We start from the raw sequence: 144,179 nt of genomic DNA, 5'->3' as shown, positions 1-144,179 counted from the left end.
CCGAGGGTCCTTCCCCAGGCCTCCCTGCACCGAGGATCCCTTCCCCGGGCCTCCCTGCACCGAAGGTCCTTCCCCAGGCCTCCCTGCACCGATAGACCCTTCCCCAGGCCTCCCTGCAGCGAGAGACCCTTCCCCAGGCCTCCCTCCACCGAGGGACCCTTCCCCAGACCTCCCTGCACCGAGAGACCCTTCCCCAGGCCTCCCTGCACCGTGGGACCCTTCCCCGGGCCTCCCTGCACCGAGAGACCCTTCCCCAGTACTCCCTGCACCGTGGGACCCTTCCCCGGGCCTCCCTGCACCGAGAGACCCTTCCTCGGGCCTCCCTGCATCGAGTGACCCTTCCCCAGGCCTCCCTGTACCGAGGGACCATTCCCCAAGCCTCCCTGCACCGAGGGACCCTTCCCCGGGCCTCCCTGCACCGAGGGACCCTTCCCCGGGCCTTCCTGCACCGAGAGACCCTTCCCAGGCCCCCCTGCACCGAGGGACCCTTCCCCAGGCCTCCCTGCACCGAGGGACCGTTCCCCGGGCCTCCCTGCACCGAGGGTCCCTTCCCCAGGCCTCCCTGCACCTAGAGAACCTTCCCCAGCCCTCCCTGCACCGAGGGTCCTTCCCCAGGCCTCCCTGCACCCAGAGACCCTTCCCCGGGCCTCCCTGGACCGAGAGACCCTTCCCCGGGCCTTCCTGCACCGAGAGACCCTTCCCCGGGCCTTCCTGCACCGAGAGACCCTTCCCAGGCCCCCCTGCACCGAGGGACCCTTCCCCGGGCCTCCCTGCACCGAGGGTCCTTCCCCAGGCCTCCCTGCACTGAGAGACCCTTCCCCAGGCCTCCCTGCACCGAGAGACCCTTCCCAGGCCCCCCTGCACCGAGGGACCCTTCCCCGGGCTTCCCTGCACCGAGGGACCCTTCCCCGGGCCTCCCTGCCCGAGGGTCCCTTCCCCAGGCCTCCCTGCACCGAGAGACCCTTCCCCAGCCCTCCCTTCACTGAGGGACCCTTCCCCAGGCCTCCCTGCACCGAGGGACCCTTCCCCAAGCCTCCCTGCACTGAGGGACCCTTTCCCGGGCCTCCCTGCACCGAGGGACCCTTCCCCGGGCCTCCCTGCACCGAGGGTCCCTTCCCCAGGCCTCCCTGCACCTAGAGACCCTTCCCCAGCCCTCCCTGCACCGAGGGTCCTTCCCCAGGCCTCCCTGCACCCAGAGACCCTTCCCCGGGCCTCCCTGCACCGAGGGACCCTTCCCCGGGCCTTCCTGCACCGAGAGACCCTTCCCAGGCCCCCCTGCACCGAGGGACCCTTCCCCGGGCCTCCCTGCACCGAGAGACCCTTCCCCAGGCCTCCCTGCACCGAGGGACCCTTCCCCAGGCCTCCCTGCACCGACGGGCCCTTCCCCGGGCCTCCCTGCACCGAGGATCCTTCCCCAAGCCTCCCTGCACCGAGAGACCCTTTCCCAGGCCTCCCTGCGGCGAGAGACCCTTCCCCAGGCCTTCCTGCACCGAAAGACCCTTCCCCAGGCCTCCCTGCACTGAGAGACCCTTCCCCAGGCCTCCCTGCAACGAGAGATCCTTCCCCAGGCCTCCCTGCACCGAGGGCCCCTTCCCCAGGCCACCCTGCACCGAGAGACCCTTCCCCAGGCCTCCCTGCACCGAGAGACCCTTCCCCAGGCCTTCCTGCACCGAGAGACCCTTCCCCAGGCCTCCATGCACCAAGAGACCCTTCCCCAGCCCTCCCTGTACCGAGGGTCCATTCCCCAGGCCTCCTGCACCGAGGGTCCATTCCCCAGGCCTCCCTGCACTGAGATACCCTTCCCCAGCCCTCCCTGCACCGAGGGTCCCTTCCCCAGGCCTCCCTGCGCCGAGGGTCCCTTCCCCAGGCCTCCCGGCACCGAGGGACCCTTCCCCAGGCCTATCTGCACCGAGGGACCCTTCCCCAGGCCTCCCTGCACCGAGAGACCCTTCCCCAGGCCAGCCTGCACCGAGAGACCCTTCCCCAGGCCTTCCTGCACCGAGAGACCCTTCCCCAGGCCTCCCTGCACTGAGATACCCTTCCCCAGCCCTCCCTGTACGGAGAGTCCATTCCCCCGGCCTCCCTGCACCGAGGGACCCTTCCCCAGGTCTCCCTGCACCGAGAGACACTTCCCCAGGCCTCCCTGTACTGAGGGTCCATTCCCCAGGCCTCCTGCACCGAGGGCCCATTCCCCAAGCCTCCCTGCACCGAGGGACCCTTCCCCAGCCCTCCCTGCACCGAGAGACCCTTCCTCAGGCCTCACTGCACCGAGGGACCCTTCCCCAGGCCTCCCTGCCCAGAGGGACCCTTCCCCAGGCCTCCCTGCATCGAGGGACCCTTCCCCAGGCCTCCCTGCACAGAGAGACCCTTCCCCAGGCCTCCCTGTACCGAGGGTCCTTCCCCAGGCCTCCTGCACCGAGGGTCCTTCCCCAGGCCTCCCTGCACTGAGAGGTCCTTCCCTACGCCTCCCTGCACCGAGAGATCCTTCCCCAGGCCTCCCTGCACCGAAGATCCATTCCCCAGGCCTCCTGCACCGAGGGTCCTTCACCAGGCCTCCCTGCACTGAGAGGTCCTTCCCTACGCCTCCCTGCACAGAGAGACCCTTCCCCAGGCCTCCCTGCACCGAGGGACCCTTCCCTAGGCCTCCCTGCACCGAGAGACCCTTCCTCAGTCCTTCCTGCACCGAGAGACCCTTCCCCAGGCCTCACTGCACCGAGGGACCCTTCCCCAGGCCTCCCTGCCCAGAGGGACCCTTCCCCAGGCCTCCCTGCATCGAGGGACCCTTCCCCAGGCCTCCCTGCACAGAGAGACGCTTCCCCAGGCCTCCCTGTACCGAGGGTCCTTCCCCAGGCTTCCCTGCTCTGAGAGGTCCTTCCCTACGCCTCCCTGCACCGAGAGATCCTTCCCCACGCCTCCCTGCACCGAGGGTCCTTCCCCAGGCCTCCCTGCACCGAGGGTCCTTCCCCAGGCCTCCCTGTACCGAGAGAACCTTCACAGGCCTCCCTGCACCGAGGGACCCTTCCCCAGGCCTCCCTGCAACTAGGGACCCTTCCTCAGGCCTCCCTGCACCGAGGGACCCTTCCCCAGGACTCCCTGCACCGAGGAACCCTTCCCCAGGCCTCCCTGCACCGAGAGACCCTTCCCCAGGCATCCCTGTACCGAGGGTCCTTCCCCAGGCTTCCCTGCACTGAGAGGTCCTTCCCTAGGCCTCCCTGCACCGAGAGATCCTTCCCCAGGCCTCCCTGCACCGAGGGTCCATTCCCCAGGCCTCCCTGCACCGAGGATCCTTCCCCAAGCCTCCCTGCACCGAGAGAACCTTCCCCAGGCCTCCATGCAGCGAGGGTCCCTTCCCCAGACCTCCCTGCACCGAGAGACCCTTCCCCAGGCCTCCCTGCACCAAGTGCCTCTTCCCCAGGCCTCCCTGCACCGAGGGATCCTCTTCCAGGCCTCCCTGCACCGGGAGACCCTTCCCCAGGCCTCCATGCACAGAGGGTCGCTTCCCCAGGCCTCCCTGCACCGATAGACCCTTCCCCAGGCCTCCCTGCAGAGAGAGACCCTTCCCCAGGCCTCCCTCCACCGAGGGACCCTTCCCCAGACCTCCCTGCACCGAGAGACCATTCCCCAGTCCTCCCTGCACCGAGGTACCCTTCCCCGGGCCTCACTGCAGCGAGAGACCCTTCCCCGGGCCTCCCTAATCGAGAGACCCTTCCACAGGCCTCCCTGCACCGTGGGACCCTTCCCCGGGTCTCCCTGCACCGAGAGACCCTTCCCCAAGCCTCCCTGCACTGAGGGACCCTTTCCCGGGCCTCCCTGCACCGAGGGACCCTTCCCCGGGCCTCCCTGCACCGAGGGTCCCTTCCCCAGGCCTCCCTGCACCGAGAGACCCTTCCCCAGGCCTCCCTGCACCGAGGGACCCTTCCCCAGGCCTCCCTGCACCGAGGGACCCTTCCCCAAGCCTCCTGCACTGAGGGTCCTTTCCCGGGCCTCCCTGCACCGAGGGTCCCTTCCCCAGGCCTCCCTGCACCGAGAGACCCTTCCCAGCCCTCCCTGCACCGAGGGTCCTTCCCCAGGCCTCCCTGCACCGAGAGACCCTTCCCCGGGCCTCCCTGCACCGAGAGACCCTTCCCAGCCCTCCCTGCACCGAGGGTCCTTCCCCAGGCCTCCCTGCACCGAGAGACCCTTCCCCGGGCCTCCCTGGACCGAGAGACCCTTCCCCAGGCCTCCCTGCACCGACGGACCCTTCCCCGGGCCTCCCTGCACCGAGGGTACCTTCCCCAGGCCTCCCTGCACCGAGAGTCCCTTCCCCAGCCCTCCCTGCACCGAGGGTCCTTCCCCAGGCTTCCCTGCACAGAGAGAGCCTTCCCCAGCCCTCCCTGCACCGAGGGTCCTTCCCCGGGCCTCCCTGCACCGAGAGACCCTTCCCCAGGCCTCCCTGCACCGAGAGACCCTTCCCCAGGCCTCCCTGCACCGAGGGACCCTTCCCCAGGCCTCCCTGCACCGAGGGACCCTTCCCCAAGCCTCCCTGCACCGAGGGTCCTTCCCCGGGCCTCCCTGCACCGAGGGACCCTTCCCCGGGCCTCCCTGCACCGAGGGTCCCTTCCCCAGGCCTCCCTGCACCGAGAGACCCTTCCCAGCCCTCCCTGCACCGAGGGTCCTTCCCCAGGCCTCCCTGCACCGAGAGACCCTTCCCCGGGCCTCCCTGGACCGAGAGACCCTTCCCCAGGCCTCCCTGCACCGACGGACCCTTCCCCAGGCCTCCCTGCACCGAGAGACCCTTCCCCGGGCCTCCCTGGACCGAGGGACCCTTCCCCAGGCCTCCCTGCACCGAGGGTCCTTCCCCAGGCTTCCCTGCACCGAGAGTCCCTTCCCCAGCCCTCCCTGCACCGAGGGTCCTTCCCCAGGCTTCCCTGCACCGAGGGACCCTTCCCCGGGCCTCCCTGCACCGAGAGACCCTTCCCCAGGCCTCCCTGCACCGAGGGTCCTTCCCCAGGCTTCCCTGCACCGAGGGACCCTTCCCCGGGCCTCCCTGCACCGAGAGACCCTTCCCCAGCCCTCCCTGCACCGAGGGTCCTTCCCCAGGCTTCCCTGCACCGAGGGACCCTTCCCCGGGCTTCCCTGCACCGAGAGACCCTTCCCCAGCCCTCCCTGCACCGAGGGTCCTTCCCCGGGCCTCCCTGCACCGAGAGACCCTTCCCCGGGCCTCCCTGCACCGAGAGACCCTTCCCCAGGCCTCCCTGCACCGAGGGACCCTTCCCCAGGCCTCCCTGCACCGAGGGTCCTTCCCCAGGCCTCCCTGCACCGAGGGTCGCTTCCCCAGGCCTCCCTGCACCGATAGACCCTTCCCCAGGCCTCCCTCCACCGAGGGACCCTTCCCCAGACCTCCCTGCACCGAGAGACCCTTCCCCAGTCCTCCCTGCACCGTGGGACCCTTCCCCGGGCCTCCCTGCACCGAGAGACCCTTCCCCGGGCCTCCCTGCCCGAGGGTCCCTTCCCCAGGCCTCCCTGCACGGAGAGACCCTTCCCCAGCCCTCCCTGCACTGAGATACCCTTCCCCAGGCCTCCCTGCACGGAGAGACCCTTCCCCAGGCCTCCCTGCACCGAGGGACCCTTCCCCAGGCCTCCCTGCACCGAGAGACCCTTCCCCAGGCCTCCCTGCACCGAGGGACCCTTCCCCCGGCCTCCCTGCACCGAGAGACCCTTCCCCAGGCCTCCCTGCACCGAGAGACCCTTCCCCAGGCCTCCCTGCACTGAGGGACCCTTTCCCGGGCCTCCCTGCACCGAGAGACCCTTCCCCAGCCCTCCCTGCACCGAGGGTCCTTCCCCAGGCCTCCCTGAACCCAGAGACCCTTCCCCGGGCCTCCCTGGACCGAGAGACCCTTCCCAGGCCCCCCTGCACCGAGGGACCCTTCCCCGGGCCTCCCTGCACCGAGGGTCCCTTCCCCAGGCCTCCCTGCACCGAGAGACCCTTCCCCAGCCCTCCCTTCACTGAGGGACCCTTCCCCAGGCCTCCCTGCACCGAGGGACCCTTCCCCAAGCCTCCCTGCACTGAGGGACCCTTTCCCGGGCCTCCCTGCACCGAGGGACCCTTCCCCGGGCCTCCCTGCACCGAGGGTCCACTCCCCAGGCCTCCCTGCACCTAGAGACCCTTCCCCAGCCCTCCCTGCACCGAGGGTCCTTCCCCAGGCCTCCCTGCACCCAGAGACCCTTCCCCGGGCCTCCCTGGACCGAGAGACCCTTCCCAGGCCTCCCTGCACCGAGGGACCCTTCCCCGGGCCTTCCTGCACCGAGAGACCCTTCCCAGGCCCCCCTGCACCGAGGGACCCTTCCCCGGGCCTCCCTGCACCGAGAGACCCTTCCCCAGGCCTCCCTGCACCGAGGGACCCTTCCCCAGGCCTCCCTGCACCGAGGGACCCTTCCCCAAGCCTCCCTGCACCGAGGGACCTTTCCCCGGGCCTCCCTGCACCGACGGGCCCTTCCCCAGGCCTCCCTGCACCGAGGGTCCCTTCCCCGGGCCTCCCTGCAGCGAGAGACCCTTCCCCGGGCCTCCCTAATCGAGAGACCCTTACACAGGCCTCCCTGCACCGTGGGACCCTTCCCCGGGCCTCCCTGCACCGAGAGACCCTTCCCCGGGCCTCCCTGCATCGAGGGACCGTTCCCCAGGCCTCCCTGTACCGAGGGACCATTCCCCAAGCCTCCCTGCACTGAGGGACCCTTTCTCGGGCTTCCCTGCACCGAGAGACCCTTCCCCAGGCCTCCCTGCACCGAGGGTCCTTCCCCGGGCCTCCCTGCACCGAGAGACCCTTCCCCGGGCCTCCCTGCACCGAGAGACCCTTCCCCAGGCCTCCCTGCACCGAGGGACCCTTCCCCAGGCCTCCCTGCACCGAGGGTCCTTCCCCAGGCCTCCCTGCACCGAGGGTCGCTTCCCCAGGCCTCCCTGCACCGATAGACCCTTCCCCAGGCCTCCCTCCACCGAGGGACCCTTCCCCAGACCTCCCTGCACCGAGAGACCCTTCCCCAGTCCTCCCTGCACCGTGGGACCCTTCCCCGGGCCTCCCTGCACCGAGAGACCCTTCCCCGGGCCTCCCTGCCCGAGGGTCCCTTCCCCAGGCCTCCCTGCACGGAGAGACCCTTCCCCAGCCCTCCCTGCACTGAGATACCCTTCCCCAGGCCTCCCTGCACGGAGAGACCCTTCCCCAGGCCTCCCTGCACCGAGGGACCCTTCCCCAGGCCTCCCTGCACCGAGAGACCCTTCCCCAGGCCTCCCTGCACCGAGGGACCCTTCCCCAGGCCTCCCTGCACCGAGAGACCCTTCCCCAGGCCTCCCTGCACCGAGAGACCCTTCCCCAGGCCTCCCTGCACTGAGGGACCCTTTCCCGGGCCTCCCTGCACCGAGAGACCCTTCCCCAGCCCTCCCTGCACCGAGGGTCCTTCCCCAGGCCTCCCTGAACCCAGAGACCCTTCCCCGGGCCTCCCTGGACCGAGAGACCCTTCCCAGGCCCCCCTGCACCGAGGGACCCTTCCCCAGCCCTCCCTTCACTGAGGGACCCTTCCCCAGGCCTCCCTGCACCGAGGGACCCTTCCCCAAGCCTCCCTGCACTGAGGGACCCTTTCCCGGGCCTCCCTGCACCGAGGGACCCTTCCCCGGGCCTCCCTGCACCGAGGGTCCACTCCCCAGGCCTCCCTGCACCTAGAGACCCTTCCCCAGCCCTCCCTGCACCGAGGGTCCTTCCCCAGGCCTCCCTGCACCCAGAGACCCTTCCCCGGGCCTCCCTGGACCGAGAGACCCTTCCCAGGCCTCCCTGCACCGAGGGACCCTTCCCCGGGCCTTCCTGCACCAAGAGACCCTTCCCAGGCCCCCCTGCACCGAGGGACCCTTCCCCGGGCCTCCCTGCACCGAGAGACCCTTCCCCAGGCCTCCCTGCACCGAGGGACCCTTCCCCAGGCCTCCCTGCACCGAGGGACCCTTCCCCAAGCCTCCCTGCACCGAGGGACCTTTCCCCGGGCCTCCCTGCACCGACGGGCCCTTCCCCAGGCCTCCCTGCACCGAGGGTCCCTTCCCCGGGCCTCCCTGCAGCGAGAGACCCTTCCCCGGGCCTCCCTAATCGAGAGACCCTTACACAGGCCTCCCTGCACCGTGGGACCCTTCCCCGGGCCTCCCTGCACCGAGAGACCCTTCCCCGGGCCTCCCTGCATCGAGGGACCGTTCCCCAGGCCTCCCTGTACCGAGGGACCATTCCCCAAGCCTCCCTGCACTGAGGGACCCTTTCTCGGACTTCCCTGCACCGAGAGACCCTTCCCCAGGCCTCCCTGCACCGAGGGTCCTTCCCCGGGCCTCCCTGCACCGAGAGACCCTTCCCCGGGCCTCCCTGCACCGAGAGACCCTTCCCCAGGCCTCCCTGCACCGAGGGACCCTTCCCCAGGCCTCCCTGCACCGAGGGTCCTTCCCCAGGCCTCCCTGCACCGAGGGTCGCTTCCCCAGGCCTCCCTGCACCGATAGACCCTTCCCCAGGCCTCCCTCCACCGAGGGACCCTTCCCCAGACCTCCCTGCACCGAGAGACCCTTCCCCAGTCCTCCCTGCACCGTGGGACCCTTCCCCGGGCCTCCCTGCACCGAGAGACCCTTCCCCGGGCCTCCCTGCCCGAGGGTCCCTTCCCCAGGCCTCCCTGCACGGAGAGACCCTTCCCCAGCCCTCCCTGCACTGAGATACCCTTCCCCAGGCCTCCCTGCACGGAGAGACCCTTCCCCAGGCCTCCCTGCACCGAGGGACCCTTCCCCAGGCCTCCCTGCACCGAGAGACCCTTCCCCAGGCCTCCCTGCACCGAGGGACCCTTCCCCAGGCCTCCCTGCACCGAGAGACCCTTCCCCAGGCCTCCCTGCACCGAGAGACCCTTCCCCAGGCCTCCCTGCACTGAGGGACCCTTTCCCGGGCCTCCCTGCACCGAGAGACCCTTCCCCAGCCCTCCCTGCACCGAGGGTCCTTCCCCAGGCCTCCCTGAACCCAGAGACCCTTCCCCGGGCCTCCCTGGACCGAGAGACCCTTCCCAGGCCCCCCTGCACCGAGGGACCCTTCCCCGGGCCTCCCTGCACCGAGGGTCCCTTCCCCAGGCCTCCCTGCACCGAGAGACCCTTCCCCAGCCCTCCCTTCACTGAGGGACCCTTCCCCAGGCCTCCCTGCACCGAGGGACCCTTCCCCAAGCCTCCCTGCACTGAGGGACCCTTTCCCGGGCCTCCCTGCACCGAGGGACCCTTCCCCGGGCCTCCCTGCACCGAGGGTCCACTCCCCAGGCCTCCCTGCACCTAGAGACCCTTCCCCAGCCCTCCCTGCACCGAGGGTCCTTCCCCAGGCCTCCCTGCACCCAGAGACCCTTCCCCGGGCCTCCCTGGACCGAGAGACCCTTCCCAGGCCTCCCTGCACCGAGGGACCCTTCCCCGGGCCTTCCTGCACCGAGAGACCCTTCCCAGGCCCCCCTGCACCGAGGGACCCTTCCCCGGGCCTCCCTGCACCGAGAGACCCTTCCCCAGGCCTCCCTGCACCGAGGGACCCTTCCCCAGGCCTCCCTGCACCGAGGGACCCTTCCCCAAGCCTCCCTGCACCGAGGGACCTTTCCCCGGGCCTCCCTGCACCGACGGGCCCTTCCCCAGGCCTCCCTGCACCGAGGGTCCCTTCCCCGGGCCTCCCTGCAGCGAGAGACCCTTCCCCGGGCCTCCCTAATCGAGAGACCCTTACACAGGCCTCCCTGCACCGTGGGACCCTTCCCCGGGCCTCCCTGCACCGAGAGACCCTTCCCCGGGCCTCCCTGCATCGAGGGACCGTTCCCCAGGCCTCCCTGTACCGAGGGACCATTCCCCAAGCCTCCCTGCACTGAGGGACCCTTTCTCGGGCTTCCCTGCACCGAGAGACCCTTCCCCAGGCCTCCCTGCACCGAGGGACCCTTCCCCAAGCCTCCCTGCACCGAGGGACCCTTCCCCGGGCCTCCCTGCACCTAGAGACCCTTCCCCAGGCCTCCCTGCACCGAGGGACCCTTCCCCAAGCCTCCCTGCACCGAGGGTCCTTCCCCAGGCCTCCCTGCACAGAGAGACCCTTTCCCGGGCCTCCCTGGACCGAGAGACCCTTCCCAGGCCTCCCTGCACCGAGGGACCCTTCCCCAGGCCTCCCTGCACAGAGAGACCCTTTCCCGGGCCTCCCTGGAACGAGAGACCCTTCCCAGGCCTCCCTGCACCGAGGGACCCTTCCCCAGGCCTCCCTGCACCGAGGGACCCTTCCCCGGGCCTTCCTGCACCGAGAGACCCTTCCCAGGCCCCCCTGCACCGAGGGACCCTTCCCCGGGCCTCCCTGCACCGAGAGACCCTTCCACGGCGCTCCCTGCACCGAGAGACCCTTCCCCAGGCCTCCCTGCACCGAGGGACCCTTCCCCAAGCCTCCCTGCACCGAGGGACCTTTCCCCTGGCCTCCCTGCACCGACGGGCCCTTCCCCAGGCCTCCCTGCACCGAGGGTCCTTCCCCAGGCCTCCCTGCACCGAGGGACCCTTCCCCAGGCCTCCCTGCACCGAGGGACCCTTCCCAGGCCTCCCTGCACCGAGGGATCCTTCCCCAGCCCTCCCTGCACCGAGGGTCCTTCCCCAGGCCTCCCTGCACTGAGAGCCACTTCCCCGGGCCTCCCTGCACCGAGAGACCCTTCCCTGGGCCTCCCTGCACCGAGGGACCCTTCCCCAGGCCCTGCACCGAGGGACCCTTCCCCAGGCCTCCCTGCACCGAGGGACCCTTCCCAGGCCTCCCTGCACCGAGGGACCCTTCCCCGGGCCTCCCTGCACCGAGAGACCCTTCCCCGGGCCTCCCTGCATCGAGGGACCCTTCCCCAGGCCTCCCTGCACCGAGAGACCCTTCCCCGGGCCTCCCTGCACCGAGGGACCCTTCCCCGGGCCTCCCTGCACCGAGGGTACCTTCCCCAGGCCTCCCTGCACCGAGGGACCCTTCCCAAGCCCTCCCTGCACCGAGAGACCCTTCCCCAGGCCTCCCTGCACCCAGAGACCCTTCCCCGGGCCTCCCTGCACCGAGGGTACCTTCCCCAGGCCTCCCTGCACCGAGGGTCCCTTCCCCAGGCCTCCCTGCACCGAGAGACCCTTCCCCAGGCCTCCCTGCACCGAGAGACCCTTCCCCAGGCCTCCCTGCACCGAGAGACCCTTCCCCAGGCCTCCCTGCTATCCAGATTTATTTTTTAAAATCCGATTTTGAGAAATGTCTGAAATAATTTTTTAAAAAGCAATGTGAAAACAGATTTTGACATGAAATATTGAGTATTGGCTCTCTGCCTTCCGGTTTGTAGCCAACTGTTTGACGAAGCGAACAAGGCGGCAAAAGAATTGCTCCGAGAGGCGTCAGAGGACCTTCAGCAGAAAGCGATGCGAAGCCGGTAAGATGAGAGATATCAACACGGGAATCTGACTAGACTTACTGCCAGGGTCAGGAGGAGTTCCTCAGGTAAGATGAAAGACGGCAACACGGGAATCTGACTAGACTTACTGCCAGGGTCAGGAGGAGTTCCTCAGGTAAGATGAAAGACGGCAACACGGGAATCTGACTAGACTTACTGCCAGGGTCAGAAGGAGTTCCTCAGGTAAGATGAAAGACAGCAACACTGGAATCTCCTCTGCACGCTCTCTCCAGAGCAATGTGGGGACTAGAACTCAGCTCAGCTGGGGCCTAATCCACGTTTTATACAGATCCATCATTCCCTCCTGCTTATGTATTCTATTCGTCGTCCAGTAAAGGAAAACATTTGCTCTGCTTTCTTTAACACATTACCCACCTGTCCTGCCACCTTCAGGGACTTATGGGCATGCACCCCAAGGTCTCTGACTTCCTCAACCCCCTCTCAATATCCTTCCGTTTATTGAGTATTCTCTTGCCGTGTCTGCTCTCCCCGAATGCATTACCTCTCACATCTCTGGATTGAATTCCATTTGCCACTTTTCTACCCACTCAACCATGGACATTCTGGAGACATTAGCTGTTCCCTTCACTAGTAAATACACAGCTGATTTTTGTGTCATCTGCCAATTTCCTAATCATCCCACCCACATTTAAGTCTAAATTAATGATATATATACATCAAACAGCAGGGGACCCAACACTGGGCCCTGTGGAACGCCACTGGAAATACTTTTCCATTCGCAAAAACATCCGCCGATCATTACGCTTTGTTTCCTATCATTGTGCCAGTTTTGGATCTGACACCTTCTCCCGTATCCCTTGGGCTTTTACTTTTCTGACCAATCTGCCATGTGGCTTACTGAAATCCATTCGGACAACATCCACTGCCCAATCCTCATCGATCCTCCTTGTCACTTCGCCAAAACAATTCTCGTAAATTAGACATGACTGTCCCCTAACAAAAGCATGCTGACTATCCCTGACTAATCCGTGCCTTTCTAAGCGACAGTTTAACTTGTCTCTCAGGAGACAGTGATGAAGGAGGGAACACCGGCGATACTTCCGTAGTGGGGGTGGTGGAAGAGAGAGCGCGATGATTGTTGGGGAGGGTGGGACGTGGGTAGTTGATGTTCAGTGCTGGTCGGGACCCCCTTTAAAGATGGCGGTCTGATCACTGTGGAGCCGGGCTCGCCAGCTCTGTCAGGCCCCACCAAGCCAGAGTTACGGCAGAAGCCCTGCCCACTCATTTGGAGTGACAACTGGTCTGTGCAGCTGGCGAGCATCATGCCGGTTTCCAATCAGAGCCCAACACTCTGACAAACACAGCAAGATTCCAGCCATTAAATACAGCTGCAAACTTACAAGTATAGAATCTACAGCGACAGGTATAATATTAAAAACTCCAAAACAGTGTTGCCATGAGCCATTTACTCAGCTCAGAATCCTAACTCCATGTGGTAATCGAGTCTCAATTCGCACATGTTGCAGCAAACGTGAACAATACTCCCACAATGCATCACAGATCATTGCCCTTTCAGGTCTCTCCCTCACCACTGGCAAACATCAAGGCTGTGGAGAAGAATAGTGGACGAGCCCAGAAAAACCTGCTTACATATTGTGCCTTGGATTGTGTGTGCTGTAAGGGTCCGTCCTGTTTATTCTTCTTTATTCCCTTATTTTCCCTGGCATCCTGTACCTGAATGAAATGAAAATCGCTTGTCACAAGTAGGCTTCAAATTAAGTTACTGTGAAAAGCCCTTAGTCGCCATATTCCAGCGCCTGTTCGGGGAGGCTGGTACGGGTAATTCAAACAGAAGGATCCAGAAGGCCGTGCTGATTTAAACTGATGATTGTAGATGGACCGGCACCAGTGACAGAGATTGGCCGGCGTCAGTGATGACTCGGTTTGATTGATTCGGCTCATGGTTAACGAATTGGCCCAAAAGGCTGTGCTCGGCCCAGTAACAGCTGGTGATTGGATCGGAGCCCACCGGAATGTTTCAGAGCTCGAAGGATTGAGTTTTGGCTTCGGTTTGACTCCTGGCTGCTCAGACCGCTGTCCTCTCACCCCTCCGTTTTTCTCCAGAGAGGCGGTGTTTCTGAACTGGCAGGGAGCTTGGGTGGATTACAGGGGAGCACTGACTAACTCTCCCTGCAGAAAAGGCTGCTGTAAACCGAGCAACTCTCTCTCCAGAGAAGGCCAAGGGCTGGGAATAAACTACAAACTGAAAGCAAAGTTTGAGGCCAGGCAAAAGCGCCTCTTCAGGAAAAGCGGTGAGTAATACATTTCAGAAACGACAGAGAAGATCGTTATAGGCTGCAAAGCAGAGGCTTTGATCAGCCAGCGTGCTGCGAATAACGTGCTGGAGAACCACCATTGGAAGCAAAGACTCTAATCTTTTGACCTTCATCCTTATTATTTTCCCCCCTTTCCCCCCTCTGTGTCTGTCGTGTGTGTGGGTAGAGGGCGGGGAAGGTAAAGGGGGTAGTAGGTATTAGCTTGTCGGTAACCAGTTGACGTTACTGCATATTTCATCATTATTCTTAACAGTAATTGTGTTTCAACTTACAAACCTGGTGATTGTCATTATTGGCCAGCCAAAGGCTTTGGGAATGTTTCTAAGAATTATTGGTTAATTCACTTGTGTTGTGACTCTTGGGCACAGGCTGGAATGGACCAGGCACTAGCCCAGTGTGTTCCCGGGCCACTCATCCTCCCGGTATCCATGTGTTTGATCCACTCCTGCAGCTCACCAATCGACTTCCTCTCCTGGATTTGCCCTGGCTTGCGCGTCATTTCCAAACTACAGAAAATTAATTTAATAATATTGATACTGGGGGGGTGAGTAACTCACCTTCCAACTCCCCACCCAAAGCCTGGCCACCATCTACAAGTCAGGAGTGTGATGGAAACTCTCCACTTGCCTGGATGAGCGCAGCTCCAACAACACATAAGAAGCTCAACACCATCCAGGACAAAGCAGCACCCCCCCCCCCCCACCCCAAGCTTGATTGGCACCCCGTCCACCAACACATACTCAAGGAGCAGTTGTGACTGGCAGAACCTGCAAGTGACACTCGCGTCACATTCCATGAATAGTAAAATCAATAAGTCAATTATCCTGGGTGTTTGTTCACAGATGCTGGGTTCCCCAGGACAGAATATACCCAACGGACATCAGGGGCGGGATTCTCCAACCCCCCGCCGGGTCGGAGAATCGCCGGCGGCTGGCGTGAATCCCGCCCCCGCCAGTTGCCGAATTCTCCGGCACCGGATATTCAGCGGGGGTGGGAATCGCGCCGCGCCAGTTGGCGCCCCTCCCCCCGGCGATCCTCCGGCCCGGATGGGCCGAAGTCCCACTGCTGGAATTCCTGTTCCGCCAGCGAGAATCAAACCATCTCTCTTACTGGCGGGACAAGGCGGCGCGGGCGGGCTCCGGGGTCCTGGGGGGGGCACGGGGCAATCTGGCCCAGGGGGGTTGCCCCCACGGTGGCCTGGCCCGCGATCAGGGCCCACCGATCCGCGGGCAGGCCAGTGCCGTGGGGGCACTCCCTTCCGCCTTCGCCGTGGTCTCCACTATGGCGGAGGCGGAAGAGACCCCCTCCACTGCGCATGCGCGGGGATGCCGTGAGCGGCCGCTGACGATCCTGCGCATGCGCCACCTGGCAAAGTCATTTCCGCGCCAGCTGGCGGGGCACCAAAGACCTTTCCCGCCAGCTGGCGGGGCGGAAATCAGTCCAGCGCGGGCCTAGCTCTCAAGGTGAGGGCTTGGCCCCTCAAGGTGCGGAGAATTCTGCACCTTTGGGGCGGCGCGATGCCGGACTGATTTGCGCCGTTTTTGGTGCCGGTCGGCGGACATCGCGCCGAATGCGGAGAATCCCGCCCCAGTTAACTCAAAAGTCGTTCTGTTTATTCTCCCCCTGTCTGCGTGGGTCTCACCCCCACAACCCAATGATATGCAGGGGAGGTAAATTGGCTAAATTGCTCCTTAATTGGAAAAGAAAATGAATTGGGTATTCTAAAGTTATTTAAAAATCTTCCTGTTTCTTGTTAAGTGACCTATGGCCAGGGTTTTACGGCCCTACCACAGCTTGCCCTTTCCCCCGCCCCGCACAACCCAGTGCATGCGACGGGATAATTTAATTTGCAGTTCACAACGACAGAGCAGTAATCTGCCGGCGGGCTGGAAGTGCCGGGGAAATCCCGGCCATACTAAAAATTGGAGAGCGACAGCCTCGAAAGGGGCATCGGGACACATAACAGAATGAAGGCCCAGCTGAGCCCAAGTGGCTGTCTTGGTGAGAGATCCCTTTACCATCGAAGCTCACTGTGCAATCCTCTCTTCTTGGATAGGTTTGAGAAGGACTGGGAATCCAGGAGGAAGGTCGGAGTCCAAGGCAGGGACGGTGACATGGACAAAAGCGAGGAGAGAGTATGCCAGGAAGGCCATTCAAAACAGGTGCGTGTGCATGTTTGAACAAGGCCGGGCAGAGCGGCATGTACCGAGGACTTCTACCACAATGAGAAAAACCGCACGAATGGCCTTCCCCTGGAGCTATATATTAAGAGTCCAATTGAAAACACATACTATTCAACAAAGGTTAATAATTGCAGATAAATGCTTGTTGACATGGAACAAAAGAAACACTCAGAAAACTAATGGCTAGCTTTGATAAGCATCAATTCTGTTTGTAGTTCTGTAATTTACTGACATAATGGAAAGCTAATATAAACTGTTATTTCCTCCATGTGTTCTGATATGTGTGTTTGTGAGAGAGAGTACTTATGAGTGAGAATGTGTGTGAGAAAGCATGTGTGCATGAGCGAGCCAGTGTATGTGTGACAACAGAGAAGCAAGTAGACATTCAGCCCCTCGAGCCCGGTCCACCATTCAAAATGGTCACGGCCGATCTCTTAGCATTTACAATGCAGGCCATTCGGCCCATTGAGTCTGCATCGGCCCTTGGAAAAGCGCACTCTACTTCAGGTCACACCTCCACCCTATCCCCATAACTGACTAACCTCAAGTAACCTTTTGGACACGAAGGGGCAATTTAGCATGGCCAATCCACCTAACCTGCACATCTTTGGACTGTGGGAGGAAACCGGAGCACCCGGAGGAAACCCATGCAGACACGGGGGCGGGGGAGGGGGGGGGGGGGGGGGGGGGGGGGAGTTCAAACTCCACAGTCACCTGAGGCCGAAATGGAACCGAAGTCCCTGGAGCTGTGAGCAGCAGTGCTAACCACTGTGCCACCATCTAGGCCTCAACTCCACTTTCCTGCCCGTTCTCCATAACCCTTTAACCCACTACTCACTCAAAATCTGTCTATCTTCTCCTTAAATTTACTCAATGCCCCGGCAGCCACCACACTCTGGGGTAGTGATTCCCACAGATTCATGACTCTTTGTGAGCAGTAATTTCTCCTCAATTCTGCTTCCCCTTATCCGAAATTGATTTTTTTCCAATTAAGGGGCAATTTGGCGTGCCCAATCCACCTAATCTGCACATCTTTGGGTTGTGGGGGTGAGACCCACGCAGACACGGTGAGAATGTGCAAACTCCACACAGACAGTGACCCAGGGCCGGGATTGAACCAGGTCCTTGGCTCTGTGAGGCAACAGTGCTAACCACTGTGTCACCTTGCCGCCTGTGGTCATATGTCTGTAAGCAAAATGGCTGGTGGTGTTACCTCCAACTAGCAGGTGTCGGCACAGACACACCAAGCGGTCTCAGGGCAGTGGCAAGGCACTCAATATAAGTGGGGACACAGCCAGTCACAGGCAAACGGTTATAAGACGTAGAGGTGGATAGACATGCTAGGTGTAGTTCCAGAGGAGTACAAAGAAACACCGTAGTCTTTATTATTGTCACAAGTAGGCTTGCATTAAAACTGCAATGAAGTTACTGTGAAAATCCCCTCGTCGCCACATTGCGGCACCTTTTTGGGTACACTGAGGGAGAATTTGAATGTCCAATTCACCTAACAAGCACGTCTTTCGGGACTTGTGGGTGGAAACCGGAGCACCCGGAGGAAACCAGGCAAACATGGGGAGAACGTGCAGACTCCGCACAGGAGGTGACCCAAGCGGGAATCAAACCCAGGACCCTGTGAAGCACAGTGGTAACCAATGTGCTACCACGCCGTCCACGATAACCTGCTCTGTAACAGATCGCTATAGAACATAGAAAATACAGCACAGAACAGGCCCTTCGGCCCACGATGTTGTGCCGAACCTTTGTCCTAGATTAATCATAGATTATCATAGAATTTACAGTGCAGAAAGAGGCCATTCGGCCCATCGAGTCTGCACCGGCTCTTGGAAAGAGCACCCTACACAAGGTCAACACCTCCACCCTATCCCAGTAACCCCACCCAACACTAAAGGCAATTTTGGACACTAAGGGCAATTTATCATGGCCAATCCACCTAACCTGCACATCTTTGGACTGTGGGAGGAAACCGGAGCACCCAGAGGAAACCCACGCACACACGGGGAGGATGTGCAGACTCCGCACAGACTGTGACCCAAGCCGGAATCGAACGTGGGACCCTGGAGCTGTGAAGCAATTATGCTATCCACAATGCTACCGTGCTGCCCTTAAGATCAAATTAATCTACACTATAGCATTCTATCGTAATCCATGTACCTATCCAATAGCTATCTTACCATGTGTGATTCAATAAAAATCCTGGTTTGGACAAGTCAAGTTGTTTGGTAGATTTCTTGCTAGACATTGAATACCAAACACAACATGGTACCAAGAGTGCTGAAGATTTGAAAATAACGACAGCAATGACCAAGTTAGGAATTCGGAGGACAGGCCGAACTGGTCAACTGCAGCCTGTGGCGACTCAATGCACTAGAAGACGAGAAGCGCCAGGTGGAAGGACTGAAAGCTCCCTACCAGCTTTAGATATCCGGTCATGCAGACGAAAACTGGCGGCTCTTCGAAATGTAAAATTGAAATGAAAATCGCTTATTGTCACAAGTAGGCTTCAATGAAGTTACTGTGAAAAGCCCCTAGTCGCCACATTCCGGCGCCTGTTCGGGGAGGCTGGTACGGGAATCGAACCGTGCTGCTGGCCTGCCTTGGTCTGCTTTAAAAGCCAGCGATTTAGCCGAGCAACTGTTCAAACTCTTATGTTTCGGCCCTAGGCCTACAGGCCCAGCGTGATGAAAGGCGGATAGCACTTCTGCTAATGGTGGCAGGTCCGCGAGCAATTGAACTGTATAACACATTTGCATTCGACAATGAGGACGACAGCAAGAGATACGATTAAGTGGTTAGGTACTTTGATCGGCATTGCTCCCCGAAAAAGAATTGAGACTTTTGAGAGGACATGTTCCATATGCGTATCCAGAAACCTGGTGAATCATTTTGAGTTTTGTCACGGACTTGAGACTGATGGCCCAGTCATGCAACTTCAGTGGCCTGAAATCTTCGCTCATCCGCGACCAAATTGGTGGTTTGGATGGAATGACGAGGTGGTCACGGAGGATGCCCAGACCGCGCTGGACACTGAGAAGAGCAGGAGCTCGGAGATGGCGCACTCAAAAATAGAAGCTGCAATCGAATTGCTGATATCATGGAGGACCAGGCACTGACACAGCTATAAACAGAAGAAATCAACCCAATGTTAGAGAAGCTGGCTCCAGAGGTACGTGGCAACTCGTTCCAGGTCGCTGAAAAGATCCCTGTAATTTCCACATCATCGAGAACACAGATGAGTGGGAAGACATTGATGATGCAGACGATGACGGCAACTCTGATGTTGGAGAGTTTGATGACAGCAAGACTGAAACGGTGGAGATCCTTGAGGACACTTGCGATGAATGGGAAGACATCGATGATGAATACGACGACGGCAACTCGGATGTTGAAGTAATTGGCAACTCCGGGAGTGACCCAGAGGAGGAGCTGATGACAATATCGTTAGGCAGCGCAACGGATCACTCATACATTCTTGAATTTGACCATGACCCACGAGTGAAGACAAGCATCCAGCAGAGGGCAGTAGAGCGGAGCTGCTGATTGGCTGTTGCAAGGGAAATTTGCATACCTCCGTTGTGGTCACCCTAACTTGAAAGTGATTTGTGAAGGAGCTGTTGTCAAGTGACACTTAAACCCAAAACACTTCTTCAGTGTTTCCCTCCCTACCCCCTCCTCTAACCAAAAAAAACCAACCGCTGTAAAGATCAAGAGGAAGGCTCGAGGTCAGGTAGAAGTAGAAAGAAGTTGAACCGTTATGCCACAGCCTGCAGGTAAGGGATTGGCTGGTGACTGGTAAGTAGTTTTTCTTTTATTTTCCCTCAGGTGTTATCGTGCAGGGCGCAGAGGTTGCTCAGTGAGTGTTTGCTGAGAAGGGGAGTGAATAACAGGTAAGCTTTCTTTGGTTTTTTTTTATCTAGAGGGGATGGCAGGGAAGGTAGTGCAATGTTCCTCCTGCAGAATGTTTGAGGTGAGAGACACCGACAGTGTCCCTGCTGATTTCACCTGTGGGAACTGCACCCATCTCCAGCTCCTCAGAAACCGCGTTAGGGAACTGGAGCTGGATGAACTTCGGATCATTCGGGAGGCAGAGGTGGTCAAGATAGAAGCTTCAGGGATGTAGTTACTCCGAAGAATAAAGATAGATGGGTGACGGTGAGAGGGGCTGGGAGGAAGCAGTTAGTACAGGGATCCCCTGTGGTCTTTCCCCTTAGTAACAAGTATACTGCTTTGGATACTGTTGGGGGGGGACTTACCAGGGGTAAGCCATGGGGTGCAGGTCTCTGGCACAGAGTCTGTCCCTGTTGCTCAGAAGGGAAGTGGGGAGAGGAGACTCCATAGTTAGGAGGATAGATAGGAGATTCTGTGGGAACGAGAGAGACTCGCGGTTGGTGTGTTGCCTCCCAGGTGCCAGGGTGCGTGATGTTTCGGATCGTGTTTTCGGGATCCTTAAGGGGGAGGGGGAGCAGCCCCAAGTTGTGGTCCACATAGGTACCAAAGACATAGGTAGGAAAAGGGATAGGGATGTAAGGCAGGAATTCAGGGAGCTAGGGTGGAAACTTAGATCTTGGACAGAGTTAATATCTCTGGGTTGTTACCCGTGCCACGTGATAGCGAGACGAGGAATAGGGAAAGAGAGGAGTTGAACGTGTGGCTACAGGGATGGTGCAGGAGGGAGGGTTTCAAATTTCTGGAAAATTGGGGCTCATTCTGGGATCGGTGGGACCTCTACAAACGAGATGGTCTACACCTGGACCAGAGGGGAACCAATATCCTGGGGGGGAAATTTGCTAATGCTCTTCGGGAGGGTTTAAACTAGTTCAGCAGGGGCTTGGGAACCTGAATTGTAGCTCTAGTATACAGGAGGTTGAGAGTAGTGAGGTCATGAGTAAGGTTTTAAAGTTGCAGGAGTGTACCGACAGGCAGGAAGGTGGTTTAAAGTGTGTCTTCTTCAATGCCAGGAGCATCTGGAATAAGGTGGGTGAACTTGCGGCATGGGTTGGTACCTGGGACTTCGATGTTTGTGCCATTTCGGAGACATGGATAGAGCAGGGACAGGAATGGTTGTTGTGGGTGCCGGGGTTTAGATATTTCAGTAAGCTAGGGAAGGTGGTAAAAGAGGGGGAGGGGTGGCATTGTTAGTCAAGGACAGTATTACGGTGGAAGAAAGGACGTTTGATGAGGACTCGTCGATTGAGGTAGTATGGGCTGAGGTTAGAAACAGGAAAGGAGAGGTCACCCTGTTAGGGGTTTTCTATAGGCCTCCAAAAAGTTCCAGAGATGTAGAGGAAAGGATTGCAAAGATGATTCTGGATAGGAGTGAAAGCAACAGGGTAGTTGTTATGGGGGACTTTAACTTTCCAAATATTGACTGGAAACGCTATAGTTCAAGTACTTTAGATGGGTCCGTTTTTGTCCAATGTGTGCAGGAGGGTTTCCTGACACAGTATGTAGATAGGCCAACGAGAGGCGAGGCCGTATTGGATTTAGTACTGGGTAATGAACCAGGACAGCTGTTAGATTTGGAGGTAGGTGAGCACTTTGGTGATAGTGACCGCAATTCGATTAAGTTTACTTTAGTGATGGAAAGGGATAGGTATATACCGCAGGGCAAGAGTTATATCTGGGGGAAAGGCAATTATGATGCGATGAGGCAAGACTTAGGATGCATCAGATGGAGAGGAAAACTGCAGGGGATGGGCACAATGGAAATGTGGCGCTTGTTCAAGGAACAGCTACTGCGTGTCCTTGTTAAGTATGTACCTGTCAGGCAGGGAGGAAGTAGTCGAGCAAGGGAACCGTGGTTTACTAAGGCAGTCGAAATACTTGTCAAGAGGAAGAAGGAGGCCTATGTAAAGATGAGACATGAAGGTTCAGTAAGGGCGCTCGAGAGTTACAAATTAGCTAGGCAGGACCTAAAGAGAGAGCTAAGAGCCAGGAGGGGACATGAGAAGTCTTTGGCAGGTAGGATCAAGGATAACCCTAAAGCTTTCTATAGATGTCAGGAATAAAAGAATGTCTAGGGTAAGAGTAGGGCCAGTCAAGGACAGTAGTGGGAAGTTGTGCTTGGAGTCCGAGGAGATAGGAGAGGTGCTAAATGAATATTTTTCGTCAGTATTCACACAGCAAAAAGACAATGTTGTCGAGGAGGATACTGAGAGTCAGGCTACTAGACTAGAAGGGCTTGAGGTTCATAAGGAGGAGGTGTTAACAATTCTGGAAAGGGTGAAAATAGATAAGTCCCTTGGGCCAGATGGTATGTATCCTAGGATTCTCTGGGAAGCTAGGGAGGAGATTGCTGAGCCTTTGGCTTTGATCTTTCAGTCATCTTTGTTTACAGGAATAGTGCCAGAAGACTGGAGGATAGCAAATGGTGTCCCCTTGTTCAAGAAGGGGAGTAGAGACAACCCTGGTAACTATAGACCAGTGAGCCTTACTTCTGTTGTGGGCAAAATCTTGGAAAGGTTTAGAAGAGATAGTGTGTAAAATCATCTGGAAAGGAATAATTTGATTAATCATAGTCAACACGGTTTCGTGAAGGGTAGGTCGTGCCTCACAAACCTTATTGAGTTCTTTGAGAAGGTGACCAAACAGGTGGATGAGGGTAAAGCAGTTAGAACATAGAACGATACAGCGCAGTACAGGCCCTTCGGCCCACGATGTTGCACCGAAACAAAAGCCATCTAACCTACACTATGCCATTATCATCCATATGTTTATCCAATAAACTTTTAAATGCCCTCAATGTTGGCGAGTTCACTACTGTTACAGGTAGGGCATTCCACGGCCTCACTACTCTTTGCGTAAAGAACCTACCTCTGACCTCTGTCCTATATCTATTACCCCTCAGTTTAAAGCTATGTCCCCTCGTGCCAGCCATTTCCATCCGCGGGAGAAGGCTCTCACTGTCCACCCTATCTAACCCCCTGATCATTTGGTATGCCTCTATTAAGTCTCCTCCTAACCTTCTTCTCTCTAACGAAAACAACCTCCAGTCCATCAGCCTTTCCTCATAAGATTTTCCCTCCATACCAGGCAACATCCTGGTAAATCTCCTCTGCACCCGCTCCAAAGCCTCCACGTCCTTCCTATAATGCGGTGACCAGAACTGTACGCAATACTACAAATGCGGCCGTACCAGAGTTTAGTACAGCTGCAACATGACCTACTGACTCCGGAACTCAATCCCCTCTACCAATAAAGGCCAACACTCCATAGGCCTTCTTCACAACCCTATCAACCTGGGTGGCAACTTTCAGGGATCTATGTACATGGACACCTAGATCCCTCTGCTCATCCACACTTCCAAGAACTTTACCATTAGCCAAATATTCCGCATTCCTGTTATTCCTTCCAAAGTGAATCACCTCACACTTCTCTACATTAAACTCCATTTGCCACCTCTCAGCCCAGCTCTGCAGCTTATCTATATCCCTCTGTAACCTGCTACATCCTTCCACACTGTCGACAACACCACCGACTTTAGTATCGTCTGCAAATTTACTCACCCACCCTTCTGCGCCCTCCTCTAGGTCATTGATAAAAATGACAAACAGCAACGGCCCCAGAACAGATCCTTGTGGTACTCCACTTGCAACTGAACTCCATTCTGAACATTTCCCATTAACCACCACCCTCTGTCTTCTTTCAGCTAGCCAATTTCTGATCCACATCTCTAAATCACCCTCAATCCCCAGCCTCCGTATTTTCTGCAATAGCCTACCGTGGGGAACCTTATCAAACGCTTTGCTGAAATCCATATACACATCAACTGCTCTACCCTCGTCTACCTGTACAGTCACCTTCTCAAAGAACTCAATAAGGTTTGTGAGGCATGACCTACCCTTCACAAAGCCATGCTGACTATCCCTGATCATATTATTCCTATCGAGATGATTATAAATCTTGTCTCTTATAATCCCCTCCAAGACTTTCCCCACTACAGACGTGAGGCTCACCGGTCTATAGTTGCCGGGGTTGTCTCTGCTCCCCTTTTTGAACAAAGGGACCACATTTGCTATCCTCCAGTCCTCTGGCACTATTCCTGTAGCCAATGATGACATAAAAATCAAAGCCAAAGGTCCAGCAATCTCTTCCCTGGCCTCCCAGAGAATCCTTGGATAAATCCCATCAGGCCCCGGGGACTTATCTATTTTCAGCCTGTCCAGAATTGCCAACACCTCTTCCCTACGTACCTCAATGCCATCTATTCTAATAGCCTGTGTCTCAGCATTCTCCTCCACAACATTATCTTTTTCCTGAGTGAATACTGACGAAAAATATTCATTTAGTATCTCGCCTATCTCTTCAGACTCCACACACAACTTCCCATCCCTGTCCTTGACTGGTCCTACTCTTTCCCTAGTCATTCGCTAGTTGGTGTAGTGTATATGGATTTCAGTAAAGCGTTTGATAAGGTTCCCCACGGTAGGCTACTGCAGAAAATACGGAAGCATGGGATTCAGGGAGATTTAGCAGTTTGGATCAGAAATTGGCTAGCTGGAAGAAGACAAAGGGTGGTGGTTGATGGGAAGTGTTCAGATTGGAGTCCAGTTACTAGTGGTGTACCACAAGGATCTGTTGTGGGGCCACTGCTGTTTGTCATTTTTATAAATGATCTGGAGGAGGGCGTAGAAGGATGGGTGAGTAAATTTGCAGATGACACTAAAGTCGATGGAGTTGTGGACAGTGCGGAAGGATGTTACAAGTTACAGAGGGACATAGATAAGCTGCAGCGCTGGGCTGAGAGGTGGCAAATGGAGTTTAATGCAGAAAAGTGTGAGGTGATTCATTTTGGAAGGAATAACAGGAAGACAGAGTACTGGGCTAATGGTAAGATTCTTGGCAGTGTGGATGAGCAGAGAGATCTCGGTGTCCATTTACATAGATCCCTGAAAGTTGCCACCCAGGTTGAGAGGGTTGTTAAAGCGTACGGTGTGTTAGCTTTTATTGGTAGAGGGATTGAGTTTTGGAGCCATGAGGTCATGTTGCAGCTGTACAAAACTCTGGTGCGGCCGCATTTGGAGTATTGCGTGCAATTCTGGTCGCCGCATTATAGGAAGGATGTGGAAGCATTGGAAAGGGTGCAGAGATTTACCAGAATGTTGCCTGGTATGGAGGGAAGATCTTATGAGGAAAGGCTGAGGGACTTGAGGCTGTTTTCGTTAGAGAGAAGGTTAAGAGGTGACTTAATTGAGGCATACAAGATGATCAGAGGATTGGATAGGGTGGACAATGAGAGCCTTTTTCCTCAGATGGTGATGTCTAGCACGAGGGGACATAGCTATAAATTGAGGGGAGATAGATATAGGACAGATGTCAGAGGTAGGTTCTTTACTCAGAGAGTAGTAAGTGCGTGGAATGCCCTGCCTGCAACAGGAGTGGACTCGTCAACACTAAGGGCATTCAAATGGTCATTGGATAGACATATGGACAATAAGGGAATAGTGTAGAGGGGCTTTAGAGTGATTTCACAGGTCGGTGCAACATTGAGGGCCGAAGGGCCTGTACTGCGCTGTAATGTTCTATGACCCAATGCCTGGATCATCACGACCAGAGAGCATCATAATGTCTAGTGAAGAAGAGCAATTGAGTGATGCTCCAGCGAGCCAAGAAGGGGCAGCACCTGTTGCCACAGTTCCTTCAGAGTACCCAATTCATTTTTTCCAATTAAGGGGCAATTTTGCGCGGCCAATCCACCTACCCTGCACATCTTTGTGTTGTGGGGGCGAATCCCATGCAAACACGGGGAGAATGTGCAAACTCCACACAGACTGTGACCCAGAGGCTGGATCGAACCTGGGACCTCGGCGCAGTGAGGCAGCAGGGCTAACCCACTGCGCCACCGTGCTGCCCGTTGCCGCAGTTCCAACCTCCACAAAGGCACCAGAAACCGAGACGCTCCAATATTCCATTGAGTTTGCAGAAGGGGGCATGGTCGCACAAGCTAGTGTGGACGCGGCGGCCCCTCAAGTGTCCACCTGAGACTCCTCAGACCTGCGAGCACAGGGTGAAGACCAGCACGACACCAGAGGCTGCCAAACCTTGACACAAACTTCGTAATTCCATTCTCAGGACAAAGAGAAGACTGGGAGAGCTCATCCCACTAACAAATCATAACCAGAAACAAAGATAAGTAGCAAACAGCGTTGTGGCAAGAAGAGGAAAAGGATGCTGGTGACGCAAGCGTGGCAATCGTGGACACAGGCCTTCCAACAGCACAGAGCAAAGAGGAAGAAAGAGGCCGGCACATAAACCAGTCTTCGAAGAGGCTGGCAACAGCTCAAATAATTAGAGGTGATCCTCTGAGGGAGGCACAATGACATGTGCAAAGGAGACAGACACTGGCCAGACATATGGACACCCTAGTTAAACTTACTCACATTGTTAGACATATCATAAGTGTATAGTTAGAAGATTAATGTTGGTTGTAAACAAATCTTAAATGTTTTCTGAGGAAGGGGAATGTGCAAATATGCCTGTAAGCACATGCCTGTCAGGTGCGACCTCCAACCAGCAGGTGGCGGTACAGACACCCCATGTGGTCTCAGGACAGTGGTCATGTGACAAGCCACTCCAGTATAAGTGGGGGCACATCCGGCCATCAGCAGATGGTTGTAAGATGTACAAGTGAACAGTCACACTAGGTGTAGTTCTGTCTTCTGCATTGAAAAGTCTAGCATTCTAGTTCCAGAGGAGTACAAAGAAACTCCATGATAACATGCTCTGTAACAGATTGCTATCTTACCACGCGTGATTCAATAAAGGACCTGGTTTGGACAAGTCAAGTTGTTTGGTAGATTCCTTGCTAGACATCGAACACCAAACAGCTCTCCCTTATCGTAAATCTATGACTTCTCATTTTAGATTGACCAAGAGGAAATATCCGCTCTCTGTCTATTTTGTCAATACATTTTATCATCTTATATACCTCAAATAGATCTCTCATCAGGAGTATAGACCTGAACTGCTCAATGTCTCGAGTGTGAGCACAAATGTGTATGTGAGTGCGAGCGAGTACGTGGTAAGCGAATGAGAGTGCATTTGAGTGAGAGCATGTGAGTGCGTGTATGAGTGAGCAAGCGTGTGAGTGCATGACCGAGCATCCATGTGTGAGCGAATGAGCGCGTGTGAGCAAGTATGCGGATGAATGAGTGAGCAAGCATGTGTGTGTGAGCGAATGGGCAGGAAAACAAACATCAATCCTCTCCTGCAGCGTGGGCAGTGTGCGAGGCCAGCCTGGAGGCTGCCTGCAACACACCCTATAGTCGAATGGCTGATGCCTGGGAGAAAGGGTGAAACGCAATTGAGGTGGTAATAAAATAGGTCAGCATTGGCCGCCCCAAGTGAAGAATGGATAAATCCAACGACAACAGACACATTTTACTCTCAGTTTTATTAAAATGGCTGAACATTAGCTTCAGTCTCATGGCTAAGGGAGGGGGGACAGGGGGAGGTTTGTACAGCAGTTACACCAAGCACTGGAATCCATCACCAAAGGGATTAATTAACAAGCAATATAAGACGAGCAAAGTCATTTAAAAAACAAAAATGTAAAAAGAAACAACACAAACATTCCAGCCGTGAATGTGGACAAATGGTAGGGTTTTAAATATTAGAGTAAATTCACAAGCTGCACCACAAGGCAAGGTACCTTATCCTTATAAAAAAACCCCGAGCACGTCCCATAGTTCAAACAGCACTGCACGGAACAAAATATCACAGAGGGTTACTGAATGCAGCAACTCAGTTGAAACCATTCTAATAGAACCGCTGCCATTTTTAATAGTGAGAAAGTGAGCTGCCCGATAATGGGGTTTCTGAGAGAGAGGGAGGGAATTACAGAGGGTGCGCCCGGTGTTGTCAGTCTCGGTGGGGGTGGGGGGGGCGTTTGTCAGAGACAATATACCGAGAAGGCTCGGGCTGGGAAAACACAAGAGGGAGGAAACGAGCAACCACGGCGATGGAACAAGGGAGATCTTCACCAGAAGTTCACGCCTGAGTCAGGAGCCAGGGAGGAGAATGGTGTCAGTGGAGTTGGTGGGCCGGTGAAGGCAGAGATGCACGCTGGGGTATCTTCCGGGAAGACTATGGCTTGTTTAGCACAGTGGGGATATGAGGCTTCTTTAGCACAGTGGGCTAAACAGCTGGCTTGTAATGCAGAACAATGCCAGCAGTGCGGGTTCGATTCCCGTACCAGCCTCCCCGAACAGACGGCGGAATGTGGCGACTAGGGGCTTTTCACAGTAACTTCATTGAAGCCTACTTGTGGCAATAAGCGATTATTATAAGGTGGAGGTGTGGGCTTAAGTAGGGTGCTCTTTCACTCGATGGGCTGAATGACCTCCTTCTGCACTGTAAATTCTATGCCTATATGGTTCTGAGCTGATTGGGGTGGACGGTCATTAAGAAATCTTTGGACTAGTGCTGCACTTGGAGACGGGAGTTCTGACTAAAGACTCTCAATTCAAGTGAAAAGCACTGCAAGTCTTTGGGAAGGGGGGCGGGGCGGGTTTGCAGCATCTTAAAAATGTCAGCGAATGATTTCATTGCATTTTTTGAGTTACTAAAAGGAAATAAAATTACATGTTTACCATCTTCCCTCCCCAATCTCCCCGCAAAGAAAATCATCAAGGATTTCTGATTTGTCAAGACAGCAATCCCCAATCAGTCCCCTCCTTGTATCAGAACACACTGAAAGCAGCAGTTTTACCAAGAATTACATTCTAATTCCCTCTCTCTCTCTCTGGTTAGGGTGCAGCTTGTGTGGATGTGAACGTCACAGTGGGTAAATACAGTACACAGCGAGTAAACAGTAACAGTCACTTCACATGTGGCACTCGATGCTCCTGTGCATATCAGCACACCAGCTAACAGAAAGTACAGTATTATTTGTTTTATTCATTCACGGAATGCGGGCTTGGCTGGCGGGCCAGCATTTATTGCCCATCCCTAATTGCCCTTGAACTGGCTGGCCCACTAGGCCATTCCAGAGGGGCATTTAGGAGTCGAGCACATTGCTGCGGCATCTGGAGTCATGTGTAGGTCAGACCGGATAAGGACGGCAGAATTGTCTCCCTCAAGGGACATCAGTGAACCAGATGGGTCTCAATGATCGTTCCATGGTCATCATTTTAAATTCAGATTTCTATTGAGTTTAAATTCCACCATCTGCCGCGGTGGTGGGATTGAAAGCTGGGCTCCCCCCCAGGCCACCACCCTGGGCCTCGGGGTTACTAGTCCGGTGACATGACCATGATGCCACTGACTGACTTGGGATCATGTACATTTGGCAAGGGTAAATTTTCCAGCCTCCACTAAGGATGAAAAGATGACAACATCTCCGAATATACATAGTCCCGGAAAAGAGGGTTAGCAAACACCAAAAAAACAAAACTCAAAAATGAATGCTGAATACCTCTCGCAGCTCCAAACCTTTGAATAAGACCACACAAACAACCTGGAGGGTGCAGAAGACAAGTTTAAAATAACATTGGGGGGAACTACAGAGTGGGTGATTGGGCAATCTTCATTCAATTGACTTGTAAATATTTAATTGAATATCAAAACGTGATCAGTTTAATTCAGCGTGATGAGCTGCCGTAATTATTTACTGCCACCATGTTAGAGAATTTAAACTTTATCCCACCCCCCCCCACCTCCGACTTACTGGATTTGAAAAATAAAAGAACAAACTCTCCCATCCACAAACCGCACCGACCCCAAAATATAAGCAGCAGCGATATCCAGGGTGGAGGCGGGGGCGAACGGGCGCACAAACGGAATCTCGGGAAATCTGAAGGAGGGGGGCAGAATCCTTTCCCACTAACACAGGAGGGCAGCAGAAGTGAGGAAACGCCACTGGGGTGGCTAAACCTCGGTAAGACACAGATGCCCAGCCGATGATGGGGTGGATGCTGAAAGGAGGGGGGGAGGGGGGCCGAGGCACACTCATTTAAAAATAAGGGGTCACCCATTTAAGACGGAGATGAGGATGAATTCTCTCTCTCAGTCTTTGGAATATTTTTAAGGCAGAGGTAGATACATACTTGACTGATAAGGGAGTCAAAGAGTATCGGGGGGAGGATATGGCGTTGAGGCCACAATCAGATCAGCCATGATTGTGGAATGGATTGAAGGGGCCAAATGGCCTCTTCCTGCTCCTATTTCGTATGTACTGCTCTGACGCCGGTGTAAAGTAAGCTTGATCCATTAGTGGTAAAGGTTCCCCACACCTGGTATTACTTGGACGCTATGCATTAAAAAGTAAAACATTTTAAAACCATCCACTTTTGGATTTAATTAACAGCACACATTCTGCCTTGCGTCAATGAAAGGCTTCCCGGCCTGGCAAGGTCGGTCACTTAGCAACAGTAAATTTAGTGTCAGTCGGGCACCAGTCACATGGACGTGTTCATAGTAAGGTCCCCCCCCCCCCCCCCCAACAAAATCAAGAGTGCACCTCACCCACTAAACCACTAGGGAACAACCAACTCACCTGGCAGCAGCGTGTGCAAGATGCACTGCAGCAAGTGGCCAAGGCTCCTTCAATAAGGGGCAGCAGCCACAATGGGAACACCCCCGCCTGGAGCCACACTCACCATCCTGACTTGGAAATATATTGGCCATTCCTTCATTGTCGCTGGGTCAGAACTTTGGAACACCCTCACTCCCTAACAGCGCAGTGGGTGCACCTACACCATGTGGACGGCATCGGTTCAAGGCGGTGGCTCACCCACCACCTTCTCGAGGAGCAATTAGGGATGGGCAATTAGTGCAACTGATGCAATTGTGTGGCTCACTCAGGGAATGAAGAGTCAACCAGTCGGTGCGGGATCGGAGTCACATAAAAGCCCAGACTGGCCAAGGCTGAAGCTCACGAGTGAACCAGTTGCTGGGATTTGAACGATGTTGTCTGGATTATTAATCCAGGCATTTGGATTACTAGCCCAGTACCATGAGCAGCATTGTGGAAAATCTTGGTTTTAATCCCCTCTACATTATTGCTAAGAATGCTGCGCAATATCAAAGAGTCCAACCCATGCAACCCGTATGGGAAAGAACAGGGGTGAATAGGAGGGATTTCCCCCCCTGGTGTCCACCCAAAAATCGTACAAGCAAACTCAGAAAGAAACACAATTCCCATTTTGCAACCAGAAAGTGCCCTGAATTCAGAAAAGGAATTAAGTCACAAATCATTTAGAGCGATACACACACACGCACGCAGGCTCAAACGCATGCATGCACACGCTCAAACGCATGTACGGACACACCACGCTCAAACGCATGCACAAGCTCAAACGCATATAGACACACACTCAAACGCATGTATGCACACATGTGCTCAAACACATGCGTGCACACATGCTCAAATGCATGCGTGCACATGCTCAAACACATGCGCGTACACGTGCTCACACACATGCGCGCACAAATACTCAAACACATGCGCGCACATGCTCAAACACATGCACGCATACACAAACGCTCAAACACATGCGCGCACATGCTCAAACACATGCACGCATACACAAAGCTCAAACACATGCGCACACATGCTCAAACACATGCACGCATACACAAACGCTCAAATACATGCGCGCACATGCTCAAACACATGCACGCATACACAAAGCTCAAACACATGCACACATGCTCAAACACATGCACGCATACACAAACGCTCAAACACATGCACGCATACACAAAGCTCAAACACATGCACACATACACAAACGCTCAAACACATGCACACATACACAAAGCTCAAACACATGCACGCATACACAAACGCTCAAACACATGCACACATACACAAACGCTCAAACACATGCACACATACACAAACGCTCAAACACATGCACGCATACACAAACGCTCAAACACATGCGCGCACATGCTCAAACACATGCACGCATACACAAAGCTCAAACACATGCGCACACATGCTCAAACACATGCACGCATACACAAACGCTCAAACACATGCGCGCACATGCTCAAACACATGCACGCATACACAAACGCTCAAACACATGCACACATACACAAAGCTCAAACACATGCACGCATACACAAACGCTCAAACACATGCACACATACACAAACGCTCAAACACATGCACACATACACAAAGCTCAAACACATGCACGCATACACAAACGCTCAAACACATGCACACATACACAAACGCTCAAACACATGCACACATACACAAACGCTCAAACACATGCACGCATACACAAACGCTCAAACACGCACAAACGCTCAAACACATGCACACAAATTGTCAAACGTGCACGCTCAAATGCATGTGCATACGTGCAAATGTGCAGGCATATGCTCAAATGCTCTCTAACGGCTCACTCAAGTGTGCTCACACACGTTCAAATGGGCTCGCTCAAACTCGCTGAAACGTGCTCAAACACAAACGCGCTCAAACACGTTGGCACACATGCTCAAACGCACCTGCACACACGCTCAAATGTGCTCGCACACGCATGTGCACACATGTACACAGGTATAAGATGGAGGATTTGGAATCTGGGCAGACAGAGCTCTGTCACAGATCTGGGCCTTTTTCCTGACTAAGTATGGAGAAATCACAATTTGCTTTGCCGTTCTCTTGTTGCTCATCATTCTTCACGGTCGACAGTACTTTCTCTTCAGCCCGCGGCTAAGGGGCAGAGCTGGGGTGTCCGTCCCACCGCAGAGTCACTTTGGAACAAGTTCCAGACCATCTCAGCCCAACCCACCCAATTGTGTTCAATTGCGTAGGCGCGCATCAGGGGAAGTGACGTATGTTGATCAGAGTGAGATAAAGCAGGGTGGGAGAATTACCATTAACTAACTTTCAGACATTTGGCAAAAACAAGTGGAGGGGGGGGAATGAGGAGAATCTCTTTTTTAAACACAGCGAGTTGATGTGATCTGGGAGACACTGCCTGAAAGGGAGGTGGAAGCAGATCGATGCTCAAAAGGAGGAACTGGATAAATGCTGGAAGGGGAAATATTCACAGGTCTGTTTGGGAGGGGGTGAAATGAATTGAATAGATCTTTCAGAGGAGGGACACTAGCACACTGGGTCCAACGGCCCGGCGATCATTGACAGGTGGGTATCTCATTGGCCAACTCAAGTGGGAAATCGCACAGAGTTTAAAATGTTTGGCCAAGAGGGTTGAAGGGAGGACCAGACTCCGGGTGCGGGCTGGTCAAGGGGGAAAGGTTTACCACGTGTTCAGCACGGGCCTTTTCCTTGGGTTTGATGGGCGGGCGTCCCAGGACACGGTGAGAGAGGCGTCCCTTGCACAGCACACCATCAAGATGGGACAGGACCTGGGGGGCGGGCAGGAGAAGGTGGATTCGAACTGACCATCGCCACACATGGCGAAACACCTGACCAACCTTCCCCCCCCCCCCCCCCCCCCCCCCCCGCCAACCGCATCTCTGGGAAATCGGATCGAGGGTCTTGATCACCTCTCTGGCTCAGCCTCCATTTTGCCAAGAGCGTCTTCCATTCTCTCCGATCTGAACAGTTACAATTCTCTAATGATGAAGTGGGCGGGTCCTTCAAAATGTCAGAACCATTTTCATCTCAGTGTTGAATAAATAGGCAGCTTTCAACCGAGTCGGGCCGACCCCCGGGCCCAACAGTCTGCCACTAAATTATCAAATCCCGCGGGCGTATACCACCCCACAGGCATCGTCCTCCGTGGCTGCCTCCAAAGTGTTGGCAATGTTAGCAAGCATTTGCCCCGTGCGGGCAGACGCTGACCAGGAGAGTGCTTCCTGGTTCCGGGGTGGGGTTGGGGATTACTTGAAGGGGAAAAGAGAGGAGGCGCGGTTCAGGGGTGGTAAATGAGGCAAGGAAGGCCAACGCAGATAGTCTCAGAGCCGCCGTTGCGCTTCATGCCTCCTTTAGATGCTTCTGGCCCCACGGGCCCTTCCCCTCCTTCTTAAACGAGAGCTGTGACGGTGTGGTGGGGGACGGGGTGGGGGCACAGGCAGGGAGTTGTGGGGTTGGTGACGACTTCCAGCTAGTGTCCACTGATGCGACTTCCTCCGTCACCGCTGCTCCAGTCCTTAAAGATGAAGCTCAAGCTCATGATCATGAAGATGAACCCAGCCGCTGCGAAGATGATAGCCTGCGAGAAATTGAGGGAAGGGGGAAGAAACCGTTACAGCACAGCAAGTAGAAAGCCAGAAGGAAAAACAGAACCAAATACAGGGCAAGTCATTCCACACAAGTTAAATGAGGAACACAGGTTGCAACGATCCCTGGCTGCGAAGCGGGAAATGGGGAGCTTATTGCCCCCATTCCACAGGCCTCAGCACATGGGCCATTCCCAATGTCAGTAAGAGGGAGCACCACACTGTCAGAGGGTCAGTACTGAGGGAGCACGGCGCTGTCGGAGGGTCAGTACTGAGGGAGCGCCGCACTGTCAGAGGGTCAGTACTGAGGCAGCGCTGCACTGTCAGAGAGTCAGTACTGAGGGAGTGCCGCACTGTCAGAGGGTCAGTGCTGAGGGAGTGCTGCACTGTCAGAGGGTCAGTACTGAGGGAGTGCCGCACTGTCAGAGGGTCAGTACTGAGGGAGTGCCGCACTGTCAGAGGGTCAGTACTGAGGGAGTGCTGCACTGTCAGAGGGTCAGTGCTGAGGGAGTGCCGCACTGTCAGAGGGTCAGTACTGAGGGAGTGCCGCACTGTCAGAGGGTCAGTACTGAGGAAACGCCGCACTGTCAGAGGGTCAGTACTGAGGAAACGCCGCACTGTGATTATAACAAATGTTCTATGGGAATGAGTGTGACTCTCAGCTCTCCCAATAATACCTGGATTTTTGATCTGGATTTCAAGGGTTCCCTGTCATTTGGCACGATGCGGACGTAAAACAAACCAGGCAATATGAAGATCAGACTTGGAGCTGACGTGGCACCTTCAAGGAAACAAGAATGACGTTATTTGGCGAACTGTGCGAAATTGTTGTTGTTGCCATATTATAAAAAGGATATCGAGGCACTGGAGTAAAAAATGATACACATTCATGTAATGATCCACACTTTCCTCACCCGCAGACTCCCCAACCCATTCCCGGGCTTATACTGCCTTCATTTTAAACTTGAAATCCTCAACAAATCCCTCCATTGCCCCCACCTTATCTCTTCCTTTGTCCCTACAACTCTCCCTATCACTGCAACCTCCAGTCCCTACAACCCTTGGCCATGCTAAATTGCCCCTTACTTGGGTACTCTAAATTGATTTCAAAAAGAACATTGTGCAGTCATCAGCGAACATCACACCCCAACAGGACCTGCCCTCGGGCAATCAGCGAGGCGAAGGCCAAAGTATCTGCCCCCCCCCACCCACTCCTGCCTGCAACTCGATTTGGTCCGACACCCCGAATATGGTTGCTAGGGGACCGGACTCCAAATCCACATGCAAGACCCCCGAGATTGTGCAAAATACCGTCCTCCAAAACCAATCCAGCTTCGGGCAGGACCAAACCATACATACATGGGGCACGATTCTCCGCTCCAGCGCCAAAGTGCCCACGCCGTCGAGGTGGCCCCTATCCCGACCGATTCAGGGCCCGATAATGGGCTAGGAGCGGGGCCGCGTCATTTACACGCGCCAGGCCTTGTCGTCACGTAAAGGCGACGCCGCATACATGACGTGGTCGGCGCCGCATAACTGGCGTCACCCGCGCACGCGTGGTTGCCGTCCTCTCCGAGTTCGCCCCGCAAGACAATGTCAGATGGATCTTGCGGGGCTGCGGAAGAAAGGAGGTCCTCCTTCAGAGAGGACGGACCGACAATCGGTGGGCACCGATCGCGGGCCAGACCCCATTTGAGGCCCCCTCAAATCCACCTTCCCTGTGCAGGATCCCCCCCCTGCAGACCACCCGTTCCCGCCACCTGTTCCCGCCGGCAGCGACCAGGTGTGGACGGCGCCGGGGGGACCCCGCCGTTTTGGCCTGGCCGCTCGGCCCATCGGGGCCTGAGACTAGCAGGGGTGGCGGAGAATCGCCATTTTGGGGGTCTCGGGCGATTCTCCGGCCTGCGCCGCGCGGAACTCGACGGGGCCTTTCTCGCCGCTTGGGAGAATCGCGCGGGAGGGCGTTGGACCGGCGTCGCGGGAAAATTCGGCAACCCAGGCCATTCTCCCAACTGGCGCGGGAGCGGAGAATCCAGCCCACGGTTCGCGGGGCAACGCCCACATCGCTGACAGACATCCTCCACCCCCTCGAACATCCGGCTCATCCTGGATTTTGTGTGGCATGCCTTACGTACAACGTTCAGCTGCAAACTTCGCACACGAGGTCGAGGCATTCACCCTCCGCAGCACCTCACACCACAATCCCTCTTCCATCGCGCCCACCCCACCCCAACTCCCACTTTGCCTTAATATCCCCTCCATGGACACCCTATCCTCCTCCAGGATCCTTCCATAGATCGCCAACAATCTTCCTTTTGCCAGGTATGACTCCAACCAGCGGAGTTTTCCCCCTGATTCCCATTGGCTCCAGTTTAGCTCGGGCTCCTTGATGCCGCACTCGGTCAAACGCTGCCTTGATGTCGAGGGCAGTCACTCCCACCTCACCTCTGGCATTCAGCTCCTTTGTCCATGTTTGAACCAAGGCTGCAATGAGGTCAGGAGCTGAGTGACCCTGGCGGAACCCAAACTGAGCGTCCGTGAGCAGGTTATTGCTGAGGAGGTGCCGCTTGATAACACTGTTGATGACTCCTTCCATCACTTTACTGATGGTGGAGAGTAGACGGACAGGGCGGTAATTGGCTGGGTTGGATTTGTCCTGTTTCTTGTGTCCAGGACACACCTGGGCAATTTTCCACATTGCCGGGTAGATGCCAGTGTTGTAGCTGTACTGGAACAGTTTGGCTAGGGGTACGGCAAGGTCTGGAGCACAAGTCTTCAGTACTATTGCCGGGATATTGTCAGGGCCCAGAGCCGTTGCAGTGTCCAGTGCCTTCAGCCGTTTCTTGATATCACGAGGAGTGAATTGAATTGGCTGAAGACGGACATCTGTGATGCTGGGACCTCATGTTGAGGATGCAAGAGAAGTACAAGCTTTGACGCCGCAGTGAGAGGTTTCTTTCAGGAAAGGTTGGACAGTCCGGAAGGGGAGGACTTTTCTCCAGAAACAAGAAGGCTGAGGGGGTGACCTGATCTGTAAAATGTTGAAGGACGTTTCGACAGAGAACATGTTTTCATTTGTGTCAGGGGAGGAGGGAAGGGATCAGGACCAGGGGGCCATCAGTATAACACAGAGACTAATAAACCCAATCGGGGGGAATTCAGGAGAAATGTCTTTACCCAGAGAGTGGAGAGAATGTGGAACTCGCTCCCACAGGGAGTGGGGAGAATGTGGAACTCGCTCCCACGGGGTGTGGGGGAGAATGTGGGACACGCTCCCACGGGGAGTGGGGAGAATGAGGGACTCGCTCCCACGGGGAGTGGGGGAGAATGTGGGACTCGCTCCCACGGGGAGTGGGGGAGAATGTGGAACTCGCTCCCACGGGGAGTGGGGGAGAATGTGGGACTCGCTCCCACGGGGAGTGGGGGAGAATGTGGGACTCGCTCCCACGGGGAGTGGGGGAGAATGTGGAACTCGCTCCCACGGGGAGTGGGGGAGAATGTGGGACACGCTCCCACGGGGAGTGGGGAGAATGTAGGACTCGCTCCCACGGGGAGTGGGGAGAATGTGGGACTCGCTCCCACGGGGAGTGGGGAGAATGTGGGACTCGCTCCCACGGGGAGTGGGGAGAATGTGGGACTCGCTCCCACGGGGAGTGGGGGAGAATGTGGGACTCGCTCCCACGGGGAGTGGGGGAGAATGTGGAACTCGCTCCCACGGGGAGTGGGGGAGAATGTGGGACACGCTCCCACGGGGAGTGGGGAGAATGTAGGACTCGCTCCCACGGGGAGTGGGGGAGAATGTGGGACTCGCTACCACGGGGAGTGGGGAGAATGTAGGACTCGCTCCCACGGGGAGTGGGGGAGAATGTGGGACTCGCTCCCACGGGGAGTGGGGGAGAATGTGGAACTCGCTCCCACAGGGAGTGGGGGAGAATGTGGAACTCGCTCCCACAGGGAGTGGGGAGAATGTGGGACTCGCTCCCACGGGGAGTGGGGAGAATGTGGGACTCGCTCCCACGGGGAGTGGGGAGAATGTGGGACTCGCTCCCACGGGGAGTGGGGGAGAATGTGGGACTCGCTCCCACAGGGAGTGGGGAGAATGCCGGACTCGCTCCCACGGGGAGTGGGGAGAATGTGGCATTCGCTCCCACGGGGAGTGGGGAGAATGCCGGACTCGCTCTCATGGGGAGTGGGGAGAATGTGGGACTCGCTCCCACAGGGAGTGGGGAGAATGTGGGACTCGCTCCCACAGGGAGTGGGGAGAATGTGGGACTCGCTCCCACGGGGAATGTCAAGGCGAATTGACTCCATGTGTTTAAGGGGACGGGGGAGGAAGAGAAGCTTGATAAACACGTGGGGGAGACAGGAATGGAAGGATATGGGCAGCATGGTAGCATTGTGAATAGCACAATTGCTTCACAGCTCCAGGGTCCCAGGTTCAATTCCAGCTTGGGTCACTGTCTGTGCGGAGTCTGCATATCCTCCCCGTGTCTGTGTGGGTATTCTCCGGGTGCTCCGGTTTCCTCCCACAGTCCAAACATGTGTGGGCTTAGGTGGATTGGCCAGGATAAATTGCCCATAGTGTCCAAAATTGCCCTTAGTGTTGGGTGGGGTTACTGGGTTATGGGTTAGGGTGGAGGTGCGGACCTTGGGTAGGGTGCTCTTTCCAAGAGCCGGTGCAGACTCGATGGGCCGAATGGCCTCCTTATGCACTGTAAATTCTATGAAATGGGGGATAGGGGGAGATGAAAGGGGTGCGGGAGGAGGTTGGTGTGGGGCAGAAACAGCGGGTGGAGTAAATGGGCTGAGTGGCCTGTTTCTGTGACCCAAAATCAGAGGGCATGCCACCCTTACCGATGATGCCGAAGATGTCTCGGATGTTGGGCACGAAGATCACCAGCAGGTTGACACAGATGAGGAGCACGATGGCGATGACTGTGTGCCGGAGCCAGTGGAATTCCTTCTTGGCGAACAGGAGCTGCTGGATGGCACGGCGGATCTACGGCAGGAGAAGGCAGAAACACGGACATTTTGTTCAGCATGGAACACCTTTGTTATGATACCAAGCTCCAGGAAAACGGGAAGATAAAGCACAATCCACGACCACCCCCCACCCCCCTCGCAAATCTCCGCCAAGCGACTCACCGGGAAGAGGACGACGGGTACCGTCAGCGTTACCGCTATGAGCACGGCGAGACGCACGCACAGAATCAGCCTGTCCAGGGGGTCGACTCTGTTGAACGTGTGCAGGAGTTCCGTCTCCACACTCCCTGCAGAAACCAGAATGGAATTGCGTTAGTCACAACAATCTGATGCCAACCCCGCTTGCTCGACCAACCCCCACCCAGGCCTCAGCCGCCAGTCAACCGGATGAGCCTAATTGCATTCCTCCCCATTGGCTCTATATCCCTTGATATCCGATCTAAATCCAAACATCAGGGATGGGCGGCGTGACTTATGAGGAAAGGTTGGAGATTCCGGGCCTGTATCCGTAGGGAGTTTAGATAAGAGGCGACTTGATTGCCTCAGGATCTTGTCTGATTCAGTCTTGACAGGGTGGATGTGGAAAGGATGTTTCCACTAGTGGAGAACCCACAACAAGGGGGGGCGTGGGGGGCATTTCATAGCATCCCTACAGTGCAGGAGGACGTTCGGCCTCTCGAGTCTGCAAACCCTCTGAAACAGCACCCTAACCCAAGTCCCCTACCCACCTCGTCCCATCCCCATAACCAAACCTGCACATCCCTGAACCCTTTTATCATATCCTTCCATTCCTATCACATTAGGGACAATTTTATCACGCCCAATCCACCAAACCCGCACGTCTTTGGACTGTGGGAGGAAACCGGAGCACCCGGAGGAAACCCACGCAGACACGGGGAGAACGTGCAGACTCCGCACAGACAGTGACCCAGCGGGGGATCGAACCCGGGACCCTGGAGCTGTGAGGCAGCGGCGCTAACCATCGTGCCACCATTTCAGAGAAGAATTTTGTTCTCTCACGGGGTGGCGAGTCTCTGGAACTCTCTTCCTCAAATGGCGGCGAAAGCAGGGCCTTTGACTATTTTCTTTTATTTATAAAACATTTTATTGAGCGATTTGTGATTTTGTAACAATAACAGAGAAACAGGGCGAAATTCTCCCGAAACGGCGCGATGTCCGCCGACTGGCGCCCAAAACGGCGCCAATCAGACGGGCATCGCGCCGGCCCAAAGGTGCGGAATGCTCCGCATCTTTGGGGGCCGAGCCCCAACATTGAGGGGCTAGGCCGACGCCGGAGGAATTTCCGCCCCGCCAGCTGGCGGAAACGGCCTTTGTTGCCCCGCCAGCTGGCGCGGAAATAACATCTCGGGGCGGCGCATGCGCGGGAGCGTCAGCGGCCGCTGACAGATTCCCACGCATGCGCAGTGAAGGGAGTCTCTTCCGCCTCCGCCATGGTGGAGACCGTGGCGGAGGCAGAAGGGAAAGAGTGCCCCCACGGCACAGGCCCGCCCGCGGATCGGTGGGCCCCGATCGTGGGCCAGGCACCCCCCAGGACCCCGGAGCCCGCCCACGCTGCCTTGTCCCACCGTTCAAAAGGTGATTTAATCCACGCCGGCGGGACAGGCAATTTATCGGCGGGACTTCGGCCCATTCGGGCCGGAGAATCCAGTGGGGGGGCCCACCAACCGGCGCGGCCCGATTCCCGCCCCTGCCGAATATCCGGTGCTGGAGACTTCGGCAACCGGCGGGGGCGGGATTCACGGCAGCCCCCGGCGATTCTCCAACCCGGCCGGGGGTCGGAGAATGACGCCCACAGTGTCCATACAAATATAAACAGTGCAAAGGCCGTCTTCCTCCCTCACAGATCCCACCTTTCTTACACACTAATCTCAACTAAACCGCACCCCCCCTTTTAAAGAAAAACTTTAACTTCAAACTGATACTTTCTGTATCTCCAAACAAGCAAAACCCATTTTGTTACTTGCTGCTCACCTGATAGATATTTTTTGGAAATACTGCTTGAACAGAGAGAGAGAGAGAGAGAGCGAGCGCGCGAGAGAAACCTTTTCAGACACCAACTGCAAGTCTTGCTGTCTTTTGGAGACTATAACTGAATAGCCCTGCTACAGACCTGGCCCCTCCCATCAATTACATCCTCTTTCTCCCACTCAGATCTCCTGACCCAAGTCTAAACACAACGTCTTAAATTATCTACTCCACCGGAAATCTCTCAATAAACAAGAGCCCATTTGGCCTCTCTTTGTAAACACATATTATTGGAATGAATGAACTCACTTTTACAGCATCTTAATTGCCCCGTTTGCAGCCGCAGATACCATAACCTATTTTGTTCAATATTATTACTATAACAGATATGTATACCTGAACCAAGGCTTTTAATACCATTGCTGCAACAGATAGAAAATACAATAGGTGTCCTGGATTCATCACATAGTCAATGTGGAGACAGAGACCAGGATAAGCTGGGATTGTTCTCCTTGGGAGTAGAGTAAGTCAAGGGAGCAGGTTAATCGAGGCGTTCACAACCCCATGGGGGCTTTTGGTAGATAAATGAGTTTCCAGTGGCAGGAAAATCACCTACATTCTTGACAATTTCCAGATGCACCTTTGTCATCATCTAAACCCGAGCTCCATCCCCGCGCCTCTTCAGATTGTGCAAGACAGGTTCTGAGTTTTCTGCTGAACTCAGGGCACACAAACAGTCCATTCGGCCCATCTTCACGCTGGTGTCCTGCCCCCCACACCTGGGGCGTCATTCTCCGACCCCCCAACGGGTCGGAGAATGGGCGTTGGCCGCCGTGAATCCCGCCCCCGCCCCCGCCGAAGTCTCCGGTACCGGAGATTGGGCGGGGGCGGGAATCGGGCCGCGCCGGTTGGCGGGACCCCCCGTTCAATTCTCCGGCCCGGATGAGCCGAAGTCCCGCCCAGAAATTGCCTGTGCCGCCGGCGTAAATCAAACCTGGTATTTACTGGCGGGACCAGGCGGCGTGGGCGGGCTCCGGGGTCCTGGGGGGGGCGCGGGGCGATCTGACCCCAGGGGGTGCCCCCACGGTGGCCTGGCCCGCGATCGGGGCCCACCGATCCGCAGGCGGGCCTGTGCTGTGGGGGCACTCTTTCCCTTCCGCCTCCGCTACGGCCTCCACCATGGCGGAGGCGGAAGAGACTCTCCCCACTGCGCATGCGCGGGAAACTTTCAGCGGCCGCTGACGCACCCGCGCATGCGCCGCATTTCCGCGCCAGCTGGCGGGGCGGAAATCCCTCCGGCGTCGGCCTAGCCCCTCAATGTTGGGGCTAGGCCGCCAAAGATGCGGAGCATTCCGCACCTTTGGGCTGGCGCGATGCCCGTCTGATTGGCGCCGTCTTTGGCGCCAGTCGGCGGACATCGCGCCATTGGGGGAGAATTTCGCCCCAGCTTCTTCCCACCCGCTGACTTCATCCCCCCAGCCCGGTCCCTCATATCCTTCCATTCCTGTCTCCCTGCTGTGTTTATCCGGCTTCCCCATTTCCCCTTTAACGCATCAATACGATTCACCTCGACCACTCCTTCTGGGAACGAGTCCTACATTCTCGCCATTCCCTGTGGCAGCGAGTCCCACATTCTCCCCACTCCCTATGGAAGTGGGTCCGACATTCTCCCCATCCCCCGTGGGTGCGAGTCCCACATTCTCCCCACTCCCCGTGGGAGCGAGTCCCACATTCTCCCCACTCCCTGTGGGAGCGAGTCCCACATTCTCCCCATCCCCCGTCGGTGCGAGTCCCACATTCTCCCCACTCCCCGTGGGAGCGAGTCCCACATTCTCCCCACTCCCCGTGGGAGCGAGTCCCACATTCTTCCCATTCCCTGTGGGAGCAAATCCCACATTCTCCCCACCCTGTGGGTGCGAGTCCCACATTTTCCCCACTCCCTGTGGGAGCGAGTCCCACATTCTCCCCACCCTGTGGGAGCGAGACCCACATTCTCCCCACTTCCTGTGTGAGCGAGTCCCACATTCTCCCCACTCCCTGTGGGAGCGAGTCCCACATTCTCCCCACTCCCCGTGGGTGCGAATCCCACATTCTCCCCACTCCCTGTGGGACTGAGTCTCACATTCTCCCCACTCTCTGGGTAAAGATGTTTCTCCTGAATTCCCCCCGATTGGGTTGATTAGTCTCTGTCTTGTATTGACGGCCCCCCGGGTTCTGGTCTCTCCCCCTCCCCCGACACAAGTGGAAACATCTTCTCTACGTCGACCCTGTCGAAACCCCTTCATCATTTTACACACCTCGATCAGGTCACCCCCACAGCTTCTCGTTTCTCGAGAAAAGCACTCTCCCGGCTAGTCCAATCTCTCCTGAATGTTAGAACCTCTCAGTTCTGGCATTGTCCTTGCACCTTCTCCAGTGTCTCTATATCCCTCGATAATACCAAGATACTGTGCACAGTGCTCCCAGTGTGGGTCTAATCAAGGAATGGAGACTGGAACTGTGCTAAGTGCTCCCAGTGTGGGTCTAACCAAGGGATATGGAGTCTGGAACTGTGCACAGTGCTCCCAGTGTTGGTCTAACCAAGGAATGGAGACTGGAACTGTGCTAAGTGCTCCCAGTGTGGGTCTAACCAAGGGATATGGAGACTGGAACTGTGCACAGTGCTCCCAGCGTGGGTCTAACCAAGGAATATGGAGACTGGAAGTGTGCTAAGTGCTCCCAGTGTGGGTCTAACCAAGGGATACAGAGACTGGAACTGTGCACAGTGCTCCCAGTGTGAGTCTAACCAAAGAATACAGAGACTGGAACTGTGCAGTGCTCCCAGTGTGGGTCTAACCAAGGAATACAGAGCCTGGAACGGTGCACAGTGCTCCCAGTGTGGGTCTAACCAAGGGATATGGAGACTGGAACTGTGCACAGTGCTCCAAGTGTGGGTCTAACTAAGGGATACAGAGACTGGAACTGTGCACAGTGCTCCCAGGGTGGGTCTAACCAAGGAATACAGAGACTGGAACTGTGCACAGTGCTCCCAGTGTGGGTCTAACCAAGGGATATGGAGACTGGAACTGTGCACAGTGCTCCCAGTGTGGGTGTAACCAAGGGATATGGAGACTGGAACTGTGCACAGTGCTCCCAGTGTGGGTCTAACCGAGGGATATGGAGACTGGAACTGTGCACAGTGCTCCCAGTGTAGGTCTAACCAAGGGATATGGAGACTGGATCTGTGCACAGTGCTCCCAGTGTGAGTCTAACTAAGGGATATGGAGACTGGAACTGTGCACAGTGCTCCCAGTGTGAGTCTAACCAAAGAATACAGAGACTGGAACTGTGCAGTGCTCCCAGTGTGGGTCTAACCAAGGGATATGGAGTCTGGAACTGTGCACAGTGCTCCCAGTGTGGGTCTAACCAAGGAATGGAGACAGGAACTGTGCACAGTGCTCCCAGTGTGGGTCTAACCAAGGGATATGGAGACTGGAACTGTGCACAGTGCTCCCAGCGTGGGTCTAACCAAGGAATATGGAGACTGGAACTGTGCTAAGTGCTCCCAGTGTGGGTCTAACCAAGGGATACAGAGACTGGAACTGTGCACAGTGCTCCCAGTGTGAGTCTAACCAAATAATAGAGACTGGAACTGTGCAGTGCTCCCAGTGTGGGTCTAACCAAGGAATACAGAGCCTGGAACTGTGCACAGTGCTCCAAGTGTGGGTCTAACCAAGGGATACAGAGACTGGAACGGTACACAGTGCTCCCAGTGTGGGTCTAACCAAGGGATATGGAGACTGGAACTGTGCACAGTGCTATAAGTGTGGGTCTAACCAAGGGATACAGAGACTGGAACTGTGCACCAAAAGTGCTACCAGGGTGGGTCTAACCAAGGAATACAGAGACTGGAACTGTGCACAGTGCTCCCAGTGTGGGTCTAACCAAGGGATATGGAGACTGGAACTGTGCACTGCTCCCAGTGTGGGTCTAACAAAGGGATATGGAGACTGGAACTGTGCACAGCGCTCCCAGTGTGGGTGTAACCAAGGGATATGGAGACTGGAACTGTGCACAGTGCTCCCAGTGTGGGTCTAACCGAGGTATATGGAGACTGGAACTGTGCACAGTGCTCCCAGTGTGGGTCTAACCAAGGGATATGGAGACTGGATCTGTGCACAGTGCTCCCAGTGTGGGGGTAACCAAGGGATACAGAGACTGGAACTGTGCACAGTGCTCCCAGGGTGAGTCTAACCAAGGAATACAGAGACTGGAACTGTGCACAGTGCTCCCAGTGTGAGTCTAACCAAGGGATATGGAGACTGGAACTGTGCACAGTGCTCCCAGTGTGAGTCTAACCAAGGGATATGGAGACTGGAACTGTGCACAGTGCTCCCAGTGTGAGTCGAACCAAGGGATATGGAGACTGGAACTGTGCACAGCGCTCCCAGTGTGGGTGTAACCAAGGGATATGGAGACTGGAACTGTGCACAGTGCTCCCAGTGTGGGTCTAACCAAGGGATATGGAGACTGGAACTGTGCACAGCGCTCCCAGTGTGGGTGTAACCAAGGGATATGGAGACTGGAACTGTGCACAGTGCTCCCAGTGTGGGTCTAACCAAGGGATATGGAGACTGGAACTGTGCACAGTGCTCCCAGTGTGGGTCTAACCAAGGGATATGGAGACTGGAACTGTGCACAGTGCTCCCAGTGTGGGTCTAACCAAGGGATATGGAGACTGGAACTGTGCACAGTGCTCCCAGTGTGGGTCTAACCGAGGGATATGGAGTCTGGATCTGTGCACAGTGCTCCCAGTGTGGGTGTAACCAAGGGATATGGAGACTGGAACTGTGCACAGTGCTCCTAGTGTGGGTCTAACCAAGGGATATGGAGACTGGAACTGTGCACAGTGCTCCCAGTGTGGGTCTAACCAAGGGATATGGAGACTGGAACTGTGCTCAGTGCTCCCAGTGTGGGTCTAACCGAGGGATATGGAGACTGGAACTGTGCACAGTGCTCCCAGTGTGGGTCTAACCGAGGGATATGGAGACTGGAACTGTGCACGGTGCTCCCAGTGTGGGTCTAACCGAGGGATATGGAGACTGGAACTGTGCACGGTGCTCCCAGTGTGGGTGTAACCAAGGGATATGGAGACTGGAACTGTGCACAGTGCTCCCAGTGTGGGTGTAACCGAGGGATATGGAGACCGGAACTGTGCACAGTGCTCCCAGTGTGGGTCTAACCAAGGGATACGGAGACTGGAACTGTGCACAGTGCTCCCAGTGTGGGTCTAACCAAGGGATACGGAGACTGGAACTGTGCACAGTGCTCCCAGTGTGGGTCTAACCAAGGGATACGGAGACTGGAACTGTGCACAGTGCTCCCAGTGTGGGTCTAACCAAGGGATACGGAGACTGGAACTGTGCACAGTGCTCCAATTTTTGGTCCAACTAAGATACAATATATGTTTTGCTGTACGTATCACTTTTATCCATCTGAGACTAGATCCCATTATTTTACCTTACACAAAGCTGAGGTTACTTACCGTAAAAGGTGAGGTATCCAAATAGAGCCGTGATGAGGTACATCACAAACATTGCTGCAATTGAGATGTTTGCAACTCTTTGCATCCTTAACTTAGTTGGGCTGAAAGACAAAGAGAGAGTTCTCAGAATGTCAAGTTGGCTTCATCCCACTCCACAACTCCCAGTTGGTCCAGCAGGATGTTGGGAGAAGGCAGACTGGGCACTAACACTCCCCCACAACATGCACTGGAAAGGTACGTTTAACACCGCAACACACACCACTCCAAGCAGATCACCCGAGCGTTAATCAAACAGGAATTTCACCCCGAGCCACATGAGGAGATACCAGCGACTTGCAGCCGGCAGCTTATTCAAGGAGGTTGGGTTTAAGGATAGGCTGATAGGAGGATGGGAGAGAGCGGGGGGGGGGGTTTCAGAGAGGGAATTCCAGAACCTAAGGCCCCCAGTCTGCTGAAGGTGCGGCCGCCAATGATGGATCGATGGGTATCGGGGGATGCTTCAGAGGCTGGAATTTGAGGAGCGCAGAGATTTTGGAGGGTTGTGGGGGCTGAAGGAGGTTACAGAGATAGGGAGGGGTGTAGGGGCTGGAGGAAGTTACAGAGATAGGGAGGGGTGTGGGGGCTGGAGGAGGTTACAGAGATAGGGAGGGGTGTAGGGGCTGGAGGAGGTTACAGAGATAGGGAGGGTTATAGGGGCTGGAGGAGGTTACAGAGATAGGGAGGGTTGTAGGGGCTGGAGGAGGTTACAGAGATAGGGAGGGGTGTAGGGGCTGGAGGAGGTTACAGAGATAGGGAGGGGTGTAGGGGCTGGAGGAGGTTACAGAGATAGGGAGGGGTGTAGGGGCTGGAGGAGGTTACAGCGATAGGGAGGGCTGCAGGAGGTTACAGAGATAGGGAGGGGTGTAGGGGCTGTAACCTCCTCCAGCCCCCACAACCTCCAAAATCTCTGCGCTCCTCAAATTCCAGCCTCTGAAGCATCCCCCGATACCCATCTCTGTAACCTCTCTTTAAGGGTTGTCGGGGCTGGAGGAGGTTACAGAGAGGGAGGGTTGCAGGGACTGCAGGGGGTCGGAGAATCTCGCCCATGAGGACAGGATATGGGAGAGATGAAGTAGGGAGGGTGGAAGATGACTGGGAGCAGAAATATCGGCATTGAGAAGATGGGCCGAATGCCATGTTGTGTGCTGGGTAACTCCAGAAAACTCAGTCTCTGACCCATTGTTCTTTGCCAGCCAGTGATTCATTTGTCTCCCACCATGAAGCCTCCAAGGTTCAGCTTACCTCCTGAGCTCCGTGTAGATTGGGAGTACCTCTGGGTGACAGACGAACGCGAAAGCAAGAATAGGAATAGTGTAGGCCGTCTGTTAACAAATTACATTCCAACATTAAACTCTATAAACAGAACAAACTAACCATTAAAGGTCACAACCAATTGAAAAACACATCAAACACTCCCAGCACAGGTACAGCACAGAGTTACGTACAGAGTAAAGCTCCCCCTACACTGTCCCCATCAAACACCCAGGACAGGTACAGCACGGGGTTAGATACAGAGTAAAGCTCCCTCCACACTGTCCCCATCAAACACTCCCAGGACAGGTATAGCATGGGGTTACATACAGAGTAAAGCTCCCCCTACACTGTCCCCATCAAACACTCCCAGGACAGGTACAGCACGGGGTTAGATAAAGAGTAAAGCTCCCTCCACACTGTCCCCATCAAAGACTCCCAGGACAGGTACAGCACGGGGTTAGATAAAGAGTAAAGCTCCCTCCACACTGTCCCCATCAAACACTCCTAGGACAGGGGCAGCACAGGGTTAGATACAGAGTAAAGCTCCCTCTACACTGTCCCCATCAAACACTCCCAGGACAGGTACAGCTCGGGGTTAGATACAGAGTAAAGCTCCCTCTACACTGTCCCCATCAAAGACTCCCAGGACAGGTACAGCACGGGGTTAGATAAAGAGTAAAGCTCCCTCCACACTGTCCCCATCAAACACTCCTAGGACAGGGGCAGCACAGGGTTAGATACAGAGTAAAGCTCCCTCTACACTGTCCCCATCAAACACTCCCAGGACAGGGGCAGCACAGGGTTAGATACAGAGGAAAGCTCCCTCTACACTGTCCCCATCAAACACTCCCAGGACAGGCACAGCACGGGGTTAGATACAGAGTAAAGCTCCCTCTACGCTGTCCGCATCAAACACTCCCAGGACAGGTACAGCACGGGGTTAGATACAGAGTAAAGCTCCCTCTACACTGTCCCCATCAAACACTCCCAAGACAGGTACAGCACGGGGTTCGATACAGAGTAAAGCTCCCTCTACACTGTCCCCATCAAACACTCCCAGGACAGGTACAGCACGGGGTTAGATACAGAGTAAAGCTCCCTCTACACTGTCCCCATCAAACACTCCCAAGACAGGTACAGCACGGGGTTAGATACAGTGTAAAGCTCCCTCTACACTGTCCCCATCAAACACTCCCAGGACAGGTACAGCACGGGGTTAGATACAGAGTAAAGATCCCTCTACACTGTCCCCATCAAACACTCCCAGGACAGGTACAGCACGGGGTTAGATACAGAGTAAAGATCCCTCTACACTGTCCCCATCAAACACTCCCAGGACAGGCACAGCACGGGGTTAGATACAGAGTAAAGCTCCCTCTACACTGTCCCCATCAAACACTCCCAAGACAGGTACAGCACGGGGTTAGATACAGAGTAAAGCTCCCTCTACACTGTCCCCATCAAACAAGCCCAGCACAGGTACAGCACAGAGTTACGTACAGAGTAAAGCTCCCCTACACTGTCCCCATCAAACACTCCCAGGACAGGTACAGCACAGGGTTAGATACAGAGTAAAGCTCCCTCTACACTGTCCCCATCAAACACTCCCAGGACAGGTACAGCACGGGGTTAGACACAGAGTAAAGCTCCCTCTACACTGTCTCCATCAAACACTCCCAGGACAGGTACAGCACGGGGTTAGATACAGAGTAAAGCTCCCTCTACACTGTCCCCATCAAACAAGCCCAGCACAGGTACAGCACAGGGTTAGATACAGAGTAAAGCTCCCTCTACACTGTCCCCATCAAACACTCCCAGGACAGGTACAGCACGGGGTTAGATACAGAGTAAAGCTCCCTCGACACTGTCCCCATCAAACACTCCCAGGACAGGTACAGCACGGGGTTAGATACAGAGTAAATCTCCCTCTACACTGTCCCCATCAAACACTCCCAGGACAGGTACAGCACGGGGTTAGGTACAGAGTGAAGCTCCCTCTACACTGTCCCCCATCAAACACTCCCAGGACAGGTACAGCACGGGGTTAGATACAGAGTAAAGCTCCCTCTACACTGTCCCCATCAAACACTCCCAGGACAGGTACAGCACGGGGTTAGATACAGAGTAAAGCTCCCTCTACACTGTCCCCATCGAACACTCGAAGATGAGGTTGGATATGAACCTGAGGATTGATGGTGAATAGTTTTGCTGTGCACTCCTCCTCGATCGTGTGGTTTTCAATCTTCGAATAAACGATCTGGCTATGCTGGGTCTCATTTCCATATACAGGCAGTGGACAGGGCACCTGGAACCTCTTGTAGACCAGCTGTAGGGAGGCAGAAAGAGAGGGGTTATAGTTACCTTGCGCTTTCACCACCTCGGGCCATGCCCAAAGCATTTCATGGCCACTGAAATACTCTTCTTTTAAATTTAGTGGAACCAATTCTTTTCTTTCCAATTAAGGGACAATTTGGTGTGGCCAATCCACCTACACTGGGTTGTGGGGGTGAGACCCACGCAGACACGGGGACAATGTGCAAACTGCACAAGGGCAGTGTCCGAGGGGGAATTGAACCGGATCCTCGGCACAGGTGAGGCAGCAGTGCTAACCACTGTGCCACCAAAATACTCTTTTTTTAAAAATATATTTTTATTCTCCTTTTTCACATTTTCTCCCACATTTACACCCATCAACAATAAACAATAATCAGCAAAATACTCTTTTTAACCTGCGCCAGCGATGGGCTGTACGAGGAGCCCATTAGCTATTGATGGAGAGGCAGATCCCGTCTCTGTTTAAAAAGTGGCCCTCCCGTTGTGAGCCGAGGCAAATTAACCTTTTGTTTTCAAACATTGTGGGTAGTTTTATGGACAATGTGGTTCACGGTTTGTGGACGGTCGCAGCTGTTGAAACGTGATCAGAGCTTTCAGAGCAGGTTGTTGGATGCGGATCGGCTCAAAGCCACTCCAAGGAGATGAAAACTTTTGATCAAAGGATTTCTTTCTTCAGCTTGGTAGCAACCAGTCACGGAAAAGATCGAGGAACAACTGCACAGTTGTGATCAGTTTACGTTAACGCAAAGTGGTGTAGATGTGCGCAGATTTGAGCACCATCTGTGCCCCGCTGCTGTAATGTAGAAAGCTCGGCAATCAATTTACGCACAGCAAGATCCCACAAACAGCAATGTGATTATAGAACCATAAGAAGGGGCCATTCGGCCCATTGAGTCTGCACCAAACTCTCCAAAAGAGCACCACAACCTAGGCCCAAGCCTCACCCTAACCCTGCAATACCACTAACTTTGGACACCAAGGGGCAATTTATCATGGCCAATCCACCTAACCGGCACATCTTTGGACTGTAGGTGGAAACAGGAGCACCCGGAAGAAACCCAGGCAGACACACGGGGAGAAAGTGCGACCTCCATAGAGACAGTGACCCAAACCCGGCCGTGCTAACCACTGTTCCGCCCCTGTGCGGCGCTCCCCCCAATACTGACCCTGTGTCAGTGCGGCACTCCCTCAGTACTGACCCTCTGACAGTGCGGCGCTCCCTCAGTACTGACCCTCTGACAGTGCGGCACTCCCTCAGTACTGACCCTCTGACAGTGCGGCACGCCCTCAGTACTGACCCTCTGACAGTGCGGCACTCCCTCAGTACTGACCCTCTGACAGTGCGGCACTCCCTCAGTACTGACCCTCTGACAGTGCGGCGCTCCCCCCAATACTGACCCTCGGACAGTGCGGCGCTCCCTCAGCACTGACCCTCTGACAGTGCAGCGCTCCCTCAGTACTGACCCTCTGACAGTGCGGCACTCCCTCAGTACTGACCCTCTGACAGTGCTGCACTCCCTCAGTACTGACCCTCTGACAGTGCGGCGCTCCCCCAATACTGACCCTCGGACAGTGCGGCGCTCCCTCAGCACTGACCCTCTGACAGTGCAGCGCTCCCTCAGTACTGACCCTCTGACAGAGCGGCACTCCCTCAGTACTGACCCTCTGACAGTGCGGCACTCCCTCAGTACTGACCCTCTGACAGTGCAGCACTCCCTCAGTACTGACCCTCTGACAGTGCGGCGCTCCCTCAGTACTGACCCTCTGACAGTGCAGCACTCCCTCAGCACTGACCCTCTGACAGTGCGGCACTCCCTCAGTACTGACCCTCGGACAGTGCGGCGCTCCCCCCAATACTGACCCTCTGACAGTGCGGCACTCCCTCAGTACTGACCCTCCGACAGTGCGGCGCTCCCTCAGTACTGACCCTCTGACAGTGCGGCACTCCCTCAGTACTGACCCTCTGACAGTGCGGCACTCCCTCAGTACTGACCCTCTGACAGTGCGGCGCTCCCCCCAATACTGACCCTGTGTCAGTGCGGCACTCCCTCAGTACTGACCCTCTGACAGTGCGGCACTCCCTCAGTACTGACCCTCTGACAGTGCGGCACGCCCTCAGTACTGACCCTCTGACAGTGCGGCGCTCCCTCAGCACTGACCCTCTGACAGTGCGGCACTCGCTCAGTACTGACCCTCTGACAGTGCGGCACTCCCTCAGTACTGACCCTCTGACAGTGCGGCACTCCCTCAGTACTGACCCTCTGACAGTGCGGCACTCCCTCAGTACTGACCCTCTGACAGTGCTGCACTCCCTCAGTACTGACCCTCTGACAGTGCGGCGCTCCCCCCAATACTGACCCTCGGACAATGCGGCGCTCCCTCAGCACTGACCCTCTGACAGTGCAGCGCTCCCTCAGTACTGACCCTCTGACAGTGCGGCACTCCCTCAGTACTGACCCTCTGACAGTGCGGCACTCCCTCAGTACTGACCCTCTGACAGTGCAGCACTCCCTCAGTACTGACCCTCTGACAGTGCGGCGCTCCCTCAGTACTGACCCTCTGACAGTGCAGCACTCCCTCAGCACTGACCCTCTGACAGTGCGGCACTCCCTCAGTTCTGACCCTCGGACAGTGCGGCGCTCCCCCCAATACTGACCCTCTGACAGTGCGGCACTCCCTCAGTACTGACCCTCGCACAGTGCGGCGCTCCCTCAGTACTGACCCTCTGACAGTGCGGCACTCGCTCAGTACTGACCCTCTGACAGTGCGGCACTCCCTCAGTACTGACCCTCTGACAGTGCGGCGCTCCCTCAGTACTGACCCTCTGACAGTGCAGCACTCCCTCAGTACTGACCCTCTGACAGTGTAGCACTCCCTCAGTACTGACCCTCTGACAGTGCGGCGCTCCCTCAGTACTGACCCTCTGACAGCGCGGCACTCCCTCAGTACTGACCCTCGGACAGTGCGGCGCTCCCCCCAATACTGACCCTCTGACAGTGCGGCACTCCCTCAGTACTGACCCTCGCACAGCGCGGCACTCCCTCAGTACTGACCCTCTGACAGTGCGGCGCTCCCCCAAATACTGACCCTCTGACAGCGCGGCACTCCCTCAGTACTGACCCTCTGACAGTGCGGCACTCCCTCAGTACTGACCCTCTGACAGTGCGGCACTCCCTCAGTACTGACCCTCTGACAGTGCAGCACTCCCTCAGTACTGACCCTCTGACAGTGCGGCACTCCCTCAGTACTGACCCTCTGACAGTGCGGCGCTCCCTCAGTACTGACCCTCTGACAGCGCGGCACTCCCTCAGTACTGACCCTCTGACAGTGCGGCGCTCCCCCCAATACTGACCCTCTGACAGTGCGGCACTCCCTCAGTACTGACCCTCTGACAGTGCGGCACGCCCTCAGTACTGACCCTCTGACAGTGCGGCACTCCCTCAGCACTGACCCTCTGACAGTGCAGCGCTCCCTCAGTACTGACCCTCTGACAGTGCGGCACTCCCTCAGTACTGACCCTCTGACAGTGCAGCACTCCCTCAGTACTGACCCTCTGACAGTGCGGCGCTCCCTCAGTACTGACCCTCTGACAGTGCGGCACTCCCTCAATACTGACCCTCTGACAGTGCAGCACTCCCTCAGTACTGACCCTCTGACAGTGCAGCACTCCCTCAGTACTGACCCTCTGACAGTGCGGCACTCTCTCAGTACTGACCCTCTGACAGTGCAGCACTCCCTCAGTACTGACCCTGTGTCAGTGCAGCACTCCCTCAGTACTGCCCCTCTGACAGTGCGGCACTCCCTCAGTACTGACCCTCTGACAGTGCAGCACTCCCTCAGTACTGACCCTCTGACAGTGCTGCACTCCCTCAGTACTGACCCTCTGACAGTGCGGCACTCCCTCAGTACTGCCCCTCTGACAGTGCGGCACTCCCCCCAATACTGACCCTCTGACAGTGCGGCACTCCCTCAGTACTGACCCTCTGACAGTGCGGCACTCCCTCAGTACTGACCCTCTGACAGTGCTGCACTCCCTCAGTACTGACCCTCTGACAGTGCGGCACTCCCTCAGTACTGACCCTCTGACAGTGCTGCACTCCCTCAGTACTGACCCTCTGACAGTGCGGCGCTCCCTCAGTACTGACCCTCTGACAGTGCGGCACTCCCTCAGTACTGACCCTCTGACAGTGCTGCACTCCCTCAGTACTGACCCTCTGACAGTGCGGCGCTCCCCCCAATACTGACCCTCGGACAGTGCGGCGCTCCCTCAGCACTGACCCTCTGACAGTGTAGCGCTCCCTCAGTACTGACCCTCTGACAGTGCGGCACTCCCTCAGTACTGACCCTCTGACAGCGCGGCACTCCCTCAGTACTGACCCTCGCACAGTGCGGCGCTCCCTCAGTACTGACCCTCTGACAGTGCAGCACTCCCTCAGTACTGACCCTCTGACAGTGCAGCACTCCCTCAGTACTGACCCTCTGACAGTGCGGCGCTCCCTCAGTACTGACCCTCTGACAGCGCGGCACTCCCTCAGTACTGACCCTCTGACAGTGCGGCGCTCCCCCCAATACTGACCCTCTGACAGTGCGGCACTCCCTCAGTACTGACCCTCTGACAGTGCGGCACTCCCTCAGTACTGACCCTCTGACAGTGCGGCACTCCCTCAGCACTGACCCTCTGACAGTGCAGCACTCCCTCAGTACTGACCCTCTGACAGTGCGGCACTCCCTCAGTACTGACCCTCTGACAGTGCAGCACTCCCTCAGTACTGACCCTCTGACAGTGCGGCGCTCCCTCAGTACTGACCCTCTGACAGCGCGGCACTCCCTCAGTACTGACCCTCTGACAGTGCGGCGCTCCCCCCAATACTGACCCTCTGACAGTGCGGCACTCCCTCAGTACTGACCCTCTGACAGTGCGGCACGCCCTCAGTACTGACCCTCTGACAGTGCGGCACTCCCTCAGCACTGACCCTCTGACAGTGCAGCACTCCCTCAGTACTGACCCTCTGACAGTGCGGCACTCCCTCAGTACTGACCCTCTGACAGTGCAGCACTCCCTCAGTACTGACCCTCTGACAGTGCGGCGCTCCCTCAGTACTGACCCTCTGACAGTGCGGCACTCCCTCAGTACTGCCCCTCTGACAGTGCGGCACTCCCCCCAATACTGACCCTCTGACAGTGCGGCACTCCCTCAGTACTGACCCTTTGACAGTGCGGCACTCCCTCAGTACTGACCCTCTGACAGTGCTGCACTCCCTCAGTACTGACCCTCTGACAGTGCGGCGCTCCCTCAGTACTGACCCTCTGACAGTGCGGCACTCCCTCAGTACTGACCCTCTGACAGTGCTGCACTCCCTCAGTACTGACCCTCTGACAGTGCGGCGCTCCCCCCAATACTGACCCTCGGACAGTGCGGCGCTCCCTCAGCACTGACCCTCTGACAGTGCAGCGCTCCCTCAGTACTGACCCTCTGACAGTGCGGCACTCCCTCAGTACTGACCCTCTGACAGTGCGGCACTCCCTCAGTACTGACCCTCGGACAGTGCGGCGCTCCCCCCAATACTGACCCTCTGACAGTACGGCACTCCCTCCGTACTGACCCTCTGACAGTGCGGCGCTCCCTCAGTACTGACCCTCTGACAGTGCAGCACTCCCTCAGTACTGACCCTCTGACAGTGCAGCACTCCCTCAGTACTGACCCTCTGACAGTGCGGCACTCCCTCAGTACTGACCCTCTGACAGCGCGGCACTCCCTCAGTACTGACCCTCTGACAGTGCGGCGCTCCCCCCAATACTGACCCTCTGACAGTGCGGCACTCCCTCAGCACTGACCCTCTGACAGTGCGGCACTCCCTCAGTACTGACCCTCTGACAGTGCGGCACTCCCTCAGCACTGACCCTCTGACAGTGCAGCACTCCCTCAGTACTGACCCTCTGACAGTGCGGCACTCCCTCAGTACTGACCCTCTGACAGTGCAGCACTCCCTCAGTACTGACCCTCTGACAGTGCGGCGCTCCCCCAATACTGACCCTGTGTCAGTGCGGCACTCCCTCAGTACTGACCCTCTGACAGTGCGGCACTCCCTCAGTACTGACCCTCTGACAGTGCGGCACTCCCTCAGTACTGACCCTCTGACAGTGCGGCACGCCCTCAGTACTGACCCTCTGACAGTGCGGCACTCCCTCAGTACTGACCCTCTGACAGTGCTGCACTCCCTCAGTACTGACCCTCTGACAGTGCGGCGCTCCCCCCAATACTGACCCTCGGACAGTGCGGCGCTCCCTCAGCACTGACCCTCTGACAGTGCAGCGCTCCCTCAGTACTGACCCTCTGACAGTGCGGCACTCCCTCAGTACTGACCCTCTGACAGTGCGGCACTCCCTCAGTACTGACCCTCTGACAGTGCAGCACTCCCTCAGTACTGACCCTCTGACAGTGCGGCGCTCCCTCAGTACTGACCCTCTGACAGTGCAGCACTCCCTCAGCACTGACCCTCTGACAGTGCGGCACTCCCTCAGTACTGACCCTCGGACAGTGCGGCGCTCCCCCCAATACTGACCCTCTGACAGTGCGGCACTCCCTCAGTACTGACCCTCCGACAGTGCGGCGCTCCCTCAGTACTGACCCTCTGACAGTGCGGCACTCCCTCAGTACTGACCCTCTGACAGTGCGGCACTCCCTCAGTACTGACCCTCTGACAGTGCGGCGCTCCCCCCAATACTGACCCTGTGTCAGTGCGGCACTCCCTCAGTACTGACCCTCTGACAGTGCGGCACTCCCTCAGTACTGACCCTCTGACAGTGCGGCACGCCCTCAGTACTGACCCTCTGACAGTGCGGCGCTCCCTCAGTACTGACCCTCTGACAGCGCGGCACTCCCTCAGTACTGACCCTCTGACAGTGCGGCGCTCCCCCCAATACTGACCCTCTGACAGTGCGGCACTCCCTCAGTACTGACCCTCTGACAGTGCGGCACGCCCTCAGTACTGACCCTCTGACAGTGCGGCACTCCCTCAGCACTGACCCTCTGACAGTGCAGCGCTCCCTCAGTACTGACCCTCTGACAGTGCGGCACTCCCTCAGTACTGACCCTCTGACAGTGCAGCACTCCCTCAGTACTGACCCTCTGACAGTGCGGCGCTCCCTCAGTACTGACCCTCTGACAGTGCGGCACTCCCTCAATACTGACCCTCTGACAGTGCAGCACTCCCTCAGTACTGACCCTCTGACAGTGCAGCACTCCCTCAGTACTGACCCTCTGACAGTGCGGCACTCTCTCAGTACTGACCCTCTGACAGTGCAGCACTCCCTCAGTACTGACCCTGTGTCAGTGCAGCACTCCCTCAGTACTGCCCCTCTGACAGTGCGGCACTCCCTCAGTACTGACCCTCTGACAGTGCAGCACTCCCTCAGTACTGACCCTCTGACAGTGCGGCACTCCCTCAGTACTGACCCTCTGACAGTGCGGCACTCCCTCAGTACTGCCCCTCTGACAGTGCGGCACTCCCCCCAATACTGACCCTCTGACAGTGCGGCACTCCCTCAGTACTGACCCTCTGACAGTGCGGCACTCCCTCAGTACTGACCCTCTGACAGTGCTGCACTCCCTCAGTACTGACCCTCTGACAGTGCGGCACTCCCTCAGTACTGACCCTCTGACAGTGCTGCACTCCCTCAGTACTGACCCTCTGACAGTGCGGCGCTCCCTCAGTACTGACCCTCTGACAGTGCGGCACTCCCTCAGTACTGACCCTCTGACAGTGCTGCACTCCCTCAGTACTGACCCTCTGACAGTGCGGCGCTCCCCCCAATACTGACCCTCGGACAGTGCGGCGCTCCCTCAGCACTGACCCTCTGACAGTGCAGCGCTCCCTCAGTACTGACCCTCTGACAGTGCGGCACTCCCTCAGTACTGACCCTCTGACAGTGCGGCACTCCCTCAGTACTGACCCTCGCACAATGCGGCGCTCCCCCCAATACTGACCCTCTGACAGTGCGGCACTCCCTCAGTACTGACCCTCTGACAGTGCGGCGCTCCCTCAGTACTGACCCTCTGACAGTGCAGCACTCCCTCAGTACTGACCCTCTGACAGTGCAGCACTCCCTCAGTACTGACCCTCTGACAGTGCGGCGCTCCCTCAGTACTGACCCTCTGACAGCGTGGCACTCCCTCAGTACTGACCCTCTGACAGTGCGGCGCTCCCCCCAATACTGACCCTCTGACAGTGCGGCACTCCCTCAGTACTGACCCTCTGACAGTGCGGCACTCCCTCAGTACTGACCCTCTGACAGTGCGGCACTCCCTCAGCACTGACCCTCTGACAGTGCAGCACTCCCTCAGTACTGACCCTCTGACAGTGCGGCACTCCCTCAGTACTGACCCTCTGACAGTGCAGCACTCCCTCAGTACTGACCCTCTGACAGTGCGGCGCTCCCTCAGTACTGACCCTCTGACAGCGCTGCACTCCCTCAGTACTGACCCTCTGACAGTGCGGCGCTCCCCCCAATACTGACCCTCTGACAGTGCGGCACTCCCTCAGTACTGACCCTCTGACAGTGCGGCGCTCCCTCAGTACTGACCCTCTGACAGTGCAGCACTCCCTCAGTACTGACCCTCTGACAGTGCGGCACGCCCTCAGTACTGACCCTCTGACAGTGCGGCACTCCCTCAGCACTGACCCTCTGACAGTGCAGCACTCCCTCAGTACTGACCCTCTGACAGTGCGGCACTCTCTCAGTACTGACCCTCTGACAGTGCAGCACTCCCTCAGTACTGACCCTGTGTCAGTGCAGCACTCCCTCAGTACTGCCCCTCTGACAGTGCGGCACTCCCTCAGTACTGACCCTCTGACAGTGCAGCACTCCCTCAGTACTGACCCTCTGACAGTGCGGCACTCCCTCAGTACTGACCCTCTGACAGTGCGGCACTCCCTCAGTACTGCCCCTCTGACAGTGCGGCACTCCCCCCAATACTGACCCTCTGACAGTGCGGCACTCCCTCAGTACTGACCCTCTGACAGTGCGGCACTCCCTCAGTACTGACCCTCTGACAGTGCTGCACTCCCTCAGTACTGACCCTCTGACAGTGCGGCGCTCCCTCAGTACTGACCCTCTGACAGTGCGGCACTCCCTCAGTACTGACCCTCTGACAGTGCTGCACTCCCTCAGTACTGACCCTCTGACAGTGCGGCGCTCCCCCCAATACTGACCCTCGGACAGTGCGGCGCTCCCTCAGCACTGACCCTCTGACAGTGCAGCGCTCCCTCAGTACTGACCCTCTGACAGTGCGGCACTCCCTCAGTACTGACCCTCTGACAGTGCGGCACTCCCTCAGTACTGACCCTCGGACAGTGCGGCGCTCCCCCCAATACTGACCCTCTGACAGTGCGGCACTCCCTCAGTACTGACCCTCTGACAGTGCGGCGCTCCCTCAGTACTGACCCTCTGACAGTGCAGCACTCCCTCAGTACTGACCCTCTGACAGTGCAGCACTCCCTCAGTACTGACCCTCTGACAGTGCGGCGCTCCCTCAGTACTGACCCTCTGACAGCGCGGCACTCCCTCAGTACTGACCCTCTGACAGTGCGGCGCTCCCCCCAATACTGACCCTCTGACAGTGCGGCACTCCCTCAGTACTGACCCTCTGACAGTGCGGCACTCCCTCAGTACTGACCCTCTGACAGTGCAGCACTCCCTCAGTACTGACCCTCTGACAGTGCGGCACTCCCTCAGTACTGACCCTCTGACAGTGCAGCACTCCCTCAGTACTGACCCTCTGACAGTGCGGCGCTCCCTCAGTACTGACCCTCTGACAGCGCGGCACTCCCTCAGTACTGACCCTCTGACAGTGCGGCGCTCCCCCCAATACTGACCCTCTGACAGTGCGGCACTCCCTCAGTACTGACCCTCTGACAGTGCGGCACGCCCTCAGTACTGACCCTCTGACAGTGCGGCACTCCCTCAGCACTGACCCTCTGACAGTGCAGCACTCCCTCAGTACTGACCCTCTGACAGTGCGGCACTCCCTCAGTACTGACCCTCTGACAGTGCAGCACTCCCTCAGTACTGACCCTCTGACAGTGCGGCGCTCCCTCAGTACTGACCCTCTGACAGTGCAGCACTCCCTCAGTACTGACCCTCTGACAGGGCAGCACTCCCTCAGTACTGACCCTCTGACAGTGCAGCACTCTCTCAGTACTGACCCTCTGACAGTGCAGCACTCCCTCAGTACTGACCCTCTGACAGTGCGGCACTCCCTCAGTACTGACCCTCTGACAGTGCGGCACTCCCTCAGTACTGCCCCTCTGACAGTGCGGCACTCCCTCAGTACTGACCCTCTGACAGGGCGGGACTCCCTCAGCACTGACCCTCTGACAGTGCGGCGCTCCCTCAGTACTGACCCTCTGACAGTGCGGCGCTCCCTCAGTACTGACCCTCTGACAGTGCGGCGCTCCCTCAGCACTGACCCTCTGACAGTGCGGCACTCCCTCAGTACTGACCCTCTGACAGTGAGGCACTCCCTCAGTACTAACCCTCTGACAGTGCAGCACTCCCTCAGTACTGACTCTCTGACAGTGTGGCACTCCCTCAGTACTGACCCTCTGACAGTGCGGCACTCCCTCAGTACTGACCCTCTGACAGTGCGGCACTCCCTCAGTACTGACCCTCTGACAGTGCGGCGCTCCCCCCAATATTGACCCTGTGACAGTGCGGCACTCCCTCAGTACTGACCCTCTGACAGTGCGGCATGACCTCAGTACTGACCCTCTGACAGTGCGGCGCTCCCTCAGTACTGACCCTCTGACAGTGCGGCACTCTCTCAGTACTGACCCTCTGACAGTGCGGCACTCCCTCAGCACTGACCCTCTGACAGTGCGGCACTCCCTCAGTACTGACCCTCCGACAGTGCAGCGCTCCCTCAGTACTGACCCTGTGACAGTGCGGCGCTCCCTCAGTACTGGCCCTCTGACAGTGTGGCACCCCCTCAGTACTGACCCTCCGACAGTGCAGCACTCCCTCAGTACTGACCCTCCGACAGTGCCACACTCCCTCAGTACTGACCCTCTGACAGTGCGGGGCTCCCTCAGTACTGACCCTCGGACAATGCGGCACTCGCTCAGCACTGACCGTCTGACAGTGCGGCACTCCCTCAGTACTGACCCTCCGACAGTGCAGCGCTCCCTCAGTACTGACCCTGTGACAGTGCGGCGCTCCCTCAGTACTGGCCCTCTGACAGTGTGGCACCCCCTCAGTACTGACCCTCCGACAGTGCAGCACTCCCTCAATACTGACCCTCCGACAGTGCCACACTCCCTCAGTACTGACCCTCTGACAGTGCGGGGCTCCCTCAGTACTGACCCTCTGACAGTGCGGCGCTCCCTCAGTACTGACCCTCTGACAGCGCGGCACTCCCTCAGTACTGACCCTCTGACAGTGCGGCGCTCCCCCAAATACTGACCCTCTGACAGCGCGGCACTCCCTCAGTACTGACCCTCTGACAGTGCGGCACTCCCTCAGTACTGACCCTCTGACAGTGCGGCACTCCCTCAGTACTGACCCTCTGACAGTGCAGCACTCCCTCAGTACTGACCCTCTGACAGTGCTGCACTCCCTCAGTACTGACCCTCTGACAGTGCGGCACTCCCTCAGTACTGCCCCTCTGACAGTGCGGCACTCCCCCCAATACTGACCCTCTGACAGTGCGGCACTCCCTCAGTACTGACCCTCTGACAGTGCGGCACTCCCTCAGTACTGACCCTCTGACAGTGCTGCACTCCCTCAGTACTGACCCTCTGACAGTGCGGCACTCCCTCAGTACTGACCCTCTGACAGTGCTGCACTCCCTCAGTACTGACCCTCTGACAGTGCGGCGCTCCCTCAGTACTGACCCTCTGACAGTGCGGCACTCCCTCAGTACTGACCCTCTGACAGTGCTGCACTCCCTCAGTACTGACCCTCTGACAGTGCGGCGCTCCCCCCAATACTGACCCTCGGACAGTGCGGCGCTCCCTCAGCACTGACCCTCTGACAGTGTAGCGCTCCCTCAGTACTGACCCTCTGACAGTGCGGCACTCCCTCAGTACTGACCCTCTGACAGCGCGGCACTCCCTCAGTACTGACCCTCGCACAGTGCGGCGCTCCCTCAGTACTGACCCTCTGACAGTGCAGCACTCCCTCAGTACTGACCCTCTGACAGTGCAGCACTCCCTCAGTACTGACCCTCTGACAGTGCGGCGCTCCCTCAGTACTGACCCTCTGACAGCGCGGCACTCCCTCAGTACTGACCCTCTGACAGTGCGGCGCTCCCCCCAATACTGACCCTCTGACAGTGCGGCACTCCCTCAGTACTGACCCTCTGACAGTGCGGCACTCCCTCAGTACTGACCCTCTGACAGTGCGGCACTCCCTCAGCACTGACCCTCTGACAGTGCAGCACTCCCTCAGTACTGACCCTCTGACAGTGCGGCACTCCCTCAGTACTGACCCTCTGACAGTGCAGCACTCCCTCAGTACTGACCCTCTGACAGTGCGGCGCTCCCTCAGTACTGACCCTCTGACAGCGCGGCACTCCCTCAGTACTGACCCTCTGACAGTGCGGCGCTCCCCCCAATACTGACCCTCTGACAGTGCGGCACTCCCTCAGTACTGACCCTCTGACAGTGCGGCACGCCCTCAGTACTGACCCTCTGACAGTGCGGCACTCCCTCAGCACTGACCCTCTGACAGTGCAGCACTCCCTCAGTACTGACCCTCTGACAGTGCGGCACTCCCTCAGTACTGACCCTCTGACAGTGCAGCACTCCCTCAGTACTGACCCTCTGACAGTGCGGCGCTCCCTCAGTACTGACCCTCTGACAGTGCGGCACTCCCTCAGTACTGCCCCTCTGACAGTGCGGCACTCCCCCCAATACTGACCCTCTGACAGTGCGGCACTCCCTCAGTACTGACCCTTTGACAGTGCGGCACTCCCTCAGTACTGACCCTCTGACAGTGCTGCACTCCCTCAGTACTGACCCTCTGACAGTGCGGCGCTCCCTCAGTACTGACCCTCTGACAGTGCGGCACTCCCTCAGTCCTGACCCTCTGACAGTGCTGCACTCCCTCAGTACTGACCCTCTGACAGTGCGGCGCTCCCCCCAATACTGACCCTCGGACAGTGCGGCGCTCCCTCAGCACTGACCCTCTGACAGTGCAGCGCTCCCTCAGTACTGACCCTCTGACAGTGCGGCACTCCCTCAGTACTGACCCTCTGACAGTGCGGCACTCCCTCAGTACTGACCCTCGGACAGTGCGGCGCTCCCCCCAATACTGACCCTCTGACAGTACGGCACTCCCTCCGTACTGACCCTCTGACAGTGCGGCGCTCCCTCAGTACTGACCCTCTGACAGTGCAGCACTCCCTCAGTACTGACCCTCTGACAGTGCAGCACTCCCTCAGTACTGACCCTCTGACAGTGCGGCACTCCCTCAGTACTGACCCTCTGACAGCGCGGCACTCCCTCAGTACTGACCCTCTGACAGTGCGGCGCTCCCCCCAATACTGACCCTCTGACAGTGCGGCACTCCCTCAGCACTGACCCTCTGACAGTGCGGCACTCCCTCAGTACTGACCCTCTGACAGTGCGGCACTCCCTCAGCACTGACCCTCTGACAGTGCAGCACTCCCTCAGTACTGACCCTCTGACAGTGCGGCACTCCCTCAGTACTGACCCTCTGACAGTGCAGCACTCCCTCAGTACTGACCCTCTGACAGTGCGGCGCTCCCCCAATACTGACCCTGTGTCAGTGCGGCACTCCCTCAGTACTGACCCTCTGACAGTGCGGCACTCCCTCAGTACTGACCCTCTGACAGTGCGGCACTCCCTCAGTACTGACCCTCTGACAGTGCGGCACGCCCTCAGTACTGACCCTCTGACAGTGCGGCACTCCCTCAGTACTGACCCTCTGACAGTGCTGCACTCCCTCAGTACTGACCCTCTGACAGTGCGGCGCTCCCCCCAATACTGACCCTCGGACAGTGCGGCGCTCCCTCAGCACTGACCCTCTGACAGTGCAGCGCTCCCTCAGTACTGACCCTCTGACAGTGCGGCACTCCCTCAGTACTGACCCTCTGACAGTGCGGCACTCCCTCAGTACTGACCCTCTGACAGTGCAGCACTCCCTCAGTACTGACCCTCTGACAGTGCGGCGCTCCCTCAGTACTGACCCTCTGACAGTGCAGCACTCCCTCAGCACTGACCCTCTGACAGTGCGGCACTCCCTCAGTACTGACCCTCGGACAGTGCGGCGCTCCCCCCAATACTGACCCTCTGACAGTGCGGCACTCCCTCAGTACTGACCCTCCGACAGTGCGGCGCTCCCTCAGTACTGACCCTCTGACAGTGCGGCACTCCCTCAGTACTGACCCTCTGACAGTGCGGCACTCCCTCAGTACTGACCCTCTGACAGTGCGGCGCTCCCCCCAATACTGACCCTGTGTCAGTGCGGCACTCCCTCAGTACTGACCCTCTGACAGTGCGGCACTCCCTCAGTACTGACCCTCTGACAGTGCGGCACGCCCTCAGTACTGACCCTCTGACAGTGCGGCGCTCCCTCAGTACTGACCCTCTGACAGCGCGGCACTCCCTCAGTACTGACCCTCTGACAGTGCGGCGCTCCCCCCAATACTGACCCTCTGACAGTGCGGCACTCCCTCAGTACTGACCCTCTGACAGTGCGGCACGCCCTCAGTACTGACCCTCTGACAGTGCGGCACTCCCTCAGCACTGACCCTCTGACAGTGCAGCGCTCCCTCAGTACTGACCCTCTGACAGTGCGGCACTCCCTCAGTACTGACCCTCTGACAGTGCGGCACTCCCTCAGTACTGACCCTCGCACAATGCGGCGCTCCCCCCAATACTGACCCTCTGACAGTGCGGCACTCCCTCAGTACTGACCCTCTGACAGTGCGGCGCTCCCTCAGTACTGACCCTCTGACAGTGCAGCACTCCCTCAGTACTGACCCTCTGACAGTGCAGCACTCCCTCAGTACTGACCCTCTGACAGTGCGGCGCTCCCTCAGTACTGACCCTCTGACAGCGTGGCACTCCCTCAGTACTGACCCTCTGACAGTGCGGCGCTCCCCCCAATACTGACCCTCTGACAGTGCGGCACTCCCTCAGTACTGACCCTCTGACAGTGCGGCACTCCCTCAGTACTGACCCTCTGACAGTGCGGCACTCCCTCAGCACTGACCCTCTGACAGTGCAGCACTCCCTCAGTACTGACCCTCTGACAGTGCGGCACTCCCTCAGTACTGACCCTCTGACAGTGCAGCACTCCCTCAGTACTGACCCTCTGACAGTGCGGCGCTCCCTCAGTACTGACCCTCTGACAGCGCTGCACTCCCTCAGTACTGACCCTCTGACAGTGCGGCGCTCCCCCCAATACTGACCCTCTGACAGTGCGGCACTCCCTCAGTACTGACCCTCTGACAGTGCGGCGCTCCCTCAGTACTGACCCTCTGACAGTGCAGCACTCCCTCAGTACTGACCCTCTGACAGTGCGGCACGCCCTCAGTACTGACCCTCTGACAGTGCGGCACTCCCTCAGCACTGACCCTCTGACAGTGCAGCACTCCCTCAGTACTGACCCTCTGACAGTGCGGCACTCTCTCAGTACTGACCCTCTGACAGTGCAGCACTCCCTCAGTACTGACCCTGTGTCAGTGCAGCACTCCCTCAGTACTGCCCCTCTGACAGTGCGGCACTCCCTCAGTACTGACCCTCTGACAGTGCAGCACTCCCTCAGTACTGACCCTCTGACAGTGCGGCACTCCCTCAGTACTGACCCTCTGACAGTGCGGCACTCCCTCAGTACTGCCCCTCTGACAGTGCGGCACTCCCCCCAATACTGACCCTCTGACAGTGCGGCACTCCCTCAGTACTGACCCTCTGACAGTGCGGCACTCCCTCAGTACTGACCCTCTGACAGTGCTGCACTCCCTCAGTACTGACCCTCTGACAGTGCGGCGCTCCCTCAGTACTGACCCTCTGACAGTGCGGCACTCCCTCAGTACTGACCCTCTGACAGTGCTGCACTCCCTCAGTACTGACCCTCTGACAGTGCGGCGCTCCCCCCAATACTGACCCTCGGACAGTGCGGCGCTCCCTCAGCACTGACCCTCTGACAGTGCAGCGCTCCCTCAGTACTGACCCTCTGACAGTGCGGCACTCCCTCAGTACTGACCCTCTGACAGTGCGGCACTCCCTCAGTACTGACCCTCGGACAGTGCGGCGCTCCCCCCAATACTGACCCTCTGACAGTGCGGCACTCCCTCAGTACTGACCCTCTGACAGTGCGGCGCTCCCTCAGTACTGACCCTCTGACAGTGCAGCACTCCCTCAGTACTGACCCTCTGACAGTGCAGCACTCCCTCAGTACTGACCCTCTGACAGTGCGGCGCTCCCTCAGTACTGACCCTCTGACAGCGCGGCACTCCCTCAGTACTGACCCTCTGACAGTGCGGCGCTCCCCCCAATACTGACCCTCTGACAGTGCGGCACTCCCTCAGTACTGACCCTCTGACAGTGCGGCACTCCCTCAGTACTGACCCTCTGACAGTGCAGCACTCCCTCAGTACTGACCCTCTGACAGTGCGGCACTCCCTCAGTACTGACCCTCTGACAGTGCAGCACTCCCTCAGTACTGACCCTCTGACAGTGCGGCGCTCCCTCAGTACTGACCCTCTGACAGCGCGGCACTCCCTCAGTACTGACCCTCTGACAGTGCGGCGCTCCCCCCAATACTGACCCTCTGACAGTGCGGCACTCCCTCAGTACTGACCCTCTGACAGTGCGGCACGCCCTCAGTACTGACCCTCTGACAGTGCGGCACTCCCTCAGTACTGACCCTCTGACAGTGCAGCACTCCCTCAGCACTGACCCTCTGACAGTGCAGCACTCCCTCAGTACTGACCCTCTGACAGTGCGGCACTCCCTCAGTACTGACCCTCTGACAGTGCAGCACTCCCTCAGTACTGACCCTCTGACAGTGCGGCGCTCCCTCAGTACTGACCCTCTGACAGTGCAGCACTCCCTCAGTACTGACCCTCTGACAGGGCAGCACTCCCTCAGTACTGACCCTCTGACAGTGCAGCACTCTCTCAGTACTGACCCTCTGACAGTGCAGCACTCCCTCAGTACTGACCCTCTGACAGTGCGGCACTCCCTCAGTACTGACCCTCTGACAGTGCGGCACTCCCTCAGTACTGCCCCTCTGACAGTGCGGCACTCCCTCAGTACTGACCCTCTGACAGGGCGGGACTCCCTCAGCACTGACCCTCTGACAGTGCGGCGCTCCCTCAGTACTGACCCTCTGACAGTGCGGCGCTCCCTCAGTACTGACCCTCTGACAGTGCGGCGCTCCCTCAGCACTGACCCTCTGACAGTGCGGCACTCCCTCAGTACTGACCCTCTGACAGTGAGGCACTCCCTCAGTACTAACCCTCTGACAGTGCAGCACTCCCTCAGTACTGACTCTCTGACAGTGTGGCACTCCCTCAGTACTGACCCTCTGACAGTGCGGCACTCCCTCAGTACTGACCCTCTGACAGTGCGGCACTCCCTCAGTACTGACCCTCTGACAGTGCGGCGCTCCCCCCAATATTGACCCTGTGACAGTGCGGCACTCCCTCAGTACTGACCCTCTGACAGTGCGGCATGACCTCAGTACTGACCCTCTGACAGTGCGGCGCTCCCTCAGTACTGACCCTCTGACAGTGCGGCACTCTCTCAGTACTGACCCTCTGACAGTGCGGCACTCCCTCAGTACTGACCCTCTGACAGTGCGGCACTCCCTCAGTACTGACCCTCCGACAGTGCAGCGCTCCCTCAGTACTGACCCTGTGACAGTGCGGCGCTCCCTCAGTACTGGCCCTCTGACAGTGTGGCACCCCCTCAGTACTGACCCTCCGACAGTGCAGCACTCCCTCAGTACTGACCCTCCGACAGTGCCACACTCCCTCAGTACTGACCCTCTGACAGTGCGGGGCTCCCTCAGTACTGACCCTCGGACAATGCGGCACTCGCTCAGCACTGACCGTCTGACAGTGCGGCACTCCCTCAGTACTGACCCTCCGACAGTGCAGCGCTCCCTCAGTACTGACCCTGTGACAGTGCGGCGCTCCCTCAGTACTGGCCCTCTGACAGTGTGGCACCCCCTCAGTACTGACCCTCCGACAGTGCAGCACTCCCTCAATACTGACCCTCCGACAGTGCCACACTCCCTCAGTACTGACCCTCTGACAGTGCGGGGCTCCCTCAGTACTGACCCTCGGACAATGCGGCACTCGCTCAGCACTGACCGTCTGACAGTGCGGCACTCCCTCAGTACTGACCCTCTGACAGTGCAGCACTCCCCCAGTACTGACCCTCTGACAGTGTGGCACTACCTCAGTACTGACCCTCTGACAGTGCAGTGCTCCCTCGGTACTGACCCTCTGACAGTGCGGCACTCCCTCAGCACTGACCCTCTGACAGTGCGGCACTCCCTCAGTACTGACCCTCTGACAGTGCGGGGCTCCCTCAGTACTGACCCTCTGACCCTGCGACACTCCCTCAGTACTGACCCTCTGACAGTGCGGCGCTCCCTCAGTACTGACCCTCTGACATTGCGGGGCTCCCTCAGTACTGACCCTCTGACAGTGCGGCGCTCCCTCAGTACTGACCCTCTGACATTGCGGGGCTCCCTCAGTACTGACCCTCTGACAGTGCGGCGCTCCCTCAGTACTGACCCTCTGACCCTGCGACACTCCCTCAGTACTGACCCTCTGACAGTGCGGCGCTCCCTCAGTACTGACCCTCTGACAGTGCGGGGCTCCCTCAGTCCTGACCCTCTGACCCTGCGACACTCCCTCAGTACTGACCCTCTGACATTGCGGGGCTCCCTCAGTACTGACCCTCTGACAGTGCGGCACTCCCTCAGTACTGACCCTCTGACAGTGCAGCACTCCCTCAGTACTGACCCTCTGACAGTGCAGCACTCCCTCAGTACTGACCCTCTGACAGTGCAGCACTCACTCAGTACTGACCCTCTGACAGTGCGGCACTCCCTCAGCACCGACCCTCCAATGTACAATTGAGGCAAATGGGATTTGTGGGGTTGGGGGAGGTAGAAAAACTGAATGAACACAAAGGGGAAAGAAATAGAATGATCTGGGGGATAGGAGCTGGTGAGGGGGGAGTGGTTGGAGGATTGATCGGACAAGAAAGTCCAGCATGGTGCAGAGGGCCCAAATAGCCTGTTCCTCTGCTGGACAGTCAGTGAGCGGACATGGGCAGAACGTGGGAGGAATGTCACCAATCAAGGCTGTACGAGGGTAAGCCCTGAAGAGATGGCAGCCGGAATAAACCAACACGGGGTGTCCGGGCCTGCAGGATGCTGCCACCTGTCCTGCCAGGTGGGCGCCAGCAGAGGATTTGCGCACCCAACATGATTCACAAACGTTGAAGGACTGACTCACCGCGATCAGAAAGAAGACCATACAGCTCAATGAGAAACCACTGGTGTACCCCAGGTAACCTGGAGACAGAAATACGACAAGATAAGACACTCCCAAAAATCATTCATCATCACTTAAATCAACAGATCACTGGATTTACAGGAGCAGGATTCAACACAGCAGTTTCGATATCATCGAAGTTGTTCGATGCCTTAGCCCTGGCACGTTCACGCCTGGGTCAGGAGTTCATGGGTTCAAACCCACTGCAGTGGCCAAGCACCAAGACTGATGCTGATGCACTGATGGAATATCGAAGGAGTGTCGCGCTGTCGGAGGGTCAGTACTGAGGGAGTGCTGCACTGTCAGAGGGTCAGTACTGAGGGAGTGCCGCACTGTCAGAGGGTCAGTACTGAGGGAGTGCCGCACTGTCAGAGGGTCAGTACTGAGGGAGTGCCGCGCTGTCAGAGGGTCAGTGCTGAGGGAGTGCCGCACTGTCAGAGGGGCAGTACTGAGGGAGTGCCGCACTGTCAGAGGGTCAGTACTGAGGGAGTGCTGCACTGTCAGAGGGTCAGTACTGAGGGAGTGCTGCACTGTCAGGGGGTCAGTGCTGAGGGAGTGCTGCACTGTCAGGGGGTCAGTGCTGAGGGAGTGCTGCACTGTCAGAGGGTCAGTACTGAGGGAGTGCCGCACTGTCAGGGGGTCAGTGCTGAGGGAGTGCTGCACTGTCAGAGGGTCAGTGCTGAGGGAGTGCCGCACTGTCAGGGGGTCAGTACTGAGGGAGTGCCGCACTGTCAGAGGGTCTGTACTGAGGGAGTGCCGCACTGTCAGAGGGTCAGTACTGAGGGAGTGCTGCACTGTCAGAGGGTCAGTGCTGAGGGAGTGCTGCACTGTCAGAGGGTCAGTGCTGAGGGAGTGCCACACTGTCAGGGGGTCAGTACTGAGGGAGTGCTGCATTGTCAGAGGGTCAGTACTGAGGGAGTGCCGCACTGTCAGAGGGTCAGTACTGAGGGAGTGCTGCACTGTCAGAGGGTCAGTGCTGAGGGAGTGCTGCACTGTCAGAGGGTCAGTGCTGAGGGAGTGCCGCACTGTCAGGGGGTCAGTACTGAGGGAGTGCTGCATTGTCAGAGGGTCAGTACTGAGGGAGTGCTGCACTGTCAGAGGGTCAGTACTGAGGGAGTGCCGCACTGTCAGAGGGTCAGTACTGAGGGAGTGCTGCACTGTCAGAGGGTCAGTGCTGAGGGAGTGCCGCACTGTCAGGGGGTCAGTACTGAGGGAGTGCCGCACTGTCAGAGGGTCTGTACTGAGGGAGTGCCGCACTGTCAGAGGGTCAGTACTGAGGGGGCACCGCACTGTCAGAGGGTCAGCACTGAGGGAGCGCCGCACTGTCAGAGGGTCAGTACTGAGGGTGTGCTGCACTGTCAGAGGGTCAGTACTGAGGGAGTGCTGCACTGTCAGAGGGTCAGTACTGAGGGTGTGCTGCACTGGCAGAGGGTCAGTACTGAGGGAGTGCCGCACTGTCAGAGGGTCAGCACTGAGGGAGTGCTGCACTGTCAGAGGGTCAGTACTGAGGGAGTGCCGCACTGTCAGAGGGTCAGGTACTGACGGAATGCTGCACTGTCGGAGGGTGAGTACTGAGGGAGCATCGCACTGTCAGAGGGTCAGTGCTGAGGGAGCATCACACTGTTGGGGGGTCAGGTACTGAGGGAGTGCCGCACTGTCAGAGGGTCAGTGCTGAGCGAGCGCCGTACTGTCAGAGGGTCAGTGCTGAGGGTGCACCGCACTGTCAGAGGGTCAGTGCTGAGGGAGTCTTGCACTGTCAGAGGGTCACTACTGACGGAATGCCACACTGTCGGAGAGTGAGTGCTGTGGGAGCGTCGCACTGTCTGAGGGTCAGTGCTGAGGGAGCGCCGCACTGTCAGAGGGTCAGGTACTGACGGAATGCTGCACTGTCGGAGGGTGAGTACTGAGGGAGCATCGCACTGTCAGAGGGTCAGTGCTGAGGGAGCATCACACTGTTGGGGGGTCAGGTACTGCGGGAAATCCGCACTGTCGGAGGGTCAGTACTGAGGGAGCGCCGCACTGTCAAAGGGTCAGTACTGAGGGAGCACCGCACTGTCAGAGGGTCAGTACTGAGGGAGCGCCGCACTGTCAGAGGGTCAGGTACTGAGGGAACTCCGCACTGTCAGAGGGACAGTACTGAGGGAGTGCTGCACTGTCAAAGGGTCAGTATTGAGGGAGTGCTGCACTGTCAAAGGGTCAGTATTGAGGGAACACCGCACTGTCGGAGAGTCAGTACTAAGGGAGCGCCGCACTGAGGAGGGTATCAAGGTCGCAGGAGTGTACCGGCAGGCAGGAAGGTGGATTGAAGTGTGTCTACTTCAATGCAAGGAGCATCCGGAATAAGGTAGGTGAACTTGGAGCGTGGATTGGTACTTGGGACTATGATGTTGTGGCCATTACGGAGACATGGTTAGAACAGGGACAGGAATGCCTGTTGGAAGTTCCGGTATAGATGTTTCAGTAAGAGTAGGGAAGGTGGTAAAAGAGGTGGAGGAGTGCATTGTTAATCAAGGATAGTTTAATGGCTGCAGAAAGACAGTTCGAGGGGGATCTGCCTACTGAGGTAATATGGGCTGAAGTTAGAGATAGGAAAGGAGCGGTCACGTTGTTAGGAGTTTTCTATAGGCCCCCAAATAGTAATAGAGATGTGGAGGAAGAAATTGCAAAATAGATTATGGATAGGTGTGGAGGTCTCAGGATAGTTGTCATGGGTGACTTTAACTTTCCAAATATTGATTGGAACCTCTATAGGTCGAACAGTTCGGACGGGGCAGTTTTTGTACAGCGTGTGCAGGAGGGTTTCCTGACACAATATGTGGAAATGCCGACAAGAGATGGGGCCACATTGGATTTGGTACTGGGTAATGGACTGGGCCAAGAGTTAGATTTGTTTGTGGGAGAGCACTTTGGAGACAGTGACCACAATTCGGTGTCTTTCACTATTGCAATGGAGAGGGATAGGGCCATACGGCAGGGCAAGGTTTATAATTGGGGGAGGGGTAATTATGATGCGATGATGCAAGAATTAGGGAGCATAAGATGGGAACAGAAACTGTCAGGGAAAGGCACAAATGAAAAGTGGAGCTTGTTCAAGGAACAAATACTGCGTGTCCTTGATAGGTATGTCCCTGTCAGGCAGGGAGGAAATGGCTGTGTGAGGGAACCATGGTTCACAAAAGAGGTTGAATGTCTTGTCAAGAGGAAAAAGGAAGCGTATGTAAGGATGAGAAAACAAGGTTCAGTCGGGTCGCTTGAGGGTTACAAGGTAGCAAGGAATGAGCTAAAAAAAGGGCTAGGAGGGGGCATGAGAAGTCCTTGGCGGGTCGGATCAAGGAAAACCCCAAGGCTTTTTACTCTTATCTGAGAAATAAAAGAATGACCAGGGTGAGGTTAGGGCCGGTCAAGGACAGTAGTGGGAACTTGTGCATGGAGTCAGAAGAGATAGGAGAGATGTTGAATGAATACTTTTCTTCAGTGTTCACCGAGGCGAGGGGCTGTGTTTTTGAGTACGACAGTGTGATACAGGTGGGTAGGCTGGAGGAGGTAGATGTTCCGAGGGAAGATGTATTAGCAATTTTGAAAAACCTGAGGATCGACAAATCCCCTGGGCCAGATGGAATATATCCTAGGATTCTTTGGGAGGCAAGGGATGAGATTGCAGAGCCTTTGGCTTTGATCTTTGGGTCCTCACTGTCCACGGGGATAGTGCCAGAGGACTGGAGAGTGGCGAATATTGTTCCTCTGTTCAAGAAAGGGAATAGGAATGACCCTAGTAATTATAGGCCAGTTAGTCTTAGTTTGGTGGTCGGTAAGTTAATGGAAAGGTCCTGAGGGATAGGATTAATGACCATTTGGAAAGATGCAGCTTAATCCGGGATAGTCAACAGGATTCGTGAAGGGTAAGTCATGCCTCACAAATTTGATTGAATTCTTTGAGGAGATAACTAAGTGTGTAGATGAAGGTAGAGCAGTTGATGACGTATACATGGATTTTAGTAAGGCGTTTGATAAGGTTCCCCATGGTCGGCTCATGAAGAAAGTAAGGAGGTGTGGGATAGAGGGAAATTTGGCCAATTGGATAAGTAATTGGCTATCACATAGAAGACAGGGGGTGGTGGTGGATGGAAAATGTTCAGCCTGGAGACCAGTTACCAGCGGTGTACCACAGGGATCAGGGCTGGGTCCTCTGCTATTTGTGATTTTTAAAAATGACTTGGAGGAGGGGGCTGAAGGGTGGGTCAGTAAATTTGCTGATGACACCAAGATTGGTGGAGTAGTGGATGAGATGGAGGGCTGTTGTAGGCTGCAAAGAGACATTGATAGGATGCAGAGTTGGGCTGAAAAATGGCAGATGGAGTTTAACCCTGATAAGTGCGAGGTGATTCATTTTGGTAGGACAAATTTGAATGCGGAATACAGGGTCAACGGCAGGGTTCTGAGGAATGTGGAGGAACAGAGAGATCTTGGGGTTCATGTCCACAGATCTCTGAAAGTTGCCACTCAAGTGGATAGAGCCGTGAAGAAGGCCTATAGTGTGTTAGCATTTATTTACAGGGGGCTTGAGTTTAAGAGCCATGGGGTTATGCTGCAACTGTACAGGACCCTGGTGAGACCACATTTGGAGTATTGTGAGCAGTTCTGGTCACCTCATTATAGGAAGGATGTAGAATCATTGGAAAGGGTGCAAAGGAGATTTACCAGGATGCTGCCTGGATTGGAGGGTATGTCTTATAAGGAAAGGTTGAAGGAGCTAGGGCTTTTCTCTTCAGGAGGATGAGAGGCGACTTAATAGAGGTCTAAAGGGTGATGAGGGGGATAGATAGAGTGGACATTCAGAGACTATTTCCCCGGGTGGATGTAGCTGTTACAAGGGGGCATAACTATAAGGTTTGGGGTGGGAGATATAGGAGGGATGTCGAGGTAGGTTCTTTACTCAGAGTGGTTTGGGTGTGGAATGGACTGCCTGCTGTGATAGCGGAGTCGGACACTTTAGGAACTTTCAAGCGGTTATTGGATAGGCACATGGAGCACACCAGAATGACAGGGAGCGGGATAGCTTGATCTTGGTTTCGGACAAAGCTCGGCACAACATGGAGGGCCGAAGGGCCTGTTCTGTGCAGTACTGTTGTATGTCAAAGGGTCAGTGCTGAGGGAGTGCTGCACTGTCAGAGGGTCAGTGCTGAGGTAGCGCCGCACTGTCGGAGGGTCAGTGCTGAGGGAGCGCCGCACTGTCAGAGGGTCAGTGCTGAGGGAGTGCTGCACTGTCAGAGGGTCAGTGCTGAGGTAGCGCCGCACTTTCAGAGGGTCAATACTGAGGGAGCGCCGCACTGTCAGAGGGTCAGCACTGAGGGAGCACCGCACTGTCGGAGGGTCAGTATTGAGAGAGTGCTGCACTGTCAGAGGGTCAGTACTGAGGGAGTGCCGCACTGTCAGAGGGTCAGTACTGAGGGAGTGCCGCACTGTCAGAGGGTCAGTACTGAGGGAGTGCCGCACTGTCAGAGGGTCAGTACTGAGGGAGTGCCGCACTGTCACAGTGTCAGTACTGAGGGAGTGTCGCACTGTCGGAGGGTCAGTGCCGAGGGAGCACCGCACTGTCAGAGGGTCAGTACTGAGGGAGTGCCGCACTGTCAGAGGGTCAGTGCTGAGGGAACGTCGCACTGTCAGAGGGTCAGTGCTGACGGAATGTCGCACTATCGGAGGGTCAGTACTAAGGGAGCGTTGTATTGTCGGAGGGGCAGATACTGAGGGAACTCCGTACTGTCAGAGGGTCAGTATTGGGGGAGTGCTGCACTGTCAGAGGGTCAGTACTGGGGGAGTGCTGCACTGTCAGAGGGTCAGTGCCGAGGGAGCGCCGCACTGTCAGAGGGTCAGTGCTGAGGGAGCGCCACACAGTCGTAGGGTCAGTGCTGAGGAAGCACCGCACTGTCGGAGGGTCAGTGCTGAGGGAGTGCTGCACTGTCAGAGGGTCAGTGCTGAGGGAGTGCTGCACTGTCGGAGGGTCAGTACTGAGGGAGTGCTGCACTGTCAGAGGGTCAGTGCTGAGGGAGTGCCGCACTGTCAGAGGGTCAGTGCTGAGGGAGCGCCGCCTTGTCGGAGGGTCAGTGCTGAGGGAGTGCTGCACTGTCAGAGGGTCAGTGCTGAGAGTGCGCTTCACTGTCAGTGGGTCAGTACTGAGGAAGTGCCGCACTGTCAGAGGGTCAGTACTGAGGGAGTGCCGCACTGTCGGAGGGTCAGTACTGTGGGAGTGCCGCACTGTCAGAGGGTCAGTACTGAGGGAGTGCCGCACTATCAGAGGGTCAGTACTGAGGGAGTGTCACACTGTCAGAGGGTCAGTACTGAGAGAGTGCCGCACTGTCGGAGGGCCAGTACTGAGGGAGTGCCGCACTGTCAGAGGGTCAGTACTGAGGGAGTGCCGCACTGTCGGTGGGTCAGGTGCTGAGGGAGCGCCGCACTGTCGGAGGGTCAGTACTGAGGGAGTGCCGCACTGTCAGAGGGTCAGTACTGAGGGAGCGCAGCACTGTCAGAAGGTCAGTACTGAGGGAGTGCCGCCCTGTCAGAGGGTCATTACTGAGGGAGTGCCGCACTGTCAGAGGGTCAGTACTGAGAGAGTGCCGCACTGTCGGAGGGTCAGTGCTGACGGAATGTCGCACTATCGGAGGGTCAGTACTAAGGGAGCGTTGTATTGTCGGAGGGGCAGATACTGAGGGAACTCCGTACTGTCAGAGGGTCAGTATTGGGGGAGTGCTGCACTGTCAGAGGGTCAGTACTGGGGGAGTGCCGCACTGTCAGAGGGTCAGTACTGAGGGAGTGTCGCACTGTCAGAGGGTCAGTGCTGAGGGAGTGCCGCACTGTCAGAGGGTCAGTACTGAGGGAGCGCTGCACTGTCAGAGGGTCAGTACTGAGGGAGTGCCGCACTGTCAGAGGGTCAGTACTGAGAGAGTGCCGCACTGTCAGAGGGTCAGTACTGAGGGAGTGCTGCACTGTCAGAGGGTCAGTACTGAGGGAGTGCCGCACTGTCAGAGTGTCAGTGCTGAGGGAGTGCCGCACTGTCAGAGGGTCAGTACTGAGTGAGTGCCGCACTGTCAGAGGGTCAGTGCTGAGGGAGTGCCGCACTGTCAGAGGGTCAGTACTGAGGGAGTGCCGCACTGTCAGAGGGTCAGTGCTGAGGGAGTGCTGCACTGTCTGAGGCTCAGTGCTGGGGGAACGCCTGACTGTGACAGTTTAAAAAAATAATAATAATAGTAATAAATAATAATCACTTATTGTCACAAGTAGCCTTCAATGAAGATACTGTGAAAAGCCCCTAGTCGCCACATTCTGGCGCCTGTTCGGGGAGGCTGATACGGGAGTTGAACCGTGCTGGTCTTATTCTGCATTACAAGCCAGCTGTTTAGCCCACTGTGCTAAACCAGCCCCCTTCAGGAGGGATTGTTCCAGATTTTCATTGCTCAGTGTCTCTCAGAGTGCTCCTGACAACCCAGAAACAGTGTTTCTCCATCGAATCCTTTAATCATCTCAAACGCCACTTAATCAGATCACCCCTTTAATCCTCGATACTCGAGGGGTACGAGCCTGGCCTCTCACTTACCAAGTTGTCGCATCAATGCGAGGGGTAATATGATCAGAATGCTGACAATCAGGATTAAGTAGTTCCCATTCATATACCACATTCTGGAAGAGAGAGAGAGAGCAGATAATCATCCCAAATCAAAAAGGTCGGCAACGCTTCCTTTTCTTCCAGACAGAATGATGAGCAAGGAGAAATTTACCCCATTTGTATTTCTACATCACCGTCACCCGCCAAAACCACTGGAAAAATCCCTCCTTGTTCATTCTTGCTCCCCCTCCCTATCTCTGTAACCTCCTCCATCCCCGACAACCCTCCTTATCTCTGTACCCTCCTCCATCCCCGACAACCCTCCCTATCTCTGTACCCTCCTCCATCCCTGACAACCCTCCCTATCTCTGTAACCTCCTCCAGCCCCTACAACCCTCCCTATCTCTAACCTCCTCCATCCACTACACCCCTCCCTATCTCTCTAACCTCCTCCATCCACTACACCCTTCCCTATCTCTGTAACCTCCTCTAGCCCCCTACAACCCTCCCTATCTCTGTAACCTCCTCCACCCCAAAACCTTCCCTATCTCTGTAACCTCCTCCAGCCCCTACAACCCTCCCTATCCCTGTAACCTCCTCTAGCCCCCTACAACCATCCGAGATCTCTGCGCTCCTCCAATTTTGACCTCTTGATCATCTCCTGACTCCCATCACTGCACCATTAGCGCCGTGCCTTCAGCTACCTGGGGGTCCCAACACTCCAGAATTCCCTCCCTAACCATTTCCCGCCTCTCTCTGCCTCCTTCTCTCTCATTCTGTCTTTCTGTGCCTCTCTCTCTCGCCTTCTTTAAAATGCTCCTGATCACCTGCTCCTGGTAACTCCTCATGTCTGTCAGGATTTAATTTGGTCTCATTTCAGCTCCTGTGAAGCTCCTTGGGGACATTTCCCAATGTTACAAGTGCTAGTGATATCCAAGTTGTTGTTATAAATGTCTGGGGAAAAGCTTTGGCATCATTAAGTTCTCACAGTCCAAATGATTTTTTGGATCAGCCAGGCATGGAGTAGGAACAGAATGTTCCAGAACCTCATGGTTAAAAATAACACCCAAATACTGAGCCGTGCCATCATACGTTGGGAACTAACTTTAGATGCTCAGCCAATCACCCCACACCGTTCAGCATCTTCAACAGCAGTTTCTTGCTTCAAGCCACATTTGCTTTTTATTCCTTCCTTTCCTTTGGGTGTTGAGGTGCTGTTGACTGTTTCTCGATCCCAACAACATCGCCAATACTGTTGCTAATATTAATAACGTTGGTGAACCACAAGCCTTCCCTTATATCGATCGAATGACCACACAACCAGTTAGTTCAAAAGATGGTTTATTTACATACACAAGCGTTACCTCGACATGCAAACACAATATCTACTACGAGTTTAACTACACCTATCAGCTACAATAGCCTATACTTAACTTCAGGGCGACCGGCACTGTGCAAATGGATAAGGCCTTTATCTGGATTTCACTTGGCTGATTTGAAGAAAGTGGCTCTGTCTCCGCTGGGCTCATCCGTCAGGTAGCGATCGTTGGTCTTGAACTTGGCTGGCTGTTCCTGCTACAATTGGGTTGGCACAGGCCGGATCCAAGAGAGACAGAACACATGGCTGTGCTCTCTTTTATCCCTCTGCGATTTCGCGCTCTTTGGGGCGGTCCTTAACCTTGGACCCAATAGTTCGACAGGGCTCTGATCACTCTCTTCGATTTAGACCAATAAAGGGGCAGGTGCCGTGGTAGCTGGCTGGGTCCTTAGCGGTCATTGACCTTAGCAGTTGTGCTTTCTGAGTAAGGGGAGTGGCGCCGATCAGTCTGTGACTGTACTGGTTGCTTGATTGGAGTTCTACTGTCCTGGAAAAATGGGCCATTAAAATACAAACGAGCGTGGATTTCGATCAGGTCTGGTTCCCTGTGTTTCAAATACACATAGGCTCTGTATCGGAGTACTGGGTTGGCCATAATTCCCATGGTCCTTTGCAGGTGGCCATCTTAGATGGCTACAGTGCTGGAGTAGAGACCTGCCGTGTCATCCAATAGCATGCCGCGTGTGACTGTAGAGCACCGTGGATGCGTCTAGACCGGTATGGCTGCGTCCAGACCGGTGCTGGTGAGTCTAGACCGTCGCGGGAGAGTCTAGACCATTGCAGACAAATCTATACCATCATGGGTGATGTTGGGGGCGGCACGGTGGCGCAGTGGTTAGCACTGCTGCCTCACGGCGTCGAGATCCCAAGTTCGAATCCCGGCTCTGTCCGAATGGAGTTTGCACATTCTCCCCGTGTTTGCGTGGGTTTCACCCACACAACCCAAAGATGTGCAGGTTAGGTGGATTGGCCACGCTAAATTGCCCCTTAATTGGAGAAAATGAATTGGGTACTCGAAATATTAACAAAAAGAAAATCATGGGTGATTCTACAGATATCTAGAGACAGATAAGAACGACATGTGCTCCAGATTTCTTTCTGGTCGACCAGCATTCTCTCCCACTCTTGCAGCCCATCCCTGGTGTGTGCTGGGCAGATCTTTCGGCTCACACAGTTAGGAATGCACCTTGCTCGGCCATCGAGGACTCGAGCCACAAGTTTCTGCGTCAGAGCAAGGCCCAGCCGGGAGAGAGATTTAGGAAACACGGTCACCCACAGGAGTGTGGGACTGTAGATTTCTTACCAAAAAGAGCAGTAAATGCGAGCACAATTAATCATTAATCGGAAGGCACAAAAACTGGTGGTGTGGTAAATAGTGAGGAGGAGACCCTTAGCTTGCAGGGCGATAGGGCCAGGCTGGTCAGAACAACATCGAAAATAGGGGCAGGAGGAGGCCGTTCAGCTCTTCGGGCCTGCACCACCAGTCAATATGATCATGGCTGATCATGCAAATTCCAGATCCCACTCCCACTTTCTCTCCATGCCCCTTGATCCCTTTTGCCGCAAAGGCCACGTCCAGCTCCCTCGTTAAATGAGTGCCCAATTCATTTTTTCCAATTAAGGGGCAATTCAGCGTGGCCAATCCACCTACCCTGCACATCTTTGGGTTCTGGGGGTGGGGGGGGGGGCGAAACTCGCACCTTACTTCTCTCCGACTTCCTGCATCGGTTCCCATCACCCTGACATATTTGTTTAGTTTTAGCCGTGAAAAGAGGACTAACAAGGCACGGGAATGCACAATGAATGGTAGGCCGCGAGGAAGTACAGAGGGCTAGAGGGACCTCGGGGTGCATGTGCATAGATCCCTGAAGGCAGCAGGACATGTAGTTTGCCCCCATCCCCCCTTTTTCATCTTGGACACACCTAGGTGTCCATTGTGGAGGTCCATCAGGAGCGGGCCACATCCACATTCGGGGACCACCAAACGGCCCCCCCCCCCCCCCCCAAAGGAGCACACCCCTCCTCAATGCTAAGCTACTGCTTTTTTGTGGCGTAGGCCTTCCGATCCTGCGGAAAGCCCGGTGCCGAGTCTCATACTGCACCATGTGGCGGACGTGGGATAGCTGGGGGTCAGTCTGGATCCACCCGCAGATGCAGGACGCCGTCACCAGTGATGAGTGCATAAAACGGGAGGGTGGAAATGACCTCGCTGGCCGCTGCTGATGGCAGGTCAGCAGGGGCAGACGTCGTAACACGTCAGCTTGGGGAACCCTGGCGCCGGAGCAGTGCTCCAGAGCACAGTCATACATTGCGAGCAGCAATGCCCATTGCTGGATGCGGGCGGAAGCAATGGGGGAAAATTGCTCGATCTTCCTTGAGCCCTAGGAGGGCTCCTTTGGGCCACCCCGTTCGGGAGCCTGCCGAATTGCCTGTGCCTTTTCGTCCACCAGGTGCAAGTCATGGCGGTCCACGCGGTAGCCGAGATAGGTTACTTTGGCGGCTCATTTCTCACGCCCGAGGTGGACGATGACTTCCTCAAAAACGCCTCAGCACCTCAGCGAGGTTTTGCAGGTGCACCTGATCGGACGAGCCCGTGATCGGAACGCCGCCGAGATAGACAGCCACGCGGGGTAGACCTCGATAACAGTCCAGTCGAGACACATGGCTGACCGTCATTTTATGGTTGCCACACGAGCGTACTGACCCATCCAGTTTCATGACCGGCGTTCCCCCGATTTCTGCGGCCTGTTCGACCCCTGCCGACCGGTGGTTGTATTCTCGTTCATCCTGTTCGGGGGAGAACCTCTGGTGGCTTTCCTGGCCTCTATTATGCCGGTCCGTGTTCCTCCGGTAGGTGTCCCATTGGCGGGGGTGGGGGGGCTTCCTCAATTCTAGCCAAGTTTGATTAGCGCTCACTTTGGCAACCCAGACTGAGCACCGCCAGTCCCTGGAGTTCCTGGACCGGGTTGTTCAGCCCTTTCTCTGGAGTTGGCCATCTCCACCGCCCGCTGCAGGTCCAGGCGGGCCTCAGCCAGTGATTTCCATTGCGTAGGCCGCATCGCGGAGTTCACACACCAAGCGGTCGCGGAGTGGCTCCACTCAATGTCGGTCCGAATTGGCAAGTCTCAGAGGCGGGTCAGAGGTCACTCACAGACTCGGCCTGTGCAGCCGCGTGGAACTGGAAACGGCGCACGACGGGCGCTGGTTTCAGGTTGAAATTATTGACCCTCCCAATTGTGGCCACCAGGGCGATGAACGTTCAACAGGCTATCTGGGGGTCCGGGTGAGTCAGGCTCTTTATCGCACTGTAGGTGGGCCCTCCGCAAGCCGTTATATAATAGATTTGGGAGAAAAAAATAGTTCATACGTAATTCTCCCAATCGTCTGTATCTGCGTCAAAAGGTACCAACTTTCCTATAGGCGGCATTTCGGCAGTTAGTCGTGGGGTCTCCCGAGGCCCAGACCAGGTGGACTGGGCGCGCATAACTGGCGTAAGCGGCAGTGCCGCCCAATCCTCATTGCCAGTGTTGAATCCACGGTAAGCAGGAAACATAGACGATAGTAGAAATTACCGAACAAGGTTCATTACAACACAATTCCGAAACTCCTCCACTCCCCTAAGAGTCTCCTTCCTCCTACCCGCAACCGGGCTGGGTTTTTTTTATCCAGCCGGGGGCTCTCCTTGTGAAGGGGAAGTGCCGCCCCCTGAAATGGGAAGCTGGGGAGGTCTTGGGAAACGGCATGATCCTGATCTGATCCCGGGACCTCCATTGGGGTTTTAACAGAAGGCGTGTGGAATACTTGCCTTTTTTGGCCAAGGCATAGAATACAAACCATGATGTGGAGATGCCGGCGTTGGACTGGGGTGAGCACAGTACGAAGTCTTACAACACCAGGTTAAAGTCCAACAGGTTTGTTTCGATGTCACTAGCTTTCGGAGCGCTGCTCCTTCCTCGGGTGAATGAAGAGGTCTGTTCCAGAAACACATATATAGACAAATTCAAAGATGCCAAACAATGCTCGGAATGCGAGCATTAGCAGGTGATTAAATCTTTACAGATCCAGAGATGGGGTAACCCCAGGTTAAAGAGGTGTGAATTGTACCTCTGGCCTGCGAAATCCTACCAACTGTCCTGGCTTGGTACAATTCACACCTCTTTAACCTGGGGTTACCCCATCTCTGGATCTGTAAAGATTTAATCACCTGCTAATGCTCACATTCCGAGCATTGTTTGGCATCTTTGAATTTGTCTATATATGTGTTTCTGGAACAGACCTCTTCATTCACCGGAGGAAGGAGCAGCGCTCCGAAAGCTAGTGACATCGAAACAAACCTGTTGGACTTTAACCTGGTGTTGTAAGACTTCGTACCATATAATACAAGAGCAGGGAGGTTATGCTGGAGCTGTATAAAACCCCGGTTAGACTATAGCTGGAGTACTGTGTGCAGTTCTGGTCACCACACCATCGGAAGGATGTGATTGCACTGGAGAGGGTACAGAGGAGATTCACCAGGATGTTGTCTGGGCTGGAGTGTTTCAGCTATGAAGAGAGGCTGGTTACATTGGGCTGTTCTCCTTAGAGCAGGGGGGCTGAGGAGGGAACCTGACTGAGGTGTGTAAAATTATCAGGGACACAGATAGGGTGGATAGGAAGAGACTTTACCCCTTACAAGAGGGGTCAATATCCAGGGTGGGGGATAGATTTACGGTAAGGGGCAGGAGATTCGGAGGGGATTTGAGGAAAAATGTTTTCATACAGAGGGTGGTGGGAATCTGGAACTTGCTGCCTGAAAGGGTGGTGGAGGCGGGAACTCTGACAACAATTAAGAAGCGTTTAGATGAGCTCTTAAAACGTCAGAGAGTGGGGGCAGCGTGGCGGCGCAGCGGTTAGCACTGCGGCCTCACGGCACCGAGGACTCAAATCCGATCCCGGCCCGGGTCACTGTGGAGTTTGCACATTCTCCCCGTGCCTGCGTGGGTCTCACCCCCACAACCCAAAAGATGTGCAGGTTAGGTGGATTGGCCAGGCTAAATTGCCCCTTAATTGGAAAAAAAAATGAATTGGGTATTTTAACTTTATATATTTTAAAAAAAAGAGTGGATAAGGTTACAGACCAAGTGCTGGCAAATGGGATGAGAATGGGTAGGTGCTGGATGGCCCAAGAGCCTCTTTCTATGCTGTAAAACTCTCTGACTCTAATATGATTCACATTCACCGAGGCGTATGAGAAAATGGGCCTCAGACTATACATCCGGAAAACAAAGGTTCCCTTGCAGCCCAGTCCTGCCACACAAAACTTCCCCCAATCACCAAGATCTACACAGTGAGCCCTTGGACAAATTTCCCATACGGCGGGAGCCTCCTCTCGGGGCGAGCGGACATTTTCCGAAATCCAACATCCGACTCCAATGCGCCAGTGCAGTCATTGGACGCCCGAGGAACAGCGTGTTCGAAGACCGAGACCTCGAACCCAGCGCCACGTTCCTGGCCCCCGCCCTCCTGCATGCATCAGAAACATCAACAAATGTGCAGCAGACACCTCAAATCCCTGGAGAGGTATTACCAATGCTGCCTCCACAAAATCCTGCAAATCCACCGGAAAAATAGGAATACCAACGTGAGCGTCCTCTCCCAGGCCAATATCCCAAGTATCGAGGCATTGGTTACACTGGACATGCGAACCACATTGTCCGCAGGTCCAACACAAGGCTCCCAAAACAAGTGCTCTACTCAGCTCTGCAATGGCCAGCGTTCACCTTGAGGGCAATGGAAATACTACAAGGACACTCAGAAAGCCTCCCTAAATAAATGCAACATCCCCACCGACATGTCAGAATAGTTCGCCATGGGACGCCGAAGCTGGATAAAAGACATCCGCGAAGGTGCCAAACACCTCGATCATCGTAGGATTGAGCACGCGGAGGTCAAGGGGAAGCAGCGGATGGAGTCCCACCCACCCATCTCATGAAACACCACCTCCCAAACCTGTGGCAGAGTCTGTGAATCCAGGATCGGACTACTCAGCCCCCGCAGGACCCACCTCCCAAGAGTGGAAGCAAGTCTTCATCGACACTGACGGACTGCACAAGGCGAAGAAAAAAACTCGATGACTCGAATAACTGCCTGGCAGCACAGAGCCGGTGTCAACGGAGACAGGCCGTGAAATCTTTCCATCGCGCATGCGTCAGGTCAGATGGACGAGAATACCATCTCTCAAAACGGAGCAACAATTTACACTGCATGGGAGGAGAATGCCGACGGGTCGGCAAGCGGACTCCCATTTGGAGTCGGCAATGCCTCCGTCAATCAGGGTCCTCCTGCCAAACAATTAGCACTCCCCCCCCCCCCCGCATTGTAAATTGTTGCTCCATCTGTCACTCTCCCCCACGCAGTGTAAATTGTTGCTGCGTCTGTCACTCTCCTCCCACGCAGTGTAAATTGTTGCTCCGTCTGTCACTCTCCTCCCACGCAGTGTAAATTGTTGCTCCGTCTGTCACTCTCCCCCCCGCAGTGTAAATTGTTGCTCGGTCTGTCACTCTCCCCCCCGCAGTGTAAATTGTTGCTCCGTCTGTCACTCTCTCCCCACGCAGTGTAAATTGTTGCTCCGTCTGTCACTCCCCCCCCCCCCGCAGTGTAAATTGTTGCTCCGTCACTCTCCTCCCAAGCAGTGTAAATTGTTGCTCCGTCTGTCAGTCTGCCCCCCGCAGTGTAAATTGTTGCTCCGTTTGTCACTCTCCTCCCACGCAGTGTAAATTGTTGCTCCGTCTGTCACTCTCCCCCCCCCGCAGTGTAAATTGTTGCTCCGTCTGTCACTCCCCCACGCAGTGTAAATTGTTGCTCCGTCTGTCACTCTCCCCCACACAGTGTAAATTGTTGCTACGTCTGTCACTCTCCCCCCCCTCAGTGTAAATTGTTGCTCCGTCTGTCACTCTCCCCCCCGCAGTGTAAATTGTTGCTCCGTCTGTCACTCTCCCCCCACACAGTGTAAATTGTTGCTCCGTCTGTCACTCTCTCCCCACGCAGTGTAAATTGTTGCTCCGTCTGTCACTCTCCTCCCACGTAGTGTAAATTGTTGCTCCGTCTGTCACTCTCCCCCCACGCAGTGTAAATTGTTGCTCCGTCTGTCACTCTTCGCCCCCCCCCCCGCAGTGTAAATTGTTGCTCCGTCTGTCACTCTACCCCCACGCAGTGTAAATTGTTGCTCCGTCTGTCACTCTCCCCCCACGCAGTGTAAATTGTTGCTCCATCTGTCACTCTCCCCCCGCAGTGTAAATTGTTACTCCTTCAGTCACTCTCCCCCCCGCAGTGTAAATTATTGCTCCGTCTGTCACTCTCCTCCCGCAGTGTAAATTGTTGCTCCGTCTGTCACTCTTCCCCACACAGTGTAAATTGTTGCTCCGTCTGTCACTCTCCCCCCCCCCAGTGTAAATTGTTGCTCCGTCTGTCACTCTCGCCCACGCAGTGTAAATTGTTGCTCCGTCTGTCACTCTCCCCCCACACAGTGTAAATTGTTGCTCCGTCTGTCACTCTCCTCCCACGCAGTGTAAATTGTTGCTCCGTCTGTCACTCTCTCCCCGCAGTGTAAATTGTTGCTCCGTCTGTCACTCTCCCCCCGCAGTGTAAATTGTTGCTCCGTCTGTCACTCTCCTCCCACGCAGTGTAAATTGTTGCTCCGTCTGTCACTCTCCCCCCGCAGTGTAAATTGTTGCTCTGTCTGTCACTCTCCCCCCCCCCCCCGCAGTGTAAATTGTTGCTCCGTCTGTCACTCTCCCCCCCGCAGTGTAAATTGTTGCTCCGTCTGTCACTCTCTCCCCCCCCCAGTGTAAATTGTTGCTCCGCCTGTCACTCTCGCCCACGCAGTGTAAATTGTTGCTCCGTCTGTCACTCTCCCCCCACACAGTGTAAATTGTTGCTCCGTCTGTCACTCTCCTCCCACGCAGTGTAAATTGTTGCTCCGTCTGTCACTCTCCCCCCGCAGTGTAAATTGTTGCTCCGTCTGTCACTCTCCCCCCGCAGTGTAAATTGTTGCTCCGTCTGTCACTCTCCTCCCACGCAGTGTAAATTGTTGCTCCGTCTGTCACTCTCCCCCCCCCCGTCACTCTCCCCCCCCCCCCGCAGTGTAAATTGTTGCTCCGTCTGTCACTCTCCCCCCCGCAGTGTAAATTGTTGCTCCGTCTGTCACTCTCCCCCCCCCCCGCAGTGTAAATTGTTGCTCCGTCTGTCACTCTCCCCGCCCCCCCCGCAGTGTAAATTGTCGCTCCGTCTGTCACTCTCCCCCCCCGCAGTGTAAATTGTTGCTCCGTCTGTCACTCTCTCCCCACACAGTGTAAATTGTTGTTCCGTCTGTCACTCTCTCCCCCCCCCCGGCACTGTAAATTGTTGCTCCGTCTGTCACTCTCCCCCCACACAGTGTAAATTGTTGCTCCGTCTGTCACTCTCCTCCCGCAGTGTAAATTGTTGCTCCGTCTGTCACTCTCCCCCCCCACACAGTGTAAATTGTTGCTCCGTCTGTCACTCTCTCCCCACACAGTGTAAATTGTTGTTCCGTCTGTCACTCTTTCGCCCCCCCCCCGCACTGTAAATTGTTGCACCGTCTGTCACTCTCCCCCCACACAGTGTAAATTGTTGCTCCGTCTGTCACTCTCCCCCCACACAGTGTAAATTGTTGCTCCGTCTGTCACTCTCCTCCTGCAGTGTAAATTGTTGCTCCGTCTGTCACTCTCCTCCCACGCAGTGTAAATTGTTGCTCCGTCTGTCACTCTCCCCCCGCAGTGTAAATTGTTGCTCCGTCTGTCACTCTCCCCCCGCAGTGTAAATTGTTGCTCCGTCTGTCACTCTCCTCCCACGCAGTGTAAATTGTTGCTCCGTCTGTCACTCTCCCCCCGCAGTGTAAATTGTTGTTCCGTCTGTCACTCTCTCCCCCCCCCGGCACTGTAAATTGTTGCTCCGTCTGTCACTCTCCCCCCACACAGTGTAAATTGTTGCTCCGTCTGTCACTCTCCTCCTGCAGTGTAAATTGTTGCTCCGTCTGTCACTCTCCCCCCCCTCCGTCACTCTCCCCCCCCCCCGCAGTGTAAATTGTTGCTCCGTCTGTCACTCTCCCCCCCGCAGTGTAAATTGTTGCTCCGTCTGTCACTCTCCCCCCCCCCCCGCAGTGTAAATTGTTGCTCCGTCTGTCACTCTCCCCGCCCCCCCCGCAGTGTAAATTGTCGCTCCGTCTGTCACTCTCCCCCCCCGCAGTGTAAATTGTTGCTCCGTCTGTCACTCTCTCCCCACACAGTGTAAATTGTTGTTCCGTCTGTCACTCTCTCCCCCCCCCCCCCGGCACTGTAAATTGTTGCTCCGTCTGTCACTCTCCCCCCACACAGTGTAAATTGTTGCTCCGTCTGTCACTCTCCTCCCGCAGTGTAAATTGTTGCTCCGTCTGTCACTCTCTCCCCCCCCCGGCACTGTAAATTGTTGCTCCGTCTGTCACTCTCTCCCCACACAGTGTAAATTGTTGTTCCGTCTGTCACTCTCTCCCCCCCCCCCCCGGCACTGTAAATTGTTGCTCCGTCTGTCACTCTCCCCCCACACAGTGTAAATTGTTGCTCCGTCTGTCACTCTCCCCCCCGCAGTGTAAATTGTTGCTCCGTCTGTCACTCTCCTCCCGCAGTGTAAATTGTTGCTCCGTCTGTCACTCTCTCCCCCCCCGGCACTGTAAATTGTTGCTCCGTCTGTCACTCTCTCCCCACACAGTGTAAATTGTTGCACCGTCTGTCACTCTCCCCCCCACCCCCCGCAGTGTAAATTGTTGCTCCGTCTGTCACTCTCTCCCCACACAGTGTAAATTGTTGTTCCGTCTGTCACTCTCTCCCCCCCCCCCCCGGCACTGTAAATTGTTGCTCCGTCTGTCACTCTCCCCCCACACAGTGTAAATTGTTGCTCCGTCTGTCACTCTCCTCCCGCAGTGTAAATTGTTGCTCCGTCTGTCACTCTCTCCCCCCCCCGGCACTGTAAATTGTTGCTCCGTCTGTCACTCTCTCCCCACACAGTGTAAATTGTTGCTCCGTCTGTCACTCTTTCGCCCCCCCCCGCACTGTAAATTGTTGCTCCGTCTGTCACTCTCCCCCCACACAGTGTAAATTGTTGCTCCGTCTGTCACACTCCTCCCGCAGTGTAAATTGTTGCTCCGTCTGTCACTCTCCCCCCCGCAGTGTAAATTGTTGCTCCGTCTGTCACTCTCCCCCCGCAGTGTAAATTGTTGCTCCGTCTGTCACTCTCCCCCCACACAGTGTAAATTGTTGCTCCGTCTGTCACTCTCCCCCCGCAGTGTAAATTGTTGCTCCGTCTGTCACTCTCCTCCCACACAGTGTAAATTGTTGCTCCGTCTGTCACTCTCTCCCCCCCCCCCCCGGCACTGTAAATTGTTGCTCCGTCTGTCACTCTCCTCCCACGCAGTGTAAATTGTTGCTCCGTCTGTCACTCTCCCCCCACACAGTGTAAATTGTTGCTCCGTCTGTCACACTCCTCCCGCAGTGTAAATTGTTGCTCCGTCTGTCACTCTCCCCCCACACAGTGTAAATTGTTGCTCCGTCTGTCACTCCCCCCCCCCCCCCCCAGTGTAAATTGTTGCTCCGTCTGTCACTCTCCCCCCACACAGTGTAAATTGTTGCTCCGTCTGTCACTCCCCCCCCCCCCCCCCAGTGTAAATTGTTGCTCCGTCTGTCACTCTCCCCCCCGTAGTGTAAATTGTTGCTCCGTCTGTCACTCTCCTCCCACACAGTGTAAATTGTTGCTCCGTCTGTCACTCCCCCCCCCCCCAGTGTAAATTGTTGCTCCGTCTGTCACTCTCCCCCCACACAGTGTAAATTGTTGCTCCGTCTGTCACTCCCCCCCCCCCCCCAGTGTAAATTGTTGCTCCGTCTGTCACTCTCCCCCCACACAGTGTAAATTGTTGCTCCGTCTGTCACTCCCCCCCCCCCCCCCCAGTGTAAATTGTTGCTCCGTCTGTCACTCTCCCCCCCGCAGTGTAAATTGTTGCTCCGTCTGTCACTCTCCCCCCACACAGTGTAAATTGTTGCTCCGTCTGTCACTCTCCCCCCCGCAGTGTAAATTGTTGCTCCGTCTGTCACTCTCCCCCCACGCAGTGTAAATTGTTGCTCCGTCTGTCAGGAGAATATTCAGGGAAGGTTAACCAAACAGCTGGATAGAGATCAGTCATGGACTCGTTAATCAAATGAAGGAGAGAGGTCTCATTGAGACGTACAAAAGGCTGAAGGGGTGGGTGCTGAGGGACTGTTTGACCACCTTCCGTTTGGAGGGTCTGGAATATGGAGTGGGGGCGGGTAGGGTGTTCACAGTGTCGGGGTAAGGGGACTGAGATGAGGAGAGATTTATTCGTTCGTAAGGTTGGGAGCCACAGAGGACACTCGGTCGGTGATATATATGAGACGGAGAGCTTTTCGGGGAATGGGGGGGCATGGGAGTGGGGGGGGGTTGAAGCCGAGAGGATCGGACACGTTTCTAAACAATGGAGCAGGCTCGAAGGGGGCAAAGTGACCTCCCTCCTGGTGCTCGGACTCACCCGTTGCTCTCGCGAAGCAGAAGGAAGGCTTGAATGACAAGTGGGAGCTCGTACTTCACGATGTAGAGATAGCTGGACATGGCTGAGGAGTGAAACGACAGAGAGGGGGGGGTTACAAAACACTACAATCAACCACATTCCTCATGGCAAAATATACACTCAAAAGACATCAGCACCATTCAGAGTGGCTTAAGTGTGACAGAGATGCCCTCCTTACGCACAAGAATACAACTAGGACGCACCTTCTCAAAGAACAATACAGCACAGGAACAGGCCCTTCGGCCCTCCAAGTCTATACCGGCCATGATACCAACCTTGGCCAAAACCCTCAGCACTTCCTTGTGCCGTATCCCTCCGTACCCGTCCTATCCATGTATTCGTCGAGATGCCTTTTAAACACCGTTAATAACACCGTCTGCTTTCTCAGCCTCCCCTGGCAACGCGTTCCAGACACTCCCCACCCTCTGTGTAAAAAAACCTGCCTCGCACATCTCCTCTAAACTTTGCCCCACGGACCTTAAACCTCTGCCCCCCGGTGACTGACCCCTCCACCCTGGGAAAGAGTGCCTGCCCATCCACTCTATCCGTGTCCTGGAGACCCGAGCTTCGATGGCAAGGCGCATGGCCGTCTCTACCTGCCCCTGAAGGCATTCAATATTCAGCCCCTCGTGTGGGCCACACCAGGTAACGCGGGGCCAATTTCCCCGTCCCCACCTGCCTCGTGAACCAGCTGGGTTTATGCCTCCAGCTGGCCCACAGTAACCCTACAGTGCAGAAGGAGGCCAATCGGCCCATCGAGTCCATGCCGACTCTCTGAAGAGCACCATACCTAGGCCCACTCCCCCGCCCTCTCTCCGTAGCCCTGTAACCCCACCTAACCTGCAAAGCTTTGGGGACTAAAGGGAAATTTAGCACGGCCAATCCGCCAAACCTGCACACTTTGGACTGTGGGAGGGAACCGGAGCATCCGGAGGAAACCCACGCACACACGGGGAGACAGTGACCCGAGGCAGGAATGGAACCTGAATCTCTGGCGCTGTGAAGCAGCAGTGCTAACCACATTTCACTCGCACGATCAACTCGCATTTAATATCCAGACTTTACGGCTGCGTTCTCCCGTGCTAACACATCGACCAGTCAGAATCTGCCTTCCACCAGCACCCGTTTCACACACACAAGATGAATCGGAAATTTAGCTCCTTCTCGGACAACATTTCTTCAGAACCATTCTGGATTTATTTGTTGAATTTCTATTCCCTCGGCCCGTCCTGCCCAATCTCCCCATGGTGGGATCTGAATCGAAGTCCAAGTGGGGATGGTGAGGGGCTCGGAGGGGAACCTCCAGGTGGTGGGGGTCCCAGGTATCTGCTGCTCTTGTCCTTCTAGATGGTAGAGGGCGTGGGTTTGGGAGGTGCTGCCTAAGGGGCCTTGGTGAGTTGCTGCAGTGCATCTTGTAGACGGTACACACGGCTGCCACTGTGCGTCGGTGGGGGAGGGAGTGAATGTTTGTGGGTGGGGTGTCGATCAAGCGGGGCTGCTTTGTCCTGGATGGTGTCGAGCTTCTCGAGTGTTGGAGCCGCGCTCATCCAGGCAAGTGGAGAGTTTCCATCCCACTCCTGACTTGTGCCTTGGAGATGGTGGACAGGCTTTGGGGGGTCAGGCTGCGAGTTATTCTCTGCTGGATTCCCAGCCTCTGACTGGCACAGCATTTATACGCAAAGGCTCTGAGCCCCGACAATATCCCGGCAATTGTTCTGAAGACTTGTGCTCCAGACCTTGCCGTACCCCTAGCCAAGCTGTTCCAGTACAGCTACAACACTGGCATCTACCCGGCAATGTGGAAAATTGCCCAGGTGTGTCCTGTACACAAGAAACTGGACAAATCCAACCCAGCCAATTACCGCCCTGTCCGTCTACTCTCCATCATCAGTGAAGTGATGGAAGGAGTCATCAACAGTGTTATCAAGCGGCACCTCCTCAGCAATAACCTGCTCACGGACGCTCAGTTTGGGTTCCGCCAGGGTCACTCACTGTGTCAAGGGTCAATGCTTAGATTGTCTCTTATAGGAGATGGTCATTGTCTGGCAATGTGTGGGGTGAATGTAACTTGCCCCTTGTCAGCCCCGAGCCTGGATATTGTCCAGGTCTTGCTGCATTCGGACGCCGACTGCTTCAGAAGTTGCCAAGCTCAGGCCTTTGAAGAAAAAAAAGGTGGAGTGTGAACTCCAAACAGCTTTCACCATCTCAGCACTATCCACAGCAAGAGTTCGCTCAAGTCTTCAACACTGCAATGGGTAGGCCTGCCTGTGCCACTGCAGATGGAGCTCGACCCATGACTACTGACTTCCTGTACAGAATGGGAGGAATATATCATTCTGTAATATAGAGCAGGAACGTCTGGTTCCTCCAGTTCCTGTGCAACAGGTTTGAGAAGCTGGGGGGAGGGGGGAGCTGGATGGGCTCCTCCTGTTCCTGCGTAACAAGACTCAAAAGGGGCTGAATGGGCCTCCACCTGGAGAGGAGAGAGCACAGGGCGCAGACAGAAATGAAGGGGACGCGCGCCAGCTCCTCACCGCCGATGTTGTGCAGCGAGATGATAACCGCAGCGACGATCTTCCCAGGCTGCCCGAACGCTTTGTGGCCCAGCTGCTCGTAGGCCCGGATACCTGAGGGGAGAAACAAAGGGGTCTCAGCAGAACGCAGAAACGTCAAACAGGATCCAGGGTCATTTATATCCCGTGTCTTCCACAACCCGGATGAACATGCGTGTGGGGATGGGGCGCGTGTGTGGGAGGAAGTGCGAGTGATGCTTACCGACAAAGCCTGCTGACCTGAGGAGTAAGTGGATGGAGTAGGCCGACAGCATGGCGATGCAAATCAACAAAATCCTGCAACAGCAAAAAAAGACCAGAGTTACAGCCGGCTCCGAGTCTCAGCCCCAACTCACTAACCTACCCTCGCTAACTAACCGACCTCCAACACAGTGCCTGGTCGTGGGGCGCCATTAGAAAGAGCAGGGGGGTTTTTAATGGAGGCCCACCAGCTGCCCAGTCACCAGGCCATTCCTCACCTGTTGCCGCTCGGGATTCGGGGGGACGCCACGAGTCGGACTGTCCTGGATTCTAATCTCACCCCAGAGGCTCGAGATTCCGAAACTGAACCCCGCCACATCCGGGGGGGGCCAGTGAGCTGGGAATAGGAGCAACAACAAGCTGCTGCCCGGCCCATTCTCCTGCAGACCCCACTCCGCCACTTCCCTCGCGCTCCACAGGACTTCCCAGAGTTCCGCGGAGCCAAGGAGGGGGTTATATTGAAGCAGGTTCACGGTAATGTAGCAAATACGTAACCCAAACTGTGGAAGTAAGGATCCGGCAAACAGCAATGTGATAATCACCCAGATCATCTGTTTTTAATGCGTTGGTTAAGTGAGAAAGATTCACAGTGCCGCACTGTCAGGGGGTCAGTACTGAGGGAGTGCCGCACTGTCAGGGGGTCAGTACTGAGGGAGTGCCGCACTGTCAGAGGGTCAGTACTGAGGGAGTGCCGCACTGTCAGGGGGTCAGTACTGAGGGAGTGCCGCACTGTCAGAGGGTCAGTACTGAGGGAGTGCTGCACTGTCAGAGGGTCAGTACTGAGGGAGTGCCGCACTGTCAGGGGGTCAGTACTGAGGGAGTGCCGCACTGTCAGAGGGTCAGTACTGAGGGAGCACCGCACTGTCAGAGGGTCAGTACTGAGGGAGTGCCGCACTGTCAGGGGGTCAGTACTGAGGGAGCACCGCACTGTCAGAGGGTCAGTACTGAGGGAGTGCCGCACTGTCAGAGGGTCAGTACTGAGGGAGTGCCGCACTGTCAGGGGGTCAGTACTGAGGGAGTGCCGCACTGTCAGAGGGTCAGTACTGAGGGAGCACCGCACTGTCAGAGGGTCAGTACTGAGGGAGTGCCGCACTGTCAGGGGGTCAGTACTGAGGGAGCGCTGCACTGTCAGAGGGTCAGTACTGAGGGAGTGCCGCACTGTCAGAGGATCAGTACTGAGGGAGTGCTGCACTGTCAGAGGGTCAGTGCTGAGGGAGTGCCGCACTGTCAGAGGGTCAGTACTGAGGGAGTGCCACACTGTCAGAGGGTCAGTACTGAGGGAGCGCCGCACTGTCAGAGGGTCAGTACTGAGGGAGTGCTGCACTGTCAGAGGGTCAGTACTGAGGGAGTGCCGCACTGTCAGAGGGTCAGTACTGAGGGAGCGCTGCACTGTTAGAGGGTCAGTGCTGAGGGAGTGCCGCACTGTCAGAGGGTCAGTACTGAGGGAGTGCCGCACAGTCAGAGGGTCAGTACTGAGGGAGTGCCGCACTGTCAGAGGGTCAGTACTGAGGGAGTGCTGCACTGTCAGAGGGTCAGTCCTGAGGGAGTGCCGCACTGTCAGAGGGTCAGTACTGAGGGAGTGCCGCACTGTCAGAGGGTCAGTACTGAGGGAGTGCCGCACTGTCAGAGGGTCAGTACTGAGGGAGTGCCGCACTGTCAGAGGGTCAGTACTGAGGGAGTGCCGCACTGTCAGAGGGTCAGTACTGAGGGAGTGCCACACTGTCAGAGGGTCAGTACTGAGGGAGTGCCGCACTGTCAGAGGGTCAGTACTGAGGGAGCGCCGCACTGTCAGAGGGTCAGTACTGAGGGAGTGCCGCACTGTCAGAGGGTCAGTACTGAGGGAGTGCTGCACTGTCAGAGGGTCTCACTTCCACTGGCCACTATTGGATGAAGAGATAGCTGTGGGAGTCTTGGGGCTGACGAGGTGGAGAAAGGCGCTTCAGAAATATCGAGTCATTGTCTGTTTTTGTTCAGAGGCTTGTGAGCGATGCAAAGCAGGCACTGTCACCTGGCCCGCCCACGAAGTACCTCAGTATAGAATTTACACATTTGCAAATTTGGACAGTTTCCAGCTGGAATGTGCTTGGAGCTGAGATGATGCAAGGTTATTGAGTTTTCGGAAAGAAGAGTTGAGGAAATGCTGGTCGGAACACGTGTCTGCACCAGTGCTGATCACGGACTGCACCCTGGTCCTGGGATCACTGAAACTGCGATGCCACATGAGTCAATCAGCTTGCTGACTCTCGCCCCCAACCAGGCTTGGCCGTGAGGTGCTGCTTTTACCAAGTTCCCCCTGGCGATATTCCATTCCTCCACCCATTGGTGCAACCTCCCCCATGACGCAGCAGCAGGAGTAAGCCAGTCGCCCCCTCACCCCAACCCCCACTGTCACCCAGTACCTGTTCCCTCGCCACCCCGCCCGTCTGAAACGCAAACGCAAGCCCGGCATACTCACACAAAGACGACAATGCCCGTGTTGGACATGGCGTAGGCAAGGCCCAGAATGCCACTGCCCATGATGGCGTTGCTGAGGTTGAAGACAGACATTCCAAGCGAGGTCTTGCCTTCGAACTGCAGGAGAAGAGAGTCCATCAGAAACTGGTGCACGGCAGTGGCAAGACATGTCAAAGAGGACACTGTCCCCATCAAACACTCCCAGGACAGGTACAGCACGGTGTTAGATACAGAGTAAAGCTCCCTCTACACTGTCCCCATCAAACACTCCCAGCACAGGGACAGCACGGGGTTAGATACAGAGTAAAGCTTCCTCTACACTGTCCTCATCAAACTCTCCCAGGACAGGGACAGCACGGGGTTAGATACAGAGTAAAGCTCCCTCTACACTGTCCCCATCAAACTCTCCCAGGACAGGTACAGCACGGGGTTAGATACAGAGTAAAGCTCCCTCTACACTGTCCCCATCAAACTCTCCAAGGACAGGTACAGCACGGGGTTAGATACAGAGTAAAGCTCCCTCTACACTGTCCCCATCAAACACTCCCAGGACAGGTACAGCACGGGGTTAGATACAGAGTAAAGCTCCCTCTACACTGTCCCCATCAAACTCTCCCAGGACAGGTACAGCACGGGGTTAGATACAGAGTAAAGCTCCCTCTACACTGTCCCCATCAAACACTCCCAGGACAGGTACAGCACGGGGTTAGATACAGAGTAAAGCTCCCTCTACACTGTCCCCATCAAACTCTCCCAGGACAGGTACAGCACGGGGTTAGATACAGAGTAAAGCTCCCTCTCCACTGTCCCCATCAAACACTCCCAGGACAGGTACAGCACGGGGTTAGATACAGAGTAAAGCTCCCTCTTCACTGTCCCCATCTAACACTCCCAGGACAGGTACAGCACGGGGTTAGATACAGAGTAAAGCTCCCTCTACACTGTCCTCATCAAACACTCCCAGGACAGGGACAGCACGGCGTTAGATACAGAGTAAAGCTCCCTCTACACTGTCCCCATCAAACACTCCCAGGACAGGTACAGCACGGGGTTAGATACAGAGTAAAGCTCCCTCTACACTGTCCCCATCAAACACTCCCAGGACAGGTACAGCACGGGGTTAGATACAGAGTAAAGCACCCTCTCCACTGTCCCCATCAAACACTCCCAGGACAGGTACAGCACGGGGTTAGATACAGAGTAAAGCTCCCTCTACACTGTCCCCATCAAACACTCCCAGGACAGGTACAGCACGGGGTTAGATACAGAGTAAACTCCCTCTACACTGTCCCCATCAAAAACTCCCAGGACAGGTACAGCACGGGGTGAGGTACAGATTGATATGCAAAGACTTAACCGCTGAATGGCCTTCTATTCCCGTGCAACGGCTCGAGGAGGGGGAGCTGTTACAATCAACCGAAGCAGTGGGAATCCGACTGATTAAAGTTTTAAAATGTAACATGCGGTGGACGGCTGGGCTGGGCCTGGCCTTATCAAAGTGTGAAGTTTAAAGGAATGAGTTTGGCTTACGTCTGTGAACTTGATCTGTTTCTTCGTCGCATGTTGTGGCAGAAATTCATCAAATTCGGCAGCAGTAGATTCAGTGGTTTCGAAACTGCGGAAAATGAGAGGGAAACGTCTCCAAGTGAGTGTAAGATGATTTGAGAGCGACCAAGACGCCAGACTGTCACTCCCCACCTGCAGGAGCTGTAGCAGGAAGTTTACACCAGCTTTTTCCCCACATACTGCTTCGGGGAACTGTCAGAGGGTCAGTACCGAGGGAGTGCCGCACTGTCAGAGGGTCAGTACTGAGGGAGTGCTGCACTGTCAGAGGGTCAGTACTGAGGGAGTGCCGCACTGTCGTAGGGTCAGTACTGAGGGAGTGCCGCACTGTCAGAGGGTCAGTGCTGAGGGAGTGCCGCACTGTCAGAGAGTCAGTACTGAGGGAGTGCCGCACTGTCAGAGAGTCAGTACTGAGGGAGTGCCGCACTGTCAGAGGGTCAGTACTGAGGGAGTGCCGCACTGTCAGAGGGTCAGTACTGAGGGAGTGCTGCACTGTCAGAGGGTCAGTACCGAGGGAGTGCCGCACTGTCAGAGGGTCAGTACTGAGGGAGTGCTGCACTGTCAGAGGGTCAGTACTGAGGGAGTGCCGCACTGTCGTAGGGTCAGTACTGAGGGAGTGCCGCACTGTCAGAGGGTCAGTACTGAGGGAGTGCCGCACTGTCAGAGAGTCAGTACTGAGGGAGTGCCGCACTGTCAGAGAGTCAGTACTGAGGGAGTGCCGCACTGTCAGAGGGTCAGTACTGAGGGAGTGCCGCACTGTCAGAGGGTCAGTACTGAGGGAGTGCTGCACTGTCAGAGGGTCAGTACCGAGGGAGTGCCGCACTGTCAGAGGGTCAGTACTGAGGGAGTGCTGCACTGTCAGAGGGTCAGTACTGAGGGAGTGCCGCACTGTCGTAGGGTCAGTACTGAGGGAGTGCCGCACTGTCAGAGGGTCAGTACTGAGGGAGTGCCGCACTGTCAGAGAGTCAGTACTGAGGGAGTGCCGCACTGTCAGAGAGTCAGTACTGAGGGAGTGCCGCACTGTCAGAGGGTCAGTACTGAGGGAGTGCCGCACTGTCAGAGGGTCAGTACTGAGGGAGTGCTGCACTGTCAGAGGGTCAGTACTGAGGGAGTGCCGCACTGTCAGAGGGTCAGTACTGAGGGAGTGCTGCACTGTCAGAGAGTTAGTATTGAGGGAGTGCTGCACTGTCAGAGGGTCAGTACTGAGGGGGCGCCGCACTGTTAGAGGGTCAGTACTGAGGGAGTGCCGCACTGTCAGATGGTCAGTACTGAGGGAGTGCTGCATTGTCAGAGGGTCAGTGCTGAGGGAGTGCCGCACTGTCAGAGGGTCAGTACTGAGGGAGTGCCGCACTGTCAGAGGGTCAGTGCTGAGGGAGTGCCGCACTGTCAGAGGGTCAGTACTGAGGGAGTGCGGCACTGTCAGAGGGTCAGTACTGAGGGAGTGCCGCACTGTCAGAGGGTCAGTACTGAGGGTGTGCTGCACTGTCAGAGGGTCAGTACTGAGGGAGCACCGCACTGTCAGAGGGTCAGTACTGAGGGAGTGCCGCACTGTCAGAGGGTCAGTACTGAGGGAATGCTGCACTGTCAGAGGGTCAGTACTGAGGGAGTGCTGCACTGTCAGAGGGTCAGTACTGAGGGAGCGCCGCACTGGCAGAGGGTCAGTACTGAGGGAGTGCTGCACTGTGAGAGGGTCAGTACCGAGGGAGTGCTGCACTGTCAGGGGGTCAGTACTGAGGGAGTGCTGCACTGTGAGAGGGTCAGTACCGAGGGAGTGCTGCACTGTCAGAGGGTCAGTACTGAGGGAGTGCTGCACTGTCAGAGGGTCAGTACTGAGGGAGTGCTGCACTGTCAGAGGGTCAGTACTGAGGGAGTGCTGCACTGTCAGAGGGTCAGTACTGAGGGAGTGCCAGACTGTCAGAGGGTCAGTACTGAGGGAGTGCCGCACTGTCAGAGGGTCAGTACTGAGGGAGTGCTGCACTGTCAGAGGGTCAGTACTGAGGGAGCGCCGCACTGTCAGAGGGTCAGTACTGAGGGAGCGCCGCACTGTCAGAGGGTCAGTACTGAGGGAGTGCTGCACTGTCAGTGTCAGTGCTGAGGGAGTGCCGCACTGTCAGAGGGTCAGTACTGAGGGAGTGCCGCACTGTCAGAGGGTCAGTACTGAGGGAGTGCTGCACTGTCAGAGGGTCAGTACTGAGGGAGTGCCGCACTGTCAGAGGGTCAGTACTGAGGGAGCGCCGCACTGTCAGGGGGTCAGTACTGAGGGAGTGCTGCACTGTCAGTGTCAGTGCTGAGGGAGTGCCGCACTGTCAGAGAGTCAGTACTGAGGGAGTGCAGCACTGTCAGTGGGTCAGTACTGAGGGAGTGCCGCACTGTCAGAGGGTCAGTGCTGAGGGAGTGCTGCACTGTCAGAGGGTCAGTACTGAGGGAGTGCCGCACTGTCAGAGGGTCAGTACTGAGGGAGTGCCGCACTGTCAGAGGGTCAGTACTGAGGGAGTGCTGCACTGTCAGAGGGTCAGTGCTGAGGGAGTGCTGCACTGTCAGAGGGTCAGTACTGAGGGAGTGCCGCATTGTCAGAGGGTCAGTACTGAGGGAGTGCTGCACTGTCCGAGGGTCAGTACTGAGGGAGTGCTGCACTGTCAGAGGGTCAGTACTGAGGGAGTGCCGCACTGTCAGAGGGTCAGTACTGAGGGAGTGCTGCACTGTCAGAGGGTCAGTACTGAGGGAGTGCCGCACTGTCAGAGGGTCAGTACTGAGGGAGTGCCGCACTGTCAGAGGGTCAGTACTGAGGGAGTGCCGCACTGTCAGAGGGTCAGTACTGATGGAGTGCTGCACTGTCCGAGGGTCAGTACTGAGGGAGTGCTGCACTGTCAGAGGGTCAGTACTGAGGGAGCGCCGATCTGTCAGATGGTCAGTACTGAGGGAGTGCTGCACTGTCAGAGGGTCAGTACTGAGGGAGTGCCGCACTGTCAGAGGGTCAGTACTGAGGGAGTGCTGCACTGTCAGAGGGTCAGTACTGAGGGAGCGCCGCACTGTCAGAGGGTCAGTACTGAGGGAGTACCGCACTGTCAGAGGGTCAGTACTGAGGGAGAGCTGCACTGTCACAGGGTCAGTACTGAGGGAGTGCCGCACTGTCAGAGGGTCAGTACTGAGGGAGTGCCGTGCTGTCAGAGGGTCAGTACTGAGGGAGTGCTGCACTGTCAGAGGGTCAGTACTGAGGGAGTGCTGCACTGTCAGAGGGTCAGTACTGAGGGAGTGCCGCACTGTCAGAGGGTCAGTACTGAGGGAGTGCTGCACTGTCAGAGGGTCAGTACTGAGGGAGTGCTGCACTGTCAGAGGGTCAGTACTGAGGGAGTGCCGCACTGTCAGAGGGTCAGTACTGAGGGAGTGCTGCACTGTCAGAGGGTCAGTACTGAGGGAGTGCTGCACTGTCAGAGGGTCAGTTCTGAGGGAGTGCTGCACTGTCAGAGGGTCAGTACTGAGGGAGTGCTGCACTGTCAGAGGGTCAGTCCTGAGGGAGTGCCGCACTGTCAGAGGGTCAGTACTGAGGGAGTGCTGCACTGTCAGAGGGTCAGTGCTGAGGGAGTGCCGCACTGTCAGAGGGTCAGTGCTGAGGGAGTGCCGCAATGTCAGAGGGTCAGTGCTGAGGGAGTGCCGCACTGTCAGAGGGTCAGTACTGAGGGAGTGCCGCACTGTCAGAGGGTCAGTACTGAGGGAGTGCCGCACTGTCAGAGGGTCAGTACTGAGGGAGTGCCGCACTGTCAGAGAGTCAGTACTGAGGGAGCTGCACTGTCAGAGGGTCAGTACTGAGGGAGTGCTGCACTGTCAGAGGGTCAGTACTGAGGGAGTGCCGCACTGTCAGAGGGTCAGTGCTGATGGAGTGCCGCACTGTCAGAGGTTCAGTACTGAGGGAGTGCCGCACTGTCAGAGGGTCAGTACTGAGGGAGTGCCGCACTGTCAGAGGGTCAGTACTGAGGGAGTGCCGCACTGTCAGAGGGTCAGTACTGAGGGAGTGCCGCACTGTCAGAGGGTCAGTACTGAGGGAGTGCCGCACTGTCAGAGGGTCAGTACTGAGGGAGTGCCGCACTGTCAGAGGGTCAGTACTGAGGGAGTGCCGCACTGTCAGAGAGTCAGTACTGAGGGAGCTACACTGTCAGATGGTTAGTACTGAGGGAGTGCTGCACTGTCAGAGGGTCAGTACTGAGGGAGTGCCGCACTGTCAGAGGGTCAGTACTGAGGGAGTGCCGCACTGTCAGAGGGTCAGTACTGAGGGAGTGCCGCACTGTCAGAGGGTCAGTACTGAGGGAGTGCCGCACTGTCATAGGGTCAGTACTGAGGGAGTGCCGCACTGTCAGAGGGTCAGTGCTGAGGGAGTGCCGCACTGTCAGAGGGTCAGTGCTGAGGGAGTGCTGCACTGTCAGAGGGTCAGTACTGAGGGAGTGCCGCACTGTCAGAGGGTCAGTGCTGAGGGAGTGCCGCACTGTCAGAGGGTCAGTGCTGAGGGAGTGCCGCACTGTCAGAGGGTCAGTACTGAGGGAGTGCTGCACTGTCAGAGGGTCAGTACTGAGGGAGTGCCGCACTGTCAGAGGGTCAGTACTGAGGGAGTGCTGCACTGTCAGAGGGTCAGTACTGAGGGAGCGCCGCACTGTCAGAGGGTCAGTACTGAGGGAGTACCGCACTGTCAGAGGGTCAGTACTGAGGGAGTGCCGCACTGTCAGAGGGTCAGTACTGAGGGAGTGCCGCACTGTCAGAGGGTCAGTACTGAGGGAGTGCCGCACTGTCAGAGGGTCAGTACTGAGGGAGTGCCGCACTGTCAGAGGGTCAGTACTGAGGGAGTGCCGCACTGTCAGAGAGTCAGTACTGAGGGAGCTGCACTGTCAGAGGGTCAGTACTGAGGGAGTGCCGCACTGTCAGAGGGTCAGTGCTGATGGAGTGCCGCACTGTCAGAGGGTCAGTACTGAGGGAGTGCCGCACTGTCAGAGGGTCAGTACTGAGGGAGTGCCGCACTGTCAGAGGGTCAGTACTGAGGGAGTGCCGCACTGTCAGAGGGTCAGTACTGAGGGAGTGCCGCACTGTCAGAGGGTCAGTGCTGAGGGAGTGCCGCACTGTCAGAGGGTCAGTGCTGAGGGAGTGCTGCACTGTCAGAGGGTCAGTACTGAGGGAGTGCCGCACTGTCAGAGGGTCAGTGCTGAGGGAGTGCCGCACTGTCAGAGGGTCAGTGCTGAGGGAGTGCCGCACTGTCAGAGGGTCAGTACTGAGGGAGTGCCGCACTGTCAGAGGGTCAGTACTGAGGGAGCTGCACTGTCAGAGGGTCAGTACTGAGGGAGTGCCGCACTGTCAGAGGGTCAGTACTGAGGGAGTGCCGCACTGTCAGAGGGTCAGTACTGAGGGAGTGCTGTTCCTGCTGCCCTGTTCGTATTGAGCAGCGTTGCTGAAATTGGGCTCAATGTGAGGAAGCCAGAGTGAGAAACTTAAGTTAATCATTTGTCAGGAGTGAAGGTTAGACCACGACTAATGGAGTGCGACTGATAGCCTCCGCTGACCTCTGGCAAACGTACAGTCAATTCAGTGGGAATCGCACAGCTGAATCTATTCCCGAGGTCTGAACAAGTGTTTACAAACCAATAGATATTGAATTCTCCCTCACATTGCCAACAAACTCGGATTGCAACAACTTGCCCAGAAACAGGCCATTCGCCTTGTCTATTCCAGACTCCTCTTCCTGCCCCATCCAGCTCCCCCTCACCCCCTTAAACACATCGACACGGTTCACGCAAACCACTCCCCTTGGGAGTGAGTCCCACATTCTCCCCACTCCCCGTGGGAGCGGGTCCCACATTCTCCCCACTCCCCATGGGAGCGAGTCCCACATTCTCCCCACTCCCGTGGGAGCGAGTGCCACGTTCTCCCCACTCCCTGTGGGAGCGAGTCCCACATTCTCCCCACTCCCCGTGGGAGCGAGTGCCACGTTCTCCCCCCTCCCTGTGGGAGCGAGTGCCACATTCTCCCCACTCCCCGTGGGAGCGAGTCCCACATTCTCCCCGCTCCCCGTGGGAGCGAGTCCCACATTCTCCCCACTCCCGTGGGAGCGAGTGCCACGTTCTCCCCACTCCCTGTGGGAGCGAGTCCCGCATTCACCCCACTCCCGTGGGAGCGAGTGCCACATTATGGTCTGGTTGGAGTTTGGCGTGACTACGTTTTGCTGCCTTATGACGAACAAAGCTTGAGTCGCGTATGCAAAGATCACTCGGCGAAGGCGTCACACTTACCCTTCGTTGAGCATCATCTTCTCGGTGTTCAGCCCGCTCAAGTGGTTTCCGTTCCCCAACATTTCCCCCTCTTCCGTCGCCGATAATTTCTCCAGCTCCATTGTATTCCCGGAGTGCTTCCCACCCGCACGGTCGCACGATTGAGTTGGCAATCTGCAGTGCGTCTGTCCACGTCTTCCTCGAATCCGACCTGGGAGTCAGGCGAGGAAAGGGGAGAAGAGTTGGCATGGTAAATCGCAACGGAAAACCTCGCAACGTTCCTCACCCACTTCCCCCAGCCGCCATTCCGCACGGCCCATCCGTCTTGTCTGAGCGTGTTGACTCGCAGTGGGGTCCCACCGCTTCCTGCCATCACCAGTCCCCACCCCGCCCCCCCCCACCATCCACCCCCACGCAGAGCAACATCTCGACCCAGTCCGTACCTCAACCAAGCACCAGGTTCCCTCCCTCCCCCCGGGTCCCTCCGCAATTTCCGACGGTTGTGATGGACTCGGAGGGGAAGGAGGGTGCGGAGGAGGGAGATTTACCCTGAACAGTTCCACAGGGACATCATTCAACATGGAGCGAGGGAGGCTGGAAAAACCGGGATCGGGGGACGGGGGGGGGGGGTAGATGACCAAGGGGAGGAGGCGGCGGGGGGAAGGGCGGTGACCGGGGGGGGGGCGGTGACCAGGGGGAGGAGGCGGCGGCGGGGGGGGGGAGGAAGGGCGGTGACGGGGGGGGGGGGGGGTCACCAGGGTGAGGAGGCGGCAGGGGGGAGGAGGTGTAGTGACCGGGGGTGGGGGGGGGGGGGGAGAAACGGTCTGCGCGGATCCCCAGGCCGCACCCCGGCTCGCCTGCTCGCAGTGATTCGACTGCAGCAGGCTTCGCAGGGACTGGTTTGCTGCCAGGTGGGTGGGTTTTCTCACTCGGAGATTTCACTCCGGGAGAGGTGCAATTTACTCTGGGCTGACCCACGGCTCACGCTGCCACGTCTGCTCCTGTCTAACTCCCTGAAAACACACACACTGACACACACATACACACAGACACACACACACACAGTGACACACACACACAGTGACACACACACACACACTGACACACACACTGACACACACACAGACACTCTCCCCAGTCTCTCTGCCCCCTCAGTACTGACCCTCTGACAGTGCGGCACTCCCTCAGTACTGACCCTCTGACAGTGCGGCACTCCCTCAGTACTGACCCTCTGACAGTGCGGCACTCCCTCAGTACTGACCCTCTGACAGTGCGGCACTCCCTCAGTACTGACCCCCCAACAGTGCGGCACTCCCACAGTACTGACCCTCTGACAGTGCAGCACTCCCTCAGTACTGACCCTCTGACAGTGCGGCACTCCCTCAGTACTGACCCTCTGACAGTGCGGGACTCCCTCAGTACTGACCCTCTGACAGTGCAGCACTCCCTCAGTACTGACCCTCTGACAGTGCGGCACTCCCTCAGTACTGACCCTCTGACAGTGCGGCACTCCCTCAGCACTGACCCTCTGACAGTGCGGCACTCCCTCAGTACTGACCATCTGACAGTGCGGCGCTCCCTCAGCACTGACCCTCTGACAGTGCGGCACTCCCTCAGTACTGACCCTCTGACAGTGCGGCACTCCCTCAGCACTGACCCTCTGACAGTGCAGCACTCCCTCAGTACTGACCCTCTGACAGTGCGGCACTCCCTCAGCACTGACCCTCTGACAGTGCGGCACTCCCTCAGTACTGACCCTCTGACAGTGCGGCACTCCCTCAGTACTGACCCTCTGACAGTGCAGCACTCCCTCAGCACTGACCCTCTGACAGTGCAGCACTCCCTCAGCACTGACCCTCTGACAGTGCGGCACTCCCTCAGCACTGACCCTCTGACAGTGCAGCACTCCCTCAGCAATGACCCTCTGACAGTGCGGTACTCCCTCAGTACTGACCCTCTGACAGTGCAGCACTCCCTCAGTACTGACCCTCTGACAGTGCGGCACTCCCTCAGTACTGACCCTCTGACAGTGCGGCACTCCCTCAGCACTGACCCTCTGACAGTGCGGCGCTCCCTCAGTACTGACCCTCTGATAGTGCGGCACCCCCTCAGTACTGACCCTCTGACAGTGCAGCACTCCCTCAGTACTGACCCTCTGACAGTGCGGCGCTCCCTCAGTACTGACCCTCTGACAGTGCAGCACTCCCTCAGTACTGACCCTCTGACAGTGCAGCACTCCCTCAGCAATGACCCTCTGACAGTGCGGTACTCCCTCAGTACTGACCCTCTGACAGTGCAGCACTCCCTCAGTACTGACCCTCTGACAGTGCGGCACTCCCTCAGTACTGACCCTCTGACAGTGCAGCACTCCCTCAGTACTGACCCTCTGACAGTGCGGCACTCCCTCAGTACTGACCCTCTGACAGTGCGGCACTCCCTCAGTACTGGGGAACATTTTGATTGGGAGCCAAGAATAGTGAGCCACATGCACACTCGCATTCTCCACGCCTGGTCAATACGTGTTTCTGATGACTCGTGGTGCTTTGGGATCATCCCACCAAAAATAACATTGGTTTTTTTCATTTTAATTCTAGATTTTACCTCTAAACAAGAAAGACCAAGTTGCCAAGACACCGGGACAGCATGTCCTGTAACGTGCTGTCCCTCGGTGCCGAGCACACAGCAACAATCTAACCCAAGGATGGTGTGAGGGGTGCGGGAGCCGGGATGATGGGCCTGGCTTCCTCGCTGACCTGTACACGCCAAGCACTGAGGACTTGGCACAGAGCAACGATACTGCTGCGCCTCCAGACCCCCAGGCGTCTAGTCCAACGAATCCGGCCAAAACCCAGAACACCCAACGTTACTCACAGCCCGTGACGTCCTTTCGAACGGGAATATTGGCAACCAGCCCAAAGAATTCGACATAGTCCCCACCAGTACTGTACCCCAGTGTTATACAGTGACAGACCCGTCCCCATCAGTACTGTACCCCAGTGTTATACAGTGACAGACCGGTCCCCACCAGTACTGTACCCCAGTGTTATACAGTGACAGACCCGTCCCCACCAGTACTGTACCCCAGTGTTATACAGTGACAGACCCATCCCCACCAGTACTGTACCCCAGTGTTATACAGTGACAGACCCGTCCCCACCAGTACTGTACCCCAGTGTTATACAGTGACAGACCCGACCCCACCAGTACTGTACCCCAGTGTTATACAGTGACAGACCCATCCCCACCAGTACTGTACCCCAGTGTTATACAGTGACAGACCCGTCCCCACCAGTACTGTACCCCAGTGTTATACAGTGACAGACCCGTCCCCACCAATACTGTACCCCAGTGTTATACAGTGACAGACCCGTCCCCACCAGTACTGTACCCCAGTGTTATACAGTGACAGACCGTCCCCACCAGTACTGTACCCCCGTGTTATACAGTGACAGACCCGTCCCCACCAGTACTGTACCCCAGTGTTATACAGTGACAGCCCCGTCCCCACCAGTACTGTACCCCAGTGTTATACAGTGACAGACCCGTCCCCACCAGTACTGTACCCCAGTGTTATACAGTGACAGACCCGACCCCACCAGTACTGTACCCCAGTGTTATACAGTGACAGACCCATCCCCACCAGTACTGTACCCCAGTGTTATACAGTGACAGACCCGTCCCCACCAGTACTGTGCCCCAGTGTTATACAGTGACAGACCCATCCCCACCAGTACTGTATCCCAGTGTTATACAGTGTCAGACCCGTCCCCACCAGTACTGTACCCCAGTGTTATACAGTGACAGACCCATCCCCACCAGTACTGTACCCCAGTGTTATACAGTGACAGCCCCGTCCCCACCAGTACTGTACCCCAGTGTTATACAGTGACAGACCCGTCCCCACCAGTACTGTACCCCAGTGTTATACAGTGACAGACCCGACCCCACCAGTACTGTACCCCAGTGTTATACAGTGACAGACCCGACCCCACCAGTACTGTACCCCAGTGTTATACAGTGACAGACCCGTCCCCACCAGTACTGTGCCCCAGTGTTATACAGTGACAGACCCGTCCCCACCAGTACTGTGCCCCAGTGTTATACAGTGACAGGCCCATCCCCACCAGTACTGTACCCCAGTGTTATACAGTGACAGGCCCATCCCCACCAGTACTGTACCCCAGTGTTACACAGTGACAGACCCATCCCCACCAGCACTGTACCACCGTGTTATACAGTGACAGACCCATCCCCCCAGTACTGTACCCCAGTGTTATACAGTGACAGACCCGTCCCCACCAGTACTGTACCCCAGTGTTATACAGTGACAGACCAGTCCCCACCAGTACTGTACCCCAGTGTTATACAGTGACAGACCCGTCCCCACCAGTACTGTACCCCAGTGTTATACAGTGACAGACCCGTCCCCACCAGTACTGTACCCCAGTGTTATACAGTGACAGACCCATCCCCACCAGTACTGTACCCCAGTGTTATACAGTGACAGACCCGTCCCCACCAGTACTGTACCCCAGTGTTATACAGTGACAGACCCGTCCCCACCAGTACTGTACCCCAGTGTTATACAGAGACAGACCCGTCCCCACCAGAACTGTACCCCAGTGTTATACAGTGACAGACCCGTCCCCACCAGTACTGTACCCCAGTGTTATACAGTGACAGACCCGTCCCCACCAGTACTGTACCCCAGTGTTATACAGTGACAGACCCATCCCCACCAGTACTGTACCCCAGTGTTATACAGTGACAGACCCATCCCCACCAGTACTGTACCCCAGTGTTATTCAGTGACAGACCCATCCCCACCAGTACTGTACCCCAATGTTATACAGTGACAGACCCGTCCCCACCAGTACTGTACCCCAGTGTTATACAGTGACAGACCCATCCCCACCAGTACTGTACCCCAGTGTTATACAGTGACAGACCCATTCCCCACCAGTACTGTACTCCAGTGTTATACAGTGACAGACCCGTCCCCACCAGTACTGTACCCCAGTGTTATACAGTGACAGACCCATCCCCACCAGTACTGTACCCCAGTGTTATACAGTGACAGACCCGTCCCCACCAGTACTGTACCCCAGTGTTATACAGTGACAGACCCATCCCCACCAGTACTGTACCCCAGTGTTATACAGTGACAGACCCATCCCCACCAGTACTGTACCCCAGTGTTATACAGTGACAGACCCGTCCCCACCAGTACTGTACCCCAGTGTTATACAGTGACAGACCCGACCCCACCAGTACTGTACCCCAGTGTTATACAGTGACAGACCCATCCCCACCAGTACTGTACCCCAGTGTTATACAGTGACAGACCCGTCCCCACCAGTACTGTACCCCAGTGTTATACAGTGACAGACCCGTCCCCACCAGTACTGTACCCCAGTGTTATACAGTGACAGACCCATCCCCACCAGTACTGTACCCCAGTGTTATACAGTGACAGACCCATCCCCACCAGTACTGTACCCCAGTGTTATACAGTGACAGACCCGTCCCCACCAGTACTGTACCCCAGTGTTATACAGTGACAGACCCGACCCCACCAGTACTGTACCCCAGTGTTATACAGTGACAGACCCATCCCCACCAGTACTGTACCCCAGTGTTATACAGTGACAGACCCGTCCCCACCAGTACTGTACCCCAGTGTTATACAGTGACAGACCCGTCCCCACCAGTACTGTACCCCAGTGTTATACAGTGACAGACCCGTCCCCACCAGTACTGTACCCCAGTGTTATACAGTGACAGACCCGTCCCCACCAGTACTGTACCCCAGTGTTATACAGTGACAGACCCGACCCCACCAGTACTGTACCCCAGTGTTATACAGTGACAGACCCGTCCCCACCAGTACTGTACCCCAGTGTTATACAGTGACAGACCCGTCCCCACCAGTACTGTACCCCAGTGTTATACAGTGACAGACCCGTCCCCACCAGTACTGTACCCCAGTGTTATACAGTGACAGACCCGTCCCCACCAGTACTGTACCCCAGTGTTATACAGTGACAGACCCGTCCCCACCAGTACTGTACCCCAGTGTTATACAGTGACAGACCCGTCCCCACCAGCACTGTACCCCAGTGTTATACAGTGACAGACCCGACCCCACCAGTACTGTACCCCAGTGTTATACAGTGACAGACCCGTCCCCACCAGTACTGTACCCCAGTGTTATACAGTGACAGACCCGTCCCCACCAGTACTGTACCCCAGTGATATACAGTGACAGACCCGTCCCCACCAGTACTGTACCCCAGTGTTATACAGTGACAGACCCGTCCCCACCAGTACTGTACCCCAGTGTTATACAGTGACAGACCCGTCCCCACCAGTACTGTACCCCAGTGATATACAGTGACAGACCCGTCCCCACCAGTACTGTATCCCAGTGTTATACAGTGACAGACCCGTCCCCACCAGTACTGTACCCCAGTGTTATACAGTGACAGACCCGTCCCCACCAGTACTGTACCCCAGTGTTATACAGTGACAGTCCCGTCCCCACCAGTACTGTACCCCAGTGTTATACAGTGACAGACCCGTCCCTACCAGTACTGTACCCCAGTGTTACAGTGACAGACCCGTCCCCACCAGTACTGTACCCCAGTGTTATACAGTGACAGTCCCGTCCCCACCAGTACTGTACCCCAGTGTTATACAGTGACAGACCCGTCCCCACCAGTACTGTACCCAGTGTTATACAGTGACAGACCCGTCCCCACCAGTACTGTACCCCAGTGTTATACAGTGACAGACCCATCCCCACCAGTACTGTACCCCAGTGTTATACAGTGACAGACCCGTCCCCACCAGTACTGTACCCCAGTGTTATACAGTGACAGACCCGACCCCACCAGCACTGTACCCCAGTGTTATACAGTGACAGACCCGACCCCACCAGCACTGTACCCCAGTGTTATACAGTGACAGACCCATCCCCACCAGTACTGTACCCCAGTGTTATACAGTGACAGACCCGTCCCCACCAGTACTGTACCCCAGTGTTATACAGTGACAGACCCGACCCCACCAGCACTGTACCCCAGTGTTATACAGTGACAGACCCATCCCCACCAGTACTGTACCCCAGTGTTATACAGTGACAGTCCCGTCCCCACCAGTACTGTACCCCAGTGTTATACAGTGACAGACCCATCCCCACCAGTACTGTACCCCAGTGTTATACAGTGACAGACCCATCCCCACCAGTACTGTGCCCCAGTGTTATACAGTGACAGACCCATCCCCACCAGTACTGTACCCCAGTGTTATACAGTGACAGACCCGTCCCCACCAGTACTGTACCCCAGTGTTATACAGTGACAGACCCGTGCTCACCAGTACTGTACCCCAGTGTTACACAGTGACAGACCCGTCCCCACCAGTACTGTACCCCAGCGTTACACAGTGACAGACCCGTCCCCACCAGTACTGTACCCCAGTGTTATACAGTGACAGACCCGTCCCCACCAGTACTGTACCCCAGTGTTATACAGTGACAGACCCGTGCTCACCAGTACTGTACCCCAGTGTTACACAGTGACAGACCCATCCCCACCAGTACTGTACCCCAGTGTTATACAGTGACAGACCCGTCTCCACCAGTACAGTGCCCCAGTGTTATACAGTGACAGACCCATCCCCACCAGTACTGTACCCCAGTGTTATACAGTGACAGACCCATCCCCACCAGTACTGTACCCCAGTGTTATACAGTGACAGACCCGTCCCCACCAGAACTGTACCCCAGTGTTATATAGTGACAGACCCGTCCCCACCAGTACTGTACCCCAGTGTTATAGTGACAGACCCGTCCCCACCAGTACTGTACCCCAGTGTTATACAGTGACAGACCCGACCCCACCAGTACTGTTCCCCAGTGTTATACAGTGACAGACCCGACATCACCAGTACTGTACCCCAGTGTTATACAGTGACAGACCCGACCCCACCAGTACTGTACCCCAGTGTTATACAGTGACAGACCCGTCCACACCAGTACTGTACCCCAGTGTTATACAGTGACAGACGCGACCCCACCAGTACTGTACCCCAGTGTTATACAGTGACAGACCCGTCCCCACCAGTACTGTACCCCAGTGTTATACAGTGACAGACCCATCCCCACCAGTACTGTACCCCAGTGTTATACAGTGACAGACCCATCCCCAATAGTACTGGATCCCAGTGTTATACAGTGACAGACCCATCCCCACCAGTACTGTATCCCAGTGTTATACAGTGACAGACCCGTCCCCACCAGTACTGTATCCCAGTGTTATACAGTGACAGACCATCCCCAATAGTACTGTACCCCAGTGTTATACAGTAACAGACCCGTCCCCACCAGTACTGTACCCCAGTGTAATACAGTGACAGACAAGTCCCCACCAGTACTATACCCCAGTGTTATACAGTGACAGACCCGTCCCCACCAGTACTGTACCCCAGTGTTATACAGTGACAGACCCGACCCCACCAGTACTGTACCCCAGTGTTATACAGTGACAGACCCGTCCCCACCAGTACTGTACCCCAGTGTGAAACAGTGACAGACCCATCCCCACCAGTACTGTAACCCAGTGTTATACAGTGACAGACCCGTCCCCACCAGTACTGTACCCCAGTGTTATAGTGACAGACCCGTCCCCACCTGTACTGTAACCCAGTGTTATACAGTGACAGACCCGTCCCCACCAGTACTGTACCCCAGTGTTATACAGTGACAGACCCGTCCCCACCAGTGCTGTACCCCAGTGTTATACAGTGACAGACCCGTCCCCACCAGTACTGTACCCCAGTGTGAAAGTGACAGACCCGTACCCACCAGTACAGTGCCCCAGTGTTATACAGTGACAGACCCATCCCCAGCAGTACTGTACCCCAGTGTTATACAGTGACAGACCCATCCCCACCAGTACTGTACCCCAGTGTTATACAGTGACAGACCCGACCCCACCAGTACTGTACCCCAGAGTTATACAGTGACAGACCCGACCCCACCAGTACTGTAACCCAGTGTTATACAGTGACAGACCCGTCCCCACCAGTACTGTACCCCAGTGTTATACAGTGACAGACCCGACCCCGCCAGTACTGTACCCCAGTGTTATACAGTGACAGACCCGTCCCCACCAGTACTGTACCCCAGTGTTATACAGTGACAGACCCATCCCCACCAGTACTGTACCCCAGTGTTATACAGTGACAGACCCATCCCCAATAGTACTGTATCCCAGTGTTATACAGTGACAGACCCATCCCCACCAGTACTATATCCCAGTGTTATACAGTGACAGACCCGTCCCCACCAGTACTGTATCCCAGTGTTAGACAGTGACAGACCCATCCCCAATAGTACTGTACCCCAGTGTTATACAGTAACAGACCCGTCCCCACCAGTACTGTACCCCAGTGTTATATAGTGACAGACAAGTCACCACCAGTACTGTACCCCAGTGTTATACAGTGACAGACCCGTCCCCACCAGTACTGTACCCCAGTGTTATACAGTGACAGACCCGACCCCACCAGTACTGTACCCCAGTGTTATACAGTGACAGACCCGTCCCCACCAGTACTGTACCCCAGTGTTATACAGTGACAGACCCGACCCCACCAGTACTGTACCCCAGTGTTATACAGTGACAGACCCGTCCCCACCAGCACTGTACCCCAGTGTTATACAGTGACAGACCCATCCCCACCAGTACTGTATCCCAGTGTTATACAGTGACAGACCCGTCCCCACCAGTACTGTACCCCAGTGTTATACAGTGACAGACCCGCCCCCACCAGTACTGTACCCCAGTGTTATACAGTGACAGACCCATCCCCACCAGTACTGTACTCCAGTGTTATACAGTGACCGACCCGTCCCCACCAGTACTGTACCCCAGTGTTATACAGCGACAGACCCGTCCCCACCAGTACTGTACCCCAGTGTTATACAGTGACAGATCCGTCCCCACCAGTACTGTACCCCAGTGTTATACAGTGACAGACCCGTCCCCACCAGTACTGTACCCCAGTGTTATACAGTGACAGACCCGACCCCACCAGTACTGTACCCCAGTGTTATACAGTGACAGACCCGTCCCCACCAGTACTGTACCCCAGTGTTATACAGTGACAGCCCCGTCCCCACCAGTACTGTACCCCACTGTTATACAGTGACAGACCCATCCCCACCAGTACTGTACCCCAGTGTTATACAGTGACAGACCCATCCCCAATAGTACTGTATCCCTGTGTTATACAGTGACAGACCCATCCCCACCAGTACTGTACCCCAGTGTTATACAGTGACAGACCCGACCCCACCAGTACTGTACCCCAGTGTTATACAGTGACACACCCGTCCCCACCAGTACTGTACCCCAGTGTTATACAGTGACAGACCCGTCCCCACCAGTACTGTATCCCAGTGTTATACAGTTGCAGACGCGTCCCCAATAGTACTGTACCCCAGTGTTATACAGTGACAGACCCGTCCCCACCAGTACTGTACCCCAGTGTTATACAGTGACAGACCCGTCCCCACCAGTACTGTACCCCAGTGTTATACAGTGACAGACCCGTCCCCACCAGTACTGTACCCCAGTGTTATACAGTGACATATCCGTCCCAACCAGTACTGTACCCCAGTGTTATACAGTGACAGACCCGTCCCCACCAGCACTGTACCCCAGTGTTATACAGTGACAGACCCATCCCCACCAGTACTGTATCCCAGTGTTATACAGTGACAGACCCGTCCCCACCAGTACTGTACCCCAGTGTTATACAGTGACAGACCCGTCCCCACCAGTACTGTACCCCAGTGTTATACAGTGACAGACCCATCCCCACCAGTACTGTACTCCAGTGTTATACAGTGACCGACCCGTCCCCACCAGTACTGTACCCCAGTGTTATACAGCGACAGACCCGTCCCCACCAATACTGTAACCCAGTGTTATACAGTGACAGACCCATCCCCAACAGTACTGTACCCCAGTGTTATACAGTGACAGATCCGTCCCCACCAGTACTGTACCCCAGTGTTATACAGTGACAGACCCGACCCCACCAGTACTGTACCCCAGTGTTATACAGTGACAGACCCGTCTCCACCAGTACTGTACCCCAGTGTTATACAGTGACAGACCCGTCCCCACCAGTACTGTATCCCAGTGTTATACAGAGACAGACCCATCCCCACCAGTACTGTACCCCAGTGTTATACAGTGACAGACCCGTCCCCACCAGTACTGTACCCCAGTGTTATACAGTGACAGACCCGTCCCCACCAGTACTGTACCCCAGTGTTATACAGTGACAGACCCATCCCCACCAGTACTGTACCCCAGTGTTATACAGTGACAGACCCGTCCCCACCAGTACTGTACCCCAGTGTTATACAGTGACAGACCCGACCCCACCAGCACTGTACCCCAGTGTTATACAGTGACAGACCCATCCCCACCAGTACTGTATCCCAGTGTTATACAGTGACAGACCCGTCCCCACCAGTACTGTACCCCAATGTTCCACAGTGACAGACCCATCCCCACCAGCACTGTACCCCAGTGTTACACAGTGACAGACCCATCCCCACCAGTACTGTACCCCAGTGTTACACAGTGACAGACCCATCCCCACCAGTACTGTACCCCAGTGTTATACAGTGACAGACCCATCCCCACCAGTACTGTATCCCAGTGTTATACAGTGACAGGCCTGTCCCCACCAGTACTGTACCCCAGTGTTATACAGTGACAGACCTGTCCCCACCAGTACTGTACCCCAGTGTTATACAGTGACAGACCCGTCCCCACCAGTACTGTACCCCAGTGTTATACAGTGACAGACCCATCCCCACCAGTACTGTACCCCAGTGTTATACAGTGACAGACCCGTCCCCACCAGTACTGTACCCCAGTGTTATACAGTGACAGACCCGTCCCCACCAGTACTGTACCCCAGTGTTATACAGTGACAGCCCCGTCCCCACCAGTACTGTACCCCAGTGTTATACAGTGACAGACCCATCCCCACCAGTACTGTACCCGTGTTATACAGTGACAGACCCGTCCCCACCAGTACTGTACCCCAGTGGTTATACAGTGACAGACCCGTGCTCACCAGTAATGTACCCCAGTGTTATACAGTGACAGACCCGTCCCCACCAGTACTGTACCCCAGTGTTATACAGTGACAGACCCATCTCCACCAGTACTGTACCCCAGTGTTATACAGTGATAGACCCGTTCCCACCAGTACTGTACCCCAGTGTTATACAGTGACAGACCCGTCCCCACCAGTACTGTACCCCAGTGTTATACAGTGACAGACCCGTCCCCACCAGTACTGTACCCCAGTGTTATACAGTGACAGACCCATCCCCACCAGTATTGTACCCCAGTGTTACACAGTGACAGACCCGTGCTCACCAGTACTGTACCCCAGTGTTACACAGTGACAGACCCGTGCCCACCAGTACTGTACCCCAGTGTTATACAGTGACAGACCCGTCCCCACCAGTACTGTACCCCAGTGTTATACAGTGACAGACCCGTCCCCACCAGTACTGTACCCCAGTGTTATACAGTGACAGACCCATCCCCACCAGTACTGTAACCCAGTGTTATACAGTGACAGACCCATCCCCACCAGTACTGTACCCCAGTGTTATACAGTGACAGACCCGTCCCCACCAGTACTGTACTCCAGTGTTATACAGTGACAGACCCGTCCCCACCAGTACTGTACCCCAGTGTTATACAGTGACAGACCCGTCCCCACCAGTACTGTATCCCAGTGTTCTACAGTGACAGACCTGTCCCCACCAGTACTGTACCCCAGTGTTATACAGTGACAGACCCAGCCCCACCAGTACTGTACCCCAGTGTTATACAGTGACAGTCCCGTCCCCACCAGTACTGTAACCCAGTGTTATACAGTGACAGACCCGTCCCCACCAGTACTGTACCCCAGTGTTATGCAGTGACAGACCCGTCCCCTCCAGTACTGTACCCCAGTGTTATACAGTGACAGACCCGTCCCCACCAGTACTGTACCCCAGTGTGATAGTGACAGACCCGTACCCACCAGTACAGTGCCCCAGTGTTATACAGTGACAGACCCATCCCCACCAGTACTGTACCCCAGTGTTATACAGTGACAGACCCATCCCCACCAGTACTGTACCCCAGTGTTATACAGTGACAGACCCGTCCCCACCAGAACTGTACCCCAGTGTTATATAGTGACAGACCCGTCCCCACCAGTACTGTACCCCAGTGTTATACAGTGACAGATCCATCCCCACCAGTACTGTACCCCAGTGTTATAGTGACAGACCCGTCCCCACCAGTACTGTACCCCAGTGTTATACAGTGACAGACCCGACCCCACCAGTACTGTTCCCCAGTGTTATACAGTGACAGCCCCGACCCCACCAGTACTGTACCCCAGTGTTATACAGTGACAGACCCGTCCCCACCAGTACTGTACCCCAGTGTTATACAGTGACAGACCCGACCCCACCAGTACTTTACCCCAGTGTTATACAGTGACAGACCCGTCCCCACCAGTACTGTACCCCAGTGTTATACAGTGACAGACCCATCCCCACCAGTACTGTACCCCAGTGTTATACAGTGACAGACCCATCCCAGATAGTACTGTATCCCAGTGTTATACAGTGACAGACCCGTCCCCACCAGTACTGTATCCCAGTGTTATACAGTGACAGACCCGTCCCCACCAGTACTGTATCCCAGTGTTATACAGTGACAGACCCATCCCCAATAGTACTGTACCCCAGTGTTATACAGTAACAGACCCGTCCCCACCAGTACTGTACCCCAGTGTTATACAGTGACAGACAAGTCCCCAACAGTACTGTACCCCAGTCTTATACAGTGACAGACGCGTCCCCACCAGTACTGTACCCCAGTGTTATACAGTGACAGACAAGTCCCCACCAGTACTGTACCCCAGTGTTATACAGTGACAGACGCGTCCCCACCAGTACTGTACCGGTGTTATACAGTGACAGACCCGACCCCACCAGTACTGTACCCCAGTGTTATACAGTGACAGACCCGTCCCCACCAGTACTGTACCCCAGTGTTATACAGTGACAGACCCATCCCCACCAGTACTGTAACCCAGTGTTATACAGTGACAGACCCGTCCCCACCAGTACTGTACCCCAGTGTTATACAGCGACAGACCCGTCCCCACCAGTACTGTAACCCAGTGTTATACAGTGACAGACCCGTCCCCATCAGTACTGTAACCCAGTGTTATACAGTGACAGACCCGTCCCCACCAGTACTGTACCCCAGTGTTATACAGCGACAGACCCGTCCCCACCAGTACTGTAACCCAGTGTTATACAGTGACAGACCCGTCCCCATCAGTACTGTAACCCAGTGTTATACAGTGACAGACCCGTCCCCATCAGTACTGTAACCCTGTGCTATACAGTGACAGACCCGTCCCCACCAGTACTGTACCCCAGTGTTATACAGTGACAGACCCGTCCCCATCAGTACTGTAACCCAGTGTTATACAGTGACAGACCCGTCCCCATCAGTACTGTAACCCTGTGCTATACAGTGACAGACCCGTCCCCACCAGTACAGTACCACAGTGTTATACAGTGACAGTCCCGTCCCCACCAGTACTGTACCCCAGTGTTACACAGTGACAGACCCGTCCCCACCAGTACTGTACCCCAGTGTTATACAGTGACAGACCAGTCCGCACCAGTACTGTACCCCAGTGTTATACAGTGACAGACCCGTCCCCACCAGTACTGTACCCCAGTGTTATACAGTGACAGACCCGTCCCCACCAGTACTGTACCCCAGTGTTATACAGTGACAGACCCGTCCCCACCAGTACTGTACCCCAGTGTTATACAGTGACAGACCAGTCCGCACCAGTACTGTACCCCCGTGTTATACAGTGACAGACCCATCCCCACCAGTACTGTACCCCAGTGTTATACAGTGACAGACCCGTCCCCACCAGTACTGTACCCCAGTGTGATAGTGACAGACCCGTACCCACCAGTACAGTGCCCCAGTGTTATACAGTGACAGACCCATCCCCACCAGTACTGTACCCCAGTGTTATACAGTGACAGACCCGTCCCCACCAGTACTGTATCCCAGTGTTATACAGTGACAGACCCATCCCCACCAGTACTGTACCCCAGTGTTATACAGTGACAGACCCGTCCCCACCAGAACTGTACCCCAGTCTTATATAGTGACAGACCCGTCCCCACCAGTACTGTACCCCAGTGTTATACAGTGACAGACCCATCCCCTCCAGTACTGTATCCCAGTGTTATACAGCGACAGACCCATCCCCACCAGTACTGTACCCCAGTGTTATACAGTGACAGACCCGTCCCCACCAGTACTGTGCCCCAGTGTTATACAGTGACAGACCCATCCCCACCAGTACTGTGCCCCAGTGTTATACAGTGACAGACCCGGCCCCACCAGTACTGTACCCCAGTGTTATACAGTGACAGACCCGTCCCCACCAGTACTGTACCCCAGTGTTATACAGTGACAGACCCGTCCCCACCAGTACTGTACCCCAGTGTTATACAGTGACAGACCCGTCCCCACCAGTACTGTGCCCCAGTGTTATACAGTGACAGACCCGGCCCCACCAGTACTGTACCCCAGTGTTATACAGTGACAGACCCGTCCCCACCAGTACTGTACCCCAGTGTTATACAGTGACAGACCCGTCCCCACCAGTACTGTATCCCAGTGTTATACAGTGACAGACCCGTCCCCACCAGTACTGTACCCCAGTGTTACACAGTGACAGACCCGTCCCCACCAGTACTGTACCCCAGTGTTATACAGTGACAGACCCGTCCCCACCCGTACTGTACCCCAGTGTTATACAGTGACAGACCCATCCCCACCAGTACTGTAACCCAGTGTTATACAGTGACAGACCCGTCCCCACCAGTACTGTACCCCAGTGTTATACAGTGACAGACCCATCCCCACCAGTACTGTAACCCAGTGTTATACAGTGACAGACCCATCCCCACCAGTACTGTAACCCAGTGTTATACAGTGACAGACCCGTCTCCACCAGTACTGTACCCCAGTGTTATACAGTGACAGACCCGTCTCCACCAGTACTGTACCCCAATGTTATACAGTGACAGACCGGTCCCCACCAGTACTGTACCCCAGTGTTATACAGCGACAGACCCGTCCCCACCAGTACTGTACCCCAGTGTTATACAGTGACAGACCGGTCTCCACCAGTACTGTACCCCAATGTTATACAGTGACAGACCGGTCCCCACCAGTACTGTACCCCAGTGTTATACAGCGACAGACCCGTCCCCACCAGTACTGTACCCCAGTGTTATACAGTGACAGACCAGTCCGCACCAGTACTGTACCCCAGTGTTATACAGTGACAGACCCGTCCCCACCTGTACTGTAACCGAGTGTTATACAGTGACAGACCCGTCCCCACCAGTACTGTACCCCAGTGTTCTACAGTGACAGACCCGTCCCCACCAGTACTGTATCCCAGTGTTATACAGTGACAGACCCGTCCCCAACAGTACTGTACCCCAGTGTGATAGTGACAGACCCGTACCCACCAGTACAGTGCCCCAGTGTTATACAGTGACAGACCCATCCCCACCAGTACTGTACCCCAGTGTTATACAGTGACAGACCCATCCCCACCAGTACTGTACCCCAGTGTTATACAGTGACAGACCCGTCTCCACCAGTACTGTACCCCAATGTTATACAGTGACAGACCGGTCCCCACCAGTACTGTACCCCAGTGTTATACAGCGACAGACCCGTCCCCACCAGTACTGTACCCCAGTGTTATACAGTGACAGACCAGTCCGCACCAGTACTGTACCCCAGTGTTATACAGTGACAGACCCGTCCCCACCTGTACTGTAACCGAGTGTTATACAGTGACAGACCCGTCCCCACCAGTACTGTACCCCAGTGTTATACAGTGACAGACCCGTACCCACCAGTACAGTGCCCCAGTGTTATACAGTGACAGACCCATCCCCACCAGTACTGTACCCCAGTGTTATACAGTGACAGACCCATCCCCACCAGTACTGTACCCCAGTGTTATACAGTGACAGACCCGTCCCCACCAGAACTGTACCCCAGTGTTATATAGTGACAGACCCGTCCCCACCAGTACTGTACCCCAGTGTTATAGTGACAGACCCGTCCCCACCAGTACTGTACCCCAGTGTTATACAGTGACAGACCCGACCCCACCAGTACTGTTCCCCAGTGTTCTACAGTGACAGACCCGACCCCACCAGTACTGTACCCCAGTGTTATACAGTGACAGACCCGACCCCACCAGTACTGTACCCCAGTGTTATACAGTGACAGACCCGTCAACACCAGTACTGTACCCCAGTGTTATACAGTGACAGACGCGACCCCACCAGTACTGTACCCCAGTGTTATACAGTGACAGACCCGTCCCCACCAGTACTGTACCCCAGTGTTTTACAGTGACAGACCCATCCCCACCAGTACTGTACCCCAGTGTTATACAGTGACAGGCCCATCCCCAATAGTACTGTATCCCAGTGTTATACAGTGACAGACCCATCCCCACCAGTACTGTATCCCAGTGTTATACAGTGACAGACCCGTCCCCACCAGTACTGTATCCCAGTGTTATACAGTGACAGACCATCCCCAATAGTACTGTACCCCAGTGTTATACAGTAACAGACCCGTCCCCACCAGTACTGTACCCCAGTGTAATACAGTGACAGACAAGTCCCCACCAGTACTATACCCCAGTGTTATACAGTGACAGACCCGTCCCCACCAGTACTGTACCCCAGTGTTATACAGTGACAGACCCGACCCCACCAGTACTGTACCCCAGTGTTATACAGTGACAGACCCGTCCCCACCAGTACTGTACCCCAGTGTTATACAGTGACAGACCCATCCCCACCAGTACTGTAAACCAGTGTTATACAGTGACAGACCCGTCCCCACCAGTACTGTACCCCAGTGTTATAGTGACAGACCCGTCCCCACCTGTACTGTAACCCAGTGTTATACAGTGACAGACCCGTCCCCACCAGTACTGTACCCCAGTGTTATACAGTGACAGACCCGTCCCCACCAGTACTGTACCCCAGTGTTATACAGTGACAGACCCGTCCCCACTAGTACTGTACCCCAGTGTGATAGTGACAGACCCGTACCCACCAGTACAGTGCCCCAGTGTTATACAGTGACAGACCCATCCCCAGCAGTACTGTACCCCAGTGTTATACAGTGACCGACCCATCCCCACCAGTACTGTACCCCAGTGTTATACAGTGACAGACCCGACCCCACCAGTACTGTACCCCACTGTTATACAGTGACAGACCCGACCCCACCAGTACTGTACCCCAGTGTTATACAGTGACAGACCCGTCCCCACCAGTACTGTTCCCCAGTGTTATACAGTGACAGACCCGACCCCACCAGTACTGTACCCCAGTGTTATACAGTGACAGACCCGTCCCCACCAGTACTGTACCCCAGTGTTATACAGTGACAGACCCATCCCCACCAGTACTGTACCCCAGTGTTATACAGTGACAGACCCATCCCCAATAGTACTGTATCCCAGTGTTATACAGTGACAGACCCATCCCCACCAGTACTGTATCCCAGTGTTATACAGTGACAGACCCGTCCCCACCAGTACTGTATCCCAGTGTTAGACAGTGACAGACCCATCCCCAATAGTACTGTACCCCAGTGTTATACAGTAACAGACCCGTCCCCACCAGTACTGTACCCCAGTGTTATATAGTGACAGACAAGTCACCACCAGTACTGTACCCCAGTGTTATACAGTGACAGACCCGTCCCCACCAGTACTGTACCCCAGTGTTATACAGTGACAGACCCGACCCCACCAGTACTGTACCCCAGTGTTATACAGTGACAGACCCGTCCCCACCAGTACTGTACCCCAGTGTTATACAGTGACAGACCCGACCCCACCAGTACTGTACCCCAGTGTTATACAGTGACAGACCCGTCCCCACCAGTACTGTACCCCACTGTTATACAGTGACAGACCCATCCCCACCAGTACTGTACCCCAGTGTTATACAGTGACAGACCCATCCCCAATAGTACTGTATCCCAGTGTTATACAGTGACAGACCCATCCCCACCAGTACTGTACCCCAGTGTTATACAGTGACAGACCCGACCCCACCAGTACTGTACCCCAGTGTTATACAGTGACACACCCGTCCCCACCAGTACTGTACCCCAGTGTTATACAGTGACAGACCCGTCCCCACCAGTACTGTATCCCAGTGTTATACAGTTGCAGACCCGTCCCCAATAGTACTGTACCCCAGTGTTATTCAGTGACAGACCCGTCCCCACCAGTACTGTACCCCAGTGTTATACAGTGACAGACCCGTCCCCACCAGTACTGTACCCCAGTGTTATACAGTGACAGACCCGTCCCCACCAGTACTGTACCCCAGTGTTATACAGTGACATATCCGTCCCCACCAGTACTGTACCCCAGTGTTATACAGTGACAGACCCGTCCCCACCAGCACTGTACCCCAGTGTTATACAGTGACAGACCCATCCCCACCAGTACTGTATCCCAGTGTTATACAGTGACAGACCCGTCCCCACCAGTACTGTACCCCAGTGTTATACAGTGACAGACCCGCCCCCACCAGTACTGTACCCCAGTGTTATACAGTGACAGACCCGCCCCCACCAGTACTGTACCCCAGTGTTATACAGTGACAGACCCATCCCCACCAGTACTGTACTCCAGTGTTATACAGTGACCGACCCGTCCCCACCAGTACTGTACCCCAGTGTTATACAGCGACAGACCCGTCCCCACCAGTACTGTAACCCAGTGTTATACAGTGACAGACCCGTCCCCAACAGTACTGTACCCCAGTGTTATACAGTGACAGATCCGTCCCCACCAGTACTGTACCCCAGTGTTATACAGTGACAGACCCGTCCCCACCAGTACTGTACCCCAGTGTTATACAGTGACAGACCCGACCCCACCAGTACTGTACCCCAGTGTTATACAGTGACAGACCCGTCCCCACCAGTACTGTACCCCAGTGTTATACAGTGACAGCCCCGTCCCCACCAGTACTGTACCCCACTGTTATACAGTGACAGACCCATCCCCACCAGTACTGTACCCCAGTGTTATACAGTGACAGACCCATCCCCAATAGTACTGTATCCCTGTGTTATACAGTGACAGACCCATCCCCACCAGTACTGTACCCCAGTGTTATACAGTGACAGACCCGACCCCACCAGTACTGTACCCCAGTGTTATACAGTGACACACCCGTCCCCACCAGTACTGTACCCCAGTGTTATACAGTGACAGACCCGTCCCCACCAGTACTGTATCCCAGTGTTATACAGTTGCAGACGCGTCCCCAATAGTACTGTACCCCAGTGTTATACAGTGACAGACCCGTCCCCACCAGTACTGTACCCCAGTGTTATACAGTGACAGACCCGTCCCCACCAGTACTGTACCCCAGTGTTATACAGTGACAGACCCGTCCCCACCAGTACTGTACCCCAGTGTTATACAGTGACATATCCGTCCCCACCAGTACTGTACCCCAGTGTTATACAGTGACAGACCCGTCCCCACCAGCACTGTACCCCAGTGTTATACAGTGACAGACCCGTCCCCACCAGTACTGTACCCCAGTGTTATACAGTGACAGACCCGTCCCCACCAGTACTGTACCCCAGTGTTATACAGTGACAGACCCGTCCCCACCAGTACTGTACCCCAGTGTTATACAGTGACAGACCCATCCCCACCAGTACTGTACCCCAGTGTTATACAGTGACAGACCCATCCCCACCAGTACTGTATCCCAGTGTTATACAGTGACAGACCCGTCTCCACCAGTACTGTACCCCAGTGTTATACAGTGACAGACCCGTCCCGACCAGTACTGTGCCCCAGTGTTATACAGTGACAGACCCATCCCCACCAGTAGTGTGACCCAGTGTTATACAGTGACAGACCCATCCCCACCAGTACTGTACCCCAGTGTTATACAGTGACAGACCCATCCCCACCAGTACTGTACCCCAGTGTTATACAGTGACAGACCCGACCCCACCAGCACTGTACCCCAGTGTTATACAGTGACAGACCCATCCCCACCAGCACTGTACCCCAGTGTTACACAGTGACAGACCCGTCCCCACCAGTACTGTACCCCAGAGTTATACAGTGACAGACCCATCCCCACCAGTACTGTACCCCAGTGTTATACAGTGACAGCCCCGTCCCCACCAGTACTGTACCCCAGTGTTATACAGTGACAGACCCGTCCCCACCAGTACTGTACCCCAGTGTTATACAGTGACAGACCCGTCCCCACCAGTACTGTACCCCAGTGTTATACAATGACAGACCCATCCCCACCAGTACTGTACCCCAGTGTTATACAGTGACAGACCCGTGCTCACCAGTACTGTACCCCAGTGTTACACAGTGACAGACCCATCCCCACCAGTACAGTACCCCAGTGTTATACAATGACAGACCCATCCCCACCAGTACTGTACCCCAGTGTTATACAGTGACAGACCCGTCCCCACCAGTACTGTACCCAGTGTTATACAGTGACAGACCCGTCCCTACCAGTGCTGTATCCCAGTGTTATACAGTGACAGACCCGTCCCCACCAGTACTGTACCCCAGTGTTATACAGTGACAGACCCGTCCCCACCAGTACTGTACCCCAGTGTTATACAGCGACAGACCCGTCCCCACCAGTACTGTACCCCAGTGTTATAGAGTGACAGACCCGTCTCCACCAGTACTGTACCCCAGTGTTATACAGTGATAGACCCGTCCCCACCAGTACTGTACCCCAGTGTTATACAGTGACAGACCCGTCCCCACCAGTACTGTACCCCAGTGTTATACAGTGACAGACCCGTCCCCACCAGTACTGTACCCCAGTGTTATACAGTGACAGACCCATCCCCACCAGTATTGTACCCCAGTGTTATACAGTGACAGACCCGTCCCCACCAGTACTGTACCCCAGTGTTATACAGTGACAGACCCGTGCTCACCAGTACTGTACCCCAGTGTTACACAGTGACAGACCCGTGCCCACCAGTACTGTACCCCAGTGTTATACAGTGACAGACCCGTCCCCACCAGTACTGAACCCCAGTGTTATACAGTGACAGACCCATCCCCACCAGTACTGTACCCCAGTGTTATACAGTGACAGACCCATCCCCACCAGTACTGTAACCCAGTGTTATACAGTGACAGACCCATCCCCACCAGTACTGTACCCCAGTGTTACACAGTGACAGACCCGTCCCCACCAGTACTGTACCCCAGTGTTATACAGTGACAGACCCATCCCCACCAGTACTGTAACCCAGTGTTATACAGTGACAGACCCATCCCCACCAGTACTGTACCCCAGTGTTATACAGTGACAGACCCGTCCCCACCAGTACTGTACCCCAGTGTTATACAGTGACAGACCCGTCCCCACCAGTACTGTACCCCAGTGTTATACAGTGACAGACCCGTCCCCACCAGTACTGTACCGCAGTGTTATACAGTGACAGACCTGTCCCCACCAGTACTGTACCTCAGTGTTATACAGTGACAGACCCGTCCCCACCAGTATTGTACCCCAGTGTTATACAGTGACAGACCCGACCCCACCAGTACTGTACCCCAGTGTTATACAGTGACAGACCCGTCCCCATCAGTACTGTAACCCTGTGCTATACAGTGACAGACCAGTCCGCACCAGTACTGTACCCCAGTGTTATACAGTGACAGACCCGTCCCCACCTGTACTGTAACCCAGTGTTATACAGTGACAGACCCGTCCCCACCAGTACTGTACCCCAGTGTTATACAGTGACAGACCCGTCCCCACCAGTACTGTACCCCAGTGTTATACAGAGACAGACCCATCCCCACCAGTACTGTACCCCAGTGTTATACAGTAACAGACCCGTCCCCACCAGTACTGTACCCCAGTGTGATAGTGACAGACCCGTACCCACCAGTACAGTGCCCCAGTGTTATACAGTGACAGACCCATCCCCACTAGTACTGTACCCCAGTGTTATACAGTGACAGACCCATCCCCACCAGTACTGTACCCCAGTGTTATACAGTGACAGACCCGTCCCCACCAGAACTGTACCCCAGTGTTATATAGTGACAGACCCGTCCCCACCAGTACTGTACCCCAGTGTTATACAGTGACAGATCCATCCCCACCAGTACTGTACCCCAGTGTTATAGTGACAGACCCGTCCCCACCAGTACTGTACCCCAGTGTTATACAGTGACAGACCCGACCCCACCAGTACTGTTCCCCAGTGTTATACAGTGACAGACCCGACCCCACCAGTACTGTACCCCAGTGTTATACAGTGACAGACCCGTCCCCACCAGTACTGTACCCCAGTGTTATACAGTGACAGACCCGACCCCACCAGTACTATACCCCAGTGTTATACAGTGACAGACCCGTCCCCACCAGTACTGTACCCCAGTGTTATACAGTGACAGACCCATCCCCACCAGTACTGTACCCCAGTGTTATACAGTGACAGACCCATCCCAGATAGTACTGTATCCCAGTGTTATACAGTGACAGACCCATCCCCACCAGTACTGTATCCCAGTGTTATACAGTGACAGACCCGTCCCCACCAGTACTGTATCCCAGTGTTATACAGTGACAGACCCATCCCCAATAGTACTGTACCCCAGTGTTATACAGTAACAGACCCGTCCCCACCAGTACTGTACCCCAGTGTTATACAGTAACAGACCCGTCCCCACCAGTACTGTACCCCAGTGTTATACAGTGACAGACAAGTCCCCAACAGTACTGTACCCCAGTGTTATACAGTGACAGACGCGTCCCCACCAGTACTGTAACCCAGTGTTATACAGTGACAGACCCGTCCCCATCAGTACTGTAACCCAGTGTTATACAGTGACAGACCCGTCCCCATCAGTACTGTAACCCTGTGCTATACAGTGACAGACCCGTCCCCACCAGTACTGTACCCCAGTGTTATACAGTGACAGACCCGTCCCCATCAGTACTGTAACCCAGTGTTATACAGTGACAGACCCGTCCCCATCAGTACTGTAACCCTGTGCTATACAGTGACAGACCCGTCCCCACCAGTACTGTACCCCAGTGTTATACAGTGACAGACCCGTCCCCACCAGTACTGTACCCCAGTGTTATACAGTGACAGACCAGTCCGCACCAGTACTGTACCCCAGTGTTATACAGTGACAGACCCGTCCCCACCAGTACTGTACCCCAGTGTTATACAGTGACAGACCCGTCCCCACCAGTACTGTACCCCAGTGTTATACAGTGACAGACCCGTCCCCACCAGTACTGTACCCCAGTGTTATACAGTGACAGACCAGTCCGCACCAGTACTGTACCCCAGTGTTATACAGTGACAGACCCATCCCCACCAGTACTGTACCCCAGTGTTATACAGTGACAGACCCGTCCCCACCAGTACTGTACCCCCGTGTTATACAGTGACAGACCCATCCCCACCAGTACTGTACCCCAGTGTTATACAGTGACAGACCCATCCCCACCAGTACTGTACCCCAGTGTTATACAGTGACAGACCCGTCCCCACCAGAACTGTACCCCAGTGTTATATAGTGACAGACCCGTTCCCACCAGTACTGTACCCCAGTGTTATACAGTGACAGACCCGACCCCACCAGTACTGTTCCCCAGTGTTATACAGTGACAGACCCGACCCCACCAGTACTGTACCCCAGTGTTATACAGTGACAGACCCGTCCCCACCAGTACTGTACCCCAGTGTTATACAGTGACAGACCCGACCCCACCAGTACTATACCCCAGTGTTATACAGTGACAGACCCGTCCCCACCAGTACTGTACCCCAGTGTTATACAGTGACAGACCCATCCTCACCAGTACTGTACCCCAGTGTTATACAGTGACAGACCCATCCCAGATAGTACTGTATCCCAGTGTTATACAGTGACAGACCCATCCCCACCAGTACTGTATCCCAGTGTTATACAGTGACAGACCCGTCCCCACCAGTACTGTATCCCAGTGTTATACAGTGACAGACCCATCCCCAATAGTACTGTACCCCAGTGTTATACAGTGACAGACCCGTCCCCACCAGTACTGTACCCCAGTGTTATACAGTAACAGACCCGTCCCCACCAGTACTGTACCCCAGTGTTATACAGTGACAGACAAGTCCCCAACAGTACTGTACCCCAGTGTTATACAGTGACAGACGCGTCCCCACCAGTACTGTACCCCAGTGTTATACAGTGACAGACAAGTCCCCACCAGTACTGTACCCCAGTGTTATACAGTGACAGACGCGTCCCCACCAGTACTGTACCGCAGTGTTATACAGTGACAGACCCGACCCCACCAGTACTGTCCACTTGTGTTATACAGTGACAGACCCGTCCCCACCAGTACTGTACCCCAGTGTTATACAGTGACAGACCCATCCCCACCAGTACTGTAACCCAGTGTTATACAGTGACAGACCCGTCCCCACCAGTACTGTACCCCAGTGTTATACAGCGACAGACCCGTCCCCACCAGTACTGTAACCCAGTGTTATACAGTGACAGACCCGTCCCCATCAGTACTGTAACCCAGTGTTATACAGTGACAGACCCGTCCCCACCAGTACTGTAACCCAGTGTTATACAGTGACAGACCCGTCCCCATCAGTACTGTAACCCAGTGTTATACAGTGACAGACCCGTCCCCATCAGTACTGTAACCCTGTGCTATACAGTAACAGACCCGTCCCCACCAGTACTGTACCCCAGTGTTACACAGTGACAGACCCATCCCCACCAGTACTGTAACCCAGTGTTATACAGTGACAGACCCGTCCCCATCAGTACTGTAACCCTGTGCTATACAGTGACAGACCCGTCCTCACCAGTACTGTACCCCAGTGTTATACAGCGACAGACCCGTCCCCACCAGTACTGTACCCCAGTGTTATACAGTGACAGACCCGTCTCCACCAGTACTGTACCCCAATGTTATACAGTGACAGACCGGTCCCCACCAGTACTGTACCCCAGTGTTATACAGCGACAGACCCGTCCCCACCAGTACTGTACCCCAGTGTTATACAGTGACAGACCAGTCCGCACCAGTACTGTACCCCAGTGTTATACAGTGACAGACCCGTCCCCACCTGTACTGTAACCGAGTGTTATACAGTGACAGACCCGTCCCCACCAGTACTGTACCCCAGTGTTCTACAGTGACAGACCCGTCCCCACCAGTACTGTATCCCAGTGTTATACAGTGACAGACCCGTCCCCAACAGTACTGTACCCCAGTGTGATAGTGACAGACCCGTACCCACCAGTACAGTGCCCCAGTGTTATACAGTGACAGACCCATCCCCACCAGTACTGTACCCCAGTGTTATACAGTGACAGACCCATCCCCACCAGTACTGTACCCCAGTGTTATACAGTGACAGACCCGTCTCCACCAGTACTGTACCCCAATGTTATACAGTGACAGACCGGTCCCCACCAGTACTGTACCCCAGTGTTATACAGCGACAGACCCGTCCCCACCAGTACTGTACCCCAGTGTTATACAGTGACAGACCAGTCCGCACCAGTACTGTACCCCAGTGTTATACAGTGACAGACCCGTCCCCACCTGTACTGTAACCGAGTGTTATACAGTGACAGACCCGTCCCCACCAGTACTGTACCCCAGTGTTATACAGTGACAGACCCGTCCCCACCAGTACTGTACCCCAGTGTTATACAGTGACAGACCCGTCCCCAACAGTACTGTACCCCAGTGTGATAGTGACAGACCCGTACCCACCAGTACAGTGCCCCAGTGTTATACAGTGACAGACCCATCCCCACCAGTACTGTACCCCAGTGTTATACAGTGACAGACCCATCCCCACCAGTACTGTACCCCAGTGTTATACAGTGACAGACCCGTCCCCACCAGAACTGTACCCCAGTGTTATATAGTGACAGACCCGTCCCCACCAGTACTGTACCCCAGTGTTATAGTGACAGACCCGTCCCCACCAGTACTGTACCCCAGTGTTATACAGTGACAGACCCGACCCCACCAGTACTGTTCCCCAGTGTTATACAGTGACAGACCCGACCCCACCAGTACTGTACCCCAGTGTTATACAGTGACAGACCCGACCCCACCAGTACTGTACCCAAGTGTTATACAGTGACAGACCCGTCCACACCAGTACTGTACCCCAGTGTTATACAGTGACAGACGCGACCCCACCAGTACTGTACCCCAGTGTTATACAGTGACAGACCCGTCCCCACCAGTACTGTACCCCAGTGTTATACAGTGACAGACCCATCCCCACCAGTACTGTACCCCAGTGTTATACAGTGACAGACCCATCCCCAATAGTACTGTATCCCAGTGTTATACAGTGACAGACCCATCCCCACCAGTACTGTATCCCAGTGTTATACAGTGACAGACCCGTCCCCACCAGTACTGTATCCCAGTGTTATACAGTGACAGACCATCCCCAATAGTACTGTACCCCAGTGTTATACAGTAACAGACCCGTCCCCACCAGTACTGTACCCCAGTGTAATACAGTGACAGACAAGTCCCCACCAGTACTATACCCCAGTGTTATACAGTGACAGACCCGTCCCCACCAGTACTGTACCCCAGTGTTATACAGTGACAGACCCGACCCCACCAGTACTGTACCCCAGTGTTATACAGTGACAGACCCATCCCCACCAGTACTGTAAACCAGTGTTATACAGTGACAGACCCGTCCCCACCAGTACTGTACCCCAGTGTTATAGTGACAGACCCGTCCCCACCTGTACTGTAACCCAGTGTTATACAGTGACAGACCCGTCCCCACCAGTACTGTACCCCAGTGTTATACAGTGACAGACCCGTCCCCACCAGTACTGTACCCCAGTGTTATACAGTGACAGACCCGTCCCCACCAGTACTGTACCCCAGTGTGATAGTGACAGACCCGTACCCACCAGTACAGTGCCCCAGTGTTATACAGTGACAGACCCATCCCCAGCAGTACTGTACCCCAGTGTTATACAGTGACCGACCCATCCCCACCAGTACTGTACCCCAGTGTTATACAGTGACAGACGCGACCCCACCAGTACTGTACCCCACTGTTATACAGTGACAGACCCGACCCCACCAGTACTGTACCCCAGTGTTATACAGTGACAGACCCGTCCCCACCAGTACTGTTCCCCAGTGTTATACAGTGACAGACCCGACCCCACCAGTACTGTACCCCAGTGTTATACAGTGACAGACCCGTCCCCACCAGTACTGTACCCCAGTGTTATACAGTGACAGACCCATCCCCACCAGTACTGTACCCCAGTGTTATACAGTGACAGACCCATCCCCAATAGTACTGTATCCCAGTGTTATACAGTGACAGACCCATCCCCACCAGTACTGTATCCCAGTGTTATACAGTGACAGACCGTCCCCACCAGTACTGTATCCCAGTGTTAGACAGTGACAGACCCATCCCCAATAGTACTGTACCCCAGTGTTATACAGTAACAGACCCGTCCCCACCAGTACTGTACCCCAGTGTTATATAGTGACAGACAAGTCACCACCAGTACTGTACCCCAGTGTTATACAGTGACAGACCCGTCCCCACCAGTACTGTACCCCAGTGTTATACAGTGACAGACCCGACCCCACCAGTACTGTACCCCAGTGTTATACAGTGACAGACCCGTCCCCACCAGTACTGTACCCCAGTGTTATACAGTGACAGACCCGACCCCACCAGTACTGTACCCCAGTGTTATACAGTGACAGACCCGTCCCCACCAGTACTGTACCCCAGTGTTATACAGTGACAGCCCCGTCCCCACCAGTACTGTACCCCACTGTTATACAGTGACAGACCCATCCCCACCAGTACTGTACCCCAGTGTTATACAGTGACAGACCCATCCCCAATAGTACTGTATCCCAGTGTTATACAGTGACAGACCCATCCCCACCAGTACTGTACCCCAGTGTTATACAGTGACAGACCCGACCCCACCAGTACTGTACCCCAGTGTTATACAGTGACACACCCGTCCCCACCAGTACTGTACCCCAGTGTTATACAGTGACAGACCCGTCCCCACCAGTACTGTATCCCAGTGTTATACAGTTGCAGACCCGTCCCCAATAGTACTGTACCCCAGTGTTATTCAGTGACAGACCCGTCCCCACCAGTACTGTACCCCAGTGTTATACAGTGACAGACCCGTCCCCACCAGTACTGTACCCCAGTGTTATACAGTGACAGACCCGTCCCCACCAGTACTGTACCCCAGTGTTATACAGTGACATATCCGTCCCCACCAGTACTGTACCCCAGTGTTATACAGTGACAGACCCGTCCCCACCAGCACTGTACCCCAGTGTTATACAGTGACAGACCCGTCCCCACCAGTACTGTATCCCAGTGTTATACAGTGACAGACCCGTCCCCACCAGTACTGTACCCCAGTGTTATACAGTGACAGACCCGCCCCCACCAGTACTGTACCCCAGTGTTATACAGTGACAGACCCGCCCCCACCAGTACTGTACCCCAGTGTTATACAGTGACAGACCCATCCCCACCAGTACTGTACTCCAGTGTTATACAGTGACCGACCCGTCCCCACCAGTACTGTACCCCAGTGTTATACAGCGACAGACCCGTCCCCACCAGTACTGTAACCCAGTGTTATACAGTGACAGACCCGTCCCCAACAGTACTGTACCCCAGTGTTATACAGTGACAGATCCGTCCCCACCAGTACTGTACCCCAGTGTTATACAGTGACAGACCCGTCCCCACCAGTACTGTACCCCAGTGTTATACAGTGACAGACCCGACCCCACCAGTACTGTACCCCAGTGTTATACAGTGACAGACCCGTCCCCACCAGTACTGTACCCCAGTGTTATACAGTGACAGCCCCGTCCCCACCAGTACTGTACCCCACTGTTATACAGTGACAGACCCATCCCCACCAGTACTGTACCCCAGTGTTATACAGTGACAGACCCATCCCCAATAGTACTGTATCCCTGTGTTATACAGTGACAGACCCATCCCCACCAGTACTGTACCCCAGTGTTATACAGTGACAGACCCGACCCCACCAGTACTGTACCCCAGTGTTATACAGTGACACACCCGTCCCCACCAGTACTGTACCCCAGTGTTATACAGTGACAGACCCGTCCCCACCAGTACTGTATCCCAGTGTTATACAGTTGCAGACGCGTCCCCAATAGTACTGTACCCCAGTGTTATACAGTGACAGACCCGTCCCCACCAGTACTGTACCCCAGTGTTATACAGTGACAGACCCGTCCCCACCAGTACTGTACCCCAGTGTTATACAGTGACAGACCCGTCCCCACCAGTACTGTACCCCAGTGTTATACAGTGACATATCCGTCCCCACCAGTACTGTACCCCAGTGTTATACAGTGACAGACCCGTCCCCACCAGCACTGTACCCCAGTGTTATACAGTGACAGACCCGTCCCCACCAGTACTGTACCCCAGTGTTATACAGTGACAGACCCGTCCCCACCAGTACTGTACCCCAGTGTTATACAGTGACAGACCCGTCCCCACCAGTACTGTACCCCAGTGTTATACAGTGACAGACCCATCCCCACCAGTACTGTACCCCAGTGTTATACAGTGACAGACCCATCCCCACCAGTACTGTATCCCAGTGTTATACAGTGACAGACCCGTCTCCACCAGTACTGTACCCCAGTGTTATACAGTGACAGACCCGTCCCGACCAGTACTGTGCCCCAGTGTTATACAGTGACAGACCCATCCCCACCAGTAGTGTGAGCCAGTGTTATACAGTGACAGACCCATCCCCACCAGTACTGTACCCCAGTGTTATACAGTGACAGACCCATCCCCACCAGTACTGTACCCCAGTGTTATACAGTGACAGACCCGACCCCACCAGCACTGTACCCCAGTGTTATACAGTGACAGACCCATCCCCACCAGCACTGTACCCCAGTGTTACACAGTGACAGACCCGTCCCCACCAGTACTGTACCCCAGAGTTATACAGTGACAGACCCATCCCCACCAGTACTGTACCCCAGTGTTATACAGTGACAGCCCCGTCCCCACCAGTACTGTACCCCAGTGTTATACAGTGACAGACCCGTCCCCACCAGTACTGTACCCCAGTGTTATACAGTGACAGACCCGTCCCCACCAGTACTGTACCCCAGTGTTATACAATGACAGACCCATCCCCACCAGTACTGTACCCCAGTGTTATACAGTGACAGACCCGTGCTCACCAGTACTGTACCCCAGTGTTACACAGTGACAGACCCATCCCCACCAGTACAGTACCCCAGTGTTATACAATGACAGACCCATCCCCACCAGTACTGTACCCCAGTGTTATACAGTGACAGACCCGTCCCCACCAGTACTGTACCCAGTGTTATACAGTGACAGACCCGTCCCTACCAGTGCTGTATCCCAGTGTTATACAGTGACAGACCCGTCCCCACCAGTACTGTACCCCAGTGTTATACAGTGACAGACCCGTCCCCACCAGTACTGTACCCCAGTGTTATACAGCGACAGACCCGTCCCCACCAGTACTGTACCCCAGTGTTATACAGTGACAGACCCGTCTCCACCAGTACTGTACCCCAGTGTTATACAGTGATAGACCCGTCCCCACCAGTACTGTACCCCAGTGTTATACAGTGACAGACCCGTCCCCACCAGTACTGTACCCCAGTGTTATACAGTGACAGACCCGTCCCCACCAGTACTGTACCCCAGTGTTATACAGTGACAGACCCATCCCCACCAGTATTGTACCCCAGTGTTATACAGTGACAGACCCGTCCCCACCAGTACTGTACCCCAGTGTTATACAGTGACAGACCCGTGCTCACCAGTACTGTACCCCAGTGTTACACAGTGACAGACCCGTGCCCACCAGTACTGTACCCCAGTGTTATACAGTGACAGACCCGTCCCCACCAGTACTGAACCCCAGTGTTATACAGTGACAGACCCATCCCCACCAGTACTGTACCCCAGTGTTATACAGTGACAGACCCATCCCCACCAGTACTGTAACCCAGTGTTATACAGTGACAGACCCATCCCCACCAGTACTGTACCCCAGTGTTACACAGTGACAGACCCGTCCCCACCAGTACTGTACCCCAGTGTTATACAGTGACAGACCCATCCCCACCAGTACTGTAACCCAGTGTTATACAGTGACAGACCCATCCCCACCAGTACTGTACCCCAGTGTTATACAGTGACAGACCCGTCCCCACCAGTACTGTACCCCAGTGTTATACAGTGACAGACCCGTCCCCACCAGTACTGTACCCCAGTGTTATACAGTGACAGACCCGTCCCCACCAGTACTGTACCGCAGTGTTATACAGTGACAGACCTGTCCCCACCAGTACTGTACCTCAGTGTTATACAGTGACAGACCCGTCCCCACCAGTATTGTACCCCAGTGTTATACAGTGACAGACCCGACCCCACCAGTACTGTACCCCAGTGTTATACAGTGACAGACCCGTCCCCATCAGTACTGTAACCCTGTGCTATACAGTGACAGACCAGTCCGCACCAGTACTGTACCCCAGTGTTATACAGTGACAGACCCGTCCCCACCTGTACTGTAACCCAGTGTTATACAGTGACAGACCCGTCCCCACCAGTACTGTACCCCAGTGTTATACAGTGACAGACCCGTCCCCACCAGTACTGTACCCCAGTGTTATACAGAGACAGACCCATCCCCACCAGTACTGTACCCCAGTGTTATACAGTAACAGACCCGTCCCCACCAGTACTGTACCCCAGTGTGATAGTGACAGACCCGTACCCACCAGTACAGTGCCCCAGTGTTATACAGTGACAGACCCATCCCCACCAGTACTGTACCCCAGTGTTATACAGTGACAGACCCATCCCCACCAGTACTGTACCCCAGTGTTATACAGTGACAGACCCGTCCCCACCAGAACTGTACCCCAGTGTTATATAGTGACAGACCCGTCCCCACCAGTACTGTACCCCAGTGTTATACAGTGACAGATCCATCCCCACCAGTACTGTACCCCAGTGTTATAGTGACAGACCCGTCCCCACCAGTACTGTACCCCAGTGTTATACAGTGACAGACCCGACCCCACCAGTACTGTTCCCCAGTGTTATACAGTGACAGACCCGACCCCACCAGTACTGTACCCCAGTGTTATACAGTGACAGACCCGTCCCCACCAGTACTGTACCCCAGTGTTATACAGTGACAGACCCGACCCCACCAGTACTATACCCCAGTGTTATACAGTGACAGACCCGTCCCCACCAGTACTGTACCCCAGTGTTATACAGTGACAGACCCATCCCCACCAGTACTGTACCCCAGTGTTATACAGTGACAGACCCATCCCAGATAGTACTGTATCCCAGTGTTATACAGTGACAGACCCATCCCCACCAGTACTGTATCCCAGTGTTATACAGTGACAGACCCGTCCCCACCAGTACTGTATCCCAGTGTTATACAGTGACAGACCCATCCCCAATAGTACTGTACCCCAGTGTTATACAGTAACAGACCCGTCCCCACCAGTACTGTACCCCAGTGTTATACAGTGACAGACAAGTCCCCAACAGTACTGTACCCCAGTGTTATACAGTGACAGACGCGTCCCCACCAGTACTGTACCCGTGTTATACAGTGACAGACAAGTCCCCACCAGTACTGTACCCCAGTGTTATACAGTGACAGACGCGTCCCCACCAGTACTGTACCGCAGTGTTATACAGTGACAGACCCGACCCCACCAGTACTGTACCCCAGTGTTATACAGTGACAGACCCGTCCCCACCAGTACTGTACCCCAGTGTTATACAGTGACCGACCCATCCCCACCAGTACTGTAACCCAGTGTTATACAGTGACAGACCCGTCCCCACCAGTACTGTACCCCAGTGTTATACAGCGACAGACCCGTCCCCACCAGTACTATAACCCAGTGTTATACAGTGACAGACCCGTCCCCATCAGTACTGTAACCCAGTGTTATACAGTGACAGACCCGTCCCCACCAGTACTGTACCCCAGTGTTATACAGCGACAGACCCGTCCCCACCAGTACTGTAACCCAGTGTTATACAGTGACAGACCCGTCCCCATCAGTACTGTAACCCAGTGTTATACAGTGACAGACCCGTCCCCATCAGTACTGTAACCCTGTGCTATACAGTGACAGACCCGTCCCCACCAGTACTGTACCCCAGTGTTATACAGTGACAGACCCGTCCCCATCAGTACTGTAACCCAGTGTTATACAGTGACAGACCCGTCCCCATCAGTACTGTAACCCTGTGCTATACAGTGACAGACCCGTCCCCACCAGTACTGTACCCCAGTGTTATACAGTGACAGACCCGTCCCCACCAGTACTGTACCCCAGTGTTATACAGTGACAGACCAGTCCGCACCAGTACTGGACCCCAGTGTTATACAGTGACAGACCCGTCCCCACCAGTACTGTACCCCAGTGTTATACAGTGACAGACCCGTCCCCACCAGTACTGTACCCCAGTGTTATACAGTGACAGACCCGTCCCCACCAGTACTGTACCCCAGTGTTATACAGTGACAGACCAGTCCGCACCAGTACTGTACCCCAGTGTTATACAGTGACAGACCCATCCCCACCAGTACTGTACCCCAGTGTTATACAGTGACAGACCCGTCCCCACCAGTACTGTACCCCCGTGTTATACAGTGACAGACCCATCCCCACCAGTACTGTACCCCAGTGTTATACAGTGACAGACCCATCCCCACCAGTACTGTACCCCAGTGTTATACAGTGACAGACCCGTCCCCACCAGAACTGTACCCCAGTGTTATATAGTGACAGACCCGTTCCCACCAGTACTGTACCCCAGTGTTATACAGTGACAGACCCGACCCCACCAGTACTGTTCCCCAGTGTTATACAGTGACAGACCCGACCCCACCAGTACTGTACCCCAGTGTTATACAGTGACAGACCCGTCCCCACCAGTACTGTACCCCAGTGTTATACAGTGACAGACCCGACCCCACCAGTACTATACCCCAGTGTTATACAGTGACAGACCCGTCCCCACCAGTACTGTACCCCAGTGTTATACAGTGACAGACCCATCCTCACCAGTACTGTACCCCAGTGTTATACAGTGACAGACCCATCCCAGATAGTACTGTATCCCAGTGTTATACAGTGACAGACCCATCCCCACCAGTACTGTATCCCAGTGTTATACAGTGACAGACCCGTCCCCACCAGTACTGTATCCCAGTGTTATACAGTGACAGACCCATCCCCAATAGTACTGTACCCCAGTGTTATACAGTGACAGACCCGTCCCCACCAGTACTGTACCCCAGTGTTATACAGTAACAGACCCGTCCCCACCAGTACTGTACCCCAGTGTTATACAGTGACAGACAAGTCCCCAACAGTACTGTACCCCAGTGTTATACAGTGACAGACGCGTCCCCACCAGTACTGTACCCCAGTGTTATACAGTGACAGACAAGTCCCCACCAGTACTGTACCCCAGTGTTATACAGTGACAGACGCGTCCCCACCAGTACTGTACCGCAGTGTTATACAGTGACAGACCCGTCCCCACCAGTACTGTACCCCAGTGTTATACAGTGACAGACCCATCCCCACCAGTACTGTAACCCAGTGTTATACAGTGACAGACCCGTCCCCACCAGTACTGTACCCCAGTGTTATACAGCGACAGACCCGTCCCCACCAGTACTGTAACCCAGTGTTATACAGTGACAGACCCGTCCCCATCAGTACTGTAACCCAGTGTTATACAGTGACAGACCCGTCCCCACCAGTACTGTAACCCAGTGTTATACAGTGACAGACCCGTCCCCATCAGTACTGTAACCCAGTGTTATACAGTGACAGACCCGTCCCCATCAGTACTGTAACCCTGTGCTATACAGTAACAGACCCGTCCCCACCAGTACTGTACCCCAGTGTTACACAGTGACAGACCCATCCCCACCAGTACTGTAACCCAGTGTTATACAGTGACAGACCCGTCCCCATCAGTACTGTAACCCTGTGCTATACAGTGACAGACCCGTCCTCACCAGTACTGTACCCCAGTGTTATACAGTGACAGACGCGTCCCCATCAGTACTGTAACCCTGTGCTATACAGTGACAGACCCGTCCTCACCAGTACTGTAACCCAGTGTTATACAGTGACAGACCCGTCCCCATCAGTACTGTAACCCTGTGCTATACAGTGACAGACGCGTCCCCATCAGTACTGTAACCCAGTGTTATACAGTGACAGATCCGTCCCCATCAGTACTGTAACCCAGTGTTATACAGTGACAGACCCGTCCCCATCAGTACTGTAACCCTGTGCTATACAGTGACAGACCCGTCCTCACCAGTACTGTACCCCAGTGTTATACAGTGACAGACGCGTCCCCATCAGTACTGTACCCCAGTGTTATACAGTGACAGACCCGTCCCCATCAGTACTGTAACCCTGTGCTATACAGTGACAGACCCGTCCCCACCAGTACTGTACCACAGTGTTATACAGTGACAGTCCCGTCCCCACCAGTACTGTACCCCAGTGTTACACAGTGACAGACCCGTCCCCACCAGTACTGTACCCCAGTGTTATACAGTGACAGACCAGTCCGCACCAGTACTGTACCCCAGTGTTATACAGTGACAGACCCGTCCCCACCAGTACTGTACCCCAGTGTTATACAGTGACAGACCCGTCCCCACCAGTACTGTACCCCAGTGTTATACAGTGACAGACCCGTCCCCACCAGTACTGTACCCCAGTGTTATACAGTGACAGACCAGTCCGCACCAGTACTGTACCCCCGTGTTATACAGTGACAGACCCATCCCCACCAGTACTGTACCCCAGTGTTATACAGTGACAGACCCGTCCCCACCAGTACTGTACCCCAGTGTGATAGTGACAGACCCGTACCCACCAGTACTGTACCCCAGTGTTACAGTGACAGACCCATCCCCACCAGTACTGTACCCCAGTGTTATACAGTGACAGACCCGTCCCCACCAGCACTGTACCCCAGTGTTATACAGTGACAGACCCGTCCCCACCAGTACTGTATCCCAGTGTTATACAGTGACAGACCCATCCCCACCAGTACTGTACCCCAGTGTTATACAGTGACAGACCCGTCCCCACCAGAACCGGAACCCAGTCTTATATAGTGACAGACCCGTCCCCACCAGTACTGTACCCCAGTGTTATACAGTGACAGACCCATCCCCACCAGCACTGTACCCCAGTGTTATACAGTGACAGACCCATCCCCACCAGTACTGTACCCCAGTGTTATACAGTGACAGATCCATCCCCACCAGTACTGTACCCCAGTGTTATACAGTGACAGACCCGTCCCCACCAGTACTGTACCCCTGTGTTATACAGTGACAGACCCATCCCCACTAGTACTGTACCCCAGTGTTATACAGTGACAGACCCATCCCCACCAGTACTGTACCCCAGTGTTATACAGTGACAGACCCATCCCCACCAGTACTGTACCCCAGTGTTATACAGTGACAGACACGTCCCCACCAGTACTGTACTCCAGTGTTATACAGTGACAGACCCGTCCCCACCAGTACTGTACCCCAGTGTTATACAGTGACAGACCCGTCCCCACCAGCACTGTACCCCAGTGTTATACAGTGACAGACCCGTCCCCACCAGTACTGTACCCCAGTGTTATACAGTGACATACCCGTCCCCACCAGTACTGTACCCCAGTGTTATACAGTGACAGACCCATCCACACCAGTACTGTACCCCAGTGTTATACAGTGACAGACACGTCCCCACCAGTACTGTACTCCAGTGTTATACAGTGACAGACCCGTCCCCACCAGTACTGTACCCCAGTGTTATACAGTGACAGACCCGTCCCCACCAGCACTGTACCCCAGTGTTATACAGTGACAGACCCGTCCCCACCAGTACTGTACCCCAGTGTTATACAGTGACAGACCCGTCCCCACCAGTACTGTACCCCAGTGTTATACAGTGACAGACCCGTCCCCACCAGCACTGTACCCCAGTGTTATACAGTGACAGACACGTCCCCACCAGTACTGTACTCCAGTGTTATACAGTGACAGACCCGTCCCCACTAGTACTGTACCCCAGTGTTATACAGTGACAGACCCATCCCCACCAGTACTGTACCCCAGTGTTATACAGTGACAGACCCATCCCCACCAGTACTGTACCCCAGTGTTATACAGTGACAGACCCGGCCCCACCAGTACTGTACCCCAGTGTTATACAGTGACAGACCCGTCCCCACCAGTACTGTACCCCAGTGTTATACAGTGACAGACCCGTCCCCACCAGTACTGTACCCCAGTGTTATACAGTGACCGACCCATCCCCACCAGTACTGTACCCCAGTGTTATACAGTGACAGACAAGTCACCACCAGTACTGTACCCCAGTGTTATACAGTGACAGACCCGTCCCCACCAGTACTGTACCCCAGTGTTATACAGTGACAGACCCGTCCCCACCAGTACTGTACCCCAGTGTTATACAGTGACAGACCCGACCCCACCAGTACTGTACCCCAGTGTTATACAGTGACCGACCCGTCCCCACCAGTACTGTACCCCAGTGTTATACAGTGACAGACCCGTCCCCACCAGTACTGTACCCCAGTGTTATACAGTGACAGACCCGTCCCCACCAGTACTGTACCCCAGTGTTTTACAGTGACAGACCCGTCCCCACCAGTACTGTACCCCAGTGTTATACAGTGACAGACCCGACCCCACCAGTACTGTACCCCAGTGTTATACAGTGACAGACCCGTCCCCACCAGTACTGTACCCCAGTGTTATACAGTGACAGACCCATCCCCACCAGTACTGTACCCCAGTGTTATACAGTGACAGACCCATCCCCACCAGTACTGTACCCCAGTGTTATACAGTGACAGACCCGTCCCCACCAGTACTGTACCCCAGTGTTATACAGTGACAGACCCGTCCCCACCAGTACTGTATCCCATTGTTATACAGTGACAGACCCGTCCCCACCAGTACTGTACCCCAGTGTTATACAGTGACAGACCCGTCCCCACCAGTACTGTATCCCATTGTTATACAGTGACAGACCCGTCCCCACCAGTACTGTACCCCAGTGTTATACAGTGACAGACCCATCCCCACCAGTACTGTACCCCAGTGTTATACAGTGACAGACCCATCCCCACCAGTACTGTACCCCAGTGTTATACAGTGACAGACCCGTCCCCACCAGTACTGTACCCCAGTGTTATACAGTGACAGACCCGACCCCACCAGTACTGTACCCCAGTGTTATACAGTGACAGACCCGTCCCCACCAGTACTGTACCCCAGTGTTATACAGTGACAGACCCATCCCCACCAGTACTGTACCCCAGTGTTATACAGTGACAGACCCATCCCCACCAGTACTGTACCCCAGTGTTATACAGTGACAGACCCGTCCCCACCAGTACTGTACCCCAGTGTTATACAGTGACAGACCCATCCCCACCAGTACTGTACCCCAGTGTTATACAGAGACAGACCCGTCCCCATCAGTACTGTAACCCTGTGTTATACAGTGACAGACCCATCCCCACCAGTACTGTACCCCAGTGTTATACAGTGACAGACGCGTCCCCATCAGTACTGTAACCCTGTGCTATACAGTGACAGACCCGTCCTCACCAGTACTGTAACCCAGTGTTATACAGTGACAGACCCGTCCCCATCAGTACTGTAACCCTGTGCTATACAGTGACAGACCCGTCCTCACCAGTACTGTACCCCAGTGTTATACAGTGACAGACGCGTCCCCATCAGTACTGTAACCCAGTGTTATACAGTGACAGACCCGTTCCCGCCAGTACTGTACCCCAGTGTTATACAGTGACAGACCCGTCCCCACCCGTACTGTACCCCAGTGTTATACAGTGACAGACCCGTCCCCACCAGTACAGTACCCCAGTGTTATACAGTGACAGACGCGTCCTCACCAGTACTGTACCCCAGTGTTATACAGTGACAGACGCGTCCCCATCAGTACTGTACCCCAGTGTTATACAGTGACAGACCCGTCCCCATCAGTACTGTAACCCTGTGCTATACAGTGACAGACCCGTCCCCACCAGTACTGTACCACAGTGTTATACAGTGACAGTCCCGTCCCCACCAGTACTGTACCCCAGTGTTACACAGTGACAGACCCGTCCCCACCAGTACTGTACCCCAGTGTTATACAGTGACAGACCAGTCCGCACCAGTACTGTACCCCAGTGTTATACAGTGACAGACCCGTCCCCACCAGTACTGTACCCCAGTGTTATACAGTGACAGACCCGTCCCCACCAGTACTGTACCCCAG

The 144,179-nt window shown here is 55.6% G+C and overlaps 2 protein-coding genes across 3 annotated transcripts in view; one reads left to right on the top strand and one right to left on the bottom strand.

Annotated features, from left to right (window-relative positions):
- The window catches only part of LOC140399416 (synaptonemal complex central element protein 1-like), a 251,149-nt gene extending 234,970 nt beyond the window's left edge, over positions 1–16,179 (top strand). The window contains exons 8-9 of the mRNA XM_072488994.1: positions 11,326–11,412; positions 15,787–16,179. Of these exons, the coding sequence (XP_072345095.1) occupies positions 11,326–11,412; positions 15,787–15,910 (211 nt within the window). The 3' untranslated portion in view covers positions 15,911–16,179. The remainder of the gene's footprint in view (positions 1–11,325; positions 11,413–15,786) is intronic.
- Positions 16,180–27,304: 11,125 nt separating this feature from the next.
- On the bottom strand, positions 27,305–103,611 carry slc38a5b (solute carrier family 38 member 5b). 2 transcript variants are annotated; one of them, XR_011937598.1, is made up of 16 exons: positions 103,421–103,611; positions 97,122–97,206; positions 95,593–95,708; positions 93,100–93,173; positions 92,859–92,951; positions 90,286–90,367; positions 77,330–77,412; positions 69,703–69,761; positions 50,047–50,190; positions 47,853–47,932; positions 46,572–46,672; positions 39,224–39,348; positions 38,933–39,077; positions 34,756–34,859; positions 31,665–34,071; positions 27,305–31,562 (listed from the first exon to the last, which is right to left on the bottom strand). XR_011937598.1 is itself a non-coding variant. In XM_072487867.1 (15 exons), the coding sequence occupies exons 1-15, from the start codon at positions 103,519–103,521 to the stop codon at positions 33,964–33,966; spliced, it is 1,500 nt and encodes a 499-aa protein (XP_072343968.1). In that variant the 5' UTR covers positions 103,522–103,611; the 3' UTR covers positions 27,305–33,963. The 2 variants fall into 2 exon arrangements, 1 of the variants encoding a protein (XP_072343968.1); XM_072487867.1 differs by having other exon boundaries at positions 27,305–34,071.
- Between the last annotated feature and the right edge of the window lie 40,568 nt (positions 103,612–144,179).

The sequence above is a fragment of the Scyliorhinus torazame genome, chromosome 22 (genome assembly GCF_047496885.1).
Source record: "Scyliorhinus torazame isolate Kashiwa2021f chromosome 22, sScyTor2.1, whole genome shotgun sequence".
Lineage (NCBI taxonomy): Eukaryota > Metazoa > Chordata > Chondrichthyes > Carcharhiniformes > Scyliorhinidae > Scyliorhinus > Scyliorhinus torazame.
The sequence above is the reverse complement of the archived record's forward strand: the minus strand, read 5'-3'. Positions and strand labels throughout refer to the sequence as shown.

Excerpts from the sequence above, each read along its gene's own strand:
- slc38a5b (XM_072487867.1), bottom strand. The coding sequence starts at position 103,521 with ATGGAGCTGGAGAAATTATCGGCGACGGAAGAGGGGGAAATGTTGGGG. Across the intron at positions 69,762-77,329 it reads CGCATTGATGCGACAACTTG|GTTACCTGGGGTACACCAGT; the intron begins GTAAGTGAGAGG and ends TTCTGTCTCCAG. Across the intron at positions 39,078-39,223 it reads TACCCGTCGTCCTCTTCCCG|ATCCGCCGTGCCATCCAGCA; the intron begins GTGAGTCGCTTG and ends CTCCTGCCGTAG.